The 144,179-nt window shown below is 33.0% G+C and overlaps 5 protein-coding genes, 1 long non-coding RNA gene and 2 pseudogenes across 6 annotated transcripts; 5 read left to right on the plus strand and 3 right to left on the minus strand.

Annotated features, from left to right (window-relative positions):
* Window positions 1–13,012: 13,012 nt before the first annotated feature.
* Window positions 13,013–14,468, plus strand: LOC148547356 (uncharacterized). The gene is made up of 3 exons (XR_015895500.1): window positions 13,013–13,265; window positions 13,477–13,632; window positions 14,167–14,468. It is a non-coding gene; the product is annotated as an uncharacterized LOC148547356 (long non-coding RNA).
* Window positions 14,469–14,526: 58 nt separating this feature from the next.
* On the plus strand, window positions 14,527–19,788 carry LOC107610624 (coatomer subunit alpha-1 pseudogene; annotated as a pseudogene).
* Window positions 19,789–49,773: 29,985 nt separating this feature from the next.
* Window positions 49,774–52,366, plus strand: LOC107610626 (uncharacterized; annotated as a pseudogene).
* Window positions 52,367–53,615: 1,249 nt separating this feature from the next.
* LOC148547357 (uric acid degradation bifunctional protein TTL-like) lies at window positions 53,616–55,638 on the plus strand. Its single transcript, XM_088495402.1, has 4 exons — window positions 53,616–53,774; window positions 53,873–53,974; window positions 55,267–55,360; window positions 55,460–55,638. Exons 1-4 carry the CDS (start codon window positions 53,616–53,618, stop codon window positions 55,636–55,638), a joined length of 534 nt encoding a protein of 177 aa, XP_088351528.1.
* A 6,829-nt stretch (window positions 55,639–62,467) lies between these two features.
* LOC110265408 (uric acid degradation bifunctional protein TTL-like) lies at window positions 62,468–64,490 on the minus strand. The gene is made up of 4 exons (XM_088495403.1): window positions 64,332–64,490; window positions 64,132–64,233; window positions 62,746–62,839; window positions 62,468–62,646 (listed from the first exon to the last, which is right to left on the minus strand). The coding sequence occupies exons 1-4, from the start codon at window positions 64,488–64,490 to the stop codon at window positions 62,468–62,470; spliced, it is 534 nt and encodes a 177-aa protein (XP_088351529.1).
* Window positions 64,491–65,739: 1,249 nt separating this feature from the next.
* On the minus strand, window positions 65,740–68,332 carry LOC148547358 (uncharacterized). The gene is made up of 2 exons (XM_088496278.1): window positions 66,129–68,332; window positions 65,740–66,055 (listed from the first exon to the last, which is right to left on the minus strand). Exons 1-2 carry the CDS (start codon window positions 68,330–68,332, stop codon window positions 65,740–65,742), a joined length of 2,520 nt encoding a protein of 839 aa, XP_088352404.1.
* Window positions 68,333–100,935: 32,603 nt separating this feature from the next.
* Window positions 100,936–105,060, plus strand: LOC107610627 (oligopeptide transporter 6-like). Its single transcript, XM_088497149.1, has 7 exons — window positions 100,936–101,379; window positions 101,782–101,879; window positions 101,982–102,551; window positions 102,998–103,256; window positions 103,794–103,976; window positions 104,251–104,527; window positions 104,620–105,060. Exons 1-7 carry the CDS (start codon window positions 100,936–100,938, stop codon window positions 104,949–104,951), a joined length of 2,163 nt encoding a protein of 720 aa, XP_088353275.1. The 3' UTR covers window positions 104,952–105,060.
* A 17,389-nt stretch (window positions 105,061–122,449) lies between these two features.
* LOC107610628 (uncharacterized) lies at window positions 122,450–123,428 on the minus strand. Its single transcript, XM_088495404.1, has 2 exons — window positions 122,790–123,428; window positions 122,450–122,716 (listed from the first exon to the last, which is right to left on the minus strand). The coding sequence occupies exons 1-2, from the start codon at window positions 123,426–123,428 to the stop codon at window positions 122,450–122,452; spliced, it is 906 nt and encodes a 301-aa protein (XP_088351530.1).
* Between the last annotated feature and the right edge of the window lie 20,751 nt (window positions 123,429–144,179).

Here is a 144,179-nt window from a genome sequence, read left to right on the forward strand (position 1 = left end):
TTACTCTCCAGGAAGCTGGAGCCCCAGACTTTACACTGCAACCATATCAAGTGCATCATCCAACTTTGGCTGCAGATTTTGAGCTAAAGACTGCATTAATCAACTTGATGCCCAAGTTTCATGGCTTACCTGCTCAGGAGCCTATCAAGCACCTAAGGGATTTCCAGACAGCCTGTTCTACTGTTAGGCGTCATGGTGCAAATGAAACTTCTATTCTGTTAACCGCCTTCCCGTTTTCTCTTGAGGGAAAGGCAAGAGAGTGGTACTACTCCCAACCTGAAGCAACTGTTACCAACTGGGATACGCTCAGGAGAGAATTTTTGGAAAAATACTTTCCAGCTGAAGTTACAGACAGACTGAGAAAAGAGATCTCCTGCATTGTTCAAAGAGAATCAGAGACTCTTTATGAGTACTGGGAGCACTTTAAGAACCTTCTAGACACATGCCCCCATCACATGATTGACAGGCTAGTGTTAATCAGCTACTTCACTCAAGGCATGAAGCCTATGGATAAAACTACACTAGATGGTGCTAGTAATGGTTCTCTGAAAAAGTATAAAACCGTAGATGAAACATGGCAACTGATCAGCAACTTAGCTGAGTCCACTAGGAACCACAGGCACAGGAACAACCACTCAAAAGCTGTTGCAGAAGTTTCCTTTAGCATTGAGACTACTGCTCTTACACAGAGTATATGTGAAATGACCAAGCTACTGAAGCAAATGCAGTTGAACCAACAACAACAAGCTCAGCCTTCCCCACCACAACAAAGCCAACAGATAGTTCTTCAAAGAGTATGCGGAATCTGTGCTTATTATAGTCATTATACTGATGAATGCCTGCAGCTCCAACAAGAAGACAACATTATGGAAGCCACTCATAACTTCTATGAACGCCCGAATCAAGGATACAATCAACAAGGCGGCAACTACAACCAAGGTGGGAACTACAACCAAGGATGGTAGGACAACTCCAACCAAAGTTGGAGAGATAATTCCAACCATGGCTGGAGGGACAACTATAACAGAGGAGGCAGAGATAACAATGAAAATCAGAGGTGGAATAACAACAACAGACAGCAGAATCAGAACCAACCTCACAGAGCTCCTCACCTAAGACAGTCACAAGGACCCCAGCATAACCAACAACAAGTCCCACAGATCACTTATCCTACTTTCTCATCTAATGACGAGATACTTCGTTCTCTTGCATAAGGACAACAAGACATGCAGACTACACTGAACTCTACTTTAAATGGTCTGAATGCCACTTTACAAGCTCTCGCCGCCCGAATAGATTCATTACCTACTTCTACTAACCAACCTTTAAGCTCCAGTGGAATTTCTTCTCAACCCTTACCTAATCCCAAGGGTGGCATCAATGCCATCACTTTGAGGTCTGGAACCACACTGCAAGAGAGGACCCAGGAGGAGCCAAGCCCAATAGAGCATGCCCCAATTGAAGACTCAGTGGACGTGGAAGACGCTGAAATGGAAGATGTTGAAGAGGAAGAAGAAGTACAGGACAAGGTTGAAGAAGTAGCTCAGATAAGGAATGGAGCACCAAAAGATGCAGAAGCTGCAAGTGGCGCCATTCCTATCCCATTCCCACATCTTGCAAGGAAATCCAGAAAGTAGATGGAACTTGATCCCAAAATGGTAGAAATTTTCAAAAAGGTTGAAGTAACTGTTCCCCTTTTTGATGTTATTCAGCAAGTACCTAAATATGCAAAGTTTCTGAAAAATTTATGCATACATAAAGATAAAATTAATGAATTAGAAACTATTCCTTTAGGTAGTTCTATATCTGCTTTAATGGGAAGTATACCTGAAAAATGTAGTGATCCAGGTCTATGTATGGTAAACTGTACCATTGGAGGTGTAATATTTTCTGATTGCATGTGTGACTTAGGAGCGCGTGTTAGTATAATGCCACTGTCTATATATGATACCTTGAGGCTCCCTCCCTTAAAAAGGTCGACAATTCGTTTTGTGTTAGCAGATAAAAGCATTATTACAGTAATTGGAATTGCTGAAGATGTATTAGTGAGCATTAAGGGGCTCACATTTTTCATTGACTTCTATATCCTGGAAATGCCCCCTAATGACTCAGGAAGACCGTCATCAATCCTGCTTGGAAGACCATTCCTGAAGACTTCGAAGTTCAAACTGGATGCATTCTCAGGAACTTACTCCTTTGAGATAGATGACAGAACAGTGAGTTTCAGTTTAAATGAAGCTATGAAGCACCCTTCGAAAGATCATTCTATCTTTCAGTGTGACATCATTGATGAAACTGTAACTGAAGTTCACCAAGAAGAAGTAGAAGAGAAGCACATGGAGCAAGGTCCAAGTATGGGGACACCCTCTGAACATAATGAAGACACCTTACCATTATCACTAGCCCCGGATGATCCAGAGCCTAGCAAAGAGCAGAAATTGAAATTGAAGCCCCTTCCTCCATACCTCAAGTATGCTTACCTTGAGGATAATCAGAAGTTCCCAGTTATCATTGCAAGGGAGCTCACTTCACAACAGGAGGAGCAACTGCTCGGTGTATTGAGAAAGCATAAGAAAGCAATTGGGTGGAGCTTAGCGGATATAGTAGGCATCAGCCCTCAAGTTTGTGAGCACAAAATATATTTAGAAGAGGAATCAAAGCCTGTCCGTCAAACCCAAAGAAGATTGAATCCTACCATCTTAGAAGTTGTCAAGAAAGAAGTGACCAGGCTACTTGAAGCATATATCATTTACCCCATCTCAGACAGTGAATGGGTCAGTTCAGTACAAGTGGTGCCCAAGAAGTCTGGAGTCACAACAGTAAAGAATGAGCATGGAGAGCTCTTGACAACTAGAGTGCATAATTCATGGAGGGTTTACATTGACTATAGGCGTCTCAACCAAGCTACTCACAAGGATCACTACCCCTTGCCATTTATTGATCAGATGCTAGATCGCCTGTCAGGTAAATCCCATTATTGCTTTTTAGATGGTTATACAGGCTATTTTCAAATTCATATAGCTCTTGAAGATCAGGAGAAGACTACTTTTACATGTCCCTTTGGAACGTATGCATACAAAAGGATGCCTTTTGGCTTATGTAATGCACCGGCTACTTTCCAAAGATGCATGATGAGTATCTTTTTAGATCTTATTGAGAACTGTATGGAAGTATTTATGGATGATTTTAGCGTATATGGCAATTCCTTTAACCTTTTCTTGGATAGTTTAGCTAGAGTATTAGACAGGTGTGTTAGTTCAAACCTTGTACTGAATTTTGAAAAATGTCACTTTATGGTAAAACAAGGGATTGTTCTAGGACATGTTGTGTCTAATACTGGTATTTCTGTAGATCCAGCAAAGGTAGATGTCATTTCTAGTTTACCTTACCCCTCCTCCGTGAGGAAAGTCTGTTCGTTCCTTGGCCATGCAGGTTTTTATAGGAGATTCATTAAGGACTTCAGTAAGGTAGCATTACCTTTATCCAGATTGTTGCAGAAAGATATTGAGTTTGAGTTCAGTGAGGATTGCATGCAAGCATTTGATAAGCTAAAGATCGCCCTGACTCAAGCTCCGATTGTGAGAGGACCAGACTGGAGCCAGCCTTTTGAGATTATGTGTGATGCCTCCAACCATGCAGTAGGAGCGGCACTGGCTCAGCGCAAAGGTAAAGATCCTTTCGTAATTGCTTATGCGTCTAAGACTTTAGATGCTGCTCAGTCTAATTACACTACTACTGAAAAAGAGCTTCTAGCTATTGTTTTTGCTCTGGATAAATTTCGAGCCTATTTACTTGGTACTAAGGTAGTAGTGTACTCAGACCATGCAGCTCTAAAATATTTATTAGCAAAAAAAGAGTCCAAACCAAGGCTAATACGTTGGATACTGTTGCTACAAGAATTTGACTTAGAAATTAAGGATAGGAGTGGTAACCAATATTTAGTGGCAGACCACCTAAGTCGCCTTGAACACATTAAGAATGACTCCACTCCTATCAATGATACTTTTCCATTTGATAGTTTGCATGCAGTATCTGAAGTAGCTCATTGGTATGCACCTGTAGCTAATTATCTAGTTAGCCATGCTTTCCCTCCCAATTTTACTAAGCATCAAAGGAACAAGCTGAAAAGCGAGTCTAAATACTATATATGGGATGACCCATATTTGTGGAGGTGTGGTGCTGACCAGGTAATTAGAAGGTGTGTGCCTCAATCAGAATTCCAATCCATTTTAGAAGCCTGTCACTCTTCTGAGAGTGGAGGACATTTTGGCCCTCAAAGAACATCTAGAAAAATTTTAGACTGTGGATTCTGGTGGCCTACTCTTTTTAAAGATGCTGCTAAAATTTGTAGATCTTGTTCCCATGCCAAAGGTTTGGAAAAATATCCAAGAGGGATGAGATGCCTCAACAGATTATGTTTTTCTGTGAAATTTTTGATGTTTGGGGTATTAACTTTATGGGTCCATTTCCAAACTCTAATGGTTACCTTTATATACTGTTAGCTGTAGATTATATTTCTAAATGAGTGGAAGCAATTCCTACCCGTATTGATGATGCTAACACTGTTGTTTCCTTTGTTAGAAACTATATTATTTGCCGCTTTGGATCCCCACGAGCAATTGTGAGTGATCAAGGCACTCACTTTTGTAACAGGAGACTGACAGGATTACTAAAGAAGCATGGGATTGTTCATAAAGTAGCAATAGCTTATCATCCCCAAACCAATGGACAAGCAGAAGTGTCTAACAGAGAGATTAAACGCATTCTGGAGAAGATAGTAAAGTCTCATAGAAAGGACTGGAGTGCCAGGCTACAAGATGCACTCTAGGCATATAAAATAGCATACAAAACACCCATTGGGATGAGCCCCTTCCGCTTACTATACGGAAAGGCTTGCCACCTCCCAGTAGAGGTAGAACACAAGGCTTTCTGGGCTATGAGGGAGTGCAACATGAATTTTGAAGAAGCTGGTGCTAAAAGGAAGCTGCAACTAGCAGAATTGGAGAATCTTCGCCTAGAAGCATATGACAACTCCAGGCGATACAAAGAGAACATGAAGGCTGTCCATGACAAGCACATAAAAAGGAGAGAATTCAGACCAGGGGAGTTAGTTCTTCTTTATAACTCCAGACTGAGGCTTATGCCAGGCAAACTAAGATCAAGATGGGAAGGTCCCTACAGAGTAGAGAAGGCAGAGCCATATGGAGTTTTTCACCTACGTCATCCTTCAAGCTCCAAATTCATGAAGGTCAATGGACATCGCCTAAAGCTTTATCATGGAGAAAAGATGAAGGATCACAAAGAGTTAGATGTTTTTCTCTTGGAAAACCCACCAACAGAAGCAGAATGAGCCTGAAGACCGTCCAACTTAAGGACATAAAAGCAAAGTGCTAGGTGGGAGACAACCCACCATGGTATGATTGTTCCGTTCCAGTCTTAGTTTTATTTTACTTTATTCTATTTTGTTTCTGTTGATGACTCTTCTCATATTCTCTGCATATAGCTTGCATTTGCATTTGCATTATGTATACATAAAAAAATGCACGCGACGCGCAAGCGTCACTGACGCGTTCGCGTCATACGTGCCTTCAAACCAAGAAGGAAAGAGGTAGAGAGTCACGCGAGAGCGTGGCTGGAGGCGCGCCTTAGGCACAAGCATGTCCATGCGCTCGCGTTGGTGTCATTTGAAAAATCAGCCTCCCACGCGTGCGCGTCGCCCATGCGCACGCGTGACCCTGCATAATCGACGTAAAGAGGTAAATGGCAGAGAGTTATAATGGAGTGGGGCTGGAATGGTGCTGGAAGCACAAGCCCTATCACGCGAACGCGTACCCCACGCGTCTGCGTCATTTTTCCGAAAGAGGCCATTCATGCGTGCGCGACACCCACGCACACGCGTCGCCCAAAATTTTTGCAAAATGCGAAACAAAACAGAAAGTTGTGCATACGCGAGGCTGCTCTCGCGCCAATGGCACAATCCACTTCACGCGAACGCGTGACCCTCACGTCCGCATCACTTGCAAATAGCGCCAACTACGCGAACGCATGCCCCACGCGTCCGCGTCGCATGCGACGCACAGCCTATCCAAATCAGTGCCAAATATCTTATCTTTTCTTCCCCAAATCCTAATTTTTTTCTCCTCCCTTCTTAATTCTTTCTCCTTCCTTCTTCCTTCTTTGTTCTTTCTCCCTTTTTACTTTCTCCCTTTTTCTTTTTCACATACAATATCAAGGTTCTTTTCTTTCCTTCTCCCCTCTTTACTTTTCCATTATTATTTTTATTTATGTTTTCTTCTTCTTTTTCTTTTTACTTTCATACTCTATGTTTCCTTCTTCTTTCTTTTTCTTTTTACATTTTTTTTATTGGTGTTAGAAATTTATTTGGGTAATTATTTTCTTCTACAATTGCTTGTGGATTATTAAGGAATTGTTTGACAATTAATATTACTTCTTAAGGGATGTTGCATGTTCAAATTCAATACTTACAATAACATATTTACCATGCATGCTACGTGTTTGTGAAAACGCCCGTATGGCATTGCGCACTATTTTTAAATTATTCTACTACTCTAATGCCTGTTTTTCACAAAATTATTTTATTATTTTATTAATTAAATATAATTGTCAATACAAACGTGATGGTTAGTTTGTTACGAGTGATAATACAATTTAGCAATTGATGATTGATCTATGCTACTCATGCCTTTGCCAGCATGCCAATAAACATCTTGCATCTACTTGCCATCACATGCACTTGCTATATTTCTATTGATGAACTTCTCACATGAAGTCGCGACCATGTGTTAATGACATCCTTCTTTACCGTGCATTGATTATCACTTGTACCATCCTCTTCCTTGCTCTAACCCTTAGCTTCAAAAGTTACTTACCTTTTCCCTTTTCAGGATGGCCACCAAGAAGGGTAAAGAGAAAGCTACTCCCAAACCACTAGCAAGGAAAGGAACAAAAAGAGCACTAGTTGCAGAGCCATCTTCAACAGCAGTAAGGCCCTCAACAAAGCGATTCAAGAGGATCATCAAGTGATGAAAAAGAAAAAGCCTTTTTAGCAAAGGACACTGCGCGGTTCACTAACCGCTACTGTGAGCAGATGTTCCCTATCCTGGTGGAGAGGAACTATAATAATGAATACCTTCTCGTCCTCCCGACCAACATTGTTGAATTTGTTGAGCCCCGAATTGAACGAAGACAATGGGATTCCTACGGAGACAGCCACGGCAGGTTAACCTTTTATGGGTAGTTGAATTCTACTCCAATTTTCACATGCCAACCCTGCAGTCTGTCTATGTCTGTCAGAAGTAAGTTCCCATAACTGAAGAGGCCATTCAGAAAGCTTTAGATCTTTCCCCTGCTCCAGAAGGATTGGACGCATTCCAAAAAGCCTCATTCAAGCGCCAAACATACCAATTTGACTGGGACGCCGTTCTCAGAGTCATAGCACAACCTGGCAGCAGATGGATCTATGAATACCATCAATCCCGACCTAAGGGCATATTGGCTTCAGCACTCACCTTGGAGGCTCGAGTATGGGCACAGATCATGTCCCATTACGTCTTTCCGAGCACTCACGAGTCCTCCTTCACTGCAGACATGGCTGTTCTACTCTGGTGTATCCTTACAGACTAGCACCTCAATTTACCAAGACACATTCGGCATGCTATGGGACATGTACAGATTGCGGGTAACATACCTTTTTCCCGCCTTGGTTTCAAATCTAGTCTCAACAGCCGGAGTCTCCTACAGAGCTGGGGACACCAAGGCCATGATTCTACAGGATGATCAGTACGTCCCTAACGGGAAGTATATCAGACCTTCAGCAGCCACTTTCAACCAGAGCATAGAACCAGCGGAAGATATTCTTTCTCCTCCCACATCACAAGCACCTTCAACAAACCAACTGCTCCATCAGATACTTGAGAGATTGGACCGGCTTGACCGGAAAGGAAAACAAAGAGAGCGCCGTAACAAGCGCAGATTTACATACCTCAAGGAGCTACTTGTTGGCAACCATCCACCTGAAGAAAATCCAGACACCCGGGACTCCACTTCATTTACCAACACATAGAGCCATGATGGTCCCGATTGTGGAGATGCTACTACCAACCCTCCTTTGTTCCTGACTGATGGTGCCGAGGACAGTGCCAAGCTTTAAGTGTGGGGAGGTCGGTCAGTACTTGACTTCCGGAGGTAAGTTCTCTTTCTTAACACCAATAAAATAGGATATTTATTTATTTTTCTTTTATTAGGATAGGATAGATAGCATAGTAGTATATTATTTGCATGCATGATCTATTTGGTTGAAAAATAATAAGTTTCTTTTAAAGATCCTATCTTTGAAAAATTTCACTAATTTAAATCAAAATTTTTTGTGTTAAAACTTGTTTGAAGATTGTATTTGGAACATAGTTTAAAAAGCTAAGAACACACGACCTGTGAGATTTGAGCTTAATTATATGGTTACAATATTTAACCATAAAAATTTTATTCTTGTGTGTTTGCTTCTCTATTATTGTAATCTATATTTTGTTCCATCCTATATGTCCAATATTTAATGTATTATATGCATGCATATGATTGAGACCATTATTTTATTAACTCACTTATCCCAGATAGCCTACCCTTCTATTTACCTTTGTTAACCACTTTGAGCCTTTTAAAATCTCATTTGTTCTATATTTTACTACATTACTAGCCTTAAGCGGAAAAATAAATTAACTACCCCAAATTGAATCTTTGGTTAACTTAAGATAGAAATTGTGTGTCAATAAAGTGTGAAAAAACTGTGGGAACATGGGTTAATAAGGGAATGTGTCATGATAAAATATTGAGAATTTGGGTACCTACTCATGTGAAACTAAAAAAAAAAAAAAAATAAAAAATCCATGTGCATTGGTAATGTTATGTTTATTCTTATGCTCTAAAAAAAATCCAAAAATATTCAAGTAATTAAGTAAATGAAAAAGGGGACAAAATTACTCCAATGTTAAGTTTAATGAAAAGATCAATGCATGTGTGATACAAAGTTAAGAGAAAAGTTGATACATGAGTATGTGAAATATGCAAAAGTCAGAATTTTTGGGTAGCTAGGTATGAATTTAAAAAGTATATAGAGTATATGTATAGATAAGAGCTTAGGTTAATCAAAGATTCAATTTATAGCTCACTTAGCCATATATATACCCTCACCTTTACCTTAGCCCCATTACAACCTTGAAAAGACCTCATGATGGTTGCATTGGTACATTAAATACTTGTTGATTGGTTAGGTGAAGAACAAGGTTTAGAAAGCATGATTAGAGAAGAGTAGAGTGATTATCCTATACACTAGAGTGACTAGAGTGCATATACACCATCAGTGAGGGTTCAATGCTTAATTCTATGTTCCCTGCTTTCATGAACTGTCTTCTTACAAGTTTACTTTTTTTTACTATATGATTTTAATTAGTGATATTTGATTTATATTTGTCTTGAAGAACTTATTTACTTTTAACCAAGTAGGCAAAATCATTTTAGCATATAGTTGCATTCATATACATAGGTTGCATTGCATTGCATGAGTCTTACTTTTTCCTACTTATTTATTTTATCTCCTTAAGCTAAGCATGAGGACATGCTAATGTTTAAGTGTGGGGAGGTTGATAAACCACTATTTTATGATTTATCTTGTGTTTAATTGAGTGGTTTCATCAAGTCTTCACCCACTTATTCATACTAATTGCATGATTTTACAATTCCTTCCTAGTCTTGTTCTATGGTTGAAAACTTGCTTCCTAGAGATCTTTAATTAGTATATTTTAATTCTTCTTTGTACCATTCAATACCGTGATCCGTGTGTTAAGTGTTTCAGGCTTTATAGGGCAGGAATGGCTTAGAAAATGGAGAGGAAGCTTGCAAAAATGGAAGGAACACAAGAAACTAAGGAGATGACTAGCGAGCACCGACGCGCACGCATGGCTCACGCGAGCGCGCGGAATGGAAAAAATTACAGCTACGCGTGCGCGTGCCTGACGCGTACGCGTGGAATGAAATTCTGCAAGATGACGCGCACGCATGGACGACGCGTATGCGTGACAAGAAAATTCGCTAAATGACGCGCATGCGTGACTGACGCGTACGCGTGACCTGCGCGATCTGCAAAATTAACAGAAAACGCTGGGGGCGATTTCGGGCCGCGTTTTGACCCAGCGTTTTGACCCAATTTTTGGCCCAGAAACAGAATAAAGCCAGGGAACAAGCAGAGACTCAACACACAGAGACACACATTCACATATTCTCATTAGGATAGTTTTTAGGTTTTTAGATCTGAATCTAGAGAGAATTACTCTTCCTCTAGGTTCTGTTTACATTTATAGTTTCATAGTTTTTTGCTTTTGATTTTGGATACTAAAGAGCCATCACTTCCGTAGAAGATTTTATTCTAATTTGTTTCCTTACTTACTCTTTTATTTATTCCATATTCTTAATTCTTGTTTAGAGTGGTAATTGGATTATTTTCATGGATTGTTAGTGAAAATGATTACTTTTATCTTAATTAATTTTCAAAGTTTTATTTTATTCAATTTATCATGTCTTCTTCTTATATTTTTCTGAGTATTATATTCATGTCAATGGAGTAGATTCCATACTTGACATGGGGTTGATTATGAGGAGACACTTGAGTTGGAAGGCTTAAGTGATGGTTAAATTAGAAGTTGTTGGCTAGTTCTGTATTTACTAACGCTAGACCTTCCCAAGGGAGAGGACTAGGATTTACGAATAAGAGTTAGCTCAATCGCTTGACTTTCCTTTATTTAGTAAGGGTTAACTAAGTGAAAACAACAACCTTTTTAATACTACACTTAAGAGATCCCAACAAGGATAAAACTTCCAATTAATCATTCCCCCAGTCAAGGCTTTTTATTTAGAATATTATAAATCTCTTTTAATTTTTATTGCACTAAATTACAACTGTTTATTTTCTGTTACTCAATTCTCAAAACTCTCGGAAACTCCTGATTAATAAATTAGCACCCTTTCTAGCAACTCGTTGGGAGACGACTTGGGACTCATACTCCCATTATTTTTATTCTAAACCTTTTTTGTGACAATCTTTCTAAATTGATGAGGCAAATTTTTGCTGGTTAAGAGCTATACTCACAACGCTGTTCTTATATTACAATCTCTTAATTGGTCTAACTTCCACCCCTCGTCATCTATCATGTTGAAAAAGATTTTGTTTTATTAAATTTAGTATGCAGTAATATTTATCTTGTTAAATTTAATTTAATATCAAATTTATAAATAAATAATTAAATCAATTCAATAAAAAATAATAAATAGCCATAATGTATTTTATAAAACTAGCTAACTAGTTCATTACTGAAGCTTAGTTTTTTAAATATAAATAAAGTTTTTAGTATTTTTTTCTTAAAAAATTAGTTGAGATAAAAAAAATAATTTATTTATTAATTATATTTTTTATTTTAACTCTTAAATAATTTTTCTTGCAATCTCTATTTTGGTTAAAAAAAAAAAATTTATGCCATAAATATTATAATAATAGACTTTCTAATTAAATGGAAGGTAATCAATAGTTGAAAACTACAATTAGTTGTAGAGTAATTGTTTTAAGAGTAGAAAACTTATTTTTGATATATCGGCAATGTAAATTTTTTTACATAATTATTCAATGTATTCATTTTTTTTATGATTATTCATATAATGAATATAAAAGATAGTTTTTTTTTTTTTTTACGTAACAATACATAATTAAATAGATACATAAAAATATTTTAAATTAATAATGTACTAAAATTAAATTTAAAAAATTTAAATTTGATTATTGTAAGTTAATTTTTTTTAATTTAATATGAATATGATACATATAAATTTGATATTTTTTTAATATATATAATATAAAATATTTGTTATGGTATCTAAAAATTTGATTCTAATTACCGAAAAAAGTTAAATAATTAATATTTAATTTAAAAATAATAAAAATAATAAATTAAAATAATTTTTTATAATATTTTAAAAATATTTTACAAATAAAATTATAATTAAAAATCGTGTTCATAAATTAAAAATCGTGGTCATAACTCATAACCTGTTTATGATTACATAAGCTTGTACACGTAATATAAAAAATTGTGGTTTAAAGAAAAATGTTTACCAGAATCTTTGTGTGAAAACTAGGAAGGAGAGTTTTGAGGGATGAAGAGCAATCTTTGTGTGTACCTAATAACCTCTCTTTCCCTATATATATATTCTACATCATCATTCATTCACAACACACAAAATGGTCTAGTGAGGTCTGTTGCTTGGGATGAAGAGCAATCTGTGTGTACCTAATAACCTCTCTTTCCCTATAATATATATATATATTCTACATCATCATTCATGCACAACACACAAAATGGTATAGTGAGGTCTGTTGCTTTCATCATCATCATCTTTGTGTTTTAGCTGCTCCAACTGAGTTCAGCAAGAAGAGAACTCGCCGATGGTTCGAAGCTGCCCAAACGTGGACGGCTCTGTTGTTTCCTACGATTTATATGTTGCGGCGGCGTCATTGCGGTCCCCATGCCGGCAGTTAATTAAAATAATGTAAGATTAATAATGTAAAACCTGCGCTACACGGATTCCTTTCAAATAATTGGAATAAAGTTGCTCACTGGTTCTACTGTGGTGCTTGTCACTAATGAGTAGTGTCTATAATATCTATTTTGCTCTAATTTTTTTTATTTTTATTTATGTTTAAAATATTAATATAATATGTATAATTTAAAATAAATATATGCAAAATATATATATTTATTTTAGATAATACGTATTATATTCATATTTTAAACATAAATAAAAATAAAAAATAAATTAAAGCAAAATAGATATTATACCCACACTATTCATTAGTAACAAGCACCGCAGTAGAATCGGTGAGCAACTTTATTCCAATTATTTAAAAGGAACCGTGTAGTGCGGGTTTTACATTATTAATCTTACATTATTTTAATTAATTGCCGGCAGGGGGGACGACAATGATGCTGCCGCAACATATAAATGGTGGGAAACAACAGAGCCGTCCATGTTTGGGCCGCTGCGAACCATGGGCGAGTTCTCTTCTTGCTGAACTTAGTTGGAGCAGCAAAAACACAAGGATGATGATGATGAAAGCAACAGACCTCACTATACCATTTTGTGTGTTGTGCATGAATGATGATGTAGAATATATATATATATATATATAAGGAGAGAGAGGTTACTAGGTACACACAAAGATTGCTCTTCATCCCTCAAATCTCTTCTTCCCAGTTTTTATGCGGATTATAGGGTCACACAAACATTGCTCTTCATCGAATTTGATTTTTTTATTTTTGCTGCTGTTATTCTTGTTCTTCTGATCAGAACATGAAGAGAAGGGTTGTTACTTCTTACTTGTTATTTGCATTCTGTTTAATACTTTTATTTGCATTTCAGGGATTTGCAGAAAACAACCTATAATTTTACAACACTCATAGGACAAGGTGCCTTTGGTACTGTTTATAAAGCTCAAATACATATTGGAGAGACTCTGTTGCGGTTAAAGTTCCTGCAACAAATTCCAAGCAAGGGGAAATAGAATTTCACACCGAGGTAGAGATGATTACCACTAACAATTTCTCATTACTATAGCCATGGAGTAATCCAACTCCACTCTAAACTAGATTGTTATTTATTGTATTTAACCTTTTTGCGTTATTCATCCAAACGTTTGTTGGGAACCACTTGGGTACTTAATTACCTGAAAACAATTGTGATATATCTGGAGAAAAAGAATAATTGAAACATCAATCTTTCTTGTCTTCCACTTTAAGGGTGGATCTACCTCACATTTTTCGTAGTTAAAATCCGTGTTCACTGGTGAGATTTTATTTTCGTTAGGACATATATATTTACTTTTTTTCTCTCCTTCATTTGATATATAAAATCATCACAATAAAAGTATTTATTTTAAATATTCACCGACCGCCGACACTTGTTTTTTCAAGAAAGATTCGAGGAAGATTTATTTCAAGTAACAATGTTAACAATAAGGAAAATGTGCTGCTCACTGCATATATATAAATATATAATTGTTAGTTATCTCTTTACCTGTTAATCTTTGGTTGCCCCATGGTGTTGATACAGGGGAAAGTCTAGGGGGCCAGCAATTTTATTGAATTTTGGCCAGCATGTAACCAGCAGAGTAAGGTGAGTCATTGGATGAAACCTCACACCAATCTCACACCATTAAATCATCATTGATGGCTATTTGATGGCTACCAATCACAAAAGTTGCTGCCCCCTAGCATTACTCTCGATACAGTGAGCAGTACACTTGAGGGGTACACTTTGTAATGTTTCGTGATTTGTTTTGGCTGTAATTTATATGAAAAGGATATATCTTTGGTGTAATTGAGATTATCTAGATCTGTTAATTAAGTAACAAATCCGTTCTTTTAAGTTTTAAACTAAGCTCTGTGTGTCATTGGTTGGGTTTGAATGTGATTTTTCCTGCACTTATGTTTATCACTTCATAAAGAGAGGAAGGGAAATTGGTGTATTTTATTGTTAAGAAAAAAAAAATATCTTGTCACTTGTAGAAGGGGGAAGTTCATATTATTTGCTGCTTATTGGTGGTGGTTTCTTTCTTTTCTTTTCCTTTTTTTCCAAGGACGGGATTTTTACAAGATTAAGGTTTGGAACTACAAGTTGCATAGGTGTTTGTTCACTCTTCTAGGACACCTTGATTATATTCGCACTGTGCAATTTCATCATGAGAACCCGTGGATTGTGAGTGCAAGTGATGATCAGACTATTCGCTTATGGAACTGGCAATCACGAACATGTATATCTGTCCTAACAGGGCATAATCATTACGTTATGCGTGCTTCATTCCATCCGAAAGAGGATATTGTGGTGTCAGCTTCTCTGGATCTGACTGTTCGTGTTTGGGATATTGGTTCTCTCGAAAAGAAGGCTGGGCCTCCTTCAGATGATATATTGCGTTTGAATCAGATGAACACGGATCTTTTAGGTGGTGTTGATGCAGTTGTTAAATATGTGTTGGAAGGTCATGATCGTGGGGTCAACTGGGCTGCTTTTCATCCTACACTTCCTCTCATTGTCTCTGGAGCTTATGACCGACAAGTGAAATTTGGAGGATGAATGGTAAAACTGAAGCCTAGTTATTTTCTTTAGTTTCCTGGATAACAACCGAGTGGTAGTATCTATTACTTTCTATTTTGCATACTATAGTTGAGCTGCCGTAGGCTTTCATATACTATACTCATTGATGCCATTCTGGTTATTAAAAATATTAGCATATCATTGTTTAGAGCTGGCAACAAAAATGTTTCATAAAATACATTTCTTGTGTGTGTTAACTTTTGTACTAGATGGTTAACCAAGACGAGAAAGTATTTGCTGTCTTCTCGCAAATTTCAAACCTTCCGCAGAGAGCATGATCGATTTTGGATTCTTGCAATACATCCTGAAATGAATCTGTTGGCAGCTGGTCATGACAGTGGAATGATTGTCTTTAAGCTTGGAGAGAGAAAGGCCTGCTTTTGCAGTTGGTGGTGATTTTTTATTCTATGCAAAAGACCGGTTTTTGCGTTACTACCAATTGTCAACACAGATTGTCAACACAGAGAGAGACGCAAGTACTTCCGATTCGACGACCTGGTTCTTTAACTCTCTATCAAAGTCCGAAGAGTCTTTCCTATACCCCGTCTGAAAATGCAGTTCTTCTCTGTTCAGATGTGGAGGGCGGGTCTTATGAGTTGTATACCATATCCAAGGATGACTCATTTATTGGTAGGGGCGATATGCAAGAGCCAAAGAAAGGTCCTGATGGATCAACTGTCTTTGTGGCTATGAATAGGTTTGTTGTGCTTGATAAAACCAGCAATCAAGTCCTAGTTAAAAATCTGAAGAATGAGCTTGATAAAAAGAGTGCTCTCCCGATTGCCACAGATGCCATATTTTATGCTGGAACAGGCAACTTGTTATGTAGGTCAGAGGATAGGGTATTTATATTTGATCCTCAGCAGAGGCTTGTTATTGGTGATCTTCAGACCCACCTTTTATCAAGTATGTTTTCTGGTCTAATGACATGGAAAGTGTTGCCTTGCTCAGCAAACATGTCATTGTCATTGCAAGCAAGAAGCTTGTTCACCAATGCACTCTCCATGAGACAATCCGCGTGAAAAGTGGAGCATGGGATGAAAATGGCATTTTTATTTGGTGACGTCTGTGGTGGCCAGGCAAAATCAATGGCTAAGATGACCAGGGATACACTTACAATAAGAGTGTTACGCCGTGGCATCTTTCCAAAGCTTAGAGTCGACATGTTTGACTCATGAAGCACGGTGAAAACTGTAATGAAAGTGGAGTTAATGTTTTGAATGTTTAATCCAAATTAATTAAGATGTTGATTATGGGTGATAGAAAAAGTGGTCATACGAGTTCATTGTCTGTCGTTTTGGCCTTTTGGGCTTCATTGTTCTTAATCGAGGGTTCTGACTGATAGTGTCGGCGGAGCATAGCTGACAAATGCGATGTCGCATGCAGTACGAGCGGTGAAGGAGGACATCCGTAACGGTTAGTGTGGTAAGTGGCGGTATCGGTGACGGAGTGGCTTGTTGACTTTGGCGTCCAAGCCCGCCGTGGGTGGTTTAGTTTCGGGTGGAGAAGAAGAGCGAAACCCTAGGCTTCTCTCTCTCTCTGAATCCTCAACCCTGGCTGCCGGTGCTGGCAATCTGCCTCCCCTAGTCTCTCCCCTCTCTTCTCCTCGGTCTCGTTCTTGTTCTGAATCTGCGGACTTTGCCTCCTCTTCCTTGTTCTTGTATGAACCTGTTCTGTTGTGCTCTAAATCTGCTAATTTTATTTTTTGGTTCTAAATCCGATGAATATGCAGTTGTTCTAAATATGCTGATTTGCTTGTGTGAATCTTTCTGTTAGGCATACGATATAGTGATAGTGTTCTGAACTTCTGAAGTATTTTTTGTTGAGTTATTGAATTGTTGTTTGTTCTTGAATTATTGTATTGCTTTTGTTGTTCTTATTTGTAGATCTGTTTGTAAGATATAAATTATAGTTGTTGTGTTACATGTGACTTTGAGTTAGACATTTATGTCAATTATGTGTGATTATAGTTATTTCACTTGGTTTCTTCTTTTTAATTTCTCTTATTGTATTTGGAAGTTAAGTTCTCCACAATTTTGGATATATTATAATTCATTTGTCACTTTACTCTGTTTATTAATGCGTATTTTCCTTTTCCAATTGCTATGTTTCATGCTAAAATTATGATAACTAGGTTCTGTGTCGTTAGCAATAAAACGTAGATTACATAGTCTGGTTGTAGTTGTGGATTCCATAGTTTTTAGAGACGAAAGTAGTTGCTTTTTGTATTCATCTACGCTAGGTATCCTTTTGCTATGGCTAAAATACCCAAAGTAATTGCAATAATGACTAAGCACAGAATATTAGCCAACCTTAGTCATCTAAAACTATGCCACCACAGAATCCACCTTATTTACACAACATTAAATCATATCAAGTACTGCCCTCCTGATGGAGATAGCTGGATAATAAAAACACTGGATGTCCCAATTTATATCACAAAGGTTGTTGGAAACACCATATGCTGCTTGGGTCGGGATGGGAAAACCAGAGCTATAGCTATTGATGCGACTGAATATATCTTTAAGCTTTCTCTCTTGAAGAAAAGATATGACCATGTCATGAACATGATAAAGAACTCCCAACTTTGTGGGCAGGCTATGATTGCATATCTACAGCAGCAAGGGTTTCCTGAAGTTGCCCTCCATTTTGTGAAAGATGAGAGAATTCGGTTCAATTTAACGTTAGAGAGTGGGAACATTCAAATTGTTGTTGCATCAGCCAGTGCAATTGATGAGAAAGATCACTGGTATCGATTAGGGGTTGAAGCTCTTCCACAAGGTAATGCTGGTATAGTAGAATATGCATGCCAGAGGACCAAAAATTATGAGAGATTGTCTTTCCTTTATCTCATTACTGGTAATGTGGAGAAACTTGCAAAGATGTTGAAAATTGCCGAAGTCGAGAGTGATGTGATGGGCCAGTTTCACAATGGCTTATATCTGGGTGATGTCCGAGAGCGTGTTAAGATTTTGGAGAATGTGGGTCATTTGCATCTTGCATACATCACTGCCAAAGTCCATGGACTACATGATGTTGCTGAAAGGCTTGCAGCTGAACTGGGGGATGATCTTCCATCTTTGCCTGAGGGGAAAAAACCATCTCTCTTGATGCTACCATCACCTCTAATAACCAGCCGTGATTGACCCCTTCTTAGGGTCATGCGAGGCATATTTGACGGTGGCTTTAGCAATACAGACGGCAATGCTGAAGAAGAGTATGAAGCTGCTAATGGTGATTGGGGTGAGGAGCTTGATATGGTTGATGTGGATGGCATACAAATGGAGACATTTCTGCAATTTTGGATGACGGAGAGCCGGGTGAAGAGGATGATGGAGAAGGCGGATGGGAGCTGGAAGACCTGGAGCTTCCTCCTGCAGCTGAAACTCCAAAAGCTTCTACCGGTACTCGATCTTCAGTTTTCGTGGCCCCAACACCTGGGATGCGAGTTAGCCAGATGTGGATTCAGAAATCATCTCTTGCAGCTGATCATGCTGCTGCTGGCAATTTTGATACAGCAATGAGGTTACTGAACAGGCAACTTGCAATGAAGAACTTCACTCCTTTGAGATCCATTCCTCGATCTTCATACTAGCAGCCACTCCAATCTGCGTGACTTCTCATCTGTTCCAGAAAGAGGTGGGTGTGAGTCATCTAGTCCAAATGTAAGAGGCCCACCTGCATTACTTTTCAAACCGTCTCAATTAGATGAAAAGCTCAAAGCTGGTTATAAATCAACTACAGCAGGCAAATTCACCGAGGCCCTAAAGACATTTACCAGTATCCTTCATACAATTCCTTTGATTATCCTTGAGTCGAGGAGGGAAGTTGATGATGTGAAGGAGTTGATTATCATAGTCAAAGAAATTAAGGGAAATTAAGGACAATCCGGCACGCCAGCAGGAGCTTGCCGCTTATTTCACCCATCTCATTTGAGGCCAGCTTTGCTTAATGCAATGACTGTTTGCTACAAGGCAAAGAACCTTGCCACAGCTGCCAACTTTGTGAGGAGGCTACTCGAGACCAACCCTACTATCGGAAAACCATGCCAAGACAGCAAGGCAAGTTCTGGGAGCTGACGGAAAAAAACATGACTGATACCACAGTTGAACTATGATTTCAGAAACCCATTTGTGGTTTGTGGTGCAACTTATGTGCCAATTTACCGCGGACAGAAGGATGTTTCTTGCCCGTATTGCACTGCACGCTTTGTGCTGGGCCAGGAGGGTCAGCTATGCACTGTGTGTGACCTTGCAGTTGTAGGGGCCGATTCTTCTGGATTGCTCTGTTGTCCTTCCCAGATAGGTTGGTTGAACTTGGTGCTGGACGGAACCAGTGGCGGAACTTGAAATAAAATTTTGAGGGGGTCAGATAGAAAATAATTGTCAAAATATTTTTCATATGGACCTCATTTAAGATAAGCTCGTCTAATCTCATCTCTCTGGTTTGGGTGATATTGCTAAATTTAATGCCGTTTTTCAAGATCTCGTTCCAAAAAGTTAAGGTTAAAGTCATCATATGTAACTTTTTGAACTTTTGAAGGTTATATCTCACTTTCTTCGTGATTCATTAAAGTAGAAGAACTATCTACAGGTGTTGATATTATAAAAGTTATATGTTCTCCTTCTTAAATATTAGCATTCCTCTTAAAAAATATATCAATTCTTTGATTTTCATTATTATTTTATATAAACATTTGAATATATATCCTGTAAAATATGTAAAGAAGAAGTTAGAAGGACAAATATTAAAATTTATAATATTTATTGAATTTTTTTTATCAATTTATATAAATACAATAATATTAATACTCATTGAATGTTCTATTTTTTTACCATATAAAAAATTAAATTAAATAAATAGTAAAATATAAAATAATATTAAATTAAATAAATAAAAAATATCTAATTTTTTATATTTGAACTTAAAGATAGAGAGAGTGTTGTTTATTGAACTTATTAAATACTTTAAGTCATAGTAAAGTATTTAAGTCAATTGAACTATTTTTTATCTTTTGAAAAAATACTACTAAATTTTTTATAAAAAGTTTGGGGGGGCCATAGCCCCCCTTGTCTGAACTAAGCTCCACCACTGGGAGGAACTAGGAATATTATTGTGGGGGTATAATACATATAATATTAAAAAATATGTAAAAAAATTATATAATGTAAGATGTATTATAAAAATATACCGATAGAAAAATATATGATAAAAGTATAAAAAATATATGTACTCTTTATTAACGAAATAATCGATTCTTCGTATCATACAATTCATCGATAATAGAATTTGTATTAAATCTTTAAGTAATTTTCTTCTCAATGTAATTAAAAGACAATTAGCAAGAAATTAATTTTTTATTTTGTTTCTAAGTTATTCTTCACAATATTCGTAATTGAAAAATATCTCTCCATTGTAGCAGTTGAAATAGAGAAAATTAATACCAAACGAATCAAGAAGGACAGTCACAACCAAAAAAAGAATCCACTTTATAGAATTTGAAAATTTTTATTTAATTAAAAAATATTAGTAGGGGTGTCCATCGATCGGATCGGATCCGCATATCCGCGGTGTTTATCCGAATCCGATCCGAAAATTACGGATATGGATCCGATCTGCAAGGCTTTCGGATCGGATCGGATTGCGGATTTTGTGTTGGTATCCGCATATCCGCGTATCCGCAAAAATAAAGAAATAAATAAGTAAAATATTCTTTTTATGTTTTATTTTAACTAATAATTATCATATATGTTAAATTATTTTAATTTATTATTCAAGAAAAGTATGTTTAATATTATTTTAAGAGTAAACATATTTAAAAGAATAGAAAAAATAAATTTTATTGATATTTTTTAATAAAAATAAGCTTTTAAAAATATTTTTGTGTTTTGCGGATATATCCGATATCCGATCCGATCCGATCCGCAAATGTGCGGATCGGATCGGATCGGATCAACCTTAAAAACTGCGGATATTGAATCCGATCCGATCCGATAATTTTAGTGCGGATCGAATAGAAATTTTGGCCATATCCGATCCGATCCGATCCGCGGACACCCTTAAATATTAGTAATAATATCTTTTTTAAATTTTTTTAATATTGTTACTTATTTTTTAGATATTAAAAATTATTAATATTTAAGTTAAATTGGATTTTTATTTATATTAGACTAAATATTAAATATTTTTTTTTAAAAATTAAATCATACTTAATAACTTATTATTATTATTTAAAAAAAAAGTTAGGGACTGAGGCCTCTACTCTCCCGCTTATGACCGTCCCTGCTTGCTAGAACATAAGCATTTTGTTCAATTTCGATATTGTACTGTTAAATGTAATTTAACTTAATATTATGATGTTTTTGTATAATACATTGGTATGGAACATTTAAAGTTAAAAGAAATAGTGAATAACGATTTCAAATAAGATAAAACGTTATCTAAAAGTAGTAACTAATTTTTTTTTCTATGAAAAGCAAATAAATAAATCGTTACAAACCATTTGTAAACAACAAATTTTGAATATTATAAAAACGTTGGTCACAATTTATTAGTGTCAATAATAATAATAGAACTTCACGGTGTTTATTGTCTAAGATTAATAATAGTAAAACTATTAGCATAATAACAAAAATATATCATATTATTCTAAAATAAAATATATGATATTGTATAATAACTACTAGTAATAATATCTAAAATATGTTAATGATAACAAAAATTAAATATTATTTTAATAAATTTGATAATTATCTCTAATTTATTATGTAATAAAACTTTAATTTGTATTAATTAAAATAGAGAACAACAACAACAACAACAACAACAACAACAACAACAACAACAACAACAACAACAATAAAATATTATTAATATTAATTAAAAATTTAAGTACAAAAAATAATATATTCAGCATCATAACAATATACTGCAGGATAAAAAATGTGGATGTGTTTTGTTTAGTTTATCAAATATGGGAGTAGTAGCAAATCGTGGCTTACGATTTTGAAAGTAAAAAATTTATTAAAAAAAAGCCAATGAGATATTAATGGTAAATGGTGACTCATAATTTGATGCGTACAATAACAAAAACTAATCGTTACTCACGATTTGTATAAAGTGACTTTTCAAATCCATATGTGTCACATGTCACTTTTTTACTGTAATTGAAATTAGATTTTTTCTTTCAATATTAAAGAATTCTACTCTTTTTCCTACTAATTTTACAACTAAAATATGCCATATGTCACTCTCTCATTGCAATTAAAATTAAATCTTTCCCTTTTAAAATTAAAGAGTTCTTTCCTTCTCCCTACTAATTTTACAACCAAAATGTACCGTATGTTATTCCCTCGTTGCATTTAAAATCAAATCTTTCAAAATCAAATTTTTTCTTCCAAAATTAAAGAGTTCTCTTATCATTTCTCTCATTCCTTTAACTACTCTATCTCTTTTATATACATTATTAATATCTCAATATTATTACACCAATCTTACACCCATATTAAAAATAAATTGCTGCTAAAAGAAGTTTGAGTGTGTTTTTTCACTTCTTTTTCTTATTTTTCATGGTTTCCTTCTTTAGTTCTTTTTCACTCTTCACCAAATATAAGAGGACAATGGAAAAAAAAAAGTCTATCAATATTTTGGCATGTGAAGTTTATTTCCATTCATGTACTGTGCTGATTTAACTTTTAGGTTGAGTTGGATATCGCTGCATTTTGAGACCTTAAGTAATGCATGAAAAAATATAACATCGATGAAAATATTTTCTTAACTAATACATACAATTAAATAAAAAATAAAAAAAATTGAAAGACCAAATTAAGACGTTGGTAAAATTTCAATTACCAAATATGAAGGGATAGATCTCATTTTTTTTTAATTATTTGATAAAATATGATATTTTATCATTTAATATTTTTTTCACATATTTTTTTAGTCTTACTTAAAGAATATAAAGTGAAAGATCACATTTTATTAAATAATTGAACAAAAAAATTGAGAGAATTCATTTCCAATACAAATATTATCTTACTCTTATACTATTTTTATCTCATTTACAACTTGTTCATAAAAGGGTGGTTAAACGCATTAACTTCTCTCTAATTGCATGCATAAATCAAATATTGTAAGTAAATTAACTTTTTAGTATATATACATTATTGCACTCACTATTTCGCACTTTTTAACTTTGAAATAGTGAGGAGAGTGGCAGCGTTATTGGAGAATACGATATTTTATGCTGTTATAATAAAAGAGGAGAAGTAATCGAACAGTTCAATTAGAGTATACAAATTAAACCGTTCAAAAATATATAATATGTTATCATATTATGTTTTTGAACAATTTAATTAATATATTTATTGTATTATAATATGTTTTTAAATTTTTGGATATTATTATTGTTATCTTATAATAACATTAGTTAAGTAATTAACATATATCATTTTGCCGTACGTGAACAAGAAGAAGGAATTAGTTAGTTATCTTAAATATTATTATAATAAATTTAGTGTTAAATATTATTATAGTGATATTAAAGTAATTTAGATACGTTTTAGAATTTTTGGTTATAGAATTAGTTAATAATAAATTAATTATTATTATTATTATTATTATTATTATTATTATTATTATTATTATTATTACATAGGTTTAGATATTAAAAAATAAATTTTTAATGTATTAAATAGTAATTATTTAAATCATATTTTAGATATATTTAACTTCTGTTAATTATTGTTAGAAGTTAAATATAATTCTAGAATTTTGAAAGGTAGATTAAATATATTTTGAATAGCTAATGATACAATTGTTATTATAATTATATCATATTAATTATGTGTTAATAAAAATAAAATATATTTAAATTTTATTAATGAATGAATTCTGGATAGACATATACTAGACATAGTATATATATATATATATATATATATATATATATATATATATATATATATATATATATATATATATCACATTTTTTAGATTAAAGTAATTTTGGTGTCAGTTAGTAATGGTTAATGCACTGATCGAAAGATGACATCTTGAAACGCATACATTTCACCTTTCGATTGGTGGGCGTGCCATCACATTAAAAGATGTGGCTATAATTGTTAGTCTTCCGACTAATGGTCTTCCAATGACAAAAGTGATCATTAGTAGTTTCGATGCCTTAGAGGTTAAATGCTTGTACCAGTTTGGGATTGTACCTAGGAAGATAGATTGTAGGGGAAGTTTTATAAAGTTGACGTGGCTACGGAATATGAAAGATTGTTTAGTCTTGATTGATGAAATTGGGATGCAGAAGTATGTAAAATGCCACATCATGTTATTATTCGAAATGATTCTATTTGGAGACAAGTCTAAAGGAGTGGTGCACTGAAAATTTTTGCCTTTGTTGTCCGACTTCACCAGTATCAGAGAATTTAGTTGGGGATCAGCATGCCTAACGCACTTGTATAGAGCTCTTTGTAGGGCATCTCGTTTCGACTGAAAGGAGGTCGATGGTCAACACTTTTCCTAACTTGGGCCTGGATCTGTCTATCATTTTTTGCACTGATTCCCGACAGCCTTGACTTTTTGCGCTAGCAAACACGTAAAACTATCTAGTAACAACTTCAACTAAGTATTGTACTTTGTATTTTAATATTTCGGTGAAATTTTGTTAACAAAATAAATGATATCAGCGAGTGTGAATGTGTAATTGAGAGCGTGTTGACCGACACTACAGATTTCATTCGCTTGCCCACTTTAAGAAGTCATTAGATGAACTGTAAGAAGGCCGAGTATGTTATCATGATATAAGTGTCTATTTTTGGTTGAACCTGATTATTTTTTAGTGTTTAATCATGTGTTTCTTATATGTGTCCAGTTTGTCTGCGAGGCTTATGGTGTTGGTCTAATTGAGTCAGACGTGATTCCAACAGACATTTGTTAGCATTCAATTGTGCAGAGTGCCATAGAATCTGGACCAACCACACAAAGAAGTCCTAACTGACCTTAGAAATATTGACTGATCCACCACCCATTCATTTTGGGTAATGCAATGGACGAACAGGTATAATTATGTTCTTGCTGAGCTTCTCGTGCAACTACAACATCCCCTAGACATTTACATATATTGGTACCACGCAAAATACGACGACCACTTAAACTTATCGAATCTTGTGGAGCAAGATAACCAAGAGGGAAATCTGGTAGGTGATCATGAGAATCAAGAGCAGCAGTCACAATCACTGTTACTACGAGCAATAGCTGAACTAATGGAGTTGTGTCGGTCAGAGTAAGTTCTACACCATCTCAAATCATCACAAGTTGTTGCAAGTTACTGAGAAAAAAGTGCCATGAATCAGAAGTCTCTCCCTCCACAATGACAAATACAATAGGCACAATAATGTTATTACCATCCTGTGAAACTACAACCAAAAGACAACCCTTATATTTTTCATACAAGTGAGTCCCATCTACCTGTAGAATTGGTTTGCAATGTTTGAATGCTCTAATGCAAGGGTAATAACTGCAGAAGACTCAATGTAATACCCGGATATCAGTTACAAAGTCATGGCCCTGATATGTAGGCATAGTTTTAAAATGGACGGCTGCTGATGGCTCCTTGTAACACATAGCCTTAAACTATATAGGCAAAGTTTCGTATGATGCTTTCCAACCTCTGAAAATACTTTTCACTGACTTTTGCTTTGCCAACCATGTTTTTCGATAATTGATGGTGTAATTGAACTTCAACTATACTTCCGCAATAACTGATTTCACCTTTATAGAGGGGTCAGCCTCTACTAACTGCTTTATTGCTTCTGTAATTGTGTTGGAATCTAGCTTTGAATGGTCCTGGAAATTGGTGTCTCTGGTACAAGTATGACTACCATTATACCTCCTTATAACCCAACAGTACTTCCTACAGATCATGCTAAATCTCCTTCTTCTATTAAAACTTTTAACAGTTTTATTGATGATAATTCCCTGATTGATATTGGTATGGTCGAAAGACCATTCACTTGGTCGAATAGGCGGAGTGGTGATGAGTTGATACAGGAAAGACTGGACTGATTCCTGGTAGGAGTTGATTGGCAGTAACTCTATCCCAATGCATCAGTTCTTAGACTGTCAGAATCAGGATCAGATCACTCCCCTCTTCTCTTAGACTCTAATCCGAGAACTAAGAGATCTAAACGGCAATTCAAATTCCAAGAAAGATGGTGTTCCAATGATGAAATAAGGTAGATTGTTAGAGAGATTTGGCACGAACAGATTGATGGTTCAGCCATGTATATCCTAGCTCAAAAAATAAAGCGTTGTCGGCATAAGATTGTCATATGGTAGCAAGAACACAGATCTAATTCGAAGGTGGAGATTGATTTACTACAGTCTGAATTATAGGAACTATGTTTAGCAGGAATTCATAGAAGTGACATCATTTCAGAAATAGAGGACAAACTTGAAAAAGCATTGCAAAATGAGGAATCTTATTGGAAAGATAAGTCTAAAGTTAAAGGGCTCAAATCTGGTGATCAGAATACAGCTTTCTTCCATCAGAAATTTAAAAATTGAACCCGATGGAATAAAATTTGGGAACTAACTGGCAGTGATGGTGAAGTGGCTACTTCAAATGCTGATATTGCTTCTGTGGCTGAATCTTATTTCAAGGACATCTTCTCCTCCACTTGTCATAAGAACCCTAAACCCCTATTTACTGATTTTGAACCTAAGGTTATAGCTCACATGAACCATAGGCTTCAAAAACCAGTAACTATGGAAGAAGTAAAACGTGCAACAATTAGCATTCATCCTCAAAGTGCTCTAGGAGATGATGGTATGACAGCAAAATTTTTTCAATGCTTCTAGAACATATTTAGTGGTGATGTGTTTCGAGCAATTAAGAGCTTCTTTTCAAGGGGTAGAATTTTGAAGAGTTTTAACCACACTCAGATTTGTCTTATTCCCAAGATTTCTAATACTAAAGATATGACTCAGGTAAGACCAATAAGCCTATCCTCAATCTTTTACAAGATTATCTCTAAGGTATGATTTATTTTGGATGTAATTTATATGAAAATGATATATCTTTGGTGTAATTGAGATTATCTAGATATGTTAATTTAGTAACAAATCTGTTCTAAAATATGTTAATGATAACAAAAATTAAATATTATTCTAATAAATTTGATAATTATCTCTAATTTATTATAGTAATAAAACTTTAATTTTTATTAATTAAAATAGATCAAGACAATAATAATAATAATAATAATAATAATAATAATAATAATAATAATAATAATAATAATAATAAAAAATATTATTAATATTAATTAAAAATTTAAGTACAAAAAATAATATATTCAGCATCATAACAATATACTGCAGGTTAAAAAATGTGGATGTGTTTTGTTTAGTTTATCAAATATGGGAGTAATAGCAAATCGTGGCTTACGATTTTGAAAGTAAAAATTTATTAAAAAAAACCAATGAGCTATTAATGGTAAATGGTGACTCATAATTTGATGTGCACAATAACAAAAACTAATCGTTACTCACGATTTGTTTAAAGTGACTTTTCAAATCCATATGTGTCATATCATTTTTTTATTGTAATTGAAATTAGATTTTTTTTTCAATATTAAAGAGTTCTACTCTTTTTCCTACTAAATTTACAACCAAAATATGCCACATATCACTCTCTCATTGTAATTAAAATTAAATCTTTTTTTTTTAAAATTAAAGAGTTCTTTCCTTCTCCCTACTAATTTTACAACCAAAATGTACTGTATGTTATTCCTTCATTGCATTTGAAATCAAATTTTTCGAAATGAAATTTTCCCTCCAAAATTAAAGAGTTCTCTCATCCTTTCTCTCCATTTATCTATTTCTCTCATTCCTTTAACTACTCTATCTCTTTTATATACATTATCAATATCCCAATATTATTACACCAATCTTACACCCATATTAAAAATAAATTGCAGCTAAAAGAAGTTTGAGTGTGTTTTTTCACTTCTTTTTCTTATTTTTCATGGTTTCCTTCTTTAGTTCTTTTTCACTCTTCACCAAATATAAGAGGACAACGGAAAAAAAAAAAGTCTATCAATATTTTGGCATGTGAAGTTTATTTCCATTCATGTACTGTGCTGATTTAACTTTTAGGTTGAGTTGGATATCGCTGCATTTTGAGACCTTAAGCAATGCATGGAAAAATATAACATCAATGAAAATATTTTCTTAACTAATACATACAATTAAATAAAAAATAAAAAAAAAATTGAAAGACCAAATTAAGACGTTGGTAAAATTTCAATTACCAAATATGAAGGGATAGATCCCATTTTTTTAATTATTTGATAAAGTATGATATTTTATCATTTAATATTTTTTTCACATATTTTTTTTAGTCTCACTTAAAGAATATAAAGTGAAAGATCACACTTTACTAAATAATTAAACAAAAAAATTGAGAAAATTCATTCCCAATACAAATATTATCTTACTATTATGCTACTTTTATCTCATTTACAACTTGTTCATAAAAGGGTGGTTAAACGCATTAACTTCTCTCTAATTGCATGCATAAATCAAATATTGTAAGTAAATTAATTTCTTAGTAATACATTATTGCACTCACTATTTCACACTTTTTAACTTTGAAATAGTGAGAAGAGTGGCAGCGTTATTGGAGAATACAATATTTTACGTTGTTATAACAAAAGGAGAGACAAATCAGTAGATCCGATTTAATGAGAAAAGTAATCGCACAGTTCAATTAGAGTAAACAAATTAAACCGTTTAAAAATATATAATATGTTATCATATTATGTTTTTGAACGATTTAATTAATATATTTATTGTATTATAATATGTTTTTAAATTTTTGGATATTATTATTGTTATCATTATAATAACATTAGTTAAGTAATTAACATATATCATTTTGCCGTACGTGAACAAGAAGAAGGAATTAGTTAGTTATCTTAAATATTATTATAATAAATTTAGTGTTAAATATTATTATAGTGATATTAAAGTAATTTAGATACGTTTTAGAATTTTTGGTTATAGAATTAGTTAATAATAAGTCATTAATTATTATTATTATTATTATTATTATTATTATTATTATTATTATTACATAGGTTTAGATATTAAAAAATAAATTTTTTATGTATTAAATAGTAATTATTTAAATCATATTTTAGATATATTTAGCTTCTGTTAATTATTGTTAGAAGTTAAATATAATTGTAGAATTTTTGAAAGGTAGATTTAATATATTTTGAATAGCCAATGATACAATTGTTATTATAATTATATCATATTAATTATGTGTTAATAAAAATAAAATATATTTAAATTTTATTAATTAATGAATTCTGAATAGACATATACTAGACATAGTGTATATATATATATATATATATATATATATATATATATATATATATATATATATATATATATACTAAAGTAATTTTGGTGTCAGTTGTCAATGGTTAATGCACTGATCGAAAGATGGCACCTTGAGACGCATACATTTTACATTTTGATTGGTGAGCGTGCCATCACATTAAAAGATGTGGCTATAATTCTTGGTCTTTCGACTAATGGTCTTTCAATGACAGAAGTGATCATTAGTAGTTTCGATGCCTTAGAGGTTAAATACTTGTACCAGTTTGGGATTGTACCTAGGAAGATAGATTGTAGGAAAAGTTTTATAAAGTTGACGTGGCTACGGAATATGAAAGATTGTTTAGTCTTGATTGATGAAATTGGGATGCAGAAGTACGTAAAATGTCACATCATGTTATTATTCGAAATGATCCTATTTGGAGACAAGTCTAAAGGAGTGGTGCACTGAAAATTTTTGCCTTTGTTGTCCGACTTCACCAGTATCAGAGAATTTAGTTGGGGATCAGCATGCCTAACGCACTTGTACAGAGCTCTTTGTAGGGCATCTTGTTTCGACTGAAAGGAGGTCGATGGTCAACACTTTTCTTGACTTGGGCCTGGATCTGTCTATCATTTTTTGCACTGATTCCCGACAGCCTTGACTTTTTGCGCTAGCAAACACGTAAAACTATCTAGTAACAACTTCAACTAAGTATTGCAATTTGTATTTTAATATATCGGTGAAATTTTGTTAACAAAATAAATGATATCAGCGAGTGTAAATGTGTAATTGGGAGCGTGTTGACCGACACTACAGATTTCATTCGCTTGCCCACTTTAAGAAGTCATTAGATGAACTGTAAGAAGGCCGAGTATGTTATCATGATATAAATGTCTATTTTTGGTTGAACTTGATTATTTTTTAGTGTTTAATCGTGTGTTTCTTATATGTGTCCAGTTTGTGTGCGAGGCTTATGGTGATGGTCTAATTGAGTCAAACGTGATTCCGACAGACATTTGTTAGCATTTAGTTGTGCAGAGTGCCATAGAATCTGGACCAACCACACAAAGAAGTCCTAACTGACCTTAGGAATATTGACTGATCCACCACCCATTCGTTTTGGGTAATGCAATGGACGAACATGTATAATTATGATCTTGCTGAGCTTCTCGTGCAACTACAACATCCCCTAGACATTTACATATATTGGTACCACGCAAAATACGACGACCACTTAAACTTATCGAATCTTGTGGAGCAAGATAACCAAGAGGAAAATCTGGTAGGTGATCATGAGAATCAAGAGCAGCAGTCACAATCACCGTTACTACGAGCAATAGCTGAACTAATGGAGTTGTGTCGGTCAGAGTAAGTTCTACACCGTCTCAAATCATCACAAGTTGTTGCAAGTTACTGAGAAAAAAGTGCCATGCATCAGAAGTCTCTCCCTCCACAATGACAAATACAATAGGCACAATAATGTTATTACCATCCTGTGAAACTACAACCAAAAGACAACCCTTATATTTTTCATACAAGTGAGTCCCATCTACCTGTAGAATTGGTTTGTAATGTTTGAATGCTCTAATGCAAGGGTAATAACTGCAGAAGACTCAATGTAATACCCGAATATCAGTTACAAAGTCATGGCCCTGATATGTAGGCATAATTTTAAAATGGACGGCTGCTGATGGCTCCTTGTAACACATAGCCTTAAACTATATGAGCAAAGTTTCGTATGATGCTTTCCAACCTCTGAAAATATTTTTCACTGACTTTTGCTTTGCCAACCATGTTTTTCGATAATTGATGGTGTAATTGAACTTCAACTATACTTCCGTAGTAACTGATTTCACCTTTAGAGAGGGGTCAGCCTCTATTAACTGCTTTATTACTTCTGCAATTGTGTTGGAATCTAGCTTTGAATGGTCCTAGAAATTGGTGTCTCTGGTACAAGTATGACTACCATTGTACCTCCTTATAACCCAATAGTACTTCCTACAGATCCTGCTAAATCTCCTTCTTCTATTGAAGCTTTTAACAGTTTTATTGATGATAATTCCCTGATTGATATTGGTATGGTCGGAAGACCATTCACTTGGTCGAATAGGTGGACTGGTGATGAGTTGATACAGGAAAGACTGGACTGATTCCTGGTAGGAGTTGATTGGCAGCAACTCTATCCCAATGCATCAGTTCTTAGACTGTCAGAATTAGGGTCGGATCACTCCCCTCTTCTCTTAGACTCTAATCCGAGAACTGAGAGATCTAAATGGCAATTCAAATTCCAAGAAAGATGGTGTTCCAATGATGAAATAAGGTAGATTGTTAGAGAGGTTTGGCACGAACAGATTGATGGTTCATCCATGTATATCCTAGCTCAAAAAATAAAGCGTTATCGGCATAAGATTGTCATATGGTAGCAAGAACACAGATCTAATTCGAAGGTGGAGATTGATTTACTACAGTTTGAATTAGAGGAACTACGTTTAGCAGGAATTCATAGAAGTGACATCATTTCAGAAATAGAGGACAAACTTGAAAAAGCATTGCAAAATGAGGAATCTTATTGGAAAGATAAGTCTAAAGTTAAAGGTCTCAAATCCGGTGATCAGAATACAGCTTTCTTCCATCAGAAATTTAAAAATTGAACCCGATGGAATAAAATTTGGGAACTAACTGACAGTGATGGTGAAGTGGCTACTTCAAATGCTGATATTGCTTCTGTGGCTGAATCTTATTTCAAGGACATCTTCTCCTCCACTTGTCATAAGAACCCTAAACCCCTATTTACTGATTTTGAACCTAAGGTTATAGCTCACATGAACCATAGGCTTCAAAGACCAATGACTATGGAAGAAGTAAAACGTGCAACAATTAGCATTCATCCTCAAAGTGCTCTAGGAGATGATGGTATGACAGCAAAATTTTTTCAAAGCTTCTGGAACATACTTAGTGATGATGTGTTTCGAGCAGTTAAGAGCTTCTTTTCAGGGGGTAGAATTTTGAAGGGTTTTAACCACATTTAGATTTGTCTTATTCCTAAGATTTCTTATGCTAAAGATATGACTCAGGTAAGACCAATAAGCCTATCCTCAATCTTTTACAAGATTATCTCTAAGGTAGTATTTGTTTTGAGGTACTGGGACAGAGACTGGGAGACTGAGACTCAATATCATGTTTGTTGGCTTAAAGACTAGTACTAAAATTTCTATCTCTGTCCCTAAAATTTCAGTATTTCAGTTTCTCCAAAAACTGGGTACACATGGGACTGAAATTTTTAGAGACAGAGATTGAAACTTTAATAACATTTTATACCTAAAATACCCTCATTTCAATTAATTAATTCTAATTTTACCCTTTGTACAAATTAAATTAGAGCTTCATTCTTGTTTCAATTTTTGTCTCCCACTTTGCACCAAACAGAATACTGAAATTTATTTCAGTCTCTGTCTCTCAATCTCAGTCTTTAAATCTCTGTCTCCCACTTTGCATCATAGACTTCAGGGTATGATGAATAGACTAATTAGCCCTATGCATAGTGCTTTTATTAAAGGCAGATTAATCTTTGATAATATCCTAATTGTCCATGAGTGTATGCATTACTTGAAGAACAAAAAAGGGGACTCAAAAATGAAATGGCGCTAAAATTAGATATGAGTAAGGCATATAATAGGGTGAAATGACACTTTCTTTGGTTTATATTGGAGAAGTTTGGTTTTGACTCCCAGTAGATCATGTGGATTCGAGAATTAGTGACAATTGTTTCTTATTCTGTCATTGTGGAAGGACAGCCCTATGGTTTCTTCAAACCAAATAGAGGTATTCGACAAGAAGATCCTCTATCTCCCTATCTTTTTCTTTTCTGTGCAGAAGATCTCTCCTTCTTGCTACACAAGTCAGAACAAAACAGACTAATTCAGGGTTTTCAGATACATAGGCAATGTCCCAAGGTCAACCACCTCCTCTTTGCTGATGATTCTATCTTATTCTATAAGGCTAATCGTGAAGCATGTTCAGACATTTTGCATATATTGAATTCTTATGAAAGCATCAGTGGCCAGAGGGTAAATCTTAATAAATCTATTGTATTCTTTAGCCACAACACTCCCTCCACTACTCGTACGCTACTGGATAACTCTATGAATATTAATCATATTAGGGCTAAGGATAGATACTTTGGTTTGTCTTCTACAGTCTCTAAATCGAAAAAGGCTTCTTTTAGTATGATCAAAGAGAAGGTTCAGAAAAGAATCCAACAGTGGAAGCGCAGTCTTCTATCGTCAGGTGGTAGACAGGTATTGCTTAAGGCAGCGAAAGAAGTTATTCCTATTTATACATTGTCTTGCTTCAAGTTGTCTGATGGTTTAATTTCAGAAATTCGCTCTCTACTTTCTCAATTCTGGTGGGGACCAAAAGGTTTTGAAAGGCGGATGGCTTGGATTAGTTGGGACACTATGACTCGCTCACAAAGAGAAGGAGGTCTTGGATTTAAAGATCTCATAATCCAAAATCTGGCGCTTTTGGGCAAACAGTTTTGGCGACTCGTAACACAGCCTACTTCCCTATTATCCAAAATCCTAAGAGGTAAATACTTTAGTAATGGTAATGCTATAACGGCAGAAATTAGAGTTTTACCTTCTTGGAGATGGAGGAGCATACTGGAAGGCCGAAAGATTGTTGAAAAAGGTCTTAACTGGGCTGTGGGTATTGGGAAGAATATCCGAACCTTTGAGGATCCTTGGCTGCCACCTCCATATCCTTTAATAATTTTTGACATGCCAAACAGACAAGCTATTTCTGAGTTAGTTTTAAGAGTTAAAGATCTAATTACTGAAGATAGGAATTGGAATCAGAATCTCATTTAAGAATTATATCCCAAGACGTTACTGGCAGGATTTTGTCAGTTAAAATTCAGCAGAGTAGGGACAAATTGGAATGGAATTTGAACAAATTCAAGCAATATGATACAACTTCAGGTTACAGAATTGGCTATTTATTTTACCATCAGCCTCTGGAGCTTTATCTTAATTATATGCAGCAGAAAAATCCGTGGATTGATCTATGGAAGTTGAACTTGCCTCACAAAATTAAGCTATTTATCTGGAAAGCTCTCCATGGCCGACTTCCGGCGCTTTCTCAGATTCATCACTGCATTCCATCTATATCACCAATATGCCCCTATTGTCATGAAGCAACAAAAACAATCACTCATTGTTTGATCATTTGCTCTAGAATTAAAGAAGTATGGTCTCACAGTTATCTTCGTGACTGTCTTCTCCCTCAGAATCCTAATGACTTTTAGACATGGTGGACTGCATCAACAGAGATGCTTAACCCGTTGAAGAATGCTGACAGTAATCCTCAATTGCTTGCCATCATTTGCTGGAACTGCTGGAAAGCTCGCAACCAGTTAATTTTTGAAGGTTCTACTTCAATGCCGTTTGCCATTCTAGCAAGCTCTGTCAAGTTGCTCTGTGAAATCTAAAGAACTCCTGGTTTAGATTGTCATCTCCATGAAGCAAACTCTTGGTTTCATTCAATTTGATTTATCATTCTTTCTTCTTTAAGATTTTTTTTTCGTTTTTCAACCATGCACCATTGGATGAATACCTTTAGTGTATTGTTTTGAAAAATCTCCACCTTTTATGATGCTGTCCTGTTTTTGGACATCTTTGTATTTCATTTTTCAATAATTAATGAAATATAACCTACTATCTTTAGAAAAAAAAAAGTTACAACAGTAGTCCACACTTTATATTTTATGCTGATCATCTTTGGAGGCTGGAGATAGAAAAAATTAAAAAATAAAAATAGTTAATTCAGTCCTATAACATACAGTGAAAAGAAGGTTATTCTCATAGTGAAAGTCCTACATGTCATTTATCGGGTTTATTCTCAACTTCGATTATATGCAATATTCTAAAAATCGGATCAGACTGGCCGATTAAACCGGTTCAACCAGGAACTGGCATGGAAAACGGTCTGATCCTCTTCTTAAAATCGCTAATTTCTACACCACTTAGAAATTGGTGAACCGGCCAGTTGGATCGGATCGGAAACTGACCGATTCTTGTGAACGGCGTCGTTTTTTTTATTTAAAAAAAACCCACATTCAGCCCTCACTTGCCCAACCCCTTCCCCCAACACACGCCCCCCACCCCCACAAAATCGTGAATCACTATCCCTATGAACTCTGAAGAAAAGTTCAAAATCACTCAATCAAAACCCTAGGTTCTCCCTGCAACGATTCTGCCACCGTCCGTGCTGTCTGTGTCCTCTATTGTAGCTCGGCGTCCTTCTTCCCCTGTCTTCGTCCTCCCTGGCTTCTCTCGAACTTGGAGTAGCTCACCGCCGTGTCGCCGGTCGCTGTTCGTGTCTCCATCGAAGGTTAGCGTCACTGCTTTCACTTCTTCAGTTATTCTCTTCCTATTATGCTCTGTTTGCTGTTTTTGTGAAATTGTGGATGGATTAATGGAAAATCAAATAATTGATTTTGTGCTGCTGCTCTTTTTTAATTTCTGCTCTTTTTCTAGGATTAATGGAAAATCAAATCATTATTGAAATTTTTGTTTAGCTTTAATGGTTCTGCTTATGGTGCTTGGTGTTACCATGGTACAAAGAGTTTAAGAAAGAAACGAAGAATTATTTAGAAGAGTATTATTTTTATTATTCATGTTTCTCATCTGTGATTACAAGGTTCTTACCAATATATAGACCAAGAGTACGCTAAGAGTACACTCGTTATGGAATAATATCTTAATAAATTACATTGATTTTTTTCTAACCATCTTTGATATTTTTCTGATTTTATTCCTTAATTATAATATTCTAATACTTCCCCTCAAGGTGAGTAGTGGGATCACTAATACTCAGCTTGGTTAGAACTTTAGCAAGGGCTTGTCTTGAAACTGCTTTAGTAAGAATTATCAGCCAACTGATCTTTTGATCTCACAAATGGAAGCTCAATAATGTCATTCTCAATTTTTTCTTTGATAAAGTGTCGATCCACCTCAACATGTTTTGTTCTATCATGTTGTACAGAATTCTCTGAAATGCTGATTGCGGCTTTGTTGTCACATTTCAAATGGCTTGGCAATTGTGGTGGAAACCCAATCTCAGTCATTAATTTTTTTATCCACAATACTTCAGTTATGCCTTTAACGATCTCTCAAAATTCTGCTTCTGCGCTTGAAAGAGCTACAACTTTCTGCTTCTTGCTTTTCCAAATTACCAGGTTACCTCCAACAAGTGTAAAGTAACTAGCTGTTGATCTTCTATCATTTGGGTTGCCCGCCCAATCTGCGTCAGTGTATGCCTCAACCTTCAAATGGCCATTCTTTTTGAAAATGATTCCACTTCCTGGAGCTCCCTTCAAATATCGAACTATCCTCATGGCAGCTTCCATATGATCTTCTTGTGGCTTATGCATAAACTGACTTACTATTCCCACAACATAAGCTATATCAGGCCGAGTATGTGATAAGTAAATTAGTTTTCCAACCAGTCGCTGGTACCTTTCCTTATCTGCTAGGGTGGCACCTTCTACTATCTTCAACTTGTGATTAATTTGCATGGGCATATCTATTGGTTTGTAATCTACCATTCCTATTTCTGCCAGAAGGTCCAAGATGTACTTTCTTTGGGAGATAAAGATTCTTTTGTTGGATCGTAGAACCTCTATTCCTAAGAAATATTTTAGTCTTCCCAAATCCTTCATTTTCGAAGTCTGTAAATAGGTTTCTTATCAATTTTTCAATTTCTTCAGCATCACTTCCCGTTATGATCATATCATCTACATAGATTATTAGGCAAGTAATTAAATCTCCCCATTTTTTCAAAAAAAAAAGGGTATGATCAGAGTTACTTTGCTTGTACTCGTACCTTTTCATGGCATTTGTAAATCTTCCAAACCAGGCACGTGGAGATTGTTTAAGTCCATAAAGAGCCTTCTTTAACCGGCAAACTTCATATTTTCTAAATCCCGTTGAGAAACCTGGAGGAGCTTCCATGTACACTTCTTCTTTCAACTCTCCATGCAAGAAAGCATTCTTGACGTCAAATTGATGGAGTGGCCAATCTTCATTTGCTGCTATTGAAAACAACACCTTGATAGTATTAATCTTTGCAACCGATGAAAAAGTTTCAGTGTAGTCGATACCATAGATCTGTGTATAACCTTTGACCATCAACCTTACCTTGTACCGTTCAATAGTGACATATGCCTTGTGTTTAATGGTGAAAACCCATTTGCACCCGACTGGCTTTTTTCCTGTCGGTAGGATACACTTCTCCTAAGTTTCATTCTTCTCTAGAGCTTCCATTTCTGTATTCATGGCTTTTTGCCATTCAGCTTTCTCATTGGATTCTCGAACAGTTCTTGGAATGTCTTCTGTTAAGAGTCTGGTGGAAAAAGCCTTTGCAACATATGCTATTCCTTCTCTAGCCACTTTTATCGGGTATCTTGAGTTACGAAAAACATGTTCTGGTGAGTACCGATCAGGAGGCATCCCTCTATTTCTTCTTGGAGGAAGAGTAAAAGTATTGGGCTCTGGTTCTTCATGTTCCAGTGCTATACTGTTATTGTTAGTGGCCTCATTAAAATTAGGGAGTAAATTATCAGATTGACAATTACTTACCTCTTGTCTGACATTCTCAAAAGGACTCTCACTAGTTGTATGTACCGAGTTGTTTTCTACGTTGAGTGAAGTATGCTCGGTGGCTCCATCTACTTGCTCTGTTTGAACAGTTTCTGGGCAACAAAGATTATTTAGCCAACTTGGTGGTTCATTATTGTTCTCCCCCTGAATGCCATGTTGGCGGCTGAAGTAAAATTCAAATTCTAAAAAATCACAATCCATGGTCACATGAATACGATGAGTGATTGGATTGTAGCACCTATACCCCTTTTGGTGTGTAGCATACCCAACGAAAATACATTTTTCTGCACAAGGATCAAGTTTGGTTCTATTGGCTTTGGGAATATGGACAAAGACGAAACATCCAAATACTCGAGGTGGTAAGGTTAGAATAGGCGGGATTGCAGTATGAGTAGCCAAGACTTGTAAGGATGTTTTGTGGTGAAGAACTTGGGTAGGTAGGCGATTTAGTAAGTAGGTAGAGGTCGCTATAGCTTCAAGCCAAAATTTTTTTGGAACTTGTGCATCAAAAAGCATGGCTCGGGTCATCTCAAGTAACTTACGATTTTGCCGCTCAGCTACACCATTTTGTTGGGGTGTATTTGGGCAGGAAGTTTGATGGATAAGACCATTTTTCATAAAAAAATTATGCATTGATTGGTTTATAAATTCCCCACCATTATCTGAGCGAAGTACTTGGATTTTCTTGTTGAATTGAGTTTGAATCATTTGGTAGAAAGCAAAGAACTTATCAGGTACTTCATATTTGTGTTTTAAAAAATATACTCAAGTCATGCGTGAGAAATCATCCACAACTAACACAAAATATTGAAAATTATTATGGAAAATAGGAGTTGGACCCCACACATCAGAGTGTATTTAGAGAAAAATTGGAATTAACTCTAGTGTTGGTTGAAGAAAAAGAGACTCTGTGATTTTTTGCACGAATACAAGTTTCACATTTGAGGGGTTCAGTATTACTTTTAATAAGACTAGGAAATAGTAACTTGAGGTACCCAAATGAAGGATGTCTGAGACGCCTGTGCCATAACCAAAGTTGCCTAGTAACCGTTCAGTGAGCAAGCATGCATGACCCTGGTGTACTACTTCATCAACGTAGTAAATACCTTCTCGCTCAGTACCACGCCCAATGATCTCCTTCGTAAGAATGTCCTGTAAAAGACAAAAGGTAGAGTACATGAGTACCACACAATTTAGTTCCTTTGTTACTTGGCTAACAGACAATAATTTTGATGATAGTGCAGGGACATAGAGGTAATTTTTTAATTTTAGTTTTTCTGAAAAAGTAATAGAGTCTCCTCCTTTAACATCAATTAATTCTCCACTAGTTGTTTCAATATGAGCTTTTGAGGGCATAGTCAAGCTGTTAAAATCGTGAAGGTCATGAGTCATAGTATCGGTAGCCCCACAATCAAAAATTCATTCATTTATCTTTTTAATTGGATTCTGATTTTGGGTCTCCCTTTTATATTGAGTCGCAGTATGGGCTGAGCAGCCAACGAGTCCAGTAGTCCTTGCCCTTACCGCCGCTACTACCTTGCCATCATGACTTGCTTCATCTCTTTTGGCCTCGCCACCGCTGCTGGTGATCTCTGGGATGCTCACAGCGGCGGCTCCCTTATTATGATTTCTTGATGACTTGGAATTATTTTTCCACTAATTTGGGTAACCCACAATCGTAAAGCAGTTTTCTTTGGTGTGTTTCTTCTTTCTTCTTCCACCAATTACTTTTTCCATCAGAGTTGCCCATAATGGATAATTATATCCGTTTAGTTTAAAACCAATTGACAAATTGTCAGAATTGGTTTGTGATTATCGCATGCCAAAACTATTGTGTGGCATATTTGTAATTTGTAATGTGAATTTCTCAGAATTTTGAATCCCTAGAACCAAACTCTGCTTTGATACCATGTTACTATGGTACAAAGAGTTTAGGAAAGAAACGAAGAATTATTTAGAAGAGTATTATTTTTATTATTCATGTTTCTCATATGTGATTACAAGGTTCTTACCAATATATAGACCAAGAGTACGCTAAGAGTACACTCGTTATGGAATAATATCTTAATAAATTACATTGATAATCCTCTTTGATATTTTTCTGATTTTGTTCCTTAATTATAATATTCTAATACTTGGTTCAGTTGTGCCTCAAATAAGGTATATATGATGGATATGAATGAATCCACAAATTGAGACAATTTCATTTCATAAATAACGTAACTAACTCAGATTATTCTATTTTTGTAGGTGGCATAGGTTCCATTAACACTGCCGTACCCATTCTCACATTAGTTTATTTTTTATTTTGTAGTTATTAGTTTAGTGCCTTCATTGGTATACTCTATTGTGGCATATCTTTTGGGGTGCATTAAAACATGTGAATGGAATTGAAGGCAGATCAACAATGGTTGTTAGAGTAATAGCATGCTTTCAACCCTTGCACAATTGTCAAGTAAGTACTATATGACTTATATAGACATGGTTTTCAAGCTTGATGTGAGATGAAAAAAAACACTTATGTCTATTATGTGTTATCCTCTATTATTAATTATTGGATTGTTTTATGAGCTTATGGGGATGAATGCTATCTTCAAATTTTTCGTCATTTGCTAAATCCTGTCATGAAGATACATAAAGTTTTTCTCATCTATCTGAATCTTGAAGTTTGTAGTTTTCTTTTATTATTATTTGTCTATAAAAGAAATCAAGTTATTGAAAATTTTATATCAAAGCATGGTAACATCGTAGCACCTACTGATAAATATTTTTATGTTATACATTTTCATTGAAAAGGTCTATTTGTCATCTTTATCATTGATTGATTGACTATTGTTCTTTAGGTTATTTTTTTCGTTGGATGGTTAAAGCTAGGGGTGGCAAACGGGCCTAAACCCGCCGGGCCGGCCCGCGTAACCCGCCAAAAAAGGCGGGCTGAGCTGGAAAATTAGGACCGCCAAATAGCAAAAGTCCGCCTAATCCGCACCGCTTAAACCGCGGGTTTTGGCGGGCTTTGGCGGGGCGGGGCGGACTTCCTCGCCGGGCTTAGTATTTTTTTTATCAAGGGGTATTTTTACAATTTTTTTTGCCAAAATCCAACTTCTCCCACCCCAACTTACAAGAGAATGAAGATGAAAATTGAGTGTTTTGGATTATGTTTATTTTGTTTTAGAGACTATTTATAATTATGTTTTGAATTATGTTTATTTTACTTTGGAAACAATATTTATAATTATGTTTTGGATGAAAACTTGGTTTATAATTATGTTTATTAGATATTTATAATTACAAAGACTTTAATATTTGTGAATATAAAAATTATAATTTGTTTATACTTTTAAAAATTATAATAGTTAAAAGTAAAAAATAGAAGAGATTTTTTTATACTTTTATATATATTATTTAATAGTTAAAAGTAAAAAAAAAAAAAGATATTTGGCAGGCTTAGCCCGCCGGCCCGCCAGCCCGCCGTTAGGCGGAGCGGGCTGGGATTTTGGGACCGCCTCACTAGGCGGGGCGGGGCGGGCCAGCCCGCCAAAGGGCGGGCTTCTGGCGGGGCGGGGCGGGCTTCCCCGCTTGCCACCCCTAGTTAAATTCGAGCTATATGTTATAAGGATTTGTATTTTATTTTTATCCTTTTTGAAATTATATGGTTTGCTTTGTGTATTATGGTATGTTTGAAAGACATCACAGCACAGGAGGGTATTAGGTCAAAGTTTTTATGATAACAAAATTGTGAAAAATAACAAATATTGATAATCAAGTTGAATACTACCTTTACTCTCTACCATTTCAAAGTTTTGGTTAGACATAGTGAATAAGATTTGGAATTACTTTTGCAGAGTTTTGCTCATGTTTTAATCTGTGAGAGTATGCATTAGAGTATATATATGTTTGTTTTCTTTTCAAATTATTTTTTTATTTGTGATTGAACTTATGTAACATATAATGATTAATTCAAATAATCAACATATACTGTTGCACGGAGAGGTTTCTTCAATTTATGGTATTATGAGTTTAAATATCTTAGTGATTAAATGATAAATTAAATAACATTAATTATGTCTTTGTTTTTTGGTATTACTCAGGAAAAGTCAATGACAGCTTTGGATGAACAAATGTGTCAATCTGTGGTGATAATGTTGGAAAGATTATGCGCGACGAACCATTCACTGTATGCAGTTTGTATGCCTTCCATATGTGCAAGCCTTGCTACGAGGATGACAGGAAGGATGGAACCAGGACTACCTCATGCCATTCACTGTATTTACCATTCTTTTCATTCATATGTTGCAACTGTGCTAAAGATTTTTAGCATTATAAGATGTTTTAAATATTTAATAAATTACTTTTAAAAAATAGAGCGATTGTGTTTCAAATGGTTATAGTGTTTTATTTTTTAGTCTCTCTGAGATATTCCAATTGCATAATTAATTTAGTCAAAAAAAAAAATTACATAATTAATTGAGAATCAACAAGTTTAGCAGAATTATTTTATAGACTTAAACCTTGACTAAGGATTAAATACATGTCATTAATAAACAATGGTCCAATTAATAGAATCCTCATCATCTTGGTTGATTTTTTTATTAATTTGAGTTTGAAATCTTAATTTTAGATTTTTTGTTTTTATTAATTGGTGCTAAACAGACATTTTATTTTGTCATTGTAATTGATTTTAATTTACAGGTCATACTTTTACTTTGGTTTATTACATAGTGTCTCATTAATTGACCGGGTTTGATAGTTGATGAAAATTTTTTTAGCGTGTGACTTGATTTTAGTTTGGCAGAAAATCTTGCCAGTCGTATGAATATTATTTTTTTAGTTTCATTAATAATATTATTTATCTTCAAATGATGACTTTTAAAAGTTTATTATCTAAATATGGTGATAATTATATTACACTCTATTATAATTTTTTATTAATAAAATTTTGTCATCTTTTTATAATTTTATAGTAAATGGTAGAAACAAATATATTTTGTTATATTAAGGTTTGTTCATTAAAATTTTAATTTTATAGTTCAATTTTTTACGAGACTTTTAAATTGTTTTGTTCATAATTTTATTATACAATTATATTATATTGTGTTTATTATAATTAAGCGATATTTTTATTTTTTTTTATAAACTCTTGCATTCTTTTAAAAAGTAATAGAAAAAATTATATATCTTTATTTTTATAATTTAATTTAATATAAAAAATCCATATTAAGTATCTAATCTAACAATATCTTAATAATTTTTTTTTATTATACTTATCATAGATCATACATGCACGGAGTACTTTACTAAAATTTTAAACATAAGTAAAAATGAAAAAAAAAATAGATGTTATAACCAAGCACTATAGTGTGCAACTTTATTCCAATCTAAAAGGAACCCACCTAGCGCGGGTTTTACATTATTAATTTTATATTATCTTAATTATTGCCGGCAGGAGGGACGGCATCGATACCACCGCAACGTAAAAATGGTATCCACCAGAAACAGTGCGGCGGCGGCTTATTCGCGAGTTCTCTTATTCCTGAACATTGTTGGAGGAGCAAAAACGTAACGATGATCAAGATAAAAACAGACCTTACTAATACCATTTTGTGTGTTGTGCATAAATGATAGATGATGTAGAATATATATAGGGAAAGAGAGGGTATTACGTACACACAAAGATTGCTCTTCATCACACAATTTTTTTCTTCCCAGTTTTCATGCGGATTATAGGGTCACGCTCTTCATCACTCAAATCTCTTCTTCCCAGTTATTCTGGTAATTTGAATTTGTTAGAGGGCATGAAAGAGTGGTTTGTGATAGAGGGGGAAGAAGAAGAAGATGTTGACCAAGTTCGAGACCAAGAGTAACCGAGTGAAGGGGCTTAGTTTCCACAGCAAGAGGCCCTGGATCCTTGCGAGTCTTCATAGTGGTGTGATTCAACTATGGGATTACCGCATGGGAACCCTCATCGACAGGTTCGACGAGCATGATGGCCCCGTTAGAGCCTTAGAGGTGTTCACTTCCACAATTCTCAGCCTCTCTGTCTCTGGAGGTGAGGCCATTGTGTTGTTTCTGCATTTGATTTGTTTCATTCACTGCTTAATACTCTGTTCCATTGATTGTGCATACGCTATTAATCTAGGTTATGTTGTACACATCTAAATTATATCAGGATCCACTTAAACATTTCTGGTAGGTAACATATTTAAGTTTTAGAAAGCATTTGTTTGTGTTTGTGTACACTACAACAGATGCGGAACCTAGCGGCGGAGAAACAACGGCTCATGCCAAAAACGACGCTAGTTGAGAAGATCCCGGAAAAGATCATTGGCGGTCTGGCAGGTACCGCTAAACCTTCCTGGATATCGGCCGTGTAGTCCGAACCGCCTCGAATTTGGTGTATATATCTTCATACTAACCCTCCTGATTTCACTTAACCTCTTGGCGCGAACGAAAGCACGAGCAGAGGCGCGAAGAGCACCCAACCTCCCTCTGGCGCAACCTACCCGCGAGTACACCCAGAAACTTCTGCCAGGTGAGATTCAATTCCTTAATTCAATTCCCCCATTTACTTTACTGCCATTAATTGAAACCCTCCTCCCCCCAAATTTGCAGAAACCCGTCACTTCATTTTGGTAGCAAGCCAAACACGAGCGGGAGCAGAGCCGCGTACCATCTGCTCCACTCGGCGCTTCCGTCTTCGCCGTCGAATCGCGCAGCGGCCAACCGTGGTTCCATCACCAGCGACGAAGTTGAGCATCTCACTGGCGGTGCGTGAAATCCCAACACCGTCCTCTCCAGTGCGCGAATCCTAGCTATCGCTACCTCCCACTTTCACCGGTTTGTTCTTCCACATTGAGCTTTTCTTGTGGTTTTCATTATTGGTTCAGAGTTCTAAACATGGATTTGGGTATATCTTCTATAAATTGTGGCTAATTGAAGCGATTTCGAGTTAGGGATTTGATTCAGTACGATTAATTAGCAGATTGCAAGTTTATCTTCCAAAAGATAACAAATATTATAGTATAATACCTCTGTCCATCATCATCAACGATGAATTCCTCTGTTATTCCCTTGTATTATTATTTATGTGAAAGTTGAAATTGGTACTTAATTAGTTTTTGCAGTTAGATACCTTGGCTCGTTTATATACTAATTATTCTTAGAGAACTTGATTTACATAAGATAGGATTTTGGGCAATTTTCCAAGTATGAAAATTGATGGAGATATTATATATGGACTTTGCGTGTTTACTTATATAGTTACATTTTTTTAGAATTTGTAGTTACTAAGCTTAGCTTCTGTGCTTTGTTAATCACATTTTTTGTTTCTTATTGTTCTGTTTAAGACCTTTGCACAAAAAAAAAGTGCTCTGTTCAAGACTTTATTAAGTTTCTCTTTTTTGTTACTTCATTGACCGAGTTTGTTCCCTAAGATTGTGTTGAGATTCTAGCACTTTTTATATTTCAAATTGGTTCATGATTACTTTGATTTGTACTATTTGGTTTGCTTTAGTATTAATCTTTTATTGGGATTATTTGTAACAATAAGGGATAGAAAGAGAATTAAGAAGAATTAATTGTGTGATCGAAATCTTCTATTGTGCATCCAATTAATAAAAATTTGATACTAGTAAAGCTTATCCTTCTCTATATTTTGCTACTTCTGACATATTTATCCTTTAATATTACTAGTATATATAAGCTCATTTAATTTTTCAACTATAGATGGAACAAGATTAAGTCAATTATTGATACATGTAAGTGAAGGTCTCCAATTTTTTCCATAACCACCATGCATCATTAACTTGTGCTGATCAAATAATTCAATGTCAAACTAGACCAAAAGAAGGGTAAAAATAATTAAAATCATGCATGTGAAAAAACTACAGTTTTCATAACGATCTCCATTGTGCTCTTTGCATTCTATCCTGCATCTATGGTCTGCCTCTAAGCTTGGAAATTTGAAATCCATTATGATAAATTTTATTTATTAATATTGCATCCATTCATCTTTTGCATATGTGAGTAGTGGAATTGATCATTTTCCTAGTGAGGCGAGGGTTATAGTAAGAAGTATTTGATCCTGATGTAACCTTATTTTTGCCTATGTGTTATAACCAATACTTACCTGCATTGACAACTTCTCACCACTGCATCTTTTGCCTGTTATTAGTAATATTAATTTGAAATAAGCAATATTATGTGAGTTTTGGATAATGTTGGATAATTGATAATATAGTATATTTGGTGACAATCTAATTTCCAAAAACTCTGACTTATGAATTAACTGTTGAGATCAAGAGGAATTACTAAGTTATAACAAACATATAGATACATGACTCTTTATTCTATTTTCAGTTTGACTGATTGGTACCTGTTATGTTCAACAGATTGCAACAGAATAATTAATACATTTATTCATTTATTATATATTTCTCTTCATTTGCCTGGACGGAAGAATGAACGAGCTAATTTTATTCTAGTTGTGGTCTATAGAAATATATGTTATGTCACTTGTTGATTCATATACTCAGACATAGCTGCTGGTTTCACCCTGCATGATTTATGCTGTCTCATTTTATCTGCTGTTATGCCATAATACAAGCTGCAAGGCCTAGTTTCTAATATACATTATTATAAAAGGAAACAGATCAAAGAGAGATAGAGAGGGAGCAGATAAATCAGAATATATATGACAGTCTCTTTATGTTTACATGTCACTAGAAGAGAAGCAATTGTTAATCAGATATTATTTCATATATGTATCCTATGAATGGATGATTGACCATTCTTTTAGTTTATATATTAAATAAATTAAAATAGTATGTAACCATATACACATAACGATTAATCAACGAGTACAGTATGCACTTAGAGTTTTTAAGTAATAGTTATAGTAGGAAGTGAGATTTGACTTAATAATCTTCAATTAGAGAAATAATTTTAATGTACTTATTTTTATTACTTTGAATTTTTTTTAAAAAATAATTAGTGATTTCCTTTGTATTATTATTTATGTGAATATTGAAATTGGTACTTAATTAGTTTCTGCAGTTAGATATCTTGGCTGGTTTATATACTAATTATTCTTAGAGAACTTGATTTACATAAGATAGGATTTTGGGCAATTTTCCAAGTATGAAAATTGATGGAGATATTATATATGGACTTTGCGTGTTTACTTATATAGTTACATTTTTTTAGAATTCGTAGTTACTAACCTTAGCTTATGTACTTTGTTAATCCCATTTTTTGTTTCTTATTGTTCTGTTTAAGACCTTTGCACAAAAAAAAAAAGTACTCTGTTCAAGACTTTATTAAGTTTCTCTTTTTTGTTACTTCATTGACCGAGTTTGTTCCCTAAGATTGTGTTGAGATTCTAGCACTTTTTATATTTCAAATTGGTTCATGATTACTTTGATTTGTACTATTTGGTTTGCTTTAGTATTAATCTTTTATTTAATAATATAAAATGACTAGTAGAGCTGTTTATGTAGCCTTACAATAAATTGAAAGTGAGGAACTTTTGAGGGGTTGGATAAAAATAACGCAGCAAGATGTATCTAATATGACTGTTGGAGCTGTTTTGAATGATACTAATCAAATTGTGTTCACTTTTATGACCAAGTGAAATCGTTTTTCCAATGGTATAGTTGAGAATAGTACAGCGGTATGCTACTTTCAATGAAATATTTTACATCAACTTTAGTTGATATTAATATATGCAGCATGATATAATAAAGCTGTCAACTAGACTTCTTACTATATTTTTCTTCACTTGATATGTTTCTTTATATTGTGATAGGACTGAATTAATTATTCTTGAACTGTATCTGATATGTGTATTTACAAGTTAGTTCTTAGCCAGTGATCATGGTCATTGATTTTCTTTATTCAGCTGCTAAATGACAAATTTAAGGTGGAGTATTAGTTATACTCTTTTGGTAATAATATCAATATTTAAGCGCTGAAAAGGCCATTTTCATTTTAGTTGACAATGTACTCACTCTTACAGGAGCAATTATTTAAACCATATATGAAGAGAAGGATGAAGATGGCTTTCTTTATGTAACATACATGTGGCTACCATTTTTTTGGAAGTCTCACTTCCCACATGCATTAGCCATTTTCTTATATTGTTTACTTTGATTAATGATTTGTATGATGAATTCGTTACACTTCTCATATCAGGAACCGTGATTTATCTCACTGTACCCTCAATGTATCTATAAAAATCATCATAAATGAAACATAAATCAGGATGTACCACTGAAACTCTAATGAATAATGATACCGCAAAATGAAAAGGCAACTTGGAAGATGGAAATCAAGTTTTGAAAAAAGAAAAGATGCTCACCAAAATATTTTTCAATTTATTTCACTCTCCACATGAAAATATTCAAAGGATTTGTTGTTTGTTTGGGCTCTGTGATCTGTTATTTATATTTTTGTGTTTTATATCTTTATACTCTAACTTCATATCCTCCCATTTTTTTTTAAGGAATCTCTTCTTTTCCATTCCATTTTTTGGCTTCGGAACCAGAAATTCTTCTTTCCAGTAATTTTTTAAACGTGCAGAATTAGACCATGAGTAAGCAACCTTCCTAATACCATTTATATTCTATCAATTAGCCCGGATACAAGTACCTTTATCTATGTTTTATTTCCGGGTTATTCTCCCGTTCTCTCTTTTGGATTACTTACTGCATTAATATGGAATATTACTCTCCCGTTATGAAGTTTTAATTATTAAAAAGGATATTTAATACTAAAATTATTAAAAATGACCAAATCTTTTTATAATATTGGTGAAGAAGAACCAAATCTTATTATAATGAACTAAATATATTCTTAACTATACTTTTACTTATTTGTTATAATCTTTAACATATGTTGTTTGATTCTCAACACTATATAAATATGTATGAATATTCACTTGGGATTAAGTAGTTAATTACTTTTAAAAAATTTAGTCTAATAGATTGTTAGGGAAATTTCATTATTAAAATATTAATTTATAACTGTTTATTTATTTTTTTTAATTTTTATATTAATTATTATTATATTTTTAACATTTTCAGTAATTTTATTATTTATTTATTTAATTTTTTATTATTTTTATAATCTTTTGTCTTATTTTTTGTTGGGTAAAGATCACAAAATTAAAAATTATTTATAAAAGATTTGATTCTAGGACTTAAACATTATAAAATGAGTTACTCCTTAATAATGTTGGTACTAAAGGTCCTTTTTAATAATTAAATCTTCCTAACGGTTCTTTATAATAATTTTTCCTTTGATATATCCCGTTGAACAGTTTGTCCGTATTTTTTTTTATTTTCTATTTGTGTTTCCTTATTAAATTTTTATGCATTTGTTTATATGAACATCATAAAAGTGGATATAGATAAGAGTTGGATCTCAAAGCCACGAGGTAGTGTCGAATACAAGGCCGGGTTGAACAAATTTTTGGATTTCGCATTTGCTAATGCATCATCCGATGGGATGATACATTGTCCATGTCCTTCGTGTGGGTTCCGGCTATTCCAAACTAGAGAGGATGCTTATGATCACTTGCTATTAAAACCGTTTCCTGCTAAGTATACTTTTTGGTTACATCACGGGGAGAGACGCGTAGGAGACAGTTCTACTGAGACACAAGAAGTTGGCCCTGGTAGCGTCTACCGAGATCCACTGCGCGACATGGTTCGTGAGGCATTCAACTTTCCAGGTTCTGTTGTCGATGAAGATGACTCGGGAAACAAAGATGTTGAGGGGGATGCCGAAGAATTGCCTTATTTGTATAGCGAACCTAGTCAGGCGGCCCGTCATTTTGATGAGCTGCTTGAGGATGGAGAGCAGGAATTGTATCCGGGTTGTGCGAAATTCTCGAAGTTGGCTTTCTTGGTCAGGCTATACCATATAAAGTGCATGTGCGGCGTGAGCGACAAGGCATTCGGAATGATACTAGAGTTACTGTGTGAGTCCTTTGAGCATGCAAAGATTCCGGCTTCACTGCACGATGCCAAGAGGATCATACGAAAGCTCGGTATTGCGTACAAGAAGATAGATGCATGTCCGAATGACTGCATGCTATATCAAGGCAGCGATCAAGAACTGTCTAGGTGCAAGATATGTGGGACCTCGAGATGGAAGCAAAAGAGTAGGAGGAATTCCGTTGTCCGGATCAACGTGGTTGTTAAGAAGAAAGGAAAGCCGCAGGCGGCGAAAGTTCTTCGTTACTTTCCCCTTGTTCCACGACTGCAGCGGATGTTCATGTCCAGTAAGACATCTGTTGACATGTTGTGGCACAAGAAAGGTCCTAACTCGGATGGTTTTTTGAGGCATCCACGAGACGGAGAGGCATGGAAGGCATTTGATAGAAGATATACTCACTTCAGTGGCGATCCACGCAGCGTTCGCTTAGCCTTAGCTAGTGATGGCTTTAATCCCTTCGGAAATCTCAGCTCAAGGTACTCGATTTGGCCCGTGATTCTCATCCCCTACAACCTGCCCCCATAGAGTTGTATGAGACCCAGCTCTTTCTTGCTGTCTATGATTATCCCCGGTCCCAAGATGCCTGGTAATGACATAGATGTCTACTTACAGCCGTTGATAGATGAGTTGAAGCAGCTGTGGGGTGGTGTTGATACGTACGACGCTAGCGAGAAAAAAACATTCAAGCTGCATGCTGCGTTGTTGTGGACAATCAGCGATTTTCCAGGGTTGGGCAACTTATCTGGGTGGAATACGTACGGTGGGAGAGCATGTCCTACGTGCAACCTGGATGCCGAGTCTAAGCGACTCACGTTTAGTCAGAAATGGTGTTTCATGGGTCATCGGCGCTTTCTGAATCAAAGCCACAGATTTCGGCAGGACCGGGTCCGATTTGATGGGAAGGTAGAGGTCAGAGGTCCGCCTATAATATTGTCGGGTGGAGATATTTTGAGACAGTTGGATAATGTGCATGTCAAGCTTGGTAAGGTGCAAACGGAAGCCGGTAAAAGAGCGCGCGGACAACAGGCTGCATTACAAGATGAGTCTCCTTGGAAAAAAAGGAGTATATTCTTTGATCTTCCATATTGGGAGTATAATTTGTTGCGTCACAATCTGGACGTGATGCACATAGAGAAGAATGTGTGCGACAACATTATCTACACGATACTGAACGACAGTGGTAAGTCCAAGGACAACCTCAAAGCTCGAAAAGACCTCCAGCTGATGGGAATTAGGCGTGAACTTTGGCCACGAGAAGATGGAAAATATCCCATTGCAATATTCTCCATGTCGAATTCACAGAAGGACGTTTTTCTTAGGAACTTAAAGAATGTGGTCTTTCCAGATGGTCATTCGAGTAACATATCTCGCTGTATTGACCTACAACAGCGAAAAATTTCCGGCTTGAAAAGTCACGACAACCACATTCTCATGGAACATCTTCTCCCAATAGCTATCAGGAATGTATTGGAAGCCCCAGTGGCAGTCGTCCTGGCTGATTTGTCAACTTTCTTTCGACGACTATGCAGTAAATCTATAGACCCTGAACAACTTCCTCTCCTACAGGAACATGTGATCCTCACTCTTTGTCAAATGGAGATAATTTTCCCACCATCTTTCTTCACAGTCATGGTACACCTAACCGCGCATCTGGTTGAAGAGGTACGCCTAGGAGGCCCGGTGCATTATAGGTGGATGTATCCAATTGAAAGGTACCTATAAGACTAATTTTACATTTGAGTTATTTCAAAAGTTAACAACCTAACACGTATCTCGCTCGTAAAGGTACCTAGGTCGTCTTAAGCAGTACGTGCGTAATAAGGCAGCACCGGAAGGATCAATTGCCGAGGGCTACTTATCTGATGAGATTCTCACTTTTTGTTCGAGATATCTAGATAACGTTGAAAGCAGGATCAATCGACCATTGCGTGTCGATGATCGACCGAGCGAAGATGCGACTAATAACGCGACCAGCATGTTCCCACTAATTGGCAAAGCGGTAGGGGCTTCCGAGAGTTTGAATCTTTCACCAACCGAGAGACTTCAAGCACATCGTCACGTATTGGTCAATTGCGCAGGTGTAGAGAATTTCTTAGAGTAAGTGCAGTTATTAATCTTAGAATCATATTGTACCCGAAGGCAAAATTTGTTTATACCTTTAACAGTACATCCACACGGTATACTCAGGGATTTTAGGGCTAGTAGAAAAAGACAGCTACGAAGTATTGGCAAAAGAAACGAAGCCTACATTGACAGGGTTGTCCATAGAGAATTCGCCGAGTGGTTCAAGAATGAGGTGAATCTTCTGTACGGCTCTTCCATTTATAGTTTCGTTAATATATTGCCTCCTACCACTCAACTCTAAAAATAATTATATCATTGGTAGATACCACTGGGAAGTACGATGCACCCGAGAGAATTGCAGTGGCTCGCATGTGGCCCCAATATTCAGGCAAAGCGCTTTAAGGCGTACAATGTCAACGGATTCAAGTTTAGAACACTATCAAGAGAGGATGGAATGAGAACCCAAAATAGCGGGGTTTGTGTCACATCTGACACTAGAAGTTATGCAAGCGCTCGTGACAGTAACATGGCTGTTGGTGGCGTCTCCTATTATGGAAGATTGGTAGATATCATTGAGATGAATTACAGTGGCCAATTCTCTGTGGCCTTGTTTAGATGCATTTGGGCAGACACCACGTCTGGTAGAGGCATAAAACAAGACATTTTGGGACACACCTGTGTTAACTTTAGCAATCCGATTCATACTGGGGATCGTGAAGATGACGAGTCGTACATTCTTGCTTCCGAGGCTCGCCTTGTATACTATGTGGAGGATGAGGTCGATAAGGAATGGAGCGTAGTGGTCCATGTGAAGCCGAGAGATTTGTTCGACATGGGTGAATACAATGAACAATGTGAGGTCGAACTTTCCCTCCAACAAAGTCTGACTGATTTGTCTAAGTGTGATATTGAAGGTATCTCGTTGACAAGGGATGGCAACTTAGAAGAACCCACACCTAACACAATCGAAACCGGTGAAGAGGTTGCTGATTCATAGATATATTTGGCTACCAATATATGACATGCACACTTGTACCTTTCCCTTTATTATACTCTTGAAATTTTATTTATAAGCAAATAGCATAATAATAAAAATCAGTCGTCTGGATCGACTTTGATCTTATTTAATTTTGCCTTTTTTAAGTGTATGGATCTTGAGAATACGTTAGCAAGACATGTATACTTAGAGTTCTCACGCTCACCCTTTTATGTGTTGGGACTAAGCAGGAAAATTAGAAGAGAATGACCTCTTTATGTGTGCCAGCAGCTTTTTTTTCGTCCGCTCGATGCAAGAGGCATCTCCGTTCTCTTCACTTGAGCACACAATTTCATTCGCTAGAGATCTATGGTTCACCAAATCGCCTATTAGAGCATGGTTGGATGCATTCTCCGCACACAGTCACATAGGTACAGTTATTAGTAGGGCGCCTACTGAACTAATTTCGGTACGTATCCAAACTGACTGACCAATCAAGGGTTCTATAACCATAACCATAAGACAAAGCCAACTATCTGATGATTTATACTACTCTGAACGTTGTAGGATTTGTGTCAATTCGGAGCAAAGTATCGAAAGAAATTTGGCTTCGAATTCTTAACAACTACAAATGCTAGACATTCCCATAAAATACTGGAGGAGATCAAGGTATAAATCAGCTTATTAATTGTTATTATTATTATTGTTACTGTTATTATTTTGGATATCACTTTAATAATTTGCAAGATATTAAGTCTCAATTAATGTTAACATATATATTATTGGATTTAAAAAAAGTAAAATCAAACTATATATATATAGAGTACAGTTGCATGCTAGGGATAGGATAATTGGTACAATTATTGGTTTGAATATATAGATATAGTTTCTTTTCATTCTATTTTAAATATACATACTCCCATAAGTACCTATTTAGGTCTCATTACGTTATTAAATTTTTTTCTGATAAAATATATAGTTTTCTTGTGTTTAATAAAATTCAATAGTAAACATAAAAATATTAAAAAAATAAAAAAATATTTTTTTAGAATGTTATAATTTATTATTTTACCTTTTTTACATAAATTTTTTTTAACATAACATATAAACAAACAAATTTTGTTATGTTATTCTATCCAACAAAATTGTTAAATTAAAAAATATTTTTATACGAGCTATTTAAATACAGGGTTTTTTAAAAATCACTTAAAAGAATTGTTATTTTGTAGAAGTTCACCCAAATTGGTAGTAGATTTTATGTAGATTTCTTATTTTTAGTATTTTTCTTTAGTTTATAAAATATGATTTTCCGAGAACAAAAAAAAAAGTGAAGAAAAACTTGAGATTTTTTCTTTTCTTGTTGGTTATTAATTAGTTGCACGAGGACTTTTTCAACATGGTCAAGAATGATCCACAGCTGAATCTATATTCGATTTCAATGGTGACTGCAGCAATATAACATAACTATCAAAAACTACTAAGTCAACATATTTTAAATAATACTAATGACGAACGTCTTAATGATACTAATCTATTTTCTGGTTTGGTTATAAAGGTAATATGGGTATCCAACTTTTCATTAAATTTTGGTTAATGTTTTAAAACTTTCAATTTTTAACTGTATCAGTTTAATTAACGATTTAATTTTTAGAACCTTAAATGGGTTTGCATTATTATGACATATGCGGATCATCATCTTCGGCTATGTGCTGTGATTGCTATGAATGAACTTCTCCATAAAGCATATATATTTGAGGCAAAATCTTTTTTACTATATTCTTGAGAACTCAAGCAGAACGTAGTAAATAGTATCGGGTTAAAAGATAAAATTTTGGGATAAATCTTGCTGAATTTAGTCAACAAATCCCCTCCCCATGAACACTTTCAGAGAACTCTATGTAATGGCTGCGTAGTTTGTTGGAATGCCCAATTGTTCTGATGATTCTTTTGTTCTGATTTAGGCTCGATGCGAGAACAATCTCTTGGTTGAACTGGATATTGCGGCTCGAGAGAAATTCTATTTCATAGAAGAAGGACTCACAAAAATCTGGGAACGTAAGTCTAACAAACCTTGTAGAATATGGCAGCCAGACCATTTTCTCTGTAAAGTTTAGTAATGTTATTCAAATTGTTTTGTTGCGATTTAACTTTCAGGAATATCTCAAGAAGAGCTTCAAGAGAAATCAGAAGATTTAGGGGAGATAGTTCCAGACTCACTGGAAGAAGAACTCGTGCCCAGCAACAGTTCCGACGAGGAGGTTTGGATCGATGACAAGGCTACCATGAGAAATTATGATCTCAATAAAACACCAGACGAGAACCAGATAGAATGATCCAGCTCTCACCTGATTTCTTCTGATGGTGTTTTTGTCAAATAATATGACTCATTATTAGCTTATTTGCATCCTAGTAATGTTTTCGTTGTTATGTCTAGTTGTTTTTGTGTTTTTGCACAGAGTTCAACATAGATTCATTTCAAACACAAAGATGTTTAGCTGACCTATTCAAATTTTTTCGGTACATTTTTATTACTTTTACTATGGTTAAATTTTTATTGCCTACTTGATGCTAGCTATTCGAAGAATTTGTGGTGAAAATTGTATTTCCAACAAATACAGTAGTTAATTCTTGAATTCACTGCCAATATTCAATTAAATAAAACTAATACGTAAGTTAAAGGTTCTCATCCCACCATATCTCCAAATATGTTTAGAAGATTTGAAAAAGTATAATCTGTAACAAAATATAATGCGGATAGAGGAGTTTGGTATCCACTTCTTTTTTCCTATCTTACCCTTAATTTTATAATCTAAGATTGCGTCCTCAATCATGTATTCACATTCTGTAAATTCTATATTAATCCACTAGAGAATTATGTAATTGCTTCATTTAGGAGTACATATAATTCACTCTTAAATATAATCAACATAAAATTATATTTTTTCAATTTTTTAAAATTTACATTATTTATTAAAATAATGATATAATGAATGTACTGTTGCAAAAAAATGAAAATAACTTCATAAATATATTTTTTGTTGAAAGAAAACATAACTCAATAAATGTAAAGTCTAATTTAAATAACTATAGTTAAATAAAATAAATAATAAAAAACGGATAAAAAATTTAAAATTTTTTTTAAAAGAAATCATTATTCTCATACACAATGACATAGAATTTTAGCATTATCCTTTTCTATATGCATCTATTTTTTTAGTTTTTATCCATAGTTCTGTGCTTTATTTTAATAAACAACATTATTTATTGAAATATCAATTTAAATTTCAATATTGTCTATATTGAGAAGAAAGGTTTATTATTAACAGAAATTCTCTTGTACACTGTCAGTTACTTTACATAAAAAATAAATTCACCCATTTTAAAGCAACTTTATTAAATTCTTATGTAAATCATTGTTACGTATTTTGATAGAATAAAAACAAAATAGTTTACACATGATTTTTTTTAAATTAATGTATAAAGAATAATTTTTTCCTTTAAATTATTATATGATATTATTTTAATGTACTCTTGGTACCTATAACATAATGCTTTTAGTATTATACATATATTAATTTAAAATTAACTATTCTACATGTTAAAAAAATTGAATAAGTTATAAAAATTTTTATTTACTTATTCAATACAAAATTTTTGAATGCTTGAAGTCTTAATTTTTTCTTAGAATGATAAAATATGAAGTAAAAAGCAACTATGAAAAATAAGTGCCTATATAATATGTATACATCTAGATATCTAAATCAAATAAGAAAGTAATTAGTTAACAACTCAAAAGTTAATACAATGGATAGTTATGGATCAAAGTAGTGAACAAAAATAAAAGTTGGGATAATGGTATGATACTAATTGATTGCGATTGGGGTTAATAGAAGAAGAAACAAAAAAAAAGGAATTTAAATGAAACAAGGCAACATAATAATGATGACAGAACAATAATAGTTATACATGTAAAAAGAATAAAAAAAATAATAGTGTAAAATAGGATGAGATGATAAAATCAAAATAAAAATTAATAACTTAGAAATAATAATAAAATTAAAGATAATTAAATATGTTCGATATAAGATTAAATAAATAAATTTTTTTATATATTAGAATTATGCATAAAAATAAGGTGAATTTTGAATTTAAATTTTTAAATTTGCTTCAAATTAAATAGGATTGAAAAAATCAATAAATTTTATATATAAATAAATGACTAATTTATAAATAATGTTAGTAAATTTTTTTCTTGATTTTATTACACATGATAACAACATAATTCCTTTTTATTATTTTTTAATTTAAATCTATTTATTTTATATTTCTTACAATTATTAAATACCTTAAAATATTTTATTTTTTTATAATTTAATTTTTAATTATTCAACAATTTATAATTATTGATATTAAATTAGGATAACATTTTTGACTTTTTTTACCTATATCTTTTTCCGATAACATATACATATCTTTAATGTGTGCTTTTATAATTTAACATTTTAAAAGTCTTTTATAGCAATTTTAATTTTAACAAAATATCATATAACTAAGGCTACGTTAATTTTGAAATGATGAAAAAAAAAACTTATTTGACAAATTTAAAGGGTGAATAATATATTAACACCAATACTAAAATACGATATAAATAGGATCATGTTAATATTAAAATAAAAAAATAATAATTTAATAAATTTGACGAAGTAATAATATATTAAAAATATTAAATTAATTTTTTAAAATAATAAAAAAGCGGCTATATAAGCACGTTAGTGTCTTGTTGAACCGCTAGTACATAATAAGGCAAATTATATTCGTATGTAGCATTTGTTTTGGTCTTTAATTTGAAATATTTTGGTAGAATATATATCATTATAGTCTTATTGTTTTATATATTGGGATTAGTGAACAAAATTAAACATTGATATATTATCTATGTTACAATTATGAAAACGTGATTTAGTGGTGTTTTATTTGGGGTTTCCATTAGTGAGTTTATATAATACGTGAATATAGGCTGAATTAGAAGTGGTGTAGTGGGTTTATACTAACTCAAGGCCCACACCACCATTAAGCCTCGAAGCAGTTAATGTAAAAAAATGAAAATCAAAATTTCCTCACATGAGCCCCTGTTGCGCACACATCTTCTCCCATAGCTGAACCCTTGTTTTCACTCTCCCTCCTTGGTTGTTTCTGAGCAGCACTTGCGTCGTTGGTGCGTCCTCGCTTCCCTCGCCTTCGTCAGTCACATCCTCTTCCACTCGGTCGTAGTGCTCGTTCAGGTAACAAGTTTCAGCTCTTTCATGCTCATAATTTTTTTTTTTCAATTAAGTTAACTTTAATTTGAATTCTATGTGGGTATGAACATTCACAGATGAAATATAAGTCATTTGGGGTTGCATGTTCTAATCTTCAATGTATTTGTTCAAGAGGGTTAAAGTATATGGCCACTGATAGTTCCTTCTAATTTCTAAGTTAAATATATTAAGTAAAAAATATTCTTTTGATTAAAAAAAATTGCGATTTGCACAACTGCTATGAATATGAACATTGATAACGGGAATGGTTAATCTAATGGAGTATATATTGTTCATGCAAATTAGGGAATATTAACTTTAGTCATATTTTCTTAATTAACTCTGTTAGGATTATTAATGATGGATGTTAACTTTAACCATGGTTTCTTAATTTTTTATAGTTATGATGGTTTCTTAATTAACATCCATCATTAATAATCATAACTATAATCATTAACTTTTGATTATTAATGATGGATGTTAATTAAGAAACCATCATAACTATAAAAAATTAAGAAACCATGGTTAAAGTTAACATCCATCATTAATAATCCTAACAGAGTTAATTAAGAAAATATGACTAAAGTTAATATTCCCTAATTTGCATGAACAATATATACTCCATTAGATTAACCATTCCCGTTATCAATGTTCATATTCATAGCAGTTGTGCAAATCGCAATTTTTTTTAATCAAAAGAATATTTTTTACTTAATATATTTAACTTAGAAATTAGAAGGAACTATCAGTGGCCATATACTTTAACCCTCTTGAACAAATACATTGAAGATTAGAACATGCAACCCCAAATGACTTATATTTCATCTGTGAATGTTCATACCCACATAGAATTCAAATTAAAGTTAACTTAATTGAAAAAAAAAAATTATGAGCATGAAAGAGCTGAAACTTGTTACCTGAACGAGCACTACGACCGAGTGGAAGAGGATGTGACTGACGAAGGCGAGGGAAGCGAGGACGCACCAACGACGCAAGTGCTGCTCAGAAACAACCAAGGAGGGAGAGTGAAAACAAGGGTTCAGCTATGGGAGAAGATGTGTGCGCAACAGGGGCTCATGTGAGGAAATTTTGATTTTCATTTTTTTACATTAACTGCTTCGAGGCTTAATGGTGGTGTGGGCCTTGAGTTAGTATAAACCCACTACACCACTTCTAATTCAGCCTATATTCACGTATTATATAAACTCACTAATGGAAACCCCAAATAAAACACCACTAAATCACGTTTTCATAATTGTAACATAGATAATATATCAATGTTTAATTTTGTTCACTAATCCCAATATATAAAACAATAAGACTATAATGATATATATTCTACCAAAATATTTCAAATTAAAGACCAAAACAAATGCTACATACGAATATAATTTGCCTTATTATGTACTAGCGGTTCAACAAGACACTAACGTGCTTATATAGCCGCTTTTTTATTATTTTAAAAAATTAATTTAATATTTTTAATATATTATTACTTCGTCAAATTTATTAAATTATTATTTTTTTATTTTAATATTAACATGATCCTATTTATATCGTATTTTAGTATTGGTGTTAATATATTATTCACCCTTTAAATTTGTCAAATAAGTTTTTTTTTTCATCATTTCAAAATTAACGTAGCCTTAGTTATATGATATTTTGTTAAAATTAAAATTGCTATAAAAGACTTTTAAAATGTTAAATTATAAAAGCACACATTAAAGATATGTATATGTTATCGGAAAAAGATATAGGTAAAAAAAGTCAAAAATGTTATCCTAATTTAATATCAATAATTATAAATTGTTGAATAATTAAAAATTAAATTATAAAAAAATAAAATATTTTAAGGTATTTAATAATTGTAAGAAATATAAAATAAATAGATTTAAATTAAAAAATAATAAAAAGGAATTATGTTGTTATCATGTGTAATAAAATCAAGAAAAAAATTTACTAACATTATTTATAAATTAGTCATTTATTTATATATAAAATTTATTGATTTTTTCAATCCTATTTAATTTGAAGCAAATTTAAAAATTTAAATTCAAAATTCACCTTATTTTTATGCATAATTCTAATATATAAAAAAATTTATTTATTTAATCTTATATCGAACATATTTAATTATCTTTAATTTTATTATTATTTCTAAGTTATTAATTTTTATTTTGATTTTATCATCTCATCCTATTTTACACTATTATTTTTTTATTCTTTTTACATGTATAACTATTATTGTTCTGTCATCATTATTATGTTGCCTTGTTTCATTTAAATTCCTTTTTTTTTGTTTCTTCTTCTATTAACCCCAATCGCAATCAATTAGTATCATACCATTATCCCAACTTTTATTTTTGTTCACTACTTTGATCCATAACTATCCATTGTATTAACTTTTGAGTTGTTAACTAATTACTTTCTTATTTGATTTAGATATCTAGATGTATACATATTATATAGGCACTTATTTTTCATAGTTGCTTTTTACTTCATATTTTATCATTCTAAGAAAAAATTAAGACTTCAAGCATTCAAAAATTTTGTATTGAATAAGTAAATAAAAATTTTTATAACTTATTCAATTTTTTTAACATGTAGAATAGTTAATTTTAAATTAATATATGTATAATACTAAAAGCATTATGTTATAGGTACCAAGAGTACATTAAAATAATATCATATAATAATTTAAAGGAAAAAATTATTCTTTATACATTAATTTAAAAAAAATCATGTGTAAACTATTTTGTTTTTATTCTATCAAAATACGTAACAATGATTTACATAAGAATTTAATAAAGTTGCTTTAAAATGGGTGAATTTATTTTTTATGTAAAGTAACTGACAGTGTACAAGAGAATTTCTGTTAATAATAAACCTTTCTTCTCAATATAGACAATATTAAAATTTAAATTGATATTTCAATAAATAATGTTGTTTATTAAAATAAAGCACAGAACTATGGATAAAAACTAAAAAAATAGATGCATATAGAAAAGGATAATGCTAAAATTCTATGTCATTGTGTATGAGAATAATGATTTCTTTTAAAAAAAATTTTAAATTTTTTATCCGTTTTTTATTATTTATTTTATTTAACTATAGTTATTTAAATTAGACTTTACATTTATTGAGTTATGTTTTCTTTCAACAAAAAATATATTTATGAAGTTATTTTCATTTTTTTGCAACAGTACATTCATTATATCATTATTTTAATAAATAATGTAAATTTTAAAAAATTGAAAAAATATAATTTTATGTTGATTATATTTAAGAGTGAATTATATGTACTCCTAAATGAAGCAATTACATAATTCTCTAGTGGATTAATATAGAATTTACAGAATGTGAATACATGATTGAGGACGCAATCTTAGATTATAAAATTAAGGGTAAGATAGGAAAAAAGAAGTGGATACCAAACTCCTCTATCCGCATTATATTTTGTTACAGATTATACTTTTTCAAATCTTCTAAACATATTTGGAGATATGGTGGGATGAGAACCTTTAACTTACGTATTAGTTTTATTTAATTGAATATTGGCAGTGAATTCAAGAATTAACTACTGTATTTGTTGGAAATACAATTTTCACCACAAATTCTTCGAATAGCTAGCATCAAGTAGGCAATAAAAATTTAACCATAGTAAAAGTAATAAAAATGTACCGAAAAAATTTGAATAGGTCAGCTAAACATCTTTGTGTTTGAAATGAATCTATGTTGAACTCTGTGCAAAAACACAAAAACAACTAGACATAACAACGAAAACATTACTAGGATGCAAATAAGCTAATAATGAGTCATATTATTTGACAAAAACACCATCAGAAGAAATCAGGTGAGAGCTGGATCATTCTATCTGGTTCTCGTCTGGTGTTTTATTGAGATCATAATTTCTCATGGTAGCCTTGTCATCGATCCAAACCTCCTCGTCGGAACTGTTGCTGGGCACGAGTTCTTCTTCCAGTGAGTCTGGAACTATCTCCCCTAAATCTTCTGATTTCTCTTGAAGCTCTTCTTGAGATATTCCTGAAAGTTAAATCGCAACAAAACAATTTGAATAACATTACTAAACTTTACAGAGAAAATGGTCTGGCTGCCATATTCTACAAGGTTTGTTAGACTTACGTTCCCAGATTTTTGTGAGTCCTTCTTCTATGAAATAGAATTTCTCTCGAGCCGCAATATCCAGTTCAACCAAGAGATTGTTCTCGCATCGAGCCTAAATCAGAACAAAAGAATCATCAGAACAATTGGGCATTCCAACAAACTACGCAGCCATTACATAGAGTTCTCTGAAAGTGTTCATGGGGAGGGGATTTGTTGACTAAATTCAGCAAGATTTATCCCAAAATTTTATCTTTTAACCCGATACTATTTACTACGTTCTGCTTGAGTTCTCAAGAATATAGTAAAAAAGATTTTGCCTCAAATATATATGCTTTATGGAGAAGTTCATTCATAGCAATCACAGCACATAGCCGAAGATGATGATCCGCATATGTCATAATAATGCAAACCCATTTAAGGTTCTAAAAATTAAATCGTTAATTAAACTGATACAGTTAAAAATTGAAAGTTTTAAAACATTAACCAAAATTTAATGAAAAGTTGGATACCCATATTACCTTTATAACCAAACCAGAAAATAGATTAGTATCATTAAGACGTTCGTCATTAGTATTATTTAAAATATGTTGACTTAGTAGTTTTTGATAGTTATGTTATATTGCTGCAGTCACCATTGAAATCGAATATAGATTCAGCTGTGGATCATTCTTGACCATGTTGAAAAAGTCCTCGTGCAACTAATTAATAACCAACAAGAAAAGAAAAAATCTCAAGTTTTTCTTCACTTTTTTTTTTGTTCTCGGAAAATCATATTTTATAAACTAAAGAAAAATACTAAAAATAAGAAATCTACATAAAATCTACTACCAATTTGGGTGAACTTCTACAAAATAACAATTCTTTTAAGTGATTTTTAAAAAACCCTGTATTTAAATAGCTCGTATAAAAATATTTTTTAATTTAACAATTTTGTTGGATAGAATAACATAACAAAATTTGTTTGTTTATATGTTATGTTAAAAAAAATTTATGTAAAAAAGGTAAAATAATAAATTATAACATTCTAAAAAAATATTTTTTTATTTTTTTAATATTTTTATGTTTACTATTGAATTTTATTAAACACAAGAAAACTATATATTTTATCAGAAAAAAATTTAATAACGTAATGAGACCTAAATAGGTACTTATGGGAGTATGTATATTTAAAATAGAATGAAAAGAAACTATATCTATATATTCAAACCAATAATTGTACCAATTATCCTATCCCTAGCATGCAACTGTACTCTATATATATATAGTTTGATTTTACTTTTTTTAAATCCAATAATATATATGTTAACATTAATTGAGACTTAATATCTTGCAAATTATTAAAGTGATATCCAAAATAATAACAGTAACAATAATAATAATAACATTTAATAAGCTGATTTATACCTTGATCTCCTCCAGTATTTTATGGGAATGTCTAGCATTTGTAGTTGTTAAGAATTCGAAGCCAAATTTCTTTCGATACTTTGCTCCGAATTGACACAAATCCTACAACGTTCAGAGTAGTATAAATCATCAGATAGTTGGCTTTGTCTTATGGTTATGGTTATAGAACCCTTGATTGGTCAGTCAGTTTGGATACGTACCGAAATTAGTTCAGTAGGCGCCCTACTAATAACTGTACCTATGTGACTGTGTGCGGAGAATGCATCCAACCATGCTCTAATAGGCGATTTGGTGAACCATAGATCTCTAGCGAATGAAATTGTGTGCTCAAGTGAAGAGAACGGAGATGCCTCTTGCATCGAGCGGACGAAAAAAAAGCTGCTGGCACACATAAAGAGGTCATTCTCTTCTAATTTTCCTGCTTAGTCCCAACACATAAAAGGGTGAGCGTGAGAACTCTAAGTATACATGTCTTGCTAACGTATTCTCAAGATCCATACACTTAAAAAAGGCAAAATTAAATAAGATCAAAGTCGATCCAGACGACTGATTTTTATTATTATGCTATTTGCTTATAAATAAAATTTCAAGAGTATAATAAAGGGAAAGGTACAAGTGTGCATGTCATATATTGGTAGCCAAATATATCTATGAATCAGCAACCTCTTCACCGGTTTCGATTGTGTTAGGTGTGGGTTCTTCTAAGTTGCCATCCCTTGTCAACGAGATACCTTCAATATCACACTTAGACAAATCAGTCAGACTTTGTTGGAGGGAAAGTTCGACCTCACATTGTTCATTGTATTCACCCATGTCGAACAAATCTCTCGGCTTCACATGGACCACTACGCTCCATTCCTTATCGACCTCATCCTCCACATAGTATACAAGGCGAGCCTCGGAAGCAAGAATGTACGACTCGTCATCTTCACGATCCCCAGTATGAATCGGATTGCTAAAGTTAACACAGGTGTGTCCCAAAATGTCTTGTTTTATGCCTCTACCAGACGTGGTGTCTGCCCAAATGCATCTAAACAAGGCCACAGAGAATTGGCCACTGTAATTCATCTCAATGATATCTACCAATCTTCCATAATAGGAGACGCCACCAACAGCCATGTTACTGTCACGAGCGCTTGCATAACTTCTAGTGTCAGATGTGACACAAACCCCGCTATTTTGGGTTCTCATTCCATCCTCTCTTGATAGTGTTCTAAACTTGAATCCGTTGACATTGTACGCCTTAAAGCGCTTTGCCTGAATATTGGGGCCACATGCGAGCCACTGCAATTCTCTCGGGTGCATCGTACTTCCCAGTGGTATCTACCAATGATATAATTATTTTTAGAGTTGAGTGGCAGGAGGCAATATATTAACGAAACTATAAATGGAAGAGCCGTACAGAAGATTCACCTCATTCTTGAACCACTCGGCGAATTCTCTATGGACAACCCTGTCAATGTAGGCTTCATTTCTTTTGCCAATACTTCGTAGCTGTCTTTTTCTACTAGCCCTAAAATCCCTGAGTATACCGTGTGGATGTACTGTTAAAGGTATAAACAAATATTGCCTTCGGGTACAATATGATTCTAAGGTTAATAACTGCACTTACTCTAAGAAATTCTCTACACCTGCGCAATTGACCAATACGTGACGATGTGCTTGAAGTCTCTCGGTTGGTGAAAGATTCAAACTCTCGGAAGCCCCTACCGCTTTGCCAATTAGTGGGAACATGCTGGTCGCGTTATTAGTCGCATCTTCACTCGGTCGATCATCGACACGCAATGGTCGATTGATCCTGCTTTCAACGTTATCTAGATATCTCGAACAAAAAGTGAGAATCTCATCAGATAAGTAGCCCTCGGCAATTGATCCTTCCGGTGCTGCCTTATTACGCACGTACTGCTTAAGACGACCTAGGTACCTTTACGAGCGAGATACGTGTTAGGTTGTTAACTTTTGAAATAACTCAAATGTAAAATTAGTCTTATAGGTACCTTTCAATTGGATACATCCACCTATAATGCACCGGGCCTCCTAGGCGTACCTCTTCAACCAGATGCGCGGTTAGGTGTACCATGACTGTGAAGAAAGATGGTGGGAAAATTATCTCCATTTGACAAAGAGTGAGGATCACATGTTCCTGTAGGAGAGGAAGTTGTTCAGGGTCTATAGATTTACTGCATAGTCGTCGAAAGAAAGTTGACAAATCAGCCAGGACGACTGCCACTGGGGCTTCCAATACATTCCTGATAGCTATTGGGAGAAGATGTTCCATGAGAATGTGGTTGTCGTGACTTTTCAAGCCGGAAATTTTTCGCTGTTGTAGGTCAATACAGCGAGATATGTTACTCGAATGACCATCTGGAAAGACCACATTCTTTAAGTTCCTAAGAAAAACGTCCTTCTGTGAATTCGACATGGAGAATATTGCAATGGGATATTTTCCATCTTCTCGTGGCCAAAGTTCACGCCTAATTCCCATCAGCTGGAGGTCTTTTCGAGCTTTGAGGTTGTCCTTGGACTTACCACTGTCGTTCAGTATCGTGTAGATAATGTTGTCGCACACATTCTTCTCTATGTGCATCACGTCCAGATTGTGACGCAACAAATTATACTCCCAATATGGAAGATCAAAGAATATACTCCTTTTTTTCCAAGGAGACTCATCTTGTAATGCAGCCTGTTGTCCGCGCGCTCTTTTACCGGCTTCCGTTTGCACCTTACCAAGCTTGACATGCACATTATCCAACTGTCTCAAAATATCTCCACCCGACAATATTATAGGCGGACCTCTGACCTCTACCTTCCCATCAAATCGGACCCGGTCCTGCCGAAATCTGTGGCTTTGATTCAGAAAGCGCCGATGACCCATGAAACACCATTTCTGACTAAACGTGAGTCGCTTAGACTCGGCATCCAGGTTGCACGTAGGACATGCTCTCCCACCGTACGTATTCCACCCAGATAAGTTGCCCAACCCTGGAAAATCGCTGATTGTCCACAACAACGCAGCATGCAGCTTGAATGTTTTTTTCTCGCTAGCGTCGTACGTATCAACACCACCCCACAGCTGCTTCAACTCATCTATCAGCGGCTGTAAGTAGACATCTATGTCATTACCAGGCATCTTGGGACCGGGGATAATCATAGACAGCAAGAAAGAGCTGGGTCTCATACAACTCCATGGGGGCAGGTTGTAGGGGATGAGAATCACGGGCCAAATCGAGTACCTTGAGCTGAGATTTCCGAAGGGATTAAAGCCATCACTAGCTAAGGCTAAGCGAACGCTGCGTGGATCGCCACTGAAGTGAGTATATCTTCTATCAAATGCCTTCCATGCCTCTCCGTCTCGTGGATGCCTCAAAAAACCATCCGAGTTAGGACCTTTCTTGTGCCACAACATGTCAACAGATGTCTTACTGGACATGAACATCCGCTGCAGTCGTGGAACAAGGGGAAAGTAACGAAGAACTTTCGCCGCCTGCGGCTTTTCATTCTTCTTAACAACCACGTTGATCCGGACAACGGAATTCCTCCTACTCTTTTGCTTCCATCTCGAGGTCCCACATATCTTGCACCTAGACAGTTCTTGATCGCTGCCATGATATAGCATGCAGTCATTCGGACATGCATCTATCTTCTTGTACGCAATACCGAGCTTTCGTATGATCCTCTTGGCATCGTGCAGTGAAGCCGGAATCTTTGCATGCTCAAAGGACTCACACAGTAACTCTAGTATCATTCCGAATGCCTTGTCGCTCACGCCGCACATGCACTTTATATGGTATAGCCTGACCAAGAAAGCCAACTTCGAGAATTTCGCACAACCCGGATACAATTCCTGCTCTCCATCCTCAAGCAGCTCATCAAAATGACGGGCCGCCTGACTAGGTTCGCTATACAAATAAGGCAATTCTTCGGCATCCCCCTCAACATCTTTGTTGCCCGAGTCATCTTCATCGACAACAGAACCTGGAAAGTTGAATGCCTCACGAACCATGTCGCGCAGTGGATCTCGGTAGACGCTACCAGGGTCAACTTCTTGTGTCTCAGTAGAACTGTCTCCTACGCGTCTCTCCCCGTGATGTAACCAAAAAGTATACTTAGCAGGAAACGGTTTTAATAGCAAGTGATCATAAGCATCCTCTCTATTTTGGAATAGCCGGAACCCACACAAAGGACATGGACAATGTATCATCCCATCGGATGATGCATTCGCAAATGCGAAATCCAAAAATTTGTTCAACCCGGCCTTGTATTCGACACTACCTCGTGGCTTTGAGATCCAACTCTTATCTATATCCACTTTTATGATGTTCATATAAACAAATGCATAAAAATTTAATAAGGAAACACAAATAGAAAATAAAAAAAAAATACGGACAAACTGTTCAACGGGATATATCAAAGGAAAAATTATTATAAAGAACCGTTAGGAAGATTTAATTATTAAAAAGGACCTTTAGTACCAACATTATTAAGAAGGAGTAACTCATTTTATAATGTTTAAGTCCTAGAATCAAATCTTTTATAAATAATTTTTAATTTTGTGATCTTTACCCAACAAAAAATAAGACAAAAGATTATAAAAATAATAAAAAATTAAATAAATAAATAATAAAATTACTGAAAATGTTAAAAATATAATAATAATTAATATAAAATTAAAAAAAATAAATAAACAGTTATAAATTAATATTTTAATAATGAAATTTCCCTAACAATCTATTAGACTAAATTTTTTAAAAGTAATTAACTACTTAATCCCAAGTGAATATTCATACATATCTATATAGTGTTGAGAATCAAACAACATATGTTAAAGATTATAACAAATAAGTAAAAGTATAGTTAAGAATATATTTAGTTCATTATAATAAGATTTGGTTCTTCTTCACCAATACTATAAAAAGATTTGGTCATTTTTAATAATTTTAGTATTAAATATCCTTTTTAATAATTAAAACTTCATAACGGGAGAGTAATATTCCATATTAATGCAGTAAGTAATCCAAAAGAGAGAACGGGAGAATAACCCGGAAATAAAACATAGATAAAGGTACTTGTATCCGGGCTAATTGATAGAATATAAATGGTATTAGGAAGGTTGCTTACTCATGGTCTAATTCTGCACGTTTAAAAAATTACTGGAAAGAAGAATTTCTGGTTCCGAAGCCAAAAAATGGAATGGAAAAGAAGAGATTCCTTAAAAAAAAAACGGGAGGATATGAAGTTAGAGTATAAAGATATAAAACACAAAAGTATAAATAACAGATCACAGAGCCCAAAAAAACAACAAATCCTTTGAATATTTTCATGTGGAGAGTGAAATAAATTGAAAAATATTTTGGTGAGCATCTTTTCTTTTTTCAAAACTTGATTTCCATCTTCCAAGTTGCCTTTTCATTTTGCGGTATCATTATTCATTAGAGTTTCAGTGGTACATCCTGATTTATGTTTCATTTATGATGATTTTTATAGATACATTGAGGGTACATGTCAGTGAGATAAATCACGATTCCTGATATGAGAAGTGTAACGAATTCATCATACAAATCATTAATCAAAGTAAACAATATAAGAAAATGGCTAATGCATGTGGGAAGTGAGACTTCCAAAAAAATGGTAGCCACATGTATGTTACATAAAGAAAGCCATCTTCATCCTTCTCTTCATATATGGTTTAAATAATTGCTCCTGTAAGAGTGAGTACATTGTCAACTAAAATGAAAATGGCCTTTTCAGCGCTTAAATATTGATATTATTACCAAAAGAGTATAACTAATACTCCACCTTAAATTTGTCATTTAGCAGCTGAATAAAGAAAATCAATGACCATGATCACTGGCTAAGAACTAACTTGTAAATACACATATCAGATACAGTTCAAGAATAATTAATTCAGGTCCTATCACAATATAAAGAAACATATCAAGTGAAGAAAAATATAGTAAGAAGTCTAGTTGACAGCTTTATTATATCATGCTGCATATATTAATATCAACTAAAGTTGATGTAAAATATTTCATTGAAAGTAGCATACCGCTGTACTATTCTCAACTATACCATTGGAAAAACGATTTCACTTGGTCATAAAAGTGAACACAATTTGATTAGTATCATTCAAAACAGCTCCAACAATCATATTAGATACATCTTGCTGCGTTATTTTTATCCAACCCCTCAAAAGTTCCTCACTTTCAATTTATTGTAAGGCTACATAAACAGCTCTACTAGTCATTTTATATTATTAAATAAAAGATTAATACTAAAGCAAACCAAATAGTACAAATCAAAGTAATCATGAACCAATTTGAAATATAAAAAGTGCTAGAATCTCAACACAATCTTAGGGAACAAACTCGGTCAATGAAGTAACAAAAAAGAGAAACTTAATAAAGTCTTGAACAGAGTACTTTTTTTTTTTTTGTGCAAAGGTCTTAAACAGAACAATAAGAAACAAAAAATGGGATTAACAAAGCACAGAAGCTAAGGTTAGTAACTACGAATTCTAAAAAAATGTAACTATATAAGTAAACACGCAAAGTCCATATATAATATCTCCATCAATTTTCATACTTGGAAAATTGCCCAAAATCCTATCTTATGTAAATCAAGTTCTCTAAGAATAATTAGTATATAAACCAGCCAAGATATCTAACTGCAGAAACTAATTAAGTACCAATTTCAATATTCACATAAATAATAATACAAAGGAAATCACTAATTATTTTTTAAAAAAAATTCAAAGTAATAAAAATAAGTACATTAAAATTATTTCTCTAATTGAAGATTATTAAGTCAAATCTCACTTCCTACTATAACTATTACTTAAAAACTCTAAGTGCATACTGTACTCGTTGATTAATCGTTATGTGTATATGGTTACATACTATTTTAATTTATTTAATATATAAACTAAAAGAATGGTCAATCATCCATTCATAGGATACATATATGAAATAATATCTGATTAACAATTGCTTCTCTTCTAGTGACATGTAAACATAAAGAGACTGTCATATATATTCTGATTTATCTGCTCCCTCTCTATCTCTCTTTGATCTGTTTCCTTTTATAATAATGTATATTAGAAACTAGGCCTTGCAGCTTGTATTATGGCATAACAGCAGATAAAATGAGACAGCATAAATCATGCAGGGTGAAACCAGCAGCTATGTCTGAGTATATGAATCAACAAGTGACATAACATATATTTCTATAGACCACAACTAGAATAAAATTAGCTCGTTCATTCTTCCGTCCAGGCAAATGAAGAGAAATATATAATAAATGAATAAATGTATTAATTATTCTGTTGCAATCTGTTGAACATAACAGGTACCAATCAGTCAAACTGAAAATAGAATAAAGAGTCATGTATCTATATGTTTGTTATAACTTAGTAATTCCTCTTGATCTCAACAGTTAATTCATAAGTCAGAGTTTTTGGAAATTAGAATGTCACCAAATATACTATATTATCAATTATCCAACATTATCCAAAACTCACATAATATTGCTTATTTCAAATTAATATTACTAATAACAGGCAAAAGATGCAGTGGTGAGAAGTTGTCAATGCAGGTAAGTATTGGTTATAACACATAGGCAAAAATAAGGTTACATCAGGATCAAATACTTCTTACTATAACCCTCGCCTCACTAGGAAAATGATCAATTCCACTACTCACATATGCAAAAGATGAATGGATGCAATATTAATAAATAAAATTTATCATAATGGATTTCAAATTTCCAAGCTTAGAGGCAGACCATAGATGCAGGATAGAATGCAAAGAGCACAATGGAGATCGTTATGAAAACTGTAGAGTTTTTTCACATGCATGATTTTAATTATTTTTACCCTTCTTTTGGTCTAGTTTGACATTGAATTATTTGATCAGCACAAGTTAATGATGCATGGTGGTTATGGAAAAAATTGGAGACCTTCACTTACATGTATCAATAATTGACTTAATCTTGTTCCATCTATAGTTGAAAAATTAAATGAGCTTATATATACTAGTAATATTAAAGGATAAATATGTCAGAAGTAGCAAAATATAGAGAAGGATAAGCTTTACTAGTATCAAATTTTTATTAATTGGATGCACAATAGAAGATTTCGATCACACAATTAATTCTTCTTAATTCTCTTTCTATCCCTTATTGTTACAAATAATCCCAATAAAAGATTAATACTAAAGCAAACCAAATAGTACAAATCAAAGTAATCATGAACCAATTTGAAATATAAAAAGTGCTAGAATCTCAACACAATCTTAGGGAACAAACTCGGTCAATGAAGTAACAAAAAAGAGAAACTTAATAAAGTCTTGAACAGAGCACTTTTTTTTTGTGCAAAGGTCTTAAACAGAACAATAAGAAACAAAAAATGTGATTAACAAAGCACAGAAGCTAAGCTTAGTAACTACAAATTCTAAAAAAATGTAACTATATAAGTAAACACGCAAAGTCCATATATAATATCTCCATCAATTTTCATACTTGGAAAATTGCCCAAAATCCTATCTTATGTAAATCAAGTTCTCTAAGAATAATTAGTATATAAACGAGCCAAGGTATCTAACTGTAAAAACTAATTAAGTACCAATTTCAACTTTCACATAAATAATAATACAAGGGAATAACAGAGGAATTCATCGTTGATGATGATGGACAGAGGTATTATACTATAATATTTGTTATCTTTTGGAAGATAAACTTGCAATCTGCTAATTAATCGTACTGAATCAAATCCCTAACTCGAAATCGCTTCAATTAGCCACAATTTATAGAAGATATACCCAAATCCATGTTTAGAACTCTGAACCAATAATGAAAACCACAAGAAAAGCTCAATGTGGAAGAACAAACCGGTGAAAGTGGGAGGTAGCGATAGCTAGGATTCGCGCACTGGAGAGGACGGTGTTGGGATTTCACGCACCGCCAGTGAGATGCTCAACTTCGTCGCTGGTGATGGAACCACGGTTGGCCGCTGCGCGATTCGACGGCGAAGACGGAAGCGCCGAGTGGAGCAGATGGTACGCGGCTCTGCTCCCGCTCGTGTTTGGCTTGCTACCAAAATGAAGTGACGGGTTTCTGCAAATTTGGGGGGAGGAGGGTTTCAATTAATGGCAGTAAAGTAAATGGGGGAATTGAATTAAGGAATTGAATCTCACCTGGCAGAAGTTTCTGGGTGTACTCGCGGGTAGGTTGCGCCAGAGGGAGGTTGGGTGCTCTTCGCGCCTCTGCTCGTGCTTTCGTTCGCGCCAAGAGGTTAAGTGAAATCAGGAGGGTTAGTATGAAGATATATACACCAAATTCGAGGCGGTTCGGACTACACGGCCGATATCCAGGAAGGTTTAGCGGTACCTGCCAGACCGCCAATGATCTTTGCCGGGATCTTCTCAACTAGCGTCGTTTTTGGCATGGGCCGTTGTTTCTCCGCCGCTAGGTTCCGCATCTGTTGTAGTGTGTAGTGGTAGTAATAAGTATTCTTCTAGTAACCATGCTGATAATCATATTATCTCTTTACCTGTTTATCTTTGGTTGCCCCATGGTGTTGATACAGTGAGCAGTACACATGAGGGGTACACTTTGTAATGTTTCATGATTTGTTTTGGATGTAATTTATATGAAAAGGATATATCTTTGGTGTAATTGAGATTATCTAGATCTGTTAATTTAGTAACAAATCCGTTCGAAAATATGTTAATGATAACAAAAATTAAATATTATTCTAACAAATTTGTTAATTATCTTTAATTTATTATAGTAATAAAACTTTAATTTTTATTAATTAAAATAGAGCAAGACAAGCATAATAATAATAATAATAATAATAATAATAATAATAATAATAATAATAATAATTAAAAATTTAAGTACAAAAAATAATATATTCAGCATCATAACAATATACTGCAGGATAAAAAATGTGGATGTGTTTTGTTTAGTTTATCAAATATGGGAGTAGTAGTAAATCGTGGCTTACAATTTTGAAAGTAAAAAATTTATTAAAAAAAGCCAATGAGCTATTAATGGTAAATGGTGACTCATAATTTGATGCTAACAAAAACTAATCGTTATTCACGATTTGTAATTTTGTATAAAATGACTTTTCAAATTCATATGTGTCACATATCACTTTTTTATTGTAATTGAAATTAGATTTTTTTTTCCAAAATTAAAGAGTTTTACTCTTTTTCCTACTAATTTTACAACCAAAATATGCCACATGTCACTCTCTCATTGCAATTAAAATTAAATCTTTCCCTTTTAAAATTAAAGAGTTCTTTCTTTCTCCCTACTAATTTTACAATCAAAATGTACCGCATGTTATTCCCTCATTGCATTTGAAATCAAATCTTTTGAAATCAAATCTTTCCCTTCAAAATTAAAGAGTTCTCTCATCCTTTCTCTCCATTTATCTATTCCTCTCATTCCTTTAATTACTCTATCTATTTTATATATCATTATCAATATCTCAATATTATTACACCAATCTTACACCCATATTAAAAATAAATTGCGGCTAAAAGAAGTTTGAGTGTATTTTTTCACTTCTTTTTCTTATTTTTTATGGTTTTCTTTTTTAGTTCTTTTTCACTCTTCACCAAATATAAGAGGACAACGAAAAAAAAAGTCTATCAATATTTTGGCATGTGAAGTTTATTTCCATTCATATACTGTGCTGAATTAACTTTTAGGTTTTTGAGACCTTAAGAAGCAATGCATGAAAAAATATAACATCAATGAAAATATTTTCTTAAATAATACATACAATTAAATAAAAAATAAAAAAATTGAAAGACCAAATTAAGACATTGGTAAAATTTCAATTACCAAATATGAAGGGATAAATCTCATTTTTTTTCAATTATTTGATAAAGTATGATATTTTATTATTTAATATTTTTTATATATTTTTTTTAGTCTCACTTAAAGAATATAAAGTAAAAGATCATACTTTACTAAATAATTGAACAAAAAAATGGAGAGAATTCATTCCTAATATAAATATTATCTTACTCTTATACTATTTTTATCTCATTTACAACTTGTTCATAAAAGGGTGGTTAAACGCATTAACTTCTCTCTAATTGCATGCATGAATCAAATATTGTAAGTAAATTAATTTCTTAGTATATATACATTATTGCACTCACTATTTCACACTTTTTAACTTTGAAATAGTGAGGAGAGTGGCAGCGTTATTGGAGAATACGATATTTTATGCTGTTATAATAATAGAAGAGACAAATCGGACGGTCTGATTTAATGAAAAAAGTAATCGGACAGTCCAATTAAAGTATACAAATTAGACCGTTTAAAAATATATAATATGTTATCATATTATATTATTGAACGATTTAATTAATATATTTATTGTATTATAATATGTTTTTAAATTTTTGGATATTATTATTGTTATCATTATAATAACATTAGTTAAGTAATTAACATATATTATTTTGCCGTACGTGAACATGAAGAAGGAATTAGTTAGTTATCTTAAATATTATTATAATAAATTTAGTGTTAAATATTATTATAGTGATATTAAAGTAATTTAGATACGTTTTAGAATTTTTGGTTATAGAATTAGTTAATAATAAGTCATTAATTATTATTATTATTATTATTATTATTATTATTACATAGGTTTAGATATTAAAAAATATATTTTTAATGTATTAAATAGTAATTATTTAAATTATATTTTAGATATATTTAAGTTCTGTTAATTATTGTTAGAAGTTAAATATAATTGTAGAATTTTTTAAAGGTAGATTTAATATATTTTGAATAGCCAATGATAAGATTGTTATTATTATAATTATATTATATTAATTATGTGCTAATAAAAATAAAATAATTTAAATTTTATTAATTAATGAATTCTGGATAGACATATATCACTACAAGAGACACGCCGAATAGCGGCGGTTTTTTTAAAGATTAGCGGCGGTTTTAAACCGCCGCGAAACGAAATTCCAGCGGTTCCACAAGCGTTGCCTATTAAGGGGTGGAGATTTTATTTTGCGGCGGTTTTGAAAAACCGTTGGCACAACCGCAGCAAATCAGATAATTGATTTCGCGGCGGTTTTAAACCGCCGCAATTTGGCTAATAGGTTTTTCTAAAAATATTGCAGCCATTGGTAAACCGCTGCAATTTTGAAAGCAGTTTAAAAAAAAATGTATATTATGGAGGTTTATAACCCCCACAATTTGCAAAACTACATTAAAAAAAATTAGCTTCATAAAGCTACTCAATTATATTGCTTCTAAATCAAGACATACAAAAATAAGAGCAAGTTAAAAATGGCTAAAATATCACAAGTAAATAATAACAAATCAGTTGTAAAGCACTCCTTGATCTTTCATTTCCTGTCACAATTATGATCAAATCTAACTTCATGATTTTTTTGTAAACTTTGTTATTAAAATAAATGAAAATGTTTAATAAGGATTCTTACCGCATACATGTTTTACATCTAAACAAACACAAAAATAAGAGCAACTTAAAGATGGCTAAAATATCACAAGAATAAAGTAGTAACAAATCACAAGAATGACATCTCCAAAACAAAATGCCAGAAGCAAAATGCACATTTTAATAATGGTCTTCCCTAGTGGATAGGTAGCAGAGATTGAGTGCAAAAACTGGAATCCTAAGGAGATATTCCATACTACCAAATGCTCATAATCAATTATTTGTAGTTCTTGAGAAGCACCAGCATTGCCAAATGCTTCATGTATCTCCAAATGTAAAAAATACACAATGTCTACAAGCTTTTCCATTACCTGAAGAGTCCACAATAACATTTTATATTTCTACAAAAATAAAACATACTCAATATAAAGTGGTTGAAAAGACTATGGACCATTCTGTTTTTATTGTAAAAGATGAAAATTATTACAATATAAAGAGTTAAACTACACTATTGAAAACACCAACCCAAATGAAACTACCAAACAATAAAAGGAAGTCATTATAATTCAAAGGATTCGGACAGTGCAGCACAAACAAATTCTCAATCTTTATTTTAGATTTTGATCTCCCATCATAGTAAAACACAAGAATCAGTAAATACACTAGTTTTCTTACCTCCTCCAAAATCCTGGACCACAATGATTTTTTCTTCAAATTTCTCACCAACAGAGTCACTCATGATGCCCCCACAGGAAGCTGTTTCTGGACACCCTATAGATGCAAAGTCAGTGTTTAATTTTAACTACATACAGGATACCAAGAGTACTCATCAATGAAGATACAAATAAAGGGAATAGTATAGCCAACAGCAAATACAATAAGAGTGTCACATTAAAATAAATCTATGCTGGAAAAATTAGGGGCTCAACAGTCTAAAGCTTATTCAATAAAATTCTAAGCTCAGTGATGAAATAATCAAATAAAAGTGCACTACCTGAGCATCATATGTCCCGACCCTCTGGGTAGGGATATCCAAATTATAACTTAAATGTGGCCGGCCAGATAAATCCTGGACAAGGTTAAGAAGAAAGATATAAGTGTTAAGAACAAACAAAATTTATTTGAGAAAATAAGCTTACAACAAATGTGAATGTAATTCACACTTGAAATTTCTAATTACAATTCAGTAGCCTTGTATGCATTCATTGCTTGAGAATGCATGAGCCTTAATACAAAAGCTAACTTAATTTCAATAGTCCCAAATTATTTTTATGTACATTAATCAGCATGAAAATATCATATTGTTGAATTTTTAAATGTAATACCAAACCTACTCCAATTATCATATACCTAAGCAAGGAAAAAATCACACCTTCTCCCCTAATAATAAGAAACAACTAAACATTGTCCCACTATACGAGATTGATACATGGATTAACATCAACGTGTTCTATAATGAAATCATATTCACACCATTTAAATTTAAACTTTGACTAATGCCTAATGATCATTTCTACAATTGGTAAGCAAATTACCAGTGAAGTGTGTATTAATGCTTCATCAAGTGGAGCAGAGAAGTCACCAAACCGATTAATACCCTTCCTATCACCAAGAGCCTGTAACAAAGCCTAAAGATGGAGTAATAGACAAGTAGTTAAATGCAACTATAATTTTTTTTTTTTTTAAAAAACTGCATAATTATAAATCTAACTATTACAAGGTAAGAAACTGTAATTGTTTAAGAGTCTGCAAAATATTAACAAAATTGTAATCAGAGTTATGTAGAAGATAGCTGATAATACAATTAAATAGATTGCTATAGACCTTCTATTTTTTGAAAAGTATACTGCAGTCTTCAAATTTGACTAGGTAACCCCTCAAGTGCTCCCAGTTATGAGAATTGTTAAACTATAAATTAATAACCCCATCAAGGACAGAAGCAAAATACTGACTTTATGCTTTACTTAGACAATAATACGATAAATTATTGAAAATTGAAAATTGAATGGCACATCAGTCATCAGCACTCATGCTTTTTATGGTTTCAAAAATGGAAAGTCGTCAAAGAGGAAGTTATTATGGTGAAGGGTCTATGTGGTGTCTTCAAGTCAAAGAGAAAGTTATTACGGTGAAGGGAACTTGTGATTTTGATGAAACATCTATAGTTACTACTGAGAATCCTAGTAAGTCTTTGCAGCTTCTTATTTTTTCCATTTTAACTTCCAATCTCATTATCAACCGTATATAACAACAAATGAAGCTATCACATCACAGTTAAGATTGGAAAAATAAGAAGAGATCCAGCCTCTTCTACCAGTTTTATTGGGAAAATAAGTAATGAGGCATAAAGATCAGCATACAATCAGTTTCTATGACTATGATACCAAAAGACAATAGATATCAAGATGTTTCAAAACATTACCTGGCAACCAACAAGTCTATATAGCAGCTGCTGCAGAGCAGGCAACTACTCCAAGAACTCCTCATTATCTAAATCCCTGGTCTTGTTGTATCCCTACTTGAAAATGAATAAACATAAATGATAATCAAAGACTTAAGAGTTGAACATCGTACAACAAAATTATTCTTAAAAGGAGCAAATACTTAACTATTATCAATATTTCAACTACTATATGATATTCCTGACTTGAGTGCATTAAACTTGGTCCCTGAAATTTTGCAGAGCAACTTTTTTCTAGTAAAAAAAAAAAAAAACAAGCAAGTAGTAATGCAATGAATAAAACAAGATTCAGAAGTAAGAAATTTCCGGCACAATAGCACCTCCGACTCATTTTTTCAATTAAAAAATAAGTTATTAATAGTGAAAAGAACTGATGCAGGAAACATGGGCATATTTATAACAAATGTGTCAGATAATTTTCATAAGGCCATATACAACTAAGTTAGTTTAGATCAATTCATGCTGAATACTATTTTGTTCTTGGGAGTTAGTTTGGTATCAAATATTGTTTAGTATTTCTTGAAAGACTTATTATTTCTATAAATTTACAGGTTTAAAATCAATTATGGTAGATGAAATTTGAGATCTCTGTGACTGTAAATATGATCAAACAAGAATTGGGTTTTAAAATTTGAGTAATTTATAAACACACGAGACTGTAAACCATGCCATTAAAAGATCATGAAAAGAAAGGGTAAAAGAGAATAATTGAATGAAGAAACACTAGTAGTGATGCTTCAACTATCTTCCTTTCACTTTCCCCATTTCAGAATCAGTATGATTTAACTCAGAGCTCTTAATCATTACAAGTGGGGCAGATGAATATCATGCCACATGATGGAGTTAGATTAGGAACTTTATGCCTATAACTAGTCACAAGATTATCTATGATATAAATTTGTACTACTCAAAAATTGCCAATTAACATGAATCTCCTAAAAGCACACTGAGAAATGAGAATGATAAGCTCATAATATATAAGATACACACGTACCGAAGTAGAGATTGTCTTTTTTCCATTGGTGGCATGGATAAGGCATTTATACTCAATTGCTTCACCAGCAGTTGCCATTTAATTCCTAACGGCTTGAGACTTCAAGGATGCTAAAAGGCCCACCAAGAACATGAACAAGAAGAATAAGGAGTTAGAACTCACTTTGCGAAAAAATAAAACCTAAAGCATTTGATCAGACCATAAAGTCAATATTAATACAAACATACACACATCTTCAAGTGTAACCCAAACAGAGCCCGTCTCAGTGCTTTGCTCGAACATGCTGGTGAGTTCATTGAGAAACAGATCTAGCTGTAGAAGAATCTAGAAAAAACATGCAAAATAGTAGGGCTTAGAATGAAACAACAACACAACACAACACAACACAATAATACCATGCCGATTTTGCAATCAGAATCCTACTTCATACTTTGGAAGAGAAGGTTAAAAATTAAACAAATAATAATAATAATAATAATAATAATAATAATTTCAATTACGGTAGTAGTAAAGGTGTACAATTGTGGAATAGGAACAAAAATGAGAATGGTTATCACAAGGAATGCGTTAAAATTCGAAGAACTGAATTGAATTACCATGGATGAAGCAAAGCAATTACTGGGTATAAAAAAATGAGCAAAGCCAATTTCAAAATGCATAAAAAGAGAGTTCAGAACAAATTAAATCAAACCAAAAAGAACAAACCAGAAGTAATGAGCAGAGCAAAAAGAAAGAGGCACCAATAGCAAGCAAAAGCTAGAACAGAGGCACGCAGAGTCTGAATCTGCAGCTCCAAAGTCGAGAGGCTCGTCCGACGTGAAGCTTTGACAGAAGATCTGAATCAGAAGAAGCAGACATGGGAAAGTAGCTAGAACAGATCTGAACCTGCGATGGGTGCGTCGATGAAGGTTGGAGGTGACGGAGGCAGAAATCTATCGCCGATGGTACCTCGTAGAAGAAGGTTAGGGTTAGCAGGGTTTGGGGATATTTTTGCAAAGAGAGGAGAGAGGGAGAAAGGTGTGTCTGATAAATGGGGTTATGGGACTAAGAGAATGAGAGATTGAAATACAGCCAAGATAGATTGACGGCAGTTTTTTTAAATTCGCAGCAAAACCGAATCAAATGGCTGCTCTTCCAGCGCTCCCCATTAAAATCGCTGAAAAACTATTAGATAGCGGCTATTGTCAAAAACAGCTACTAATTATTCGCCACTATCTTCCGTTTTTGTGGTAGTGTATATATAATCACATTTTTTAGATTAAAGTAATTTTGGTGTCAGTTGGCAATGGTTAATGCACTGATCGAAAGATGGCACTTTGAGACGCATACATTTCATCTTTCGGTTGGTGAGCGTGCTGTTACATTGAAAGATGTGGCTATAATTCTTGGTCTTCCGACTAATAGTCTTCTAGTGACAGGAGTGATCATTAGTAGTTTCGATGCCTTAGAGGATAAATGCTTGTACCAGTTTGGGATTGTACCTAGGAAGGTAGATTGTAGGGAAAGTTTTATAAAGTTGACGTGGCTATGGAATTTGAAAGATTGTTTAGTCTTGACTGATGAAATTGGGATGCAGAAGTACGTAAAGTGTCACATCATGTTATTATTCGGAACGATCCTGTTTGGAGACAAGTCTAAGGGAGTGGTGCATTGAAAATTTTTGCCTTTGCTGTGCGACTTCACCAGTATTAGAGAATTTAGTTAGGGATCAGCGTGCCTAACGCACTTGTACAGCTCTTTGTAGGCATCTCATTTCGACTGAAAGGAGGTCGATGGTCAACACTTTTCCTGACTTCGGCCTGGATCCGTTTATCATTTTTTGCGCTGATTCCCGACAGCCTTGACTTTTTGCGCTTGCAAATAGGTCAAACTATCTAGTAACGACTTCAAATAAGTATTACACTTTGTATTTTAATATTTCGGTGAAATTTTGTTAACGAAATAAATGAAATTAGCGGGTGTAAATGTGTAATTGGGAGCGTGCTAACCGACACTATAGATTTTATTCTCTTACTCACTTTACAAAGTCATTAGATGAACGGTAAAAAGGCCGAGTATGTTATCATGATATAAGTGTCTGTTTTTGGTTGAACCTTATTATTTTTTAGTGTGTAATCATGTGTTTCTTATAGGTGTCCAGTTTGTGTGGGAGGCTTATGGTGTTGGTCTAATTGAGCCAGACGTGATTCCAACAGACATCCGTCAACATTCAGTTTTGCAGAGTGCCATAGAATCTAGACCGACCACACAAAGAAGTCCTGACTGACCCTAGGAATCTTGACTGATCCACCACCCATTTGTTTTGGGTAATGCAATGGACGAACATGTATAATTATGTTCTTGCTGAGCTTCTCGTGCAACTACAACATCCCCTAGAGATTTACATATATTGGTACCACGTAAAATATGACGACCACTTGAACTTATCGAATCTTGTGGAGCAAGATAACCAAGAGGGAAATCTGGTAGGTGATCATGAGAATCAAGAGCAGCAGTCACAATCACCGTTACTACGAGCAATAGCTGAACTAATGGAGTTGTGTCGGTCAGAGTAAGTTCTACACCATCTCAAATCATCACAAGTTGTTGCAAGTTACTGAGAAAAAAGTACCATGCATCAGAAGTCTCTCCCTCCACAATGACAAATACAATAGGCACAATAATGTTATTACCATCCTGTGAAACTACAACCAAAAGACAACCCTTATATTTTTCATACAAGTGAGTCCCATCTACCTGTAGAATTGGTTTGTAATGTTTGAATGCTCTAATGCAAGGGTAATAACTGCAGAAGACTCAATGTAATACCCGAATATCAGTTACAAAGTCATGGCCCTGATATGCAAGCATAGTTTTAAAATGGACGGCTACTGATGGTTCCTTGTGACACATGGCCTCAAACTATATGAGCATTCGTATGATGCTTTCCAACCTCTGAAAATATTTTTCACTGACTTTTGCTTTGCCAACCATGTTTTTCGATAACTGATGGTGTAACTGAACTTCAACTGTACTTCCGCAATAACTGATTTCACCTTTATGGAGGGGTTAGCCTCTACCAACTGCTTTATTACTTTTGCAATTGTGTTAGAATCTAGCTTTGAATGGTCCTGGAAAATGGTGTCTCTGGTACAAGTATGACTACCATTGTACCTCCTTATAACCCAACAGTACTTCCTGTAGATCATGCTAATCCTGACCAACCAATCACAGCCTGAGCAGTACTATGTACTTTTGGCATAAAATGTCATCGGATTCTGACTCATATACCCGATAGTCTACACTTCTACGGGTGGTAAAAACTTTCATTGCCATAATGACAGCTTTCCTGGATTTGAATTCTATTCCCATAGCAAATTCACCATCTGCCACAATAGAAACTTCTACTACAACATTAATATAAATATATACATATATTTATTCCTAATCAAGTAATTATCTCAAATTTAACAAAAAAATTATTCAAACCTAGTAAGGTTATTATCTTAAATTTAACCAAAAGAAATACATAAACAAATACTAATTAATTATATTTTCACATGTCACATAAGTAATTAATCGATCGACAATATTAAAAATACAAAAATTATAATCTCTTATACAAATATCCAAATTACATACTTGCATTCGTATATTCAGGAAAGTTTGATACATGGCCTCTAAATCAAACGCACACATGAAAAATGGATCTTCAAACGGATACTGGTTTGGTAATGCATTTGCCACCTCCGCGACATATGCTTCCGTAATGCCATCATCTTGATCTTCATCTCCATTTGGATCAATGATCTCATAGTTACTTTCAAACTCTTCTTCACTATCACTATTGTAATCTTTCCGTTCAATATGTCGGTCGACTTCAGATCGTTCAAACTCAACATATAACTCAATGAACGACATATGAGAGCGAGTTTCAATTGAAAACATCTCTTGCATGCTCGCTTCATCAATCACATATTTGGTTTGAAATTGAACGAATTCACCAAACTGATATAGAATATATGTACAAAATATACATGACACTCTCTTTGACATTTGAGGATCAATCTTCTTAGAAATCACACATTTCAGTTCTTCAAATGAGAGTGTCAATGGAATAACAATATCCAATGAATTTTCACATACAAATTTCACTCATTCAGATGTTTGTAGCAAAATTTGACAATGATAATATACTTTTAACGAAACTCTATCATCCATCTTATCTTTTTAATTCACATTAAACATATTCAAGCTCACTGTAATTTTTTTAAGCAAAGGAGGAGGGTATGACTAGAGGAAGATAGTTTTTGAGAGGTGAGGGACGACGAAAAGAAAAAGAAGAGGGAGTTTTACTAATTGAGTTAGAGTGGGAGTATATATAAGGGTACAAATCGGATAGTTTGATTTGTATTTAAGCATTTACTTTTTTTTAACTATGCAAATCGAACAGTCCAATTTGGTGCGTCTCGAAATAAAAAAAATGTAAACACTAAACTCAGCCTTACTTATTACAGTACTTTAGAATTTTAAAGTTTTTTCCCTCCAAATAAATCTGACCGTCCAATTTGTATCAATCTTCATCAACAAAAATCAGACGATCCAATTTCTATTTTGTCAATTTAAAAAAAGTAGCCTCCACATCAATGTATAACACACTCCGTATCCATATCCAAGCAATAACCAGCTTGCGTTATTGTGTGATGATGTCTCTTGCACAATAGCATTTGACTTAAAACGAGAGTTTGTCTAGGATTTTCTTAAAAACAAACTGGTCCTATATAAAGTAGGTTTTGTTCCAAAATATCTCTCTCTTAAAACCTAATGCTTTTTTTTAGAGAAATTCTTGGAGGCCAGCAATTTTTAGTAGTTTTTGCACCTCAATGTTTCCTACACATGATTCTACCACTAGGCCAACTATCTTCTTAATACATGTTGTGTTTATAATTTTATATATTCACTACTTAGTGTAACTTAAAGAATTTTTTTATTATATATATTATATAAAAACTTATATTATATTATAATCTAATTAAGTTACATTTAACTTATAATTTTAAATATATATTTACATATTAAAATGTTAGTAAATATATGAATTTTAAATTTTAGTTTTATATTTTTTGTTATTTTATATTTTATATTTTATATTTTATATTTACATGAGACCGATTTTATCAGTTTAACCAATAATTTATTGATTGAATCAATAAACCAATAAATTAGTAACTTGACCAGTTCGATTACCGGTCCAATTTTGACAACTATGCTATTTTGTCAATATCAAAATCTTTCGAATATCAATTTGATATTTACCTCTTTGTGAGATTGATGATCTAAATACATTTATTATAGTACAAAAGAACACCAACATGGTCGGAAGCACAAATTATGACTTGGTGAGCAAAATTCTAAGGCAACAGTGTAAATCCCACTAAATTAGTAAATAATTAGTCAGTAAATTAAATTTAAATAAATGAAATTAGAAATACAAATTTAACATTAAAATAGGATAGAGCTAATTAAAACGAGAATTTTGACACTAATTTCAAAGAATTTGACTCAAGATTGGGCAGAACGGGTCGAACAAGGACCAAAATGGGCCCAAGGCCCAATCCACCTTCCCTTAACTAAATTAGTTGAAGCTCATTTCGTCCCTAACCAAGAAAACATGTTCCTAGAAAGGGGGAGTAAAGAAGAAGGGTTCCAAATCCTTGAGTTCATTCCAACCTCCGTAACTTCTCGCTCCGAACTTCGATCGCTGCACCGTTTGCGGCTACGCATTCACCGCGACGAGCTCTACAAAACCCATGAAACAATTTGGTAGGTAACTCACTATTCTCTTCTCAGACACCCTCTACCAATTTCAAAAATTTATGAGCAATTATGTTAAAAATTATTTAATTTCGGTGTTTAGGTTCGAATTAGCTTGAGGAACACGTTCACTCTTGCTTATACAAAGCTCGGATAAGGTGAGGAAACCATAACCCTATCTAAATTCTAAATTTGTGCAATAGATATTGAGTTGGATATATATATATATATATATATATGTTGTATGTTTGTATTAGGTGGTGTGTTTGTAATTGGAACTTGATATTGTGAACATTGGAGGCCTTGGATTGGTGTCAAGTCTTGGTGATTTTGTGAATTGAGGGGCTGGGTGTGTGGCTTAAGTGTTGCTCTGGACAATAAGTAAAAGCAGCTAAGGTATGATTTAGGTTTCGTGTATTTAATATGTAATATTTTGTGAAAACTTAGGCTAGGTGACCATAGGATAGGTTGGAACATATGTGTATAATTATTGCTTAGTGCTCTTGAGAAGAAGTTTTGGTGTTAGTGCTTGTTGACCAAATGATAAATGATGAATTTGATAATTAATCACTTGAGGACATGATATATATATAAGTCATGAATTGGTGAACTATGATTTTATTGGTGTATACAGGAAGTGTATGTATGATATTGTTGATTTGGGGATATGGTATATTATGGAGATTGTTATGGTGTCGAGGAAGATGTGCTTGTTAATGATTTGCAGGTTTGGTATTGAGTTGAAAGTGACTTTTAATGAAAATGAGGTTTTGAAGTATTCGTAAAAATTGGTTTTCGGCCAAACTTCGGCAGTTCATAACTGGAGCCTCAAATTTTGGTTGAAAATGGAATTTGTTTCAATTTAAAGATGGTTTTACAAGCTTTTGAAGGTATAAATTTTGTGAAAAATGGAATTTCGTAGAGAAAGTTATGGACGTCGGAAGTTTTGGTGTGAAATATGTATTATGCAGGTGACTACATCTTGGTTTTGCAGCTTCTGGGTAATCTGATGTTTTTTTTTTGGAAAAACATACGCCCACGTATGCGCGTGGCATGGGATTTTAAACTGCACGTACGCGAGTAGCCCATGCGTGCGCATAATGAGCCAACATGCATGACCACACGTACGCATGGTAAGGAAATGAGCGTGCGAGCTGCCTTTTTTATACTCCCACGCGTTCGCGTGGCCTACGCATACGTGTGACCCCGGTTTTCTGCAAAACTGGTTTATGTGTTTTAAAATCAAATTTCAGACTTCTAAACCTCTATTTTTATTCTTTTAGTCATATAAAGTGATATTAAACCTAGTAATTAGTTGAAGCTAGGAAATAGAGATAACTTGGGAATGAAGTAAAGGTTAGAAATGATGAATTGTTTAAGAAGGAGGTGTATATATGAATGAATTATGACGTCAAGGCTTGAATGATTGATTTTCTACATTATGAAATGTATGAGGCATGTAAGAGAGTAATGTAAGAAATTGAGAATTGATGATGTTAATTAATCACAAATAATAAAATGTATGATCAATGGGTTAAGTAAAATTGAGAATGATGAGATGAGATATGAATTAGTATCGAGAATGAAACTGATAACTATGAGAAATGATTGAATATATTGAGCTTGAGGGTGTTATCTCCCTCATGTCAGCTTGGGGTGTTGTCTCCTCTCCCCATGTCAGCTTGAGATTCGTCCCATGGATATTATTGAGCTTAGGGCGTTCTTTTCCCCATGTCAGCTTGGGGATTCTCCCCATGGTGTATTTTTGAGCTTGAGAACATGTCGGGATGGCTATGTAACTGACAGTTGATATCAACAGCGATAGGACAGGCATGCATCATGTGCATATTATTTGAATTGCTTATTTGTAAACTATTTGGGAATGCCTACGTGATTATAACATGCTATTTGTTGTACTTGTTATCTGTATTACTTGCAAGTTACTTGTGTTTGCCTTGTTTGCTTATTTGTCTGAGTAAACTAATCGAAGATGGAGGGACGGAGAAAATGGTGGAAAAGACTTAGTATTAAGGTCAGGTTTAAGCTAGGCTTATATATTCTTAGAAGACCACCTTTTTATGGTTGCTGTGTAGTACTTTAAGCTTTAAAATCCGAGTGTTGGCATTCTAGGATTGCCTCTGGTATTCCCAGGACCTTATATATTTTATGCGTGACACCTTGACTATGCTGAGAACCTCCGATTCTCACCTCATACTGTGTTGTTATTTTTAGATGCAGGTAGAAAGGCACCTCGCTAGGCGTCTGGATCCCTAAGGCGGAGCGGTTCCTGGGTTCTTGTGTTTATCAGTTTATGTATATATGTACTTAGCTTTCTCTCTAAGAAACTTGATTATTTTGTTCCTCATAGAGGTTACAGGAGAGTTAGGGCCTTGTTTCTGTATTTTGGGATACTTGTATATGTATGCAAATATTCTTCAGCCAGCCTTGGCTTCGCAGGCTGAGTCAGAAGCTAGTTATGTTGTATTCTTGGCTCTCTATTCACTCTTTCGCTTATTCATATCTATAACCTTTAGGTTTCTTAGCACGCAAGTAATTCCATTTCTTGAGCGTTGCGTTTTTATTTTGCGATTTTGCTTTACCCATTTTCAAGGCTCCTAGTATATTATATTTTTCCGCTATTATACGTATGTATTTACTGATTAGAAGTCCGTAACACCACACTACCTCTATTTTAAGACTTAAGCATAAAGCTCTGTGTAGTAGGGTGTTACATTATGGTATCAGAGCAGTTCGTTCCTGTAGAGCTTGAGGGACAGATTGATTATGCTTTTGTGCATTCTCTGTGTTTGTGTCTATATGCTATTAGGATATCCAACTTATATATGTGGCATAAACGTTCATGAGCATGTATTTGGGACTTAAAGCACTAGACTTGCGATATTGAGATTGATCAACTTGATATCACTTGTTTGGTGTGTTTAGGGACCGGATGTCGAGTTGCGGACGCGGACGCGGGCAAGGTAAAGGCAGAATACGAAATGCCATGGCTGAAGCAACAGGGAATAATCCTAACCCTGTAGACTTTATGGCTGCCCTGGAAAACATGACTGCAGCTATGCAGGCAATAGCCGAAGCCCTGGGAAATCAAATAAATAATGGAAATAATGGCAACAATGGCGATGAGGGTCCGATGACACTTTCCTCCTTTCTAAAGGTTCATCCTCTGACCTTCAAAGGAACCTTGAACCCTACCGATGCGGACAACTGGATTCAAGCCATAGAGCGAGCCTTATAGGCTCAGCAGGTTCCTGAAGAATAGTGGGTTGAGTTTGGAACCTATCAGCTGCAAGGTGAGGCTCAGCATTGGTGGCAGGGCACGAGGCGTATTCTGCAGCCTGATGGGGTTGTAATTTCTTAGGAATTGTTCCGAACAGAGTTCTATAAGAAGTACTTTCCCAATTCAGTCAGGAATACCGAAGAACTTGAACTGCTTCAGCTGAAATAAGGCCAAATGACTGTCACAAAGTATACTAGTAACTTTGAAGAGCTGTGCTGATTCTCCTGCATCTGTCAAGGTGCTCCAGAGGATTTTGCTGAATGGAAGTGTATCAAATACGAGGGAGGCCTTAGGAGCGATATTCTGAGCTCCGTTGCACCGATGGAGATCCAAACCTTCTCCGAACTGGTAAACAAAACCAAAGTTGCTGAAGAATGTCTGAGAAAGGCGACATTAGATAGGAGTGACCACCGAAGCTCTGTTAGAGAAGACCACGGAAGAAATTTTGCGCCTAGAGGTCAAGATTTCAAGCGAGGCGGCAATATTCCACAGTAACATCAAGGCCATAATAGCTTCTGGAGGTTTAATAATAACAATAACCAAGGAAGAGGACGTGGAAAATAGGCTCAATTTCCGCAGGACAACTTGACTTGTAGGAGGTGTGAAAGGTACCACCCGAACACTCCGTGTAGGGCCGGTTGGAATGTCTGCTATTACTATGGAAGAGCCGGGCATATATCCTGGAATTGCCCATAAAAGAAAAGTCAGGATGCTAGGAGAGCTCCGTAGGCGGGACGAGTGTACACTATGATGGCGGATGGTGCTGAGGGCACAGATGATCCGATTAGAGGTAATGATGAACTAGTAATTAAAATTTTGACTGCTTTGCATGATGATGACCAGTAACACTTATCATAATTCACCACCAGGCTGTGAGAATTGTGACTTCCAGGGGAATGATCGAAAAATGACTTTCAATTAGTGAGACAAAATGGCATTTGGTTGACTTTGAGGGAGTGACTAGGTTCTTGAAGAATAATAACTAAAGTTATGTAGTAAAAGAGGATTTGAAGAGTAAGCATACAATGTGAGTTATAGGTTAGGGGTCGAGAGTGTTGAGAGTGGTGCGACGACACTATTAGAATCGATGGAACTCAGAAGCTTAAAGGATTATAAAATAGAAGATGAGATCCGTTCAATCAGTATTCCCGGTATGAAATACCAATTGGACCGGAGAGCACGTTAATGAATCCTTCCGAGTCGACCTAACCTTCTTTTGTAGCTTACAATAGAATTCTACCTGAACTTTTTCTTAAATAATAAATGAATCAACTCCTAATCATATCCATGACTTGCACGAATCTCGCTTCTTCCAAATGAATCCGACTTTGTCTTGTCATAATAATGTAAATTTGTGAATCTTAGGAACTTGCCGCGAGTGGGATTGCTCTCTTTTGTAAAACTGGTAATCTGTTGACATTAGCTAAGGTTTATTTAATTTGGTGTGCTTTATCTTCTCCTCAACCAGCTTGAGTTCCATTTCCTCTCTGAGAGTGCACTTTAACTCCTTCTTGTATATCTTGTTAATCTCTAGAACTTGTTGTACCACCATATAGAGCATCCCTTTATTTTACAACAAACACCGTTCCAATAATTCAATCACTTCTGGGTTTATTATTTTTTCAAGCTTGAGTTAGCATCACGTATAACGCCTAACTGTAACCATTAAGAAATGTCGGTCCCTTAATATTCTTCTATACCATAGAAAACATTACTGTTTAGACGCTTGAGAGCGGAAACGATTTTGAACTTCCTCGAAAGAAACTAGTTACGCATTATTAAATATTACTTTGACAGTCAGTGCGCAATTAAAATTAAAGAATTAAAACTGGGATATATTGAACTGTTTATAATGTTAATACAGATTAAGAATTGGAATGGGAGAACACACCCGATAACTTGAACCCAAAAGGAGAAACGACCGATGCGCCTATCTCAGGTTACTAAACTTGAATTTTGGGGGCAAAATTCCTAATTCGGTGGGTAGGATGTAAACCCTACTAAATTAGAAAAAAATTAGTGAATAAATTAACTGCAAATTTAATATTAAAATATGATAGAGCTAATTAAAACGAAAATTTTGATACTAATTTCAAAGAATTTGGCCCAAGATTGGGTCAAATGGGCCGAACCGGGACCAAAATGGACCCAAGGCCCAATCCACCTTCCCTTAACTAAATGAGATGAAGCTCATTTCATCCCTAACCAAGGAAACATGTTCCTGAAAAGGGGGAGCAAAGAAGAAGGTTCTAAACCCTTGAGTTCATTCCAACTTCCGTAACTTTTCGCTCCGAGCTCCGATCGCCGCACCGTTTGTGGCTACGCGTTCACCGTGACGAGCTCTACAAAACCTATAGAACAATTTGGTAGGTAAATTACTATTCTCTTCTTAGACACTCTCCCCAAATTTCGAAAATTTATGAGTAATTATGTTAAAAATTGTTCAATTTCGGTGTTTATGTTCGAATTAGCTTGAGGAACACGTTCACTCTTACTTATACAAAGCTCGGGTAAGGTGAGGAAACCATAACCCTATCTAAATTCTGAATTTGTGCAATAGATATTGAGTTGGGTATATATATGTGTTGTATGTTTATATTAGGTGGTGTGTTTGTAATTGGAACTTGATATCGTGGACATTGGAGGCCTTAGATTGGTGTCAAGTCTTGGTAATTTTGTGAATTGAGAGGCTGGGTGTGTGGCTTAAGTGTTGCTTTGGACAATAAGTAAAAGCGGTCAAGGTATGGTTTAGGTTTTGCGTATTTAATATGTAATGTTCTGTGAAAACTTAGGTTAGGTGACTATAAGATAGGTTGAAACGTATGTGTATAATTATTGCTTAGTGGTCTTGAGAAGAAGTAAGTTTTGGATGATTAATCACTTGAGGACATGAATATATATATATATATATCTTGAATCGGTGAACTATGATTTTGTTGGTGTATATTGGAAGTGTATATATGATATTGTTGATTTGGGGATATGGTATATTATGGAGATTGTTATGGTGTTGAGGAAGATATGCCTATTAATGATTTGCAGGTTTGGTATTGAGTTGAAAGTGACTTTTAATGAAAATGAGGTTTTGGAGTATTTGTAAAATTTGGTTTTTGACCGAACATCGGCGGTTCATGACTGGAGTCTCAAATTTTGGTTGAAAATGGAATTTATTTCAATTTAAAGATGGTTTTACAAGCTTTTGAACGGTATAAATTTTGTGAAAAATAGAATTTTGTAGAGAAAGTTATGGACGTCGGAAGTTTTGGTGTGAAATATGTATTATGCAAGTGACTACATCCTGGTTTTGCAGCTTCTGGGTAATCTGATGTTTTTTTTTTTGGAAAAACGTACGCCCAAGCGTGCGCGTGGCATGGGATTTTAAACTGCACGTGCGCGAGTAATCCATGCGTGCGCGTAATGATCCAACATGCATAACCACGCGTACGCATGGCCCACGTGTACGTGTGACATGATGTTCTCACCTACACGTACGCATGATAAGAGAATGCGCGCGCGAGCTGCCTTTTTATACTCCCACGCGTACGCATGGCCTTGGTTTTCTGCAAAACTGGTTTATGTGTTTTAAAATCAAATTTCAGACTTCCAAACCTCTATTTTCATTCTTTTAGTCATATAAAGTGATATTAAACCTAGTAATTAGTTGAAGCTAGGAAATAGAGATAACTTGGGAATAAAGTAAAGGTTAGAAATGATGAATTGTATAAGAAGGAGGTGTATATATGAATGAATTATGACGTCAAGGTTTGAATGATTGATTTTCTACATTATGCAATGTGTAAGGCAAGTAAGAGAGTAATGTAAGAAATTGAGAATTGATGATGTTAATTAATCACGAATAATAAAATGTATGATCAATGGGTTAAGTAAAATTGAGAATGATGAGATGAGATATGAATTAGTATCGAGAATGAAACTGATAACTATGAGAAATGACTGAATATATTGAGCTTGAGGGTGTTATCTCCCTCATGTCAGCTTGGGATTCATCCCATGGATATTATTGAGATTAGGGGTGTTCTTTTCCCCATGTCAGCTTGGGAATTCTCCCCATGGTGTATTTTTGAGCTTGAGAACATGTCGGAATGATTACGTAACCGACATTTGATATCAACAGCCATAGGACAGACATGCATCATGTGCATATTGTTTGAATTGCTTATTTGTGAACTTTTTGGGAATGTCTACGTGATTATAACATGCTATTTGTTGTACTTGTTATCTGTATTACTTGTAAGTTACTTTTGTTTGCCTTGTTTGCTTATTTGTCTGTGTAAACTAATCGGAGATGGAGGGACGGAGGAAATGGTGGAAAAGACTTAGTATTAAGGTCAGGTTTAAGCTAGGCTTAGATATTCTTAGAAGACCACCTTTTTATGGTTGTTGTGTAGTACTTTAAGCTTTAAAATCTGAGTGTTGGCGTTCTAGGATTGCCTCTGGTATTCCCAGGACCTTATATATTATATGCGTGGCACCTTTACCATGATGAAAACCTCCGGTTCTCACCCCATACTGTGTTGTTATTTTTAGATGCAGGTCGAGAGACACCTCGCTAGGCGTCTGGATCCCTGAGGCGGAGCAGTTCCTGGGTTCTTGTGTTTATCAGTTTATGTATATATGTACTTAGCTTTCTCTCTAAGAAACTTAATTATTTTGTTCTTCATAGAGGTTATAGGAGAGTTAAGGCCTTGTTTCTATATTTTGGGGGTTTTGGGATACTTGTATATGTGTGTAAATATTCTCCGACCAGCCTTGACTTCACAAGCTGAGTCAGGAGCTAGTTATGCTGCATTCTTGGCTCTCTATTCACTTTTTCGCTTATTCATATCTATAACCTTTAGGTTTCTTAGCACGCAAGTAATTTCGTTTCTTAAACGTTGCGTCTTTATTTTGCGATTTTGCTTTACCCCTTTTTAAGGCTCCTAGTATATTATATTTTTCCGCTATTATACGTATGTATTTACTGATTAGAAGTCCGTAACACCATACTACCTCTATTTTACGACTGCGTAAAGCTCTGTGTAGTAGGGTGTTACAAGCAGCGTTTATTTTAATTATTTAAATACATTTATCATGTTTGTTAATTCAGATTGATACTAAAATTTTAGATTTTGTTCTCAAAATTTTAGTATTTTAGTATCTTTAAAAAGTAGAGACACATAATACTTAAATTTTTTAAGATGGAAATCAGTCCGATTAGATATCAGTTAAATATTGTCTTTTATTCAGAAGAGAGAGAAAATAAAAAATAAATAACTTCTCTTATTTTTTGAACAACTAATACGTAAAAATGATATTATGTAAATTAATTAAATAATAATCAAAGACTGAATTTTAAAAAACATGTAACACTTATTGATCAAATTAATTCCAATTTTAATGTACTTCCCTAACCCTCTCACACTATCGCCAAACCATGGGGAAGACAAAGAATAACAAGAAGAGCAACAAGAAATCCATGGCGGATGCCATAACCATGAAACTGAAAGCATCTTCTAAGGGCGCTGACAACCCTTTTGAGTCAATCCATCTAGTCTCGAAAGAAGTTTGACATGACAGAGGCGCAAGGGGACAACCGCTGCATCGGCCTTGCCCGCTCCCTCGCCATCGAGAAGAGGAAGAAAACGCTACTGAAGGAGTGCGAGCAGAGTACTAAGTCGGTGTTTAAGGATAAGCGAATTGGTGAAGGAGATGAATGACTTGATGAGTTTGGCAAGGGCGAGAACAACAGTTGAACATGAAACTAAGTAAAAAAAACAATGGAGAAGATGATTTTGATGAACCTAGTGCTCTTGGTTTTGGAAGAGATGATTTTGAAGATAAAATGCTTCCAGAAGATGATGTTGACTAAGATTATGAGACGAAAAGAAAATTAGCGGAGTTGATATGCAGATTCGAACGAACGGAGGAGAAAGGAGCTGAAAATTGAAACAAATTTTGGGTTAGGTTTCATTTTAAATTTAGGAGTAATTTTGTAATTTTAAATATTTTAGTCTCAATTTTTATTATAAATTAAATAGAATATTGAGATATTATTTAATTTTGTATATTTTTATATCAAATACGATATTAGGACTTATTTCAATCTATATTTTTATTATTTTAATTTTAATCTCAAATTTTTTTTAAATACTATCTAAAAATTATAAAATGGAGATAGAAAATAAAAGTTATTTTTATTCAAAGAAAATATAATTGCATTGCAAATTTTCTGGCCAAGTTTGCAGTATCCAACAACATTGAGCAATTGGAGTGGAATCAGCCTTGGAGCAAAGGATCTAGCTACCATGACTTAGGCTTTAGTTTCCTTTTCTTTTCTTTTCTGTTATTTTTTCTTTTTTATTTTCTGTTTAATTTTTAGTTATCAAAAAAATTTACAATTAATTTAATAATTAATTTTAGTATATAAATAATTTTTTAAAATTTAATACAGTTTTATGCCATTCTCAATATAAAATAGTTATACAAATAATTTATTGTTTAAAATTATTTTTAAAAATCATTTAAATATAAATATAACAAGATGATCATGTAAATTTTTTTATAATACCAAAATTATATTTTTCGTAATAATTATGTTAAAATAAAAAATACATAAATTAAAAAGTATAATAGAAATTATATAACCAAACAGAATTATTTCTATAAAAAATAAAACAGAAAAGATCGAAATGCAATTTTTAATCATTATTATTATTAGGGATAAAATTCTAAAAGATTAATATTATTTAAACATTATTAACAAAATAAGTATTATTTAAAATTTTTAAAATATTAATAAAATATTTATTTTTTAAGAAAATAAAATAAAAAAAATAAAAAAATATATAAAGTTAACTGGAAATTCAAACAACTTTTGGTTACACTAATATTTTTTTACTTCAAACAGAGAATCTTAGGAGGTTAGTATATAATCTTTAGCAAAAAAATGTTGATTCAAAATTTCAAATACAAAATAATTATAAAATATCAATGGTCTAATATTTATGTTTTAGATGAAAGAGAGTGAGTAGTTTAAAGAAGAGACTTTTGGAATAAGTAACTTAATTACATAAAGTTATTATGTTTAAAATTAAATTTCAAATATATATATATATATATATGATTAAGTACCACTTATTATAATTACCTTAGGTTATTAAAACCTCATTGATATGTGATTTAGTACTCCAAAATTCTATCGAGATTTAGTACTCCTTGATTGGAAGAAAAAAAAAACTGTATACTAATTTTAATATTCCGTACTAAAAAAAGAACAAAGAGCATTAAAATGATGTTTTGACCAAAACTTTTTTGTTTTATTATTTTAATTTAAATTTATTTTATTTTTTATTGATATAAATTATTACAAAATCATACCAAAATAAAAAATAAAGAATTAAAAAGATAAAAATACTCTTTTAAATTAATTTAAAAGACAAATATCTTTTAACATTAAATTTCTTTAATTTAAATTAAAATTTTAATTTAATTACAAAAAAGTAAAACAAGTTTGTAATGAATTTTAAATAACAAAAATTATCTTTTAAATAAAACTTATTTTGTGTAAGCATATATTTATGAAACAACACTAGAAATTTTTATATAAATAAAATAAATATAATTAAAAAAATAGAATAAGAAATGAATAATTCAAATAATTTTTAGGCGAAATTTTCAATCTGAATTATCACTTTATAAGTCCTATCAAATTTTTTATATTTGGAATTTAGAAACAGCTATTAGACCAAATTTATAGAGAATTAAGTTAGCTTTAAAACGAACTTTAAACAAAATAAGGTTTAGTTTGGTCAAGCTTTTTAAAGAGGTGTTTGTGCTTTTTAAAAACTCAGGCTCCTCATTTTGTGTTTGATAAATAAAAAAGATTGGGTACTTTTGAAAGCACCTAAGAGCTTTTTAAAATTGACTTGTGCTTTTCAAAATTTAAAAGTCTAATAGAATTTCATTTGTTTAGTAATTTTCAAATTTAATGCTTGCATTTATGTCTATTATAGTATTTTTAAATTTTGAAAGTTATTTTATCAAACACAATTGTTGTTGCCTGTGTTTATTGAAAGCTATTTTCAATTTGATTTACCAAACATAAATGCTACAACTTTTAAAAAGCTATCTTTTAAAAGTTAACTTTTATAAGCTTCTTTTGAAAAATAAAAGTTTTACCAAACTAAGTCTAAATCTAATAACCACAGTTTAAGATATTCACGAAATACGCTTAGTATACCAGAATGGTTGGCTAGATCGCGATTTTCTACTATGAATTTGTAACTGATTTATCTACTTAATTTAATTTGAATTTGATTTTGTACTGAATTTAAAAAAAAAAAAACTAGTTTTCTTATCTTTTTATGTAACTAAAGATCATTTAAATTCAATAAATATAAAATTAATTATGATTACATCTTAAAAAATTATTTATTGTCTGTTAGAAATTTACTAGTATATTTTGAGTAAATATATAAATTTAATTAAATTTTAATATACATAAAATTTTAATTAATTTATATTATTCTTATATTGATAAATTTTTATCGATTTGTAACCTTATGATAATATGTATTATAAATAGATTAATAATATTATTGATTACTTTGAGTTTGTTGAATTTATATAAAAACCGCATTGTGTCATAAAAATAGAGAATAGAAAACAAAATGAATCATTTTTACCTTGAGAGATCGTGTTATTATTTTAAAAAATGGACAAAGATCGAATTAATAGTTCATTCTTATAAAAATAAAAATTTTTCTTCAACTTCTTTCTAACAAATATATCCTTAGAATTTCCATCGTTATAAAAATATTTGTTATTCCATTCTACAATAATAAACTTGCAAACTAACTATAGATAGAAAAAAATTACAATGTTAGTGATGCAAATAAGTAATAAATATATCATTATTAGCAACAATAACTTAGGTTCAGTTGCCAATGAGTAATAGCTCAAATGGCATAGTCTCCCCATACTCAATTAAGAGGTTGCGGGTTCGAGTCTCCTATCTTTGGTAAAAAAAAAAAAAAAAAAACTTAGGTTCAGTTTGATAAAATTTCTAGTTTTTAAAATTTGTAGTAATTATATTCAATAATTGAAATAAAAGTAACTTTTAATAAATATGAGTTACAAAAATTATATTTGTAAAATTGTGTAACAATTAAAATGATGTTAATAGACTAATAAATAATAACAATAAATATAAAAGTTCATTAACATAAGGTTATGTTAAACTTTAAGAGATATAAATTAACTTCTAAAAAGATATGTTGGTGATTTCAAAACTTTTTATCAGACCTTGGTTTTTACTTTTTATATAGGTTTTTCAGTTTATAATTTGAATATAAAAATAATAAGAGATTAAAATGTTTTAATAATTTTTTATATTAATCACTAATTAATGTTTTATAAATATTAAAGGCTAAATTGAAATTAAACAAATTAGACAATAAACTAAAATTGCCGTGAAATACGAGGGACAAGGTAAAAAAGCATGAATTTACTTTCGTTTTTTTTTGTTATTTTAGTTTAAGAAAATCTAACTTAGTTATATTTAAAATTTAAAATTTAAAATTAAAATAAAAGATAATAACTAATCTTATCTTTAAAATTTAAAATAAAAATAATTTAAATTTATACGTACAACCATAACAGCTTCACTCAATCTTACTAAAATAGCTGAACTTTGAGAATTATTTATTTAATTTCATAATAAATAATATTTTTAAATTTAAATAATTTATTAATTAGTTTGTACTTATTATATCATATATTTAATAATTTATTAAAAAAATATTAATATAATACATAAAAAATAATTAAAAAAATATTGTTTAAAAAATAAAGATAAATAAACTTCTAATCAATTTGAATTTAGAGACAATAACACTTTGGCAGAAACTCACCTGCAGTCGACTATAGGTGAAGTTGCTTCTGGATGGCTAACACGTGTTATTATATTGTTTAAAAAAAAATTGGTTTATTTTATACAACTAATTTATTTAAGAAAACCGGTTTAAATTGGACCAAACAGTTACTTTTATTCCCTTCTTCTTCGTTTTCACACGTTCGTTCTCTTCCAATCCCTTTTTCAGAAACAGAGACACAAAAAAGAACAGATGATACCATTTATGTCATTCCTATAAAAAAAAAGTGAATTTTGTTATTTTAGAATAGTAAATGTTACTTTTTCAAATAATTTGTATACATATATTTAACGAAAATTAACTAAATAAAAGTTTCAGATAAATTTAAAGAAAAATTGGTCAATAAGAATGAAGAAGAAGAACATACCAAATTCATCTGTTAGGAATTTAGGAATAACACGCAGAAGAATTGAAATTATTTTAAAGGTAGTTATTTGATCTACTTAAACCGATTTTTTTAAATAAACTATTTATATAAAATAAATCGGTTTTTTTTAAACCATATAATAACACGTGTCAACCATCCAGAAGCAACTTCATCTACAGTCGACTGCAGGTGAGTTTCCACCCTTTATGTCCATTTCTGTGAACTTGATATGTCGTATTTTTTGTTACGTCATTGTTTTTCATTTAGAATACGAAAAAACATCCATAAAAGTCGTGCTGTGTCACGAAAGTAATGAATAGAGAACAAAATGAATCGTTTTTATTTTAAATAATTGTGTTATTATTCTAAAAAATGGACAGAAACCAAGTTGATAGTTCAATTCTATAAAAATAAAGGTTTCTCTTCCACTTATTTTCTCTAACAAATATATCTTTAGAATTTCTATAGTTATAAAAGTATTTGTTATTCCATTCTACAATAATAAACTTGCAAACTAACTATAGATAGAATAAAATTACAATGTTAGTGATGCAAATAAGTAATAAATATATCATTATTAGGAACAATAACTTAGGTTCAGTTTGATAAAATTTTTAGTTTTTAAATTTGTAGTAATTATATTCAATAAATTGAAATAAAAGTAACTTTTAATTAATATGAGTTACAAAAATTATATTTGTAAAATTGTTTAATAATTAAAATGATGTTAATAGACTAATAAATAATAACAATAAATATAAAGGTTCATTAACATAAGGTTATGTTATACTTTAAGAGATATAAATTAACTTCTATAAAGATATCTGGTGATTTCAAAACCTTTTATTAGACCTTAGTTTTTATATAGTTTTTTGAGTTTATAATTTGAATATAAAAATAATAAGAGATTAAAATATTTTAATAATTTTTTATATTAATCACTAATTAATATTTTATAAATATTAAAGACTAAGCTGAAATTAAACAAATTAGACCATAAACTAAAATTGCCGTGAAATATGAGGGACAACGTAAACAAAACATGAATTTACTTTGTTTTTTTTTTTGTTATTTTAGTTTAAGAAAATCTAACTTGTTATATTTAAAGTTTAAAATTTAAAATTAAATAGAAGATGATAACTAATCTTATCTTACTTGTTATCTTTAAAATTTAAAATCAAAATAATTTATATATATATCAGCATAACAGCTTCACTCAATCTTACCAAAATTGCAGAACTTTTCTCCTTCTTATTTGCTTCAGCAGATCCTAACTTTCTTTATCCTCTCTATCTAGCTAATGCCAGATTTGTTTAGATTTCATCACTCCTGTGATTCTTTCCATATATAATAAACAGGTAGACATCCTCGTCTTTTAAATTTTAACTATGATACTTTGTAGTTTCAAATAACAATAACAAGTCATAAAAATTTCAAATACTTTCGCTCCTTTTAGTTGTTCTAATTTTCTTGAGAATAGAAGGCATAAGAGAGTTAAAGCGTCAACTTCAATCATGAATGAATTTCTAGAAGAAATCCCAATCAAACAAGTGGACGTAACCGTTTCGAAGACTGACGATCCAACCTTACCTATCCTGACATTCAGAATGTGGTTCCTAGGAATCATCTCATGCGTGGCACTCGCATTGGCGAACCAGTTCTTTTGGTACAGAACACAGCCTCTATCGGTTACGCCAATATGTGTTCAGATCGCCGTTGTTCCAATCGGCCATTTAATGGCAAGAATTTTGCCCACTCGGCGGTTATTCCAAGGTACCATGTTCGAATTCACGATGAATCCTGGACCATTCAATGTGAAAGAGCACGTTCTCATCACTATCTTTGCCAATGCTGGTGCTGGAAGCGTCTATGCAACTCATATTTTGACTGCGGTCAAGATTTACTTTAAAAAGTCTCTCCCTTTTATTCCTGCTTTCATCGTTATGCTCACTACTCAGGTTTGTTCTGTTTCTCTTCAATCAACTTTTGTTTTAAAATTGTAATATAAACTTTTGTTATAAAATAATTTTATACCGTAAGTTCGATTTTTTATGATTAAAAATTTCGGAATTTGATTTTTTATCGTTCTTTAAATAAAAATTTTTAACATAGGATATATAAAAAGGAAAGCATACATAATTTATGCTTCAACCTCTTAAAGGAGATTTTTTTGTGAAGAATGAATTAGATATAAAATTTGATGCACGAACTACGTTACATAATTATATTTAGGGTTTGATTAACAGTGCAACAAAATTAATTTTTATAATTATTCATGTATTGTTAAGAAACAAAATTGTATCCTTTTGGTAAGTTCAATTAATAGCAAAGATATTGAGAATATTGGTGAAATTTTGCAGGTACTAGGCTTTGGTTGGGCTGGACTTTTTAGGAAGCATTTGGTTGAACCAGCTGAAATGTGGTGGCCTGCAAATATGGTCCAAGTCTCTCTGTTCCGGTAATTCATCACAAGTTTATATTATATCCTTTTTAAGTTGAGAAAATCCATAACAAATATTGTTTCTTGATTTAATATGTTGATTCTTGTGAAATATTCTAGGGCTCTACATGACAAGGAAAAAAGACCCAAACACGGCACAACCAGGAACCAATTTTTCTTAATTGCTATGGCCACTGGTTTTGCTTATTATGTCCTCCCAGATTACCTTTTCAACACATTGTCAACTATGTCTTGGGTGTGTTGGTTGGGCTCCAAATCCGTCTTGGTTAACCAATTGGGATCCGGCATGCATGGGCTTGGGCTTGGCTCATTTGGACTTGATTGGACCTCAATCAGTTCTTACCTTCAAAGCCCACTAGTCAGCCCATTTTTTGCCACTTGCAATGTAGCTGTTGGATTCTTTCTAATTATGTATGTGATGACACCAATCTGTTACTGGAATAATGTTTATAGTGCCAAGAATTTCCCAATATTCTCAAGTGGACTTTTCATGAAAAATGGGACAAAATATGATGTTTCTAAGATTGTCAACTCTAAATTCCATCTTGACACGGTGGCTTATTCGGAGATTGGGAATCTTCATCTCAGCACTTTCTTTACAATGACATATGGTATTGGATTTGCTACACTTTCTGCCACTGTTATGCATGTTCTTCTCTTCCATGGAAGGTATAATCAATATAAATATTTTTGCAATTGTATTTTCATTTATGGTTATATATATTTAGGACAAATATTGGCTTGAGCTTTTTCTAATTTTTTTTTCATAATCTATATTGAGCTCAAAATTTTATATGAAAATATACTTGGTGTTCTTGTATTTTATAAAATATAACATTTAACTTTTTTTTAGTCATATAACTCACACAGTAATATTTATTTGGGAATAAATATTGTCATTATTTAATAGATAATGTCACTTCTCTATTATTATTATTATTATTACTTGAAGAGTGTTATCAATCACTATGAAAACTAAAATAATGAGAATAAAGAATATTCAGGAAAAAAAAATCACAATTTGGGAATGAGTTGTATTTGACTAGATATAACAATTGGTTCTCATGTATTGGAAATTTGGAATCTTGCTAATTAATTTGAATCACATGATGCAGAGATATATGGAAGTATAGCAAAAAGGCGTTCGGAAGCAATAAGAAAATGGACATACACACAAAACTGATGAAGAATTACAAATCAGTCCCAATGTGGTGGTTTTTGGTTATCGCAGTACTTAACTTAGCTCTCATCCTTTTTGCTTGCCAATACTACAATGAGGCACTTCAGTTGCCATGGTGGGGTGTTTTACTAGCTTGCGCAATATCCCTTATCTTTACGCTCCCAATTGGTATAATCTCTGCCACTACAAATCAGGTATAATTTCAAATTACCTAATAATAAATTTTTACATAATTATGCTACCTATATAAAAAAAATTAGCTATTATATTAGCCATTTATAAAGAATATATATTAAAATATAAAATAAATATTGAAAATAAATTAACAATAGATACATTTCAACATTTTTATTTCCAAGAAACTATCTATCCAACATTTGTATTAGCTAATTAGTAGTAATTTTTTTTTCGGATGTCGCTAACAAATGTTTAATGATATCTTTTAAAAGATACTACGGTTAAAAAGTAAATTAAACGTAAACATGTTAATTTTTCTCTTTTTATGGGAAAAATAAAAAAGTTTCACTTTCATTATTTTCATGATCATTTTTAGATTATCTTTTAGTTAAATGTATTTTTTATTATTTCCCAAATTTATCCTTGCTTAACACATTTAATGTGAATTTAAGAATAATTCATAATTACACATTTTTTGTTTTTAATATAATTTTGAAATATTATTAAATATATATAATAATTTTTTTTCTTTATCTTAATTTCTTTTTTGGCAGACACCGGGTTTAAATATCATAACAGAATACATAATTGGATATATGTATCCAGAACGTCCGGTAGCAAACATGTGCTTCAAAGTATTTGGGTATATTAGCATGATGCAAGCACTCTCATTTGTTCAAGACTTTAAACTCGGCCACTATATGAAGATTCCTCCAAGAATGATGTTTATGGCACAGGTTAGTTATTATTATTATTATTATTATTATTATTATTATTATTATTATTATTATTATTATTATTATTATAACTCTTAACTTACCTCTTAAATGGTTTTTTTGGCATTTATTGTATACTCATTACTCTATATCATAAAAAATGAAATGTGATTAATAATAATAATAATAATAATAATGAGCTCACCATGAAATTCGATTTTAGTATAATATGTTAGTGAGTAAACAAGGCATATAAGAAAATTAAATGGTTCTGATTTGATTGGTAATATTACAGGTACTTGGAACATTGATAGCAGTGGTAGTGTACACACTAGCAGCATGGTGGATGATGGAGAAAATTCCTCACCTTTGCGACGTTTCAAAACTGCCGGCAGATAGCCCTTGGACATGCCCAATGGACACGGTCTTCTACGACGCATCTGTTATCTGGGGACTCATTGGACCCCGCAGGATCTTCGGCAATCTCGGTGAGTACGCAAAGGTTAACTGGTTCTTTCTTGGCGGTGCCATTTTACCCCTTCTTGCATGGATCGCTCACAAGGCATTCCCAGGTAACTCACTCATCACCATTCTCCATTCAATTTCGCAGCATATAGGCATGTATAACAATCTAACAGACTTGCATATACTCCAATTGATTAAGGTGTGAAATGGATCGGCCAAATTCACTTCCCCGTATTGTTGGGTGCGACGGCAATGATGCCGCCGGCCTCATCGCTTAACTTCAATAGCTGGTTAATACTGGCGTTCCTGTCGGGGTTCGTGGTGTATCGGTACAAACCGGAGTGGTGGAGCCGCTATAACTACGTCCTGTCCGGTGCTCTTGATGCCGGAACTGCCTTCATGGCCATGTTCTCGTTCTTTTTGTTAGGATCCACGCAGATTTCATGGTGGGGGAATAGCGGAGAAGGCTGTCCCTTGGCTACATGCCCTACCGCCCCTGGCATTGCTGTTGGTAATTGCCCAGTTCATTGATCATTATTCTCAACAACAGTAACAGTAACTACCTAGCATTCTTATTATTATTATTAGTTTTCATGTGGATATTAGGAACTAGTTCAAGGCTTCAAATGTTATCTTTATATTTCAGTGTTTTATGATTTTAATTTGGGACTACACTTTCTAGATTTTTTAGGCCACAATCTTTCGCTTCTCTTTTCTTTTATTTCCGCATGTATAGAGTGCTGTTTGGAAACTATTTTAATACGAGAAATGATTTTTATTTTTATTTAAAATTTAATTTCATAATTTAAAATAATTTTAATACATTAATTAATATAATGGAAGAAAACTTCACATAAATTGAAGAAACACAAGTGAATGCATAGTACTATAGTAGAATCCGTTTAAATAGGTCTGTAAATGATTTTTTTTGCATATAAAAAATTATAACATTAATATTTGGTACAGTTTGTTAAAATTAACTTATGATTTTTTAAAAACTCAAAAGTTAACAAAATAATTTTTTTCTGTAATAAAAAGTTTTTTGTTATTCTTCTCCTAAAATAAATATTTTTATAATTAAAAAATTAAATACAAACTCATTTATTTATAAATTATTTTTAGAATTAATTTGCATTGACTTTTGAAAAATACTTATTTTTTTATTTTTTTTTAAAAAATTAATAGACAAAAAATATTTTATATTTGAATAATTTTTTAAAAAGAATTTTTAAGTATTAACAACGTCTTTTGTTTCTCCTTTTTTAAAAGGCACTTTTTATTTTTTAATAAAATAATTTTTTTAAAAAGGCGTATACAAAATACATTTTAAATTGAATAAAAGTATTCTATTTAAAAAAGAGTACTTTTTTCTCTCAAAAATAATCAATCTAAACCAATACTTAAATATAAATTTTTATATTTTAAGTACTTTTAAAAAAAAATTTAATTGAGTTATTTATCCAAATTGGTCAAATAATAAAGTAGTACTAATTAATGATGTTGAAATAAAAAGATAATAATAAGTGTTGGACAAAATCAAAATAAATAATTATAAATAGAGATATTTTTATGTTTAGAATATTAAATTTAAAAATTATAAAAATTAATTTGAAACTTAAATTTTTTTCATCTGATTTATAAATAGAAAAGTTAAAATTAAATTTTTTAAATTATTTATTTTTATTTGTTCTAAAAAAAACTAAAGTGAAATCTAATTCCTAATTCCGAACAAGCCCTTAATTTTATTGATCTACACTTCTTCAGCAAGCAACAAACCAAATACATATATGGATTTTGTTTTAAATTTTTTTTTTCGGTCGGATAATTTGCCACTTCTATGAATGGGCTCTTGCTAATAGCGAAAATATGAATGCTCCCCATCTATAGCCCAATAAGACCCATTGTTGGGGAAAAAAATGACCTGAAAAACAATTATCATCGTGTTATAAATTTGAAATAACATGTGCTGTCCAAAAATATTTTGCTATAAACTATATGAGAAATGCTATAGACCAAAAAATTTTCTTAAATTATATCATATCTACATGTTCATGTCTTTTTCTTGTTCCTTTTATACAATGAAATTAAATTTCTCTCAGAAATATTAGGTAAGCAGAATTTAGTATTTTTGACTAGCTGTTAGTCATTAATATTTAAAAGTATATATTAAAAGTATATCATTAGATTATTAGACTAAAAAAATTGGATTACTGATTAAAATTAATTACTCTATTAATTTTTATAGTTTGATCAAATTTTCAATTAAATCCTTACACTTTTTTCTTTTTAATTAAATTCCTAAACCATTTATTTTTTCAATTAAGTACCAATCATGACAAAAATATTTAATTTAACAAAATATTTCATTTTTAAATTAAAGATATATACCTTAGCAAGCTTTCCGATATAGAGATTTTATCTACATGTGTAGATAAGTTCTACAAAATTACAGGTTATTGTAATATTGGTCTATTGATCCAATCAGATACATATTTAAATTATACAGTAATTAGTAATTACTCCGATGTTAATTATGTTTTGGTAATACGAGTCTTTTTTATATTTTTTATTGTATGAGATACTACATAGATATTAGATCTACTGTAAAAAAGAATACAACTAGTACTGCTAATTATTAGATCTTTAGTTTCTTTACAATTTCAGTAATATATAATTTGAATAATATATATTAATTTTTAAACAATATTTTCAATGTCTGAATAAATTTATAAAAAATATTGAATAATACCCTAAATTTTTAAAAAATTATTAGTCAAATATTTTAATCATTAACAAATTAATAGTAATTCAATTCCTAAAATAATATTATATCTGATAAATTAATTTTTACATTAGATTATTTAAAATAAAAAGTTATAGACTAATTTAATGACTAAAGTTTATTCAAAATTAAATTGTTCAATTAAATATTTTTTATAAATTGAATTGTGATATCACTAAAAATATAAAACAAAAAAAATTATGTGTAAATAGTATAAAAAATAGTAATTTTATTATTATTCTATTAAATTGTATTATTCACATTAATATTATTAATAATTGTATGAGTTTTATTACTAATAACAATAGTATAATAATTGAATTACTATTAATTACTAATAGCATAAGTATTACTATTATAGTAATAACTAATGTTATTAATATCATACATATGAATAATATCAATAGTTAAATTATTTATTTTTAGTGAATAATGTAATTATTTATTACTACTACTGATGGTAATCAGTGGTTAAAAGAAGGGGGTTGAATCTTAGTCCCTTTTTTTTTAATATTAATTTCTGTTTTTTCAAAGAAACTTCAAGAGATATTTCTACTTTTGTCTCATAACAAGTCAAGAGACATTTTTTTTTGTTACGTTTCGTAACAGGTTAGGAGATATTTTTCATTTTTGTCTCCAATGCAACAGAAACAGAATAGGAGTAGAAGAGAAAGAGAGAATCACACCCAGATGTATCTTGATTCAGCTGCTAAGTGCAATGCAGCCTATATCCAGTCTCCATCACAACAGTGACGGAATTTCACTATAATTATTAGATTACATACACCAATTCTTTCCTAAGATCTACCCAATCCTATCTGGGACAAATCCAGATTTTATCCTCAAATCTGAACTTGACTTGGACACTTACCAAGCTTTCAACCGCAAAGTGCTAACCCAACTTGCAAGGGAATCCCCACAGGATCATGAAACACAACATACAGATGTACAAAGAAACTCTGAGACATCTATAGCTTTTTCTCTAATATTGCTCACTATCTTTTTTTTCTCACTGGCTTTTTCTTACAAACTTCACCATGTTTACCTTTTACCATGAGACTCAGACAGACAATACTAAGAAAAAGAAAACAAAATGAACACCATTGAAGGAGAAGAACTCAGGAAGCTTGGGTATCTATGAGAACTCTGGGCTTTTACTTTCTCTCCTTGATCTCAACCCTTGGCCATTCACCCTTATTATAGAAGGGGAAGCTTCCAAGGTTGAAACCGGTTCAACCAAGCCATCAACATCTTCTCCAACAAACAGCAGTGGTTCGGACAGAGAAAAGAGAGAGGGAAAACCGAAACAAAACCAACATTCATGTACCTCTCTCAACCCTTCTCATCAAGCTCCTTCACTCTGAGCCTTTGATCTTGACTTTGACTCCAAGAAAGAACTCTGACCCTTGATGAATCTCTAATCCTTGACAACTCTATACTTTCCATTTTTGCTTCCTCCTATCTTGTAGCTCCAGAAGCTATCTTCTTTCTTTGATGGACAAAAACAGAAATGAGCTTTTGCTACTGAGATCTTCTTCTTTAACCGAGGCGGATCTTTTCTATTCTTGGCATGGAAGATCTTGATGCTCTTCTTCAAAATCTTGCCTTCAATGGCAAAGATCTAGCCAAGCCTTGCTTCGGATCTTCCTTTTTCAAAAGCCATCATCAACCTAACATTTTCTTCTTCCAAAGCTTCACTGTTACTTTCTTTGATAATTTGTATTTTCTTCTTTTCTATTTGAAGTGACCGAATGGAAAGAGAGAGAAGAGAGAAATGAAACAAAACATTCAATGCACAATTAAATGAAATTGAATTTTGATTTTCGGTTACCTATGTGAACATTTAACCAAATTGAAATTTAAGTTCCAGTAACCAATGCATGCATTAAATTGGATTGAAATTTGAATTCCACTATCTCATGAAAGTGGGTAACCGAAGAGTGCATCAACAAATTGGACCCTTTTTGTTTTATAATCACCATATGGCTTCCTTGGGTCATTTTTTTCATCATTTTGTTTTATCAAAATAGGCCTGAGATTTGGGTTTATCTCCAATTTAAGCCTTACCAACTTGAGTGATCTAATTTGGCACAAAACAAATTATTTCATTTATCAAGTTGGGCTTATATTTTTTTTGGCCCAAAATTAATTCTGCACACTAACAAACACATTAACCAAACAATTGGAAGTAAATATTGAAATAATAATTAATTAATATTTTTAATAATTTTTTATCATCATAATAATTCAAGTTTTCTAAACTCAACAATCTCCCCCTCGATGACAAACATTATTTTAAAAAATGAATTGAAAAAGATTAGGATTAGATAACTCCCTTGAAGATTTGACCGAATCCTCCCCCTTTCAATTGATCAAACTGCTCCCCCTAAATATGTGCCTTATTATCCATCAATTTTCATGGAAGCAATTCCTGTAAGCATGCTCAAGAAGTTCCAAGACAAACTTTAAATTTTCATAACATGGAACTTTAAGAAGCCGAGCCATATTTTAAAAAAAAATTTGTACTTGAGCAACATTTTTATCAAACAATGATCAAAGCTCAAGTTTTAACACACTGTTCAAAGTAGCATATTCAAAGCAAAGCATCAATCTAAAAAAAAATTGTTCAACCACAAAAACAGAGCATTAAATCTGATTAGATTAGAAACAGAGGGCTCAAAAAACAGAGCACAAGAATTAGAGCAACTGGGGCAGCCCCAATTCTATTATCAATTCAACCCTAATTCAGCCCTTTTTTAATCTTTTTATCCTCCTTTTGTCATCAAGGAGGGAACCTGCAAAATAGAGGAAACAGCAAAGCAATTCATAACATAAATATTAAAACATAAAGTATCAAAGTGATTAAGTACAGTCATCCCAAAATGCAACAGTTCAAATGAAAGTAAGTCCAAAAGTAACAAAATAAATTGTGTCCAGAGGTATAAGCAGCAGTGAGCAAATCTTTAGGCATCAGAAAGATTGATATCAGAATCAAGAAAATCTTGTTCTCCTTTAGAATGAGCCATGCCATTGTCAGTAGTCTCTAAACTCTTAATCAGCAAGTTCACCCTTTCACGGCATTTGGTCCATGCTTTTTCATTCTCATAGGCTTGCTTTCGAGCCTCTTTATAGGACTTGACCATTAAACTTGACATGTTGGAGAACTCATTGAGAACATCCTTGATAGTCTCAGAAAACCGAGAAGCTTCAGGAGGAAGGCTTTCACTTTCATTATCAGAAATCATTGATACCGTTGAACTTTTGGCCTTTTTTCCTTTTGCAAATTCGGGAACTCCTCCACCTTTGATTGTAGAGACCCTGTTCTCAACTAGCTCATTGCTGAGATCCACATTAAAATACTCAAAGATGCATGTCAAGAACATACCATACGGCAGATTGGATTTATTATCACTACGGACACAGTCCTACATGTGTCTAATCATAAGATAAGCAGATGAAATAGATGCAGAATTTAGAATAGCAAAAAGGACAAGGGTATCACAAACAGTAACCCTCTGGTAATAACCACTTTGAGGCATCAACACATGAGTGATGATTTGGTGTATCAAGGGTCGCATAGGACCGAGAGCCTTATGGGTGAGATTTGTGCCTTCAAAAGCAGAAAAATTTTCACACACCCAAGTTAGAGCAACTTGAAACGAAACACCAGCATGGTTATCCCATTTACCAGACATATATTCCCTAGCCCCTTCATCTTGATACCCCAGAGCAGCATTTATGGTATCACGATTCAAAGTAAGATGAACTCTTTTGACATATGAATGCAGTGCACCATCATGAAATATCATGTTTGCATAAAATTCACGTACCAAGTTTGGGTAAACTGGTTTTCTAATTTTGAAAATAGGAGTCCGTTTCAAATCATCAAAATATGTAGTGAAATCAATGCCTTTTTCAGAAAGATTTTCAAGGTTAACTACATAAGAGGCACAGAGATACCGATTTACCAACACTTGGGAGTGAAACTCATAAGCCGCACATGATATAAAGCGGGAAGGATCAAAGTGGGAGTGGCTTTACCATATTTATTTTTGAAATCCAATGAATCAAGGTTGGACGGGTCTTTGGTGTCATGAAGGATAGGTCTCTTTGAACGTTGAGTGGGGGCTGAACGACCTGAAGGATGAGTGGTAGAACGCCGTGGTGGTGGTGACAGACGAGGAGATAAAGGTGGTGAGTCTTCTTCTTCTTCGGGCACTTGCTCCTTTCCCTTTGAACTTCTCTTTGATGATGCTGCTTCCTGCCTTGTTGAAGCCCTTGCATGAATTCCTTTTCTTGTCATGGAGTCAGTGGAGTGAGAAGACGGTGAAGAGAACCAATGAGAATGGATGTGAATGTGTGTATGGGATTGTGGACCTTTGAAAGATGGAGGAGTTTTGGTTAGGGCATTCGAGTGCTTTGGCGAGTGGCAAGTTTCTTCTTCATGATGAAGAGAGTGAAATGGAGAGGGAGAAGTTGAAGAGAGGGCCAAAGAGAGTGGAAGGTGGAGAGAGGTTACACCATCATAAATGCTTAGTGAAAGAAAACTCATTTAAAGCAATCAACATTTAATGAAAAACGGTTCTAACAAGGAATTTAAAAATAAAAAATAATAAATGAAAAGACCTTTCCTTGAAAAGTGGGAGAAGATATGGGAAAAAGATTTGATTTGTCAAAAACTCTCTTTTTAAAAGATATGATGTGAAACCCCTTTTAAAATAAATTATTTAAAAATAATATATTAAAAACATGATGCCAAAAAAATAATGAGCCAGTATCATGGAATGGGCTCAAAGGTGGTTGAATGGGCTTGAGTCCAAAGTATCAGATTTCAGTCTCCCCCTGTTTAATGATTTGTTCATCATGTGCCCACATTTGTCTTCCTGCTGCCTACGAGACAAAAACAAACAGAGGCATGAAAATCACATTTTTTCAACAAAACTGAAGTCCATCATCCCCAAACTATTTCGTAATGAACAAAATCTATCTTCACATAGAGGTTTAGTAAAAATGTCAGTAAGTTGCTCTTCAAATTTTACAAATTGGATATCAATAATACCCTTTTACACATGTTCCCTAATAAAGTGATATCGGACCTCGATGTGCTTGGTTCTAGAGTGTAGTACACGATTTTTTGAAATGTTTATTGCACTCATGTTATCACAAAATAGAGGTATACTATTGATTTTCAATTTGTAATCTTCTAATTGAGTTTTTAACCAAATTAATTGTGAGCAACATGCAAGGCAAATATATATTCAGCTTCAGCCATGGATAGGGCAACAGTAGCTTGCTTCTTGCTTGACCATATGTTTAGTGAGCTTCCAAGGAAGCAACACATTCCGGAAGTGCGTCTCCTATCCACTCGGTCTCCCGCATAATCTGCATCACAAAACCCTACTACACAAAATTCATTAGATTTTGGATACCACAAGCCAAGATCACATGTGCCTTTAATGTATCTAATGATTCTTTTAACGGCCGAAAGATGGGATTCTTTTGGGTGAGATTGAAACCTTAAGTATACACCCACACTTTGAACAATATCTAGCCTAGAGGATGTAAGATACATAAGGATCCTATCATTCCTCTATACTTTGTTTCATCCACATCTTTGCCATTTTCATCCTTGTCAAGTTTTATGTTTGGATGCATAGGAGTTCCCATTGGTTTGGAATTTTCAAGACCAAATTTCTTGATTAACTCTTTGGCATATTTACCTTGGTGAATAAAAATGTCACTAGGAGTTTGTTTAATTTGAAGACCAAGAAAGAAGGTTAATTCTCCTATTAAACTCATTTCAAACTCACTAGTCATAAGTTTTTCAAACTCTTCACATAAGGCTACATTGGCCGAACCAAACACAATGTCATTCACATAAACTTGAACAAGTAAGATATCATCATTAGATTCTTTTATAAACAAGGTAGTATCAGTGGTACTCCTTTGAAAATTATTTTCCAACAAAAAGGCACTAAGCCTTTTATACCAAGCTCTATGAGCTTGCCTAAGGCCATAAAGAGCCTTAGAGAGTTTATAAACATGATTTGGAAACTCTTTGCTTTCAAAACTGGGAGGTTGAGCCACAAATACTTCTCTATCTATAAAACTATTAAGAAAAGCACATTTGACATCCATTTAAAATATTTTAAAACCCTTATGGGCAGCATAGGCAAGAAGCAACCTAATTGCTTCCATTTTTGCTACCGGGACAAATGACTCATCAAAATCTATACCTTCCTCTTGATCGTAACCTTAAGCCACTAGTCTAGCCTTGTTACGAACCACACTACCATCCTCACCCAATTTATTTTTGAAAATCCATTTTGTACCAGTTACCTTTTTACCATTTGGATTTGGTACAAGAGTCCAAACCTCATTCTTTTCAAATTGTGCTAGCTCTTCCTCCATAGCTTTAACCCATGAGGGGTCTTCAAGAGCTTGCTTCACATTGAGAGGTTCCAATTGGGACAAGAAGGCAATATTGCTTGGTTCCATTTGCTTCTTGCTTGAGGATCTAGTGGTTATTCCTTGTGAAGGATCACCAATGATGAATTCATAAGGGTAACCCTTCAAAAATTTCCACTCACGCGGCCTTTGAGGAAAGTTTCTACCTTGACAAGTTTTAGAAGACAGCTCTGTTCTGGATTCTCTAGCTTGTTCAGGAGACAAAACAGAAATGTCTCATTCATTCTGAAGAGACGTTTCTAGACAGACAGATTCAACAGTAGGGACAGATTTGGGATTTTCTTGACTGGCTTGTTGATTCACATCAGTTTCACTACCTGCATCATCATCTAACACAACACTTGGAATAGAGTTACAATCACAAAAAGGTACATGTATGGATTCCTCAATTATTCTATGTTCTTTGAGGTAAACCCTAAACGCTTTGCTAGTGGTGGAGTATCCAACAAACATTCCTTCATAAGATTTTGGATCAAACTTTCCAAGATTTTCTTTATTATTAAGCACAAAACATTTGCATCCAAAAATGTGGAAGTACTTAAGATTAGATGGGGTTCCTTTCCAAAGCTCATGTGGAGTTTTCTTTAAACCTTTTCTAATGATGGTTCTATTAAGAATATAGTAAGCTGTGTTTACAGTTTCAACCCACAAAAATTTTGGTACATCATTTTCACAAAGCATTGCCTTAGTCATTTCTTGAAGGCTTCTATTCCTTCTTTCAATTACTCCATTTTGTTGAGGAGTTCTAGGACATGAAAAGTTATGAGCAATACCAAAATCATCACAAAATTTTTTTAAATTTTGATTTTCAAACTCCTTTCCATGATCATTTCTCAAGTGAGCAATTTTCAAATATTTTTCATTTTGAATCTTTTTACAAAGAGAGAAAAAAGCATGAAATGCATCATTCTTGTGAGCTAAGAAAAGAACCCAACCAAATCTAGAGTAATCATCCACCACCACCAAACCATAATGTTTACTTCCCAAACTTTGAGTTCTAGTTGGACCAAAATGATCAATATGCAACATTTCTAATGGCCTTTTAGTGGAAATTCCATCTTTTGGTTTAAAAGAAGATCTTACTTGTTTGCCTAGTTGACAAGCATCACAAGTAATATCCTTATCAAATTTAATATTAGGAATTCCTCTAACCAAATTCTTTTTAACAAGCTTAGAAATTTGGTACATGCTTGCATGTCCCAATTTCTTATGGCAAAGCCATTTTTCAGATTCAAGAGAGGTAAAACAAGTTACTTTTTGATCCTTTAAATCCTCTAGAGTTAATCCATACACATTATTGCATAATTTTGCTTCAAACAAAACATCACCGAAATTTTCACAAATAACCAAGCAATCCAATTTTCTAAAAATAACCAAATAACCAAGATCACACAATTGGCTAATGCTTAGTAGATTGTGCTTTAATCCATCAACAAGCAAAACATCATTAATGAAAGAAGAGAAATTCTTACCTACTTTACCTATGGCCACTATTTTTCCTTTTCCATTGTCACCGAAAGTAACAAAGCCTCCATCATACTCATCAAGCTTAATGAAGAATGTTGACTTTCCGGTCATATGCCTAGAGCACCCACTATCCATATACCACATGTTGTCTTTTCTCTTGGATGCTAGGCAAACCTACAAAAACACTTAAGTGACCTTAGGTATCCAAATCTTTTTGGATCATTTAATGTCAAACCATCTCCTTTGTCCCAAGCCATTATAATCACAAACAATCTTGTAAACTTTATCTCCAATCATCCTTTCACTTATGAAACACTGAATATGAAAATGTCCATTCCGATTGCATAATCTACAAAATTTTTGAGTTGCTGTTTTTCTAAAGCTTGTTGGGTTTTGAAACCTTATGTCATCCGAGGTGGATGCCAAGTTGGTAAAAAAAGATTTTTTAATAAATTTTTCAGATTTGTGAAAACCCAAACCAGTTTTATCATAAAGAGATTTTTGGCTAGCCAAGAGTTGATTTAAATTTTCAGAACTTTGAGCAAAGCTGGCTAAGTCCTCTTTAAGTCTTTTTACCTCTTTATGCAGCCACTCATTTTCCTCAAAATAATTTAGATTTGCAGTCACAGAATGATGATATTCACAGCTCTTAAGTTCAGCTTTTAACCGCTTGTTTTCTTCAACAAGATCAACAGCAGTTTCGGCTTCCCTTAATTTATCTTTAAGAAAACCATTTTCAGCTTTTAGAATTTCTATTTGAGATTCAAGATCTTGGTTTTCATTTAAGAAACATTTAATCTTTTCAAAAAGATGATCAATCATAAGATGAAGATTTTCAGTGGAGGGATCAAGAAATACTACCTGCTCTATATGATCGGCCATGAGAAAAGTTTGAGATTTGGTTTCTGATTCTTCCTCTTCATCAGTGTCATTTTCCAAGTCTTCCCATGAAGCCATGAGTCATTTCCTCTTTTCCTTTTTTGGTTTGTCCTCCTTCTTCAGTTTTGGACAATCAGACTTGAAGTGTCCAGTTTTCTTGCAGTTGTAGCAGATCACCTTGCTTAGGTCCCTCTTTGGTTTCCTTAAACTGCCTCCTTTGTTCCGTTCCTTTAGTTTCATCATTTTCCTAAATTTCTTAGCAAACAAAACAAAGTCATCGTCAGATAAATTATCACTGGATTCATCATCCAGAGGTTCAGTGACTGATTTGAGAGCAACTCCTTTCTTTTTTGTATCTCTCTTTAAATAAGTGTTTTCAAAAGCAATGAAGTTTCCTCTCAGATCATCATATTTCATTTCATCAATACCACTACTCTCATCTATTATTATGGCCTTGGTTTCCCACTCTTTAGTGAGACATCTCAATCTTCTCCTCACAAGCACAGATTCAAGATGTCTGATCCCCATAGCATCCAAGCCAGTGATGATAATGTTGAATCTTTCAAACATTTCATCAATTGTTTCTCGTTCCTTCATTGAGAACATTTCGTAGTCTCTGTCCAGCATGTCTATTTTGGATCTTTTGACTTGGGTTGTGCCTTCATGAGTAACTTGAAGTTTGTCCTAGATTTTCTTTGCTGTTGTGCATCTTGATACCCGTCGGTATTCCTCGAAGCTGACCGCACAGTTCAGCAAGTTGACAGCTTTGACGTTGAGCTCTACTTTCTTTCTATCATCATCATTCCAATCAACTTCACCTTTGAGAGTAACCACACCATTAGCTCCTGTAGTGGTTGAAAATTGTAGACCTTCTAGGATTATCTTCCACAGTATGTAATCTACAGATTGAACAAATATCTTCATTTTTTCTTTCCTGTAACTGTAGTTCTTTCCATTGAAGAATGGAGGTCTGTTGCTTGATTGCCTATTTGTCAGAGTATAGGGCACTAGATTTGAACCACTATTGATTGCCATCAGGATGTTTTCTCCAAGCTACAAAGCTTGATCTCTTTGAGACCAAGCTCTGATACCAATTGATGGTAATCAGTGGCTAAGAGAAGGGGGGTTGAATCTTAGCCCCTCTTTTCTGAATATTAATTTCTGCTTTTTCAAAGAAACTTCAAGAGATATTTTTGCTTTTGTCTCATAACAAGTCAAGAGACATTTTCTTTTTGTTACGATTCGTAACAGGTTAGGAGATATTTTTCATTTTTGTCTCCAACGCAACAGAAATAGAATAGGAGTAGAAGAGAAAGAGAGAATCACACCCAGATGTATCCTGGTTCAGCTGGTAAGTGCAATGCAGCCTACATCCAGTCTCCATCACAACAGTGACAGAATTTCACTATAATCATCAGATTACATACACCAATTCTTCCCTAGGATCTACCCAATCCTATCTGGGACAAATCCAGATTCTATCCCCAAATCTGAACTTGACTTGGATACCTACCAAGCTTTCAACCGCAAAGTGCTAACCCAACTTGCAAGGGAATCCCCACAAGATCATGAAAAACAATATACATATGTACAAAGAAACTCTGAGACATCTATGGCTTTTTCTCTAATATTGCTCACTGTTTTTTTCCTCTTACTGACTTTTTCTTACATATCACATCATGTTTGCCTTTTACCATGAGACTCAGACAGACAATACTAAGAAAAAGAAAACAAAATGAACAACATTGAAGGATAAGAACTCAGGAAGATTCGGTAGCTGTGAGAACTCTGTGCTTTCACTTTCTCTCCTTGATCTCAACCCTTGGCCGTTCACCCTTATTATAGAAGGGGAAGCTTCCAATGTTGAAACCGGTTCAACCAAGCCACCAACATCTTCTCCAACAAATAGCAACGATTCGGATAGAGAGAAGAGAGAGGGAAAACTGAAACAAAACCAACATGCATGTACCTCTCTCAACCCTTCTCATCATGCTCCTTCACTCTGAGCCCTTGATCTTGACTTTGGCTCCAAGAAAAAACTTTGATCCTTGATGAATCTCTGATCTTTGACAGCTCCATGCTTTCTATTTTTGCTTCCTTCTATCTTGTAGCTCCAGAAGCTATCTTCTTTCTTTGATGGACAAAAATGGAAATGAGCTTTTGCCACTGAGATCTTCTTCTCTGACCGAGGTGGATCTTTTCTATTCTTGGCATGGAAGATCTTGAAGCTCTTCTTTAAAATCTTGTGTTCAATGGCAAAGATATAGCCAAGCCTTGCTTCGGATCTTCCTTTTTCAAAAGCCATCATCAACCTAGCCTTTTCTTCTTCCATAGCTTCACTGTTACTTTCTCTAATAACTTGTATCTTCTTCTTTTCTATTTGAAGTTACCGAATGGAAACAGAGAGAAGAGAGAGAAGTAACAAAATATTCAATGCACAATTAAATGAAATTGAATTGTGATTTTCGGTTACCTATGTGAACATTTAACCAAATTGAAATTTAAGTTCTAGTAACCAATGCATGCATTAAATTGGATTGAAATTTGAATTCCACTATCTCATGAAAGTGGGTAACCGAAGAGTGCATCAACAAATTGGACCCTTTTTGTTGTATGATCACCATATGGCTTCTTTGGGTCATTTTCTTCATCATTTTGTTTTATCAAAATGGGCCTGAGATTTGGGCTTATCTCCAATTCAAGCCTCAGCAACTTGAGTGATATAATTTGGCACAAAGTAAATTATTTCATTTATCAAGTTGGGCTTATATTTCTTTTTGGCCCAAAATTAATTCTGCACACTAACAAACACATTAACCAAACAATTGGAAGTAAATATTGAAATAACAATTAATTAAAATTTTAATAATATTTGATCTTCATAATAACTCAAGTTTTCCAAACTCAACAACAACAACTACTACTACTACTACTACTAGTACTACTACTACTATTATTATTATTATTATTATTATTATTATTATTATTATTATTATTATTATTATTATTATTATTATTATTATTTGTACCTATAGTAGCGTATTAGTGGGGTGTAGGCATGCTTTCTGATTCCTTGTTTTGTTTTTCTTTAATGTGAAACGGCGTCGTTTCATTGTTTTCGGTCCGGTTTTCAATCGGTTCATCGAATCACATTTTTTTTTCTAAATTAGCAGTACTTTTTTTTTTGTTTTTATTGCCATTAATTCGTAGTACTAGTTGTATTCTTTGTTGCAATAGGTCCAATATCTATACATCTCATACAATAAAAAATACAGAAAAAGCCCAACCAAGACATAATCAATATTACTAATTATGTCTAATTTAAATATGTACTTGATTGAAATAGTAAACTAACGCTGCAACAACTTGTAAACCTGCAGAAAATGTTTAAATTTATCAACACTTGTTGTACTCAGGAACTGCCAACACTCATCTACACATGTAGATGGAATTTCTGTATCTACACTGAAGAGCTTGCCATATACCTTAACTTTTTCTAAATCTCTATTATCTATTCCCTTCTATTTTCAAAATGATAAATTATCCCCTCTCTCGTGCGCAATGTCTAACAGAATAAAAATATACTCACACCCACTACCCACCAACCCACCTCAGCAATCTCTATTGTCTGTTTCTCTGCGTTTTGTGTGTGTTCTAAACAAAACTAGAGTAGAGCAGAGCAATGGTGGCACTGGCCAATGTCATTATGATCACAGTGCTAGTGCTGATGGTCGTGTTTCCACTAGGAAAGGCAGATCTAACATCGGAGCAGGTGCACATTGCTGGCTTTATGGTCCTCCGTAGGTGACAGAACCCTCTTCTGGAATGTGACCAACCAGAAACCTTACAACTGTGCTGGCGTGTAATGTGAGCAGGATTAGGTAGTGGAGCTCCACCTGCCCGCCGTGGCACTCTCCAGCGCATTCCGACAGGAATATTCGGGAACCTGACATACCTCCTCACCCTGAGCTTGTGGTTCAACGTGCTGACAGAGCCCCTCCCCGCAGATCTGGCATCGTGCATCAACCTCTGAAACTGTACTTGCAGTGTAATCTGCTTTTTGGTGAAATCCTAAAATTGTTGTTTTGGCTGTCGGACCTGGTCCGTCTGAACCTGGGTTTCAATAATTTCTTAGATGGGGTCCCACCGGAGTTCTACAAGTTGAGTAGACTTTTTTCACATGTTGGTTACTGAAATTTTTTTTTCTCCTCTTCCCTCTCTTTTACATCATTTTATTGATATTTATTCTAATTTTGTACACAGATAAGGTTTTTAAGAAAAGATCCTTTGAGGCGTGTGTGATCGACATTCAATTCCTAGCCAATGAAATGATATTTTGGATGAAATTGCTTGATCTGGAATTATAGAAGTTGAAGATTTTCGTTACAAGGCACCTCGTTCGTGATGATTATATACTCTGATGATGATTCTAGACATCTTAGTGCCTTCAAGGTTTATGGTACTAGTGCAATAGCCTAGGCTTTTAGCTTAGTGTGTCTTATGTTATTATATGTTTGTTTCTTGATTTGTTTAGTTTAAGCTTTGTTTTAATTTGTTTGTGGTTTACTCTCACTTCCTTCGCTGGGATCTAAGTGAGTTCTAATAAGAGGAGGAGAATGGTTAGGAAGAGATGAAGATAGTTATAATCCTATTGAATATGATGAGTAATTTTAATTTGTAAAGAGTAAATAATGAGTATAATGATAAATTTACTCTTTTTTAACATTTTTTGTAACGTTTGTTATCAAGAGGGACTTAATTAAAAAATTATTGATTTAGGAACTCAATTAAAAAAAATATCAAGACTTAATTAAAAATTCGATAAAATTATAAAAACTAATAAAATAATTAAACTAAAAAATAAATTCTGCTTACTCTTAAATATTTCTCAAGTTAATTTATCCATATTTTCTTTATTTGTTAAGATACATGTTTGCATAATTTTTACAAGAAGCACATTTATTTGTAGGTGGAAACTCAGGTGCAGTCGACTTCACGTGAAGTTGATATCTGAGAGCCGTTAGATGAAAATTCAGTCAAATCAGTCAAATCATCTAACGACTCTCAGTATCAACTTCACGTGAAGTCGACTTCACTTGAATTTTCACCTTATTTGTAACATATATGACTGTTAAACTAAAATTATGATAAATCATGCATTTATATATATAATATATACACAGAGAGATATTAGTTTTACTACAACATTTTTCGTCTATTGTTACGTTTTAAAATTATGGTTATAACTAAAGAAAACTATGTCCATATTAATGTATATATACAGCAATAAGCATAAAATTACTCAAAACATTGTAATCTTAATGTATATTTACAATATTGTAATCTCAATCCATTTCAATAATGCATTCTTGTAGTATCTGAACATCCAAATTCAAGGGTACATAACTTCTATAAACCAAATCAACTTTAAAATTATCTAAATCTCCTAAATTCAAAAATGTTACGTAATTGTCTCTTTTTACATTTCTATATAAATCGAATTCAATAAATCCAAATTAAGGGTTTTAGTAGTAAATCGAATCTATAAGATTCAAATTACTTAATGATCATATTCACTATTAAATCGAATGAAGACGATTCGATTTGGCTTCCTCCATTATAAATTGAATTGGTTGAATTCGATTTAGAGTGGGTTGGTATATATTTAAATTTTGCCCATAGTAAATCAAATTAAACGGTATCGATTTAGAGCCAATAGTAAATCGAATGCAATAGGTTTGATTTACTAGCATCCATGCCTTTAGTAAATTGAATAAAATAGAGTCAATTTACCTATGTGTACCTATATACACAATTCAAATTCAATTCATTCAAATTAAAAACCAACATTCCTATCCCACCGAACCCCACCACCCTCTCCTAAATCTTGGAGAAAAACCCGCACAAAATTCAAATCTTTACACATAGAGGACGATCCGAATCGTTTGTATCAGTTAAATGGAGTCACACATATTATTGGTGCCGTCCATGAATAGATTAGTAAACAAAATTTTTTGTTTTGAATATAATTTAGTCATGCTAGTATATTAACATGCTTCTTGTAGTAGTTGTTTAAAGTTGTTAGTTAGGAATTAAAAAATTAATTTTTACAATATAATCGTGGGGTAGAAGTAGTAACCTGATAGTTGGTTAGATTTTGAGAACTTGAAATGGTACCTAAAAAGATTAGTTAGGATTGTAGGCTATGTTAGATTTTAAGTTATTAGTTTTATAGTTAGCAAGATTTAGTTTAGGATTAGGGTTCAATATAACCCAACTGTTGCAGGCATGATGCTGATTAAGTATTACGATATTTTTTATACATTAAAGATAAAAAATTTTCTTGTAGAATTGGGTCATGAATCATTTAGTGTTTTGTATTGGGTCCTATGAACAATTTGTTGAGCGTTATTGTAAACAATTTTTTTAAAAACTAGGCTGATATGACATGATAATCAAGCATCCTGTGATCACTAGATATCGATGTGGCTAGACAAGTATGAGGACCATTGTACCGTTTTACCTCCCAGAAATCTCTGCGCTGGCGGAGGCTAACCCGAATGAGCCATGTGCACCTGTTGCCGAACACCTTACACTTGTCATAGTACTTGCGATGATCGGATTCCATCACTTTGTATTCAACCCCATGGTGGATGCTATAAGTCTTCACGCTTAACACGACTTCCTCTTTATCCTGAAACTGTTGACCAACTTGAAATTCAGATATAGCTCTTGTATTCTGTGTATCTGTGGCCCCCGAAACCAACAGGTACCCCCGGATCCCCCTGTTGTGCCATGGTATCCAAGTCCAAAGTTGAAAAATGCGGGAGGTATTGATGAGTTCCTGAACTAGATGCTCCTCCACCCACAACTGGAGTGGTCCTTGCTATGTGATCGTCACTATCATCAGCTATTGTGGAGGGCTCCACATCATCATCATCATCATCATCATCATGCAGTGCATCCTCAATCCCATCCGGTACTCCACCCTCTCCGAAAACTGGGACCATAATAGGAGTATCGGGCGTCACAATCGCAACCTCCCCCAAGGATCCGGTCTCACCAATTCTTGCGTCACCACTGCGGTTCAGATTAGCTGCAAAGGATAGAAATGCAACTAAAACTACGTCAGGTACAATCACCAGCACAGCTGACGAGGCACCAACAGGTATGGAACTAGAGCAGGCTAGATATCCTGAAGATTGAGGATTCCGGTTCGAACCTCCAGAACTACATACCACATCTACAAGCTTCGCCAATAGCTCTGGAGTTCTCACCTCGAAAAAGTGTCGATGACAACGAAACAGAACTTGCAAATCTTCGTCACTGCTTATGACGAATAAATCGTACTTCACATTATTGCGCAACACGAAAATCGAAATTTTATAGAATAACTTCTCTACCCTTTTCATGCCATGCAACCCCAGTTTCTGGAGTATAGTATTCTGAAACTCAGTGAAACTCGTCGAATGTTTGAGAAAAACACTCAGCGGGTCCTTATCAGTAAATTTAATTCTTGATCGCGTTTTCTTAATCGACCCTTATAGTGCACCAAAGCTAAAAAATTCTCATCACTAGCCATTGTAAATCTCACTATGGTGAAAATTTCACGTTCAGCTCATATTTATATACGTTAGGCATATACTAAATTGAATTAACTCCTTTCAATTTATATATATAGTAGAATTCATAGTAAATCAAAGCTAATGGAGTCAATTTACCATCAGCCAGTACCAAATATAAATCGAATTCAATCCATTCGATTTACTAAGGTGGCTAAATCGAAGTTTTTTTTATTTGATTTAGTAGTGTGCATAAAAATTGATATTCATTAATTTGATTTAGTAGTTCTTGACCTAATTCGAATTTATTAAATTCGATTTACGTTTGAATCCAAAATAAAATAATTCAAATGCTTTAGATTCAATTTACTACTAACAAAGTCTAATTTAAATTTAATGAATTCGATTTACATAAAATTATTGAACGAAACATTTAGATAATAATTTTGTATTTGAGGAATTCAGATGATTTTAAAGTTATTTTGGTTTATAGAGATAAACTATCCCAAATTCAACGTGCAAGTCCATTTGTGTATACACTACTACCGCCTTCGCAGCCTACTTGTCACCCTCAAAATTATTCGAAACTCCCACTGATTTGCATAACTCATCATAATAACTTGTGCCAAACAAAACTTGTTCCAATGCAGGGAAAGTCGGTATAGTAGGAGAATAACTATGCCTAAATAATGGCTTTTCAGACAGAATGGACCATATCGTACTGTAGAAAAAAAAAATCATTGAGCAACAATAATTAATTATGTTTCCTTAAATAACTAATCCACTGTGTCTAATGTCTTTTAATATAAACATTTGGATGATGATCATGGTTGGCAATAATGAAAGTTCAATATTCCAAGGAGCCGTTTAGTTAGGTGAGAGATTTTTATGTCTCTTAGTTGATGACACCACTTTGCAAGCTGTTTTAAATCTTATGATGATGCTTAATTAATTTATAGCATCTATATATAGTTATTTGTAATTGATTTTTCCTGCCATTTAGAGGAGGAGACGAAACTGTTAGCTTGGAGGAGTGGAATTGGTTGTAATTTGAATGGGATTGATTTATTTATTTATTTATAAATAAGTATGGGAACAATAAGAACTAACTTTTAAGGCGAATGTTAATTATGTGTCCGAAAAGAATGGCGAAAGCTAGTGCACTCTAGGTAAACTAGGGAGTGCAGCACTCTTTAAAAATTAACCTGCTATCAAAAGTAATTAGATAAATTAAATTTATTTATTATTGTTATTTTTTTTGTTATGGGCTGAACAAACAAACCGGCACTAACAAAAAAAATTAATTCGGTCGTTTAACACAGGACTATCTTTACACCAGAAAATTACTCAGAAAAATTTGATCGACTTCCTCTGTTATTCTGTTATTGTTGATGTGATGTCTTCATACATTTTCACTGTTTTGTTTGCTAGCAGGTGCTTCCACTATTGTTCTGTCTAGCCACAGATTTTGACGCTCTTGAACCCACCCCATTCCACATCTACCATAAATGGACCTTCAAAGCTCGAAAAATTGCTGCCATAGAAAAGGAAGACGCTGTCTGTCGCCGTTGCTGGTTGGCTAACTCCAAACGTAAAACTGATTCTGTAGAAGAACCCGGTCTCCATGAAGGCGCCATGATTCTCAGATGACAACGCAATACATGACAGTTACAACAAGTCCATTATCTTTTATTTCAAATTATCCTCAACGCGTACGTAATAGAATGAAAAATTAAAATACAATTATATTTAAACAATTATTTGTATTATTTTTATTAATTTATTCAAAAAATAATTAAATTTTGAAGTTAATTGGTATAAAATATTACATATATAAAACTAAGAAAAATTTTATTTGTATAAGAATGAGCCTAATAAATAATTATTTTATTTAATATATAATTAAGAGTATTTCTTTCTTTGCCAACGAGTTATAGTTCAAATGACATAGTCTCTATATTCACCTAAGAGTTGGTAAAAAAAATACTTTTTTTATTAACTTTTTTAAACATTAATTATTTATTTTACATACAATATAGAAATAAATGAATATAATATTTATTGAGTAGACGCAGTTACGTAAAAAAAATTTATTGTCATAGTATTTGAACCAAAGAAAAAAAAGTATTATTTTAAGAAAAACTAATAATATATTTTTAATAATATTCTTAATACAAAATAATAAATTTTAAATATTTTTTTAAATAATATATATTAACTAAAATAATATAATTATCCCAAATAATATATTATAAATATAGTAAAATGACATATTTCAATAAAAAATTATTAATAAAAACTTATATGAATTTTTGTTTCGCACAAAATAAAATTATTATATGTTTGTTTGCTTTTTACGTTGTATATATGTTTTTTAATTAAATTAGTATAATACAAAATCTTTTATCATTCTGTTCATATTTAATGTTTTAATTTTATTTCTCACAAAATAAAATTATATATATATAACACAAAATTTTTTATCATTGTGTTTATATTTAATATTATAATTTTATTTCACATAAAACAAAATTTTTTAGTATTGTGTTTATATTTAATATTATAATTTTATTTCACACAAAACAAAATTTATTTAAATTTTAATATTATATACATAATATATATTTAATATTATTTTTTTTAAGATTCTAATATATCTTTTTTTCTAGATTTAGTACATGAATTTTTAATTTATTTTTTATGTATTATTTATTTTAATTCTAAAGTCCAATAATTTTTTTTACAGACATATTTTTAATATTTATATACTATTTTTTATTTTGAACTTCAGCCCAATATCTGAGATTTACAAAAAAAATCTAAAACTTATCAAAAAATGATTAACCTGATTAACAGGTTACCTTTTTAAATCCAAACCATTCAAATAAAATACAATAAATGAAGAGTTCAGATTTACGAATTCACAAGGTGTGCAGCACTCCATACTTAGCAAGGAGCGTTTAAGGATGAGCCGAAAAGAATTAAGGAATGGAGTGTTCTTTAAATTTTAAAATTTAAAATTTAAATTATAAATACTAAATTTTAAATTTGAGTTAATCTGTACTTTTTATTCAGTAAAAAAATCTTTAAGAATGAACTATTTTTTTTATCAGTTAATATTAATCAACCTTTTATTAATCATAAAAATTCTATTTTTTTTAAGATTTAAGATTTATCACTTAGAATTTATGGTTTAATATTGATGATTTAAGAATTATAATTTAAAATTTAAAATAAAAAATAATTTTTACAAAGTAAACCGATATTAATTTAGCTACAAAAGTTGGTTTTATAATTAAACTCTATTTAATTTTCAAAATTTTTTCAGGGGAAGTTTTTTTTTTTTTTTCTAAATCAAAACAACCACAATTATCAGTTTGTGTTTTGGATTTCAGTTTGAAAAATGGAGTTTCAAACGAAGCAATCCGACTTTCGTTAAACACGGGTTATAAAGAGATTTGTTATATGAACGCAAGAAATTGACTATTCAATCGACGATTTGGGCAATTTATTGTCGATGTTGTTTATACACATGAAAGGATGGTGATGGTAAAACAATAATATCTCTGGCAGAGATTTCTAAGACCATGTGCCCCCTGAAAATCTTTTGCTTATGCAGTGAGGTAGGTTGAATTCTAGGGTGTCACACACATCAAGACTATTGCAAACTTGCATGCAATCACCATTTTAGAGTAGATAACGTCACCAGATTAAGTTGAGAAATAATTGTAGCTTCGGAAATATATTTAATGAATATTTTAATAGTAATTATAATTGTATATTTTTGTTTTATAACATTTAGGCCTCCTGTAGGAAAAGTTTCAAAAATATTTTTTTTATTTTTAATTTATAAAAAGTAATAGTATTAATATTTAGTATAATTTTTAAAATTAAATTACAAATTTTTAAAAAATTATTTAAAAGTTTATAAAAAATAAAAAAAATAATTTCTCTCATAATATTATTATTTTTTTATCATATTTTTATAAAATAAATATTTTTAAAACTAAAAATTTAAACACAAAATAATTTATTTATAAATTATTTTTAATATAATCATTTATTATTTAAATTATTTTTTTAAAAAAATTTAATTAAATTATTTATCTAAACTGGACGTTAGGCGTTATTATATAAAAATATAAAGAATAAGTGATTACATTTTTTTTTAACAAACATACATCATTAAATATGTTAAATATATGTCTAGATATAGAGCCTCTTGTTCAAGGAAAAACGGTGATGACTATCCAATCTTCAAATTTTTCATATAATCATATGAAAATTTCAACTTGGTCTGATCTGCTAAATTTTTAATTTTCTTCTATCTTCTTTATCAAATTGACTTTATACTTAATCTTTTTTAGAATTTAATTTTCATACTATTAGTATAATTTTTTTTACACAAAGAACCAATTATATATTAATGGGTAAAGAATATTTTTTGTTTTTGAAATTTGACAAAAATTTAAAAAAACTCTTAAGTTGTATTTTATTTCAATTTTGTCCCATAAGTTTTCGATTTACGTCAAATATATTTCTGACTGCTAATTTTTTAAAAAATTTAAGACTAATTCAACAACAATTTCATAAGAACAACCCTCAATACAAGCAAATCAAGCATAATTTTTATGCATTATTGTTAGATTAGTCTTAAATTTTTTGAAAATTTAGCTGTCAAGAATATATTTAATACAAATCGAAAAATTTTGAGACAAAATTAAAACAAAATAAAATTTAAAAATATTTTTAAAATTTTTGTCAAATTTTAAAGACAAAAAATATATTTTATCTTACATTAATACATCAACAAAATTAATTTTATATTTATTATTTAAAAAATTATCTAAAAATATAAATTTAATTAGATAATTGTATAAATTTTGTACCTATAACAATATTAAACAGTCTTTTTATTTACCCCTTACAAAATGAACAAAACTTGACCCCATGAATATATCCTAAAGACATGTAAATGTTTTTGGATGAAGTATATGATATTATAATTTTATAGGTGTATTCAACTATGTAATGTTATATTAATACAAATAATTATTTTTTATGTTAATTACATGAATAATTATAAAAAATATAATTATATAATTATATAAAATATTTTATATTGTCAATGTATCAAAATTAAACTCAGAATATTAATATCAATATCTTGAAGCCATTAAAAAATTGAAGAAACCTTTTTAAGTCTGCTATAGCGGTCCTAATAAAAGCTACACACCGCACTTGAGATGAAACAAAGTGATGAGTGATGACCGATGGCACTGGCCTTGCAATTGGTGTCATTGCTATATAACAATCTTATCTCTTTCTCTATTAAACAAATAAAATCCTGGGTTAGGGTTAGGTGAAGCCTTGAAGTTTCTAAATCAATAGAATAGTAGATTGCCTCAAACTCAGAGAGATTATTCTTGCGTCTATCGCTTTCACCCTACTGCTTCTTAATTACCACATAATCTGTGCCTCTGTGCGAGCTGACACTTGCATTGTTAGGAACATAACCACTATGAAAGAAAACATTATCCCAAGTTGTCTCTCCTTTTCATGCAGAAACATTATCATCCTCTCGCACCATCTGGCTTGCCCCGTGTGATTAATTAACTACTACATGTCAACATTCTAGCATGCTAGTTTATGTAACTATTTAAATTTTAAGTGTGGTCTGATCCGCTACCGCATTATTTAGTTATATATTATGATTATGATATTACATTTATATTCACGCAAATCGACTTTAACGTAATTACAATAAATAATAATGTGAATGTTTTAAAATTGTTTATCGGAAAAGTTTAAATGGAATTTTTTGTTTTAAATATAACAACGATCGGATTCTAAAATTTTTTTAGTATTATGTTATAAAATTATTTGTCTAAAACTTTTAAACTATTAAATAATGACACATAAATAATAATTATATATCTACCAATATAAGAGTCGTATTAAGATATAATAATAGGCCGTATGGAAAAATTTTCAAATTATAAATACAAGTAAAAATCTTTTGAGTTTCAAAGTATAAACTAATAGTTGTAATATTCACAATTGCAATATGCAAATAAAACCCTTATATATATATAACATGAGTGAAGCTAATATTACAAATTCTATGTTTCAGTTGCCTTGTGGTCCAAAAATTTGGAGACTGGAGACGAATTATTAAAGCGAGTAATTGAGGCTTGTGATGTATAAGTGATTATGGTAGTGATGGTTGTGGTGCTTTATGACATGTATACGCTTTTGTTTGTTCCTTTTTTTAGGACCATTTGTATCTTATTGGTTCCGATTTTCCAATCAAACAGCAAGCTAATTATATATTTGGTGTTGGATTAATGTAACTATCGAGTTCACAATGGCGGTATCACTATGTCCAGATGCTACACGTTAGGAGGACATTTGGCACAAACTCCTTTTCCTTTTTAAAAATGATCTTCTAATGAAGAGGATAATATATATATAAAATAGGAAAAAATAATATTTGTATTATTTATTTTATATTTTTTTATGATGAGATAAACTTTTATTTTTTTCACTTCTATCAATTATTTTTACAATAAAGTTTTATATCGAAATTATTTAATCAACCAAGTCCAATCAAATTGTTATAATCTAATTTACTTTCACACGCTACTACTTCTAACAAACTTTTACCTTAATGCGTGAAAAATAACTGCGTTTTTTATGTGAATTTTGTTTTTTATGTTGAATTTTTTCATTGTTTTTTGTATTCTCTACATTCTCTTCCTTCTATGCATTTTCTGTATTCTCTTCATTTTCTATATTTTTTTGTTCAAAAGCAATGTTCTTTTATCTTATTTGAAGATTTGGATCAAATTTTTTGAAATTAAGTAGTGAAATCAGGTTTGAACAGGTATTTCATTTTCGAAGACAATTAATGATTCAAGTTTAGACCGTCAATTGAACCAGGAAAAATTGGATTATTGTTTTGAATTGAATCAAGTGGTTGAGGTGTGGTTCGAATCTAGCTAATATAGTTCGTTAGTAGTTTATGATTCTATAGCTGATGAATAATTTTATTTTTGTTTGTGAAAATTGTTGTTCATTGTTGATGGTTTGAATTTGAATGTAATGTAAGAGTTCTGAATCTGAATTATTATTTTGATGAATTTGTTTCGTTCCCAATTTCAGTACATTTGGAGTTATAATTTGGTTTATTAGGAAATACTTTTGGTGTTTTTTTAGTTTCTGTATGATGCTGATGAGTAGTCTGTGCCAAAAATTGAGATGACTTTTAACACACTTAAAGAAGTTAGACAATTCTACAAAGATTATTCTAAACTTGCAGGTTTTTCTGTGAAATTCGGAACACAAGTAAGAAGGAAAATAAAATTAAGAACCAATTAATTACATATAGCAGAGAGGGGAAATGAAAATCGAACATATCTCCAACTCAGAAGGTAAATCCCTAAACTGGATTAAATTGTCTTGCAAAAATTTATATACATATATTGAAGGACGTTAGTGTTTGGATTATTTTGAAGGTTGTGTTGTATCATTCACATCCGTACTGTCTAAATCAAGCAGAGATGCTTAAACAACACAGGAAGTTAAGCATGTTTATACGTCATACAATTGAAATTAACGACGAAGCTAGAATTAGACCAAGCAAAACATATTAATTATTTGTCGCAGCAACAGGAGATCATCGTGAATTAAGTTTTATTGAAAAAGGTGTGAGAAATTACATTACGAGAGAAGTGCATAATGTTTTGGAACTAGAGAATGCAAAAGAATTTGAAAAATACTTATTAAGAATGAAAGAGAAGAATCAGACTTTCTTTTTTGAGCTTGAAGTTGAGGTTGATCGCTCAATTAAGATTGTTTTTTGAGCCAACGCAAGAAGCAGGACTGCTTGTCAGTATTTTGGGGATGTTATTTTATTCGATACCACTTATAATACAAATAGGTAATTTGCTGTTTTGGTTTATGTGTTTTTTGAAACTACTTTCGGTGTTGATATCTGTATACGTGATTTGTTTCCGTGTTATTGTTTTCAGGTATAATTTAGTTTTTGGTTTCTTTGTTGATGTGAATCACAACGGTCATTCAACACTTTTGGGATGTGCTTTGATGAAAAATGAGGATATTCAATCATTCAAATTATTATTTGAATGTTGGCTTCATTGTATGGGAGAAAATGCTCTAAAGGACATTTTTACCAATCAATGTGTATCGATGTAAGGGCTATTGAGGCTTGTATGTCCACAACAATTCATAGGTTGTGTATTTGGCATATTATGACGAAGATTCCATAAAAATTAAATGGCTACAAGCGACACAAAAAAATTGAACACGAGATGAGTCATGTTGTTTGGAACTCTTTTACAAAAGAATCATTTGATAGGAATTGGAATGATTTTCTGATGAAGTATGGTATTGGCGATAATAAGTGATTTTTAGATAATGATGTCTTTATTAGGATTAACTGATGTTACTTTTAGTGACTGGATATTTATGTGTTTTGCTTGTGTAGTAGAGGTGCCAACTTGTATGACTTTTGGTGGATTTGGTTCTGATTTAGGTATTTTCTTATTTTTTCATAGCTTTTTGAAGATTTTAATTTATAAATCCCAGTTTATCTTGATCACCACTTCTGGACCGGGATGAGAAGCACACAAAGGAGTGAGAGCATGCATATTTTTTTTAACAAGGTTATTACGTGCAATTGCTCACTTATCCAATTTGTCAAATAGTATGATAATTTTCTAGGAAGTAAAGAGCAGAGAGAGAGAGAGAGAAAGAGAATCGGATGCTGTAGATTTTCATACTGTCATACTGTGTACAATAAAATCATTAATGGAAGCTCAATTTCAGCATGTGTATACTTAAAGAGAAGTTCAGGGAAGCCCAAGCACAATTTAGAGGAAATGTGAATTGCATCATCAACATAGTCCACTCTAGGTTTTACGGTATATAAAGTTGTAGAATAGGTTTCTAACTCAATATTTAACAAGTTTGGAGTTACATATGATGGGATATCAGGTGAAGTTAAATGTCAATGCTTATTATTTGAGTTAAAATGGATATTTGCCATTATTCTCTGAGTGCGTTAAGCTTTGAGCGAGTAGATAAAGTGGCACCAAGATATATATTGGAACGATGAAGTAAGAACATAAAGAGGAGGCACACATATATCAAGAGCAGCCATGACGAGCCTTTATTAGAGCCAAGAAGTAGGAGATTTGATGATTTGGTGTTTCGATAACAAAATATTTGTAAATTTTCATCAGAATCTGAGGAGTTGAGTGCGATTTTTCACCACGCTTATGATAATGCGATGGCTAAGATGTGAGAATATAAAGCCAAAATCAAAGAAAAATGTCCGTTATCTTACGAAGATGCTTCCTTGGAAGATATTAACAAACTCCAAAGCCCTCCACGCGTGAGAACAAGAAGACGTTCCAAAAATATATTGGGATCAAATACAGAAAAATAGATTGCAAATGCTTCAAAGTAAAAGAAAAATAAAGCTCTGAGTGAGATAAAATTGATGTGCTTTAAATAGGAAAAATTGAGTTTGTACATGTTAATAGTTGTGCTAATATATGATTTACTTTTTGCAGTTGAACCTTTTAGATGGCAGATTAGTTGTGCAATCAAATTTCAGCCATTATCATGGACAAATAACGAATTATAAGTTCAAAGATTCAAGAGCATAAGATAGACTTCTCGGTGTTTATCTGAAGGCATTTCGGTGTTTTGCAATATAGTTTCAGTGCAACCTATGTAATATTTTTATTTTTTGATGGAAATGAGATTTACTTTTTATATTTTATTGTTTTGTTCCATTTACCATGTTACTATTTATTTTGAAATTAGTTTCTTCAATTTTTTCAAGGGATTTCACTACAAGAAAATCACTGAGTATCGTCAGATTTTCTGTCGAAAAAATGAACAAAATTTGACAGTAATCAAGTTACTGTCAGATTTACCGTCAAAAGGAATTGTATGGTACAAACCTCACCGGTAAAAATGTTTACCGTTGAATTTTTGTCGTCCAACGGTAATTATCATCGGATTCTGCGACGGATTACCTGCTCGAAAAACCATTTGGTTGCCGACAAATTTTTTCGATGGTAATGTTAGGGCCACAATATGTTGTTTTTGACACTATTACCGTCGGATTATTCCCTCGATAAATCCGACGTTAATGTCAAATTTTAAAAAAAAATTGTGAAAAAAAGGGTCAATTTTAATTTTTTTATTTAAATTTATTTTTCACACAATTAATGATCAATTTATAAATAATAGAAACCTATTATTTTAAAATAAATGATCTAATGTTCAAATAAATTAAAAGTCAAGTAAATTAAATAAATACAATAAAACAATAAAATGAAGCAATGTTGAGTTTAGAGAACTAAACTATGATTAAGATGATGACTAAACATTATTGGATTAATATCAAATTATTTGTATGATTAACTTTATTTAGTGTGCAGAAAATAAAATGAATTGAAACTGGCCCAAGAAGCAAATGCTCAGGCCCACATACACACACTTTGGCCCAATAGTAAGTTCAGCTTAAACAAACCATTCATTCCAAACAATCTTGATCCAAAGATTGAATGATTGAAACCATAAGAAAGAAAGAAAACAAATTCACCCTAGAACAAACCTAAGCCCAACTCGGTGGCCACACCTAAATCCATTAGCTCCACTAAGTCTCTAGCCAAGTAATTCAAACTTCATTTCATTTGAACACACTTCACCCACTGAACTAAAAATCTCTTCTCTCTCTTCTCTTTCTTTTCCATCACATCAATCTGAAACAAAAAGAAAGAAAAGGAAAGTTTTGAAGTTAAGGCAAAGAAAAAATAAAAAAAAAGCAAGTTTTCATTTTCAAGCAAAGAAGAGAAGGTAAAAGGGGCTAGAACAAAAGGGAAGATCTCATCAGAAAAGAAAATCAAGGAACGGTGAAGAAATTAACTCTAAACAAGCACCAAATTGGAAAATGAAGAAAATAAAGTCAATGGTGCTTTGCTGCTTATCAACTATTAAAAATCATACTTGGGGCCAAAGCAAAGATGCACGGCTCAGATTCAAGAAACAAGATGAAAAAGGTTGAAAGAGAAAATTAAAGGTATGGTTGCATGTCACTGCTTCTGCCCTCTCTCTCCTCTAAGAACGCCGCTGCTGATTCTGATCTTGGGAGAAAAAAAACCAACATGTGCTGAAGCAAGGTTTCAAGCCTAGAAAGCTTCACTCTTCTATAATAAGGGTGAACGGCCAAGGATAGGAGCAAAGAGTAAGAGCACACGTTTGGGTTCTCAGAGCTCAAGGAGCTATTAATTCTTCTCCTTCATGGTTTTCATTGCGTATTTCTTTTTCTCAGTTTAATCTGTCTGAGTTTCAATGGTAAAAGGCAAATTGGTGAAGTTTGTAAGTAAAAACCATTGAGTGGTAAAAGGCAGAGAGTTAAACTTGGAAAAAAAAGTCATAGTTATATCAGAAATTCTTTGTAAGTTTTTCTATTTTGTTGTCATGATCTTGATGGGATTCCCTTGCAAGTTGGATTAGCACTTTGCTGTTGAAAGCTAGGGTGAGTCCTAGTCAAGTTCAGTTTGCGTTAGAAATTGGACTTGTCCCAGATAGAATTGGGTAGAATCCTAGGGAGAATTAGTGAATGTAATTATGTTGAAAGATAGTGAAATTCCGTCATTATTGTAATTGAGACTGGATGTAGGCTGCATTGCACTGAGTAACTAAACCAGAATACATATGTGTGTTATTATCCTTTCTCTTTTCTGTTTCTGGTTATAGGAGACAAAACTAAAGTATCTCCTGATTCTACTATTTAGTTACACTTCTCTGTATCATACCTAGCACGTAACTCTGTTTTGGCTCTTACCACATTAAGAAACAAAATCTCAGTCTCTACTGTTTTCTACTCAAAGTGCTTCAACAGAACTCAAGGTTGAAAGCAAAATTAAAAGGAGGCCAAGATTCAACCCCCTTCTCTTAGCCACTGATAACCATCAATCACTAACCACTAAAGATCTAGGTAGTCCTCGTCGTTGTCATCATCGTCATCGTCGTTCCTGTGGCCCTTGTGAGGCGGCGTAGAAAGCGATGATGTTTGTGTGCCACCAGCAGAACCGCTGCCTACCAGTAGGGATGATACTAGCGGTCTGCATCTGAGCCTGAAACACCTCTATCTGAGTCTCCATCCGCTGAAGCCGCTCCAGCTGCACCCTCCACTCCAGCCTGAGGTCATTCATGTCCCTCACACGTGTGAGGATCTCCTGATACCTCTCTCAATAATCGTTCAGCTTTTGAGCCTGCTGGTGAAGGCTTCAGGTGAGCTCCTACACCTACAATCTCAAATCCAGGCCTTCCTTGAGCTTGACAGCTCGATTGGTGGCAGAGGCGGACGATGGCATCAACGTGGAGGTGCGGGAGGCTGCTGGCGAAGAACGACCCCAGCCCGTATACGCAGTTCTTGTACGGTGCTGAGGCGGTCTCATGCCAATCTGCACCGGGATCAACGACTGAAGCAGCAGAGCCATCGGCGTCCTCCCCACGTTGCTGAGATTGCTGAGTCGCGACCTCTAGTCTCTGCGTGTAGGACTCCTGTGTAACACATGTTGTTATGATTAGTACGACATCTATACAGTTAATCTCTAATTTTATATCAGAATATCATATGTATATTTTCTCACATAATGATCTTGAGACCACTGATAAGCAAATCTCGCTTTGTTCTCCTTCAATGTATGGGTGTACTTGAATGTCTTTGCCAATGTCGCCTCGCGATCCAACAACTTCAACTTCACATGTGGCATTGAAACAATATAATTAGAATGCCTATTAATGATATGTACAAGAATATAACTAAGTTAATAACAAAATTAAAAAACTACGTACTAGCCTAGCCTTAGTCTTCATGAAGGTCGCTAAGCCGCTAGTATACTTGGACGACCTGGTCGATGCCCTGTTAGCTCTGTTGGTGAGATGCTAATGCTTGAACCCCTCATCGATCTCCCAGTGAACTAGCAGAGCCTTCTTTATTTCCAGGCGAAGCCAGGTCGTCAGGTGGTCCCGCCCCTCATGAACATCCTCCAACATCTACTGTAGCCGCCGAACCCATTCGATGGTTGTATGTCTTAAATGAGGACATCATGCTCAGTGTCCCATATAAAGTGCAGCTGCACAAATAAACTTTAAAATTATTTAATCAAAATAGAAGATATAAACTAGCTAAGAAGGTTTGAAACTAAAAAAAAATAATTACTGCCCATTTCTGAAACCATCGCTCTCAGGTCTCAGAAAGGATATTCTTGTAGCTGGGCCATGGATGGTCGTACATCATCTTGATGACATTGGTCATCTCCTAAGTACATGCGTTGTTGTTTAACGTAAACCTATCAAAAATCCACAAACAAACCAATATGGCAATATAAATTAAAACTTCAGAAGCAAATAAATATAATATCTAGAGATTTTTATAGAAATTTTGGCAAATTTTCATCTATAACTGGAATGTACCACAAACTCTATCTATCAACAATTAACTTAAATAGTACCAAATGTCAACAATCAATGAACAACATTCAATAATCAAGAATCAAAACGCATAAATCCACTAAACAAAAATCAATAATCAGACACTTTCAGCAATTCAATAATTAGGAAACGTTGAAACACTTTCAGCCATTCAAATCTACAACACTAAATCCACTAAACTAGAATTAGTAATCAGACACTTTTAGCAATTCAATAATTATGAAATATATAAGACTTAAAGTGATACTTACCCCGTTCTGTCATCAGGCCAAATCGTCAACCATATGATGGGAGGTGCTAGAGGGGCATCAGCTGCCTCACTTCCGTGAGAGGACTCCGGGACCATGGATTCCGTCGCTGGAGACGGCGTTGCCGTGGCAGCGGGCTGCTAAGTGGTTTAAGGCGTTGTCCTCGTCATAGACGGAAGGATGTACATGGGGTTAGGGACCATGATGAACAGAAGATGATCTAGAATTATCAGGGGTACCAGAAGAAACCCTTCCTCTACCATGATCACGACCACGTCCACGACCAATAGCCTGATCCGCAACACCTCTATATGTTGTCATGTCTGCAAATAGCATACTAATTAACAGAAATTTAGAACAACAAATAAAAAATAAATGATAATAATACCAATGTAATTCTTATAACTAATATCACAAAAGTAAGTTCAAGATTTGATAATCCAAACACTTTTCAAAGTTCAAATTCAACTCAATTAGTGCGCCTAAGATTATTTGCGAGTTACAAATAAGAAAACAAGTAACAAGAAGCTCAATAATCACTTTGGCCAATCAAGAATTGATATAATGTGATGGATTATGCAAAAGAAGATTTTTAGAGTATGTGATGTAGTGATTGAAACTCAATTTTCAAATAACTCAATCATGGCAATTGTACATAACACATATACTCAAAACTCAATTAATGAGAAATAACATCTCGAGCAATCCATCATATCAAACTAAACTTGGTAAATTAGAAACATTCACATTCACATCAATGCATAATAACACTAATCATGTAAAAGCAAGCATTAGCTTTTAAAGATTGAACCAAATTTTTATCTAGAACTCTTTGAGGCATATTGTCGAACACTTGCCATGCTAAAGTATCAAACAAGTAAAAATCAATACCAAGCATCAATATACAATCCCAATTCTAAATCAACAAGCACACCAGCAAATAATTAACGCAAAACAAGCAGCAATCAAGCAAAATTCAGCAATTCTAATAACCATATCTCAGCAAAATTAATCGTAACACGGTGAATCAACATAATCAGACAATCCAACCACTTTCAGCAATCTCAAAACCAAGTAATTTACACCTAACCTATCTTAAGAACCTAAAATCCACTAAAATAGAAAATTAAATCTAACTAAAACCAAAATAATGAACCAATACTAACTAAATAGAATTAAAAAAAAGAGTTTAATAAAAAAAACCTGTGATGTAAGGCAATAGATGAAATAGAGGAGAGGGAATAGAGGGGTTGCAATGGCATTGAAGGATGGAAAACTCACCGAGAGACTGGGACATGGGCAAAGCTAGGCAGTGGCGGCTCTGAAGGCTGGACTCATGGTGAAACTTGGCAGCGGCGATGCGATGATGATGGATTTGTGATGCAGTGGTTCCGAGAAGAAAGGAGAGAAGAGGGAGAGTGGTGCTCTGCTACAAGGAGAAAGGAGAAAAAGGGGAGAAGAAATAGAAGGGAGGGGTCGGCGTGGGTTGACAGCAACGAAGAAGGGGCTATGATGGTGGTAGATGGTGGTGATGGGGAAAGTGGAAGAAGTGAGAGAGAGAGAGAGAGAGAGAGAGTAAAATTCAAATGAGAGGAAGAGGGTTCACACTTTTAATTCACGGCGCAGTTACCGTCAGAAAAATCTGACGGTAAACCATTGCGGGTCACCAAAATGCATCGTTTCACTTAATTGATTTACCGTCGCATTTTTCGGATGGTAAATCTAACGCTAAAGGGTGCACCATTTTTTTGTTTCCCTCCAAATATTACCGACGAAGTTACCATTAGAAACTTAAATCCACCGGTAATTATATAACCTTACAAATTTGACGCCATTATCGACAGTAAATCTAATGGTAAATCTGTCGCTACTCTACGATGATAAATTCGACGGCACTCAGCACTTTTCTTGTAGTGTTTGTTCGTTTTAAATATACAGTATACAGATAATTCTATAGTTAAGTACTGTAAAAAATTAATCTACACAATTTCTATATCTTATCATGAAAATTTACATAAAAAATTGTAAGCATTTTCTCGGTGTTTATTTGAATAATTTTGGTATTTTCGGTTAGTAATTCAGTGTATTACAGAAAATTTTCATCTTTTTCTACAATTTTGTGAACCTAGATTCATTTAGATTAACAGGTTCATAGAAGTTTAATCTTGCAAAAAAATTTTATGAAAAGCTTGGATTGAATATTTGCAAAGATACAAAATATGTGTTTGTTAATTCAAAATTGTACACAAAATTCAAAATAACATTGAAGAGATATTGTTAACAGTTTACATTATACAATCTATTGAATTTCTATATCCCCTGATGTAAACCTACAGTAAGGACTTATTAATGCAGTAGATGGCTTGGAGAGTCTGATGGCTTCAGATTCTTTAATAACTTTACCTCTCAGTTGATTTAGTTTATCAAAGAGAATGAGTGAAGCATATTCGAGTCTGAAACGATCAACTTGTTCCTACAGTTTAAATAAATTTATTTATTAAACTATGTTAATTTAGTAATAGAGAGTTATCTATTTTTAACGATAATTACATATTTTCAATTCTTCCATGCGTATTTTTCTTTTTTGATCTTTTTTGGATCAATTATCTCCAACCATTTCATCACATATATTGCATAATCCCAGCTAAAAACAAATGAAATAACACATTAAAAAAGGACAGTGACAAAAAATACAATAAAATTTATTAAATAGAAAGATTGATACCTTGTTCGTTGCCTACTAATGTTAGTATATGGTGCTTCGACGCCATCATCCTTGTCTATCAAAGGTTTTGCTCCGGCAAACACCTTCATTTGTTAAATCATCAAGCTTTAAAACCCCAAAAAAGCCAAATATAAGAAGCTCTATATTTCAAACCTAAATGAATAAAAGATAACGTCAGACAAACAAGTACCAGTGCACCTTATTTTAAACTGAAGTGCATCGAATTTATATAATGAGAGAATTTATACAACAAATATGTATCACATAAAAAACTTACAAAAAATTTATTAATTTGTGTTCTAGTATCAGAAGGAGATTTTTTATGATATGGGTCAAGGATATGAAATTTTTGTTTTCGAACATCTGCAATCCAAAGCCACAAATGATTTGCATAGCAAATTAGGAAAAATATTTGAAATTTGGCTAGAGAGAATAATATTTTAGTCTAAGTGGCACTTAATGAAAGAATTATTTAAGAAGCTTTAGAAATGACAACTTATAAATAGATGGAATGCAAGCTTTTTCTTGTCTAAAAATGGCAGGTACTCCTTATATTCATCAATATGGAAGGGCTTATTAGTTTTTGGATCAGTGTAGACCTCCTTATATTTGACCAACATATTATTCTGCAATATTTGAATAACACCAAAAGAATCAATTTTAGTACAAAGTATATTTTCAAAATGCACCAAAAATTCAATAGTAGTAAAGCTTACTACAATATCAGGTGGGACACAATATATTAGTTCATTAAATCTTTAACATTTCTATCCTTTCAGAATTAGACACATTGTAGAAACCACCTACGAAAACAAAAAACCAAAACTTATTACATATTTGGTAAAACAACTCATAAGAAAATCATTAATGTTAATCTAGGATTACCAAATTTTTTATATATGATTCTTCTTTTAAAGATGCGAAGTGCATTATAGTTCTCTCCAATTGAGCTTCTTGATCTAGCTTGAATATGGTTTTCCACTAATTATTGGTGTCATCTTTGTAAGTCTTGATATATGTGGCTGATAAACCCCAATTTTGTGGTTTATCTTGTGCTTATTTTAGGGGATTTTATCACCTTTTTCCCACATTTATTCAATGAAATAGCATGGTTTTGTAATTCTCCCTTGATTTATGCTTAAGTGTAAAAACATGCTTTTTAGGCCCTTAAATTGGTGATTTTAATTCACTTTAATTCCATTCGATGCCTTGATGTGTTTATTGAGTGATTTTAGATTCATAAGGCAAGTATTGGATGGAAGAAATGAGGAGAAAAGCATACAAAGTGGAGAATGCATGAAGAAACAAAGATTGGGAATACCTCAATGGACGCGCAAGCGTAAAAGGCACGCGCGCGCAGAAGTGGAGTCGCATAGCAACGCGTACGCGTACCATGCGCGTACGCACGGATGAGAAAAATGGCCAAGCGACGCGCACGCGCACATGGCGCGTACACGTCGATGCTCGCACGTCACTCACTTAAAGGCAAAATGCTGGGGGCAATTTCTGAGCTGTCCAGGCCCAAACCCAACTTGTTTCTGAGGGTATTTCATGCAGAATTGAAGCTAGAGCAAGGGAGAGAAATTGTTTGTAACTTAGCATTATGTAGGTTAGTTTCTAGAGAGAGAAGCTCCCTCTTCTCTCTAGAATTAGGGTTCTTAGGATATTTCCATCTTAGATCTAGGCTTAATTCCATGTTCTCATCTTATTTCCTTTACAATTTCTTGTTCTACTACTCTATTCTCCTTAGTTCTCTTGTCAATTTTACTTTTATGTCTCTTTTATGTTTATGAATGCTCATGTTGAATTTTGTTTATATTTAATGAAATTTAATGTTTGATATTCTTTTATTGATGATTTGAGTTGTGATCTTACTTTTCTTGCAATTGGTAGTTGGTAGATTTTATTAATTCTTGCAATTTATGATGTTTACTTTTATTGCACTCTAGATGTTTGATGAAATATTTTCTTTAGTTTTTGAGTAGTTCTCTTGACTCTTGGCCTAGGCTAAGGGAATTGAGTGACCTTGAGTCATTGGGTCTCATTGAATTGATGATTTGAGAATCCTTGGTGATCAATTTGATACTCATTGACACTAACCCACTACTAAGTCAATTAGTGGCTAGGTTGGGACTTATGGGTTGATGTGGTCAAATCTATTTGACGTACTTCAAGCTTAGGAGTAGACGTTACGTGCTTAAGGCTTTTGGAGGTAGACTTAATAGGTTGGCCCCTCATAATTATCAATACTTGCATTGTAGACAAGGATGGTGGTCTCAATTACCTATGTCTTAGCCAATAGTTCTTTATTTTGCTTTCTTTATTTTGCTTTCTTTAATTGCTTGTTTGATTTAATTTTCTTGTCCTATTATAAATCAAACCCCATTGTCCTTCATAGCCAATAATTACTCACTTCATTGCAGTTCCTTGTGAGACGACCCGGAGTCTAAATACTTCGGTTAATTCTTATTTGGGGTTTGTTCTTTGTGACAACCAAATTTTTGCATGTGAGGATTCTTTGTTGGTGTAGAACTATACTTGCAACGAGATTTCAATTGAGAAAATTCTATACCGTACAAGAAGTCGAGCATCAGTGGCACAGTGATGGCACTTCTCATTAAGTTCCTCTGATATTTCCTTTACTAGAGTTTTGAACTTCTCAAAGAAGCTTAGACTAGGCTACAAATTTTTTTCGTGGGAAACTTTCCTCCTTAGCATATTTCAATACTGCTACAATCCCAGTTTCCATCCTAAACCAAGTTTTTCAACTTTTTCACCATCACTGGGCTGTCTTGAGATTTTTTTTCATTTTAGCTGGTAGTTCACCCTTTTAGGTAACTGTAGCTTTATCACTTGATTGACTAAAGCCAAGGCTAAATGATGGTGTACCAAAGTTAACCTTCAATGCAGCATTAGCAACCATCATTAATTTATTTTTCAAGTCTTGAGCCGGTAGATGACTGCATGGTGACACATAAAATAGTTTACGAATGCACAAAGAATATTAAAAAAGAATTTTATTAAGTAGAACTTACACATTAGGAGGAGCTACATGCTGAGTTTCTTTTTGGAAAGTTTCCTCATGAGATTCTTGTTGAGGTTGTTGAGGTTGTTCTTCGTATATTCCTTTGTGGGAGACTTCGCAGCAGGTTGTTGAGGTTGTGGAGGACTGCAGGATACATAAAAAAAAATTATGCTGCGAAACTATCAGAAAAAGAATTTAATTAATACTTATGTGTAAACTCTGGGTAATTAGTAAATAATTAACTAATAAATTAATTATTATTTAAAGAAATTTAAAAATATATTTGATAATTTAAAAGAGTAGAAATAATTAAAATACAAATTTTAACACTAATTTTTAAGGTTTTGTCCCAAAATTAGGCCAACGGACCAAACCGGTTGAACCGGGTCTATATTGGGCCCAAGACCCAACATATATAAACCAAACACAGCCACTCCCCATTCATTCAAAATGGATTCACGCTGAAAGGGAAAGGGGGTGGAAGAACCCTAATTCCCATGTTCCAATTCAATTTTCTATCGCTCATAACTTTCAATCCGGAGCTCCAATTGATGAGCCGTCAGCGGCCACGTGTTCGTCTTGAAATTCTCTTTAAAATCATTTGAACAAAGTGGTAAGAAATTTGAGATTGTATTCAGTTCTCACCCCTCTTTAATTCGTACTTTTGGGTTTTAGATGTTGAGGAATTTGGTGTTCTTGATGATTTAAGTGAACTCTAGCAGCGAAAAATCATTGAGTTTATTCCTTTTGACCCGTGGATAACGGTAAGAGAATCCTAACCCTTGTAAATTGGTGATTTAGTGAGCCCTATATTGACTATTGTGATATTGTGTGAGTTATATTGTGCTTCTTGTTATTTTGGAGTCCAATTTTTGCGGTTTAGAATGAGATTCCAGTGTTGGAGCTTGCGGAGTTTGAAATTATGACTTGGAACTTGTGAAGGAGAGGCATTTGAGATATTCCAGACTTAGAGAGGAATCGGTCAATGTATGATTTTGGTTTCTCGTAGTTAATGTATAATGTTGTGTGAAAATTTAGGCTTGTGGCCATAAGATAGGCTT

The sequence above is a fragment of the Arachis ipaensis genome, chromosome B8 (assembly GCF_059453495.1).
Source record: "Arachis ipaensis isolate K30076 ecotype BB chromosome B8, ASM5945349v1, whole genome shotgun sequence".
NCBI classification, from domain to species: Eukaryota; Viridiplantae; Streptophyta; class Magnoliopsida; order Fabales; family Fabaceae; genus Arachis; species Arachis ipaensis.

Excerpts from the sequence above, each read along its gene's own strand:
- LOC107610627 (XM_088497149.1), top strand. The coding sequence starts at position 100,936 with ATGAATGAATTTCTAGAAGAAATCCCAATCAAACAAGTGGACGTAACC. Across the intron at positions 101,380-101,781 it reads TCGTTATGCTCACTACTCAG|GTACTAGGCTTTGGTTGGGC; the intron begins GTTTGTTCTGTT and ends GAAATTTTGCAG. Across the intron at positions 104,528-104,619 it reads CGCTCACAAGGCATTCCCAG|GTGTGAAATGGATCGGCCAA; the intron begins GTAACTCACTCA and ends CAATTGATTAAG.
- LOC148547358 (XM_088496278.1), bottom strand. The coding sequence starts at position 68,332 with ATGATACATTGTCCATGTCCTTTGTGTGGGTTCCGGCTATTCCAAAAT. Across the intron at positions 66,056-66,128 it reads TGGATGTATCCAATTGAAAG|GTACCTAGGTCGTCTTAAGC; the intron begins GTACCTATAAGA and ends TCGCTCGTAAAG.
- LOC107610628 (XM_088495404.1), bottom strand. The coding sequence starts at position 123,428 with ATGAAAAGGGTAGAGAAGTTATTCTATAAAATTTCGATTTTCGTGTTG. Across the intron at positions 122,717-122,789 it reads CACAACAGGGGGATCCGGGG|TTTCAGGATAAAGAGGAAGT; the intron begins GTACCTGTTGGT and ends GTTGGTCAACAG.
- LOC148547357 (XM_088495402.1), top strand. The coding sequence starts at position 53,616 with ATGCAAGAGGCATCTCCGTTCTCTTCACTTGAGCACACAATTTCATTC. Across the intron at positions 53,975-55,266 it reads AAATACTGGAGGAGATCAAG|GCTCGATGCGAGAACAATCT; the intron begins GTATAAATCAGC and ends GTTCTGATTTAG. Across the intron at positions 55,361-55,459 it reads ACTCACAAAAATCTGGGAAC|GAATATCTCAAGAAGAGCTT; the intron begins GTAAGTCTAACA and ends TTTAACTTTCAG.
- LOC110265408 (XM_088495403.1), bottom strand. The coding sequence starts at position 64,490 with ATGCAAGAGGCATCTCCGTTCTCTTCACTTGAGCACACAATTTCATTC. Across the intron at positions 64,234-64,331 it reads CGCCTACTGAACTAATTTCG|GATTTGTGTCAATTCGGAGC; the intron begins GTACGTATCCAA and ends TGAACGTTGTAG. Across the intron at positions 62,840-64,131 it reads AAATACTGGAGGAGATCAAG|GCTCGATGCGAGAACAATCT; the intron begins GTATAAATCAGC and ends GTTCTGATTTAG.